The sequence below is a fragment of the Staurois parvus genome, unplaced genomic scaffold (assembly GCF_062004578.1).
Source record: "Staurois parvus isolate SC_StPar_1 unplaced genomic scaffold, SC_StPar_1.0 ptg000361l, whole genome shotgun sequence".
Lineage (NCBI taxonomy): Eukaryota > Metazoa > Chordata > Amphibia > Anura > Ranidae > Staurois > Staurois parvus.
The window spans coordinates 11,019,383-11,163,561 of record NW_028318157.1 but is presented as its reverse complement, the minus strand read 5'-3'; the positions used below and the strand labels follow the sequence as shown (position 1 = coordinate 11,163,561).

Sequence of the window (144,179 nt, the reverse complement as noted above, 5' to 3'; positions counted from 1 at the left end):
TGTCCCTCAGTAACAATTCTGTGTCCCTCAGTAACAATTCTGTGTCTGTCCCTCAGTAACAATTCTGTGTCCCTGAGTAACAATTCTGTGTCCCTGAGTAACAATTCTGTGTCCCTCAGTAACAATTCTGTGTCCCTCAGTAACAATTCTGTGTCCCTCAGTAACAATTCTGTGTCTGTCCCTCAGTAACAATTCTGTGTCCCTCAGTAACAATTCTGTGTCCCTGAGTAACAATTCTGTGTCCCTCAGTAACAATTCTGTGTCCCTCAGTAACAATTCTGTGTCCCTCAGTAACAATTCTGTGTCTGTCCCTGAGTAACAATTCTGTGTCTGTCCCTGAGTAACAATTCTGTGTCTGTCCCTGAGTAACAATTCTGTGTCCCTCAGTAACAATTCTGTGTCCCTCAGTAACAATTCCGTGTCCCTCAGTAACAATTCTGTGTCTGTCCCTGAGTAACAATTCTGTGTCCCTCAGTAACAATTCTGTGTCCCTCAGTAACAATTCTGTGTCTGTCCCTGAGTAACAATTCTGTGTCTGTCCCTGAGTAACAATTCTGTGTCTGTCCCTGAGTAACAATTCTGTGTCCCTCAGTAACAATTCTGTGTCCCTCAGTAACAATTCTGTGTCTGTCCCTCAGTAACAATTCTGTGTCTGTCCCTCAGTAACAATTCTGTGTCCCTGAGTAACAATTCTGTGTCCCTCAGTAACAATTCTGTGTCCCTCAGTAACAATTCTGTGTCCCTGAGTAACAATTCTGTGTCTGTCCCTGAGTAACAATTCTGTGTCCCTCAGTAACAATTCTGTGTCCCTGAGTAACAATTCTGTGTCCCTCAGTAACAATTCTGTGTCCCTCAGTAACAATTCTGTGTCCCTCAGTAACAATTCTGTGTCTGTCCCTCAGTAACAATTCTGTGTCCCTGAGTAACAATTCTGTGTCCCTCAGTAACAATTCTGTGTCCCTCAGTAACAATTCTGTGTCCCTCAGTAACAATTCTGTGTCTGTCCCTCAGTAACAATTCTGTGTCTGTCCCTGAGTAACAATTCTGTGTCCCTCAGTAACAATTCTGTGTCCCTCAGTAACAATTCTGTGGCCCTAAGTAACGTTTCTGTGGCCCTAAGTAACGTTTCTGTGGCCCTAAGTAACGTTTCTGTGGCCCTAAGTAACGATTCTGTGGCCCTAAGTAACGATTCTGTGGCCCTAAGTAACGTTTCTGTGGCCCTAAGTAACGATTCTGTGCCCCTAAGTAACATTTCTGTGGCTCTAAGTAACGTTTCTGTGGCCCTAAGTAACGATTCTGTGGCCCTAAGTAACGTTTCTGTGGCCCTAAGTAACGTTTCTGTGTCCCTAAGTAACGTTTCTGTGGCCCTAAGTAACGATTCTGTGGCCCTAAGTAACGTTTCTGTGTCCCTAAGTAACGTTTCTCTGGCCCTAAGTAACGTTTCTGTGTCCCTAACTCTCTCCCTCAATACAGACAGCTCTGCCTCTCTTGAATGACTGGAGGCAAATGGAGAATTCTAAAATGGCCGCCATTTATAGCTCAACCATTACACAGTGCTGGCTGGCTGGCTGCTGATTGGCTAATGCGATCACATGTCATGAATGAATGCATTATGGGTTAGCGCGCCTTGTCTGCGCGCCTTCCCAGACATCCCCGCTCCGTCGCCGCACATGTCGCCGCCATTTTAGGAAAAATTTCGATTCGCGCATCCTAAGTATGCTAATTAGGAATCGAAATTTTCCTAATATTCGAATTATATTCGAATTATAAACGAATTCCACTTCGCCTAGTTCGATTCGCTCATCTCTAGCTGCCGTAGCTGATTTCTCCTAAAAAAAACTATACTTTTCCCCCTGTTATTCTGACACGTTTGATTCATAACTGTCTAAGTCACTGAATTTGAATTTGCAATTTGTCTCTAATTCTCTTGAATTCCATTCTGAACCAGCAATTTAAAAAGTATTGAATAAGTCACTGGGTCAACATAACATCCAGGCAAAAAGCATTTTCAAAAGGAGGCTAGCTATTTCAAACAAATTGTGCTATAGACATACTTCAGGATGTGATGATTTTCTACAACTATAAAGATTTTTTGGCATCAATTCACCAAAAAGAATCTCCTCATTCTGTATTACAAATGACCCGGAAATTCAGTGTCTGTCAAGGACACTTAAAACTCCACCCAATATGCTATTTTCTATTTACATTGTTCCATTATCTCATTTAAGCTCCATGCACACTAGCTGTTAGGAGCAGTTTAGTAGCATTTAGCAGCGTTTTTTTCTACTGGAAAAACGCTCCACAAAACTCTAAAAGAACTTTTTTTTATGCAACTAGATGCTGCCACTCAAAAAATGCTAATAGCCTAAAGTAGTGTGCATGGACACACAGGATAACACTAAGGCTGGCCATAGATGGGCCGTTTATCGGCCAAAATGTCGGCCGATAAACGAAAAATTGGTCGTTGCTGCCATGGATGCTGCCACCAATGCTTAAGAAAAACAGATGCTTTTTGTAGATTTTCCAGCATGACCGATAAAAAGAAACGAGAAGATCCGCAGAAAAACGGCCAACGGCATTGCCCCACAAAACGGTATGAATATCGGCCGATTTTTCGTTCAGACAAAAATTCGGCCAATAAACGACCCATCTATGGCCTGCATAAAACATGCTAATAACAGCTTCTAGGAGCCTAAAAAATGCTAGTGTGCATGGAATCTTCATTTATAACCTTCAACAGTTCAAGAAAGAAAGATGTTATTTTAAACTTTTTGTCTTGACATCTTTCCCAACAGGACATGGTAAAAAAAAAAAGTCCCAATTCTCAGTTTAGTATGTGGTCAGAAAGCTAGTAAACTTTTAAACTAATTGCATCAAATGCCAAAGTCATTTTGTGGCTATTCTCTATGAAACACAGTTCAGAGAGAAAGGGGGAATTGACCTTTCATCTCATCATAATAACAGCACATTGTGGCTTCTCTCGCAGTAAAGTTACTTAGCATGGGAAAAAATTTCTGACACTGGCACATATTAAGACACTGTTAGGCAACACAAATTAAAAATGTCCATGCATTTCTAAGTAATCTGGATGTAGCCGTGAAAACTGTGAGAGCATTTATTTAATTTCTAGCTACAGCTGAAACTGTGAGTTTTTTTTAATTGTAAGAGTTTATTCCCTTGTCATAAACTCCTACACATACTATTTATGTCTTGTCTTGTGGAGCAATTCTAAAGACTTTAAAGGATTTTCTTTAGAGGGGGGCTTACAATTTCTTTGGGCAAAGTGTGGTCATCAGTGTTTCTATATCTGTTGATAGTAAGAGAAGAGAGAACGATCTTTACATTATGTGTTAAGCCTTAAAGGCTAAGTTCACCTTTTTGAAAAAAATATTAATAAATACACATCTTTTTTTACAAATTCTATTTATTGATTTTAAACAGCTATACAGCAATACAATACAGCAAAACTCAAAAAACAATAAAGTAAAAAAAAAAACAAAAACAAAAAAAAGGAGGAACCAGTATACTTCAATAGGTGTAACCAACCATCAAGCAGAGTTGCACATTGAGATATAAGAAACCAGTAGTGGTACATACCAGCAATAAAGGTGGCAGTACACAGGCAGAATACCAGAGCAATAAAACTAAAACATTCTAAAAACTCAAACATCAGAAGCCACACAACAGCAGATGGTAGCCCAAAAATCAATGGCAAGACTAATGGTGAACCCGCCAGTAGAAACATCTGCAGAAAATTATGTGGCTGTATCAGGACTTTCCACCCACATTGACAAGACTTCTAATTTAGTTGTGCACCTCCTGCTTTTGTAGGTGGCCTTATACGATGGAACCAAATTCACCAAAGATTTCAAATTTTTTAAATTTGGAGACTTCCATTTCTGTACAAGCATTTTCCTAGCATAAAACAATAACTCCAAGCAATGTTCTAGATGATTTTCATTGGGCTAAGGGTTCAACAAGAGCCAGTACAACATATCTTGGGGCACTTGAATAGTTGTTACAGCAGAGATAAATTGAAGGACTTGGGACCTATAAGGCCCTATTTCAGGACATGTCCAAAGTATGAGCAGAAAAATCTGCATTCAGGCAAGAACATCTCTAGCACATACCATTTTAACCACTTTCCTTGTGGGCAATTTTGCCCCTTTCCTGGCCAGGCCAATTTTCAACTTTCAGCTCTGTTGCACTTTGAATGACAATTGCCCGATCATGCAACACTGTACCCATATGAAATTTGTATCATTTTGCACACCAATAGAGATTACTTTTGGTGGTATTTAATCACCACTGGGTTTTTTATGTTTTGCGCTATCAATGAAAATTTTGAAAAATACTGCATTATTCTTTGTTTCGGTTATAAAATTTTGCAAATAAATAATTTTCTACACAAATTTAGGCCAAAATATGTTCTGCTACATTTCTTTGATGAAAATAACAAAAATCTCTGTTTAATATTTAGTTGGTATGAAAGTTGTAGAGTCCTCAAACTATGGTATATATCTAAAAATCTACAAATTCTGATGTACTGGTGGCCTATCTTATTTCTTGAGGCCCAGAGATGCCAGGACAGTACAAATACCCCTCAAATTAACACTTTTCGGAAAGTACACTGTCTGAGGTATTTAGTAAGAGGCATGATGAGATTTTTGAAGTTGTAATTTTTTGTCATACTTCTGTGGAAAATGAAGTACAGTGTCATCATGTAACTGGTGATACAATGATCAGGGACACTGACTGGCAACAGTATGTAAAAAAAAAATCGTAATTTTTCAATTGTTTTTGAATGTTTAAACATTGTTTATTACTTTTCTTAAATTTTACATTTTTTTTTATACTCCTGAGTAACTTACTCCTGTAGTAACATTGCACTACTCTGGGCAAGTGATCAGGTTTTCTTTTTTTTTTCTGCACAATATGATTGCTTATGCCAATGAATTTTATTGGTATAAGCAAGCATTTTTACTGAATGAAACTGATTAATTCAGTAGATTTTGTTGTGATCAGCTGTGATTGGCCACAGCTGATCACATGCTACAATTGGGCTGTGATTGGCTCAGTCCGTACATGTAACCACTGGGACCAATCACAGCTAGCAGCACAGTTGTAAGCAATGAATGGCATGAAAGGAAGCCAATCATTGTTTACAACTGTCATGTGATCATATGACATCCTCCCAGGATAATAGGGATCCTGCTTTGCCTTCATCCTACAAATGCTGGGTGGAAATGAGTTAATCAGTAGAGTATTTACTAATCTTGGCAGGAGAAAGGTACAATAATCTCTGAGCACAATTTTAAATTGTACCAGTCTGTCCCTGGCAGTGGAGATTAAATGACTAAACAGGGACTCCATCATATTATACCACTTATCATTGTCCAATATTGGCAGGCCCAGAGTCCAAGTTTCTCTATATTTAATGATACCACAGGTAACCCGAGATTGTAGAGCCCTATAAAACACTGAGTATGTCTTGGGCAACTCCTCCTCTCACAGCATGGTCTCTAGACCTGTGGACACTAAATTACTGAATTGGTATTTTTTTAGTTACCTCCAGTTTCGGCATGTTTGCCTCTCTCAGTTTGGCTCCTTCTGTAAAGTGTATTGGGCTTTTACTTTGTCAAAACAGGGAAATTTGCCTGCAAAAAAAGTGTCTTAAAACCTTTGGACTGCAAGAAAGCAGGGTCTGCAAGCTGGATAAGGTGGATAAATGCACATATTTTTGCAGGAGAAAAATGCACATTTATTATTTTTTTCAGAGGAATCTGCAGAGCTGTGCATACATGATCAATAGATTGTGAGTCCAATGTCAGACTCCTGCAAACACTGCCTCTAGCTTTCTTGCCTGTACCTCCATATGGGCTGTCAGGTTCAAAGCTGGAGGAATTGTCAATGAACTATGATGGTGCTCATCTGTAGAAGACAGGACTTTCTTTATTCTTTATTCACAGATTCCTATGGATAAGGCAGTTGTGTGGGTGGAGACGTGCTGGGGGTTGTGTAGGGGGGGGGGGTCGGGTGGTGCTGGGGGGCAAGAGCTGGAGCATGTTACATTTTACATGTTACACCCTAAATATGGATGTAAAGTGCAACAATCAAAATAGGCTCTTTAAAAGCAGCCACAACCTGAAAATTTAAGCCTGCCCCACTGTAAGCATACTGCAGAGCAGGACTCTTGCTCTGTGTGTGGAAGCAGTGGTCTCTCTGTAAAGGTCTGACACATCCCTGCTCGGTTGAAGCTAGAGATCTCCAATCAGCAAGTGTCTGCTTGATTTGACTCTGTAGATGCTGTGTAGACCTTTGCAGACAGAAGACTGTTCTTACACAGAGAGTAAGGGTCCTTCTCTACAGTATACTGATAGGAGACAGACTGTCTGCTCAAGCTGTGGCTTTTGCCCAGCTTTTGTTTTGATGCAACTGGAATGTATGTATATAGTTCCATGAAACAGAAGTTCATCTGGGCTTTAAGCACTCATTCTTTCAAGTGTCAAATAGCAAAGCTTCATTATGCAGCAAAGCATTGTTGTTACTTTGAGCACTTCATAGTTGACATAAGGGTCACTGTAAGTGTAATTGGTACATCTGCCCGTCTGGCCCATGCTGATAAACAGCCGGATGGGAGCCTTGCCGATGCAGGGGAACATTTTCTAAACTCCCCCAGCATCCATTTCCTGTGCTTGCTCCCTGGGAGCACGCAGCGGGAACACAGATCGCTGTACGGGACTGCTGTGTGAGGTCCCGATTCATGTGATCAGTGATTGACCAGTAGAATTAAACAAGATATCACTTCTTGACATCATTGTTTACTACTAGTGAAATCTGTGAATAATCACAGAGGTCACATGTTACAAGGCTATTCGCAACAGCCTTGTACCATGTGACAAGCTGTGACCAAGCACAGCTCTCACAGTATTTCTCAATGACTGCAGGAACGCAGCCAGAGAGAAGGAGAAATAATTGCTTTTGACAGACTTTATGGGTGTAAAAGCAATCAGTGTAAAAAAAAAAAAATCTTCATCACCCCCCACAAGTAGTCCAGTGCCACTATGGTGACACTGTACTGCTAGGGTGACAGTATGTAAAAAAAAAAAAAAACAAACATTAATAAAATAAATACATACATAATAATATAAAAAATAAAAATGTAAAAAAAAGTTTTAACAATTATAATTTTTTTTATAAACGGATTTGGGTTATTTTTTTTTACCAAAAAAAGATAGCTGAGTACATTTTGATCAAGATTTCAGAAGAAAGATTACTTATTTGTAAACTTTTATAAGAAAAACACATTTTCTTTCAAAATGTTTGGTCCGTTTCATTTATATAGCAAAACATAAAAATCCAAGTGGTGAATAAATACCACCAAAAGAAAGTTTTATTTGTCTCAAAAAAATGCTAAAAAATTTCATTTGGGTACAGTGTTGCATGACCACACAATTGTCATTCAAAGCGTGACAGCGCTGAAAGCTGAAAATTGGCCTAGTCTGGAAGGGAGTGAAAGTATCTGGACTTGAAGTGGTTAAAAAAATACAGAGTCTACCAATGATGACCTTTCCTTCTTACAATTACAATTTTCTGCCTGTTATTTTATACAAAAGCTTTAGTACTTCCTTTGTTAATGACCTGGAATAAGTATGCAAATGAGGAGTTTTGCCTTCTTTGACTGCATTCTAATGATTTCCAGGCAAGCAGAATTTGCAGCAGTATGTCAGTATGGAACAGTATAGTATTCAATATATCAGTTAGTTTTTCTATTACATTTACCTTTATTTATATTTTCCTATCCATGTACAGGGCAACCAACTTTCAGCATAATTTACAAAGACAGTTGCTATATAGCTGAAAGCATAAAGGCATGTGAAGTTAACATCTTCCAATTAATAACTTCATACAGTCACAGATATCAAATATATTCTGTATTCTTTTTATTGTGGTTCTTTATTTGTAAATTGGGACTTTACGCGCAGAGGTTGCAGATAGAAATCCATATAATTACTGGATAGATACTAGTAGTGTGACGATCGCGGCGTCAAACCCCCAGCCCTTCTCACCAACTTGTGACCGAAGGGCTAGCCAAGCTAAAACCACGCTGTCACGTGCGTAACAATGCCACGCCCAGCTACACCCTGCACAATGGACCACAATGTATGTGCCAGCAGCCTGAGAGCGATTGTTACTGGGTCAGGTTAATTACGCAATCAACCCTTCACACTGCCACCACTGCCTTTTTCTAGAGAAAAAAAGGAAACTCGCCAATATTAGCAATAACACTATGATGTTTGAATAATCGTCTGTATAACACTGCCACCGTAGGCAGCGATATACAGTATAGAGGTTTAAAACACACAGTAGCGCTCTTCAGAGACAGGGATTCTTAGTTTGCATCAAAAAGCTTTAGAAAAAGTTCAACACTTTTCAGATAATAGGATTTATTACTAAAAAGGTCAAAAGGGTGCAATAAAAATATTTACAGAAAAAGATGTAGCCAATATATATATATATATATATAAATACAGAGAGCAATAACACAGCAGAGAGATAACAGAAAGAGGTTTAGAGAGGTAGAGTACTTGCCAAATTTCTTGGGTTAAGCAGATCAAGTTTCAGAGCAAAAGGGTACCATCTCCCAAGTTGGTTTTCCGATGTTAAAAGGGAGAATTCTTCAACTTTTTTCCCTCAGGCCTGACAATCTATTTTGTAGGCTTCCAGCAGGGGGTGTCTCTGAAGACAAGGCCCAATCGCCTTATTTGGGGAGGGGGTGTTTAGGTGGAATCCCAAGCTAGAACCAAACTCCCTCACAAGTTATACCAGGGTCAATAAACTTCCCTAGGTACATGTAGCATTCTATCCATGGGTAGATTAATTTGCAGAATCATCTGCTGAATGTCTAGATATCAAACCTGGCATAGTTCACTATTCCAGCTAGAACTATATGGCTTTCTGCTCTCCTGTAGACTTCAACTAGGGGGTGTAAGATATCAGACGACTCGCATTAAACGGAACTATCCGAATATATGCTTGGTTTTTATGTAATTATTTCCCATCTCCAGATATAAAATTATATAGAAAAGTGGGTTTTAAATATGTTGTCTGTTTTACAGCTAGCTGGAATGTCTTTGAAGTCCCGTGTGAAGGACTGGTTTATGGCTTTACGATTTCAGATTGAGAAGCTAACAGACACCCGGGCACCAGCTAATTTGGGATTTATAACCATGAAGCTGTCCCACTGTGCCTGATTTCCTGTGCACTTCTGAACCCAGCACATAGGGACCACGTGCACTCAACAGAGAGGGAGGGGGGATTGGAGGGAGAGAGATACAAGATGGAGGATCCTTAGCAAGATGGATGACTGTGTCCATCTCTGTGTGCACAATTGCTAGAAGTAGTAGTGTGCCTTCACCCTTGTATATTTTTGCTCGGTAGTAAATTATTAAAAATCCATTTACTCAATTTTCTAATAGGCACATACTATAGGGACTATGAGGTTAATTTACTAAAACTGAAAACAAAATATCTTGCGATCAGCTACTAATTCCAAAACAATAGCAATAATCAAAATTCAGTTCAACAGGAAATCAGCCCACAGAAACAAACAGCTGCTTCCATGCTGCCCCCTTCAGGCAGGCACACATACGGCAGCCTTGCTGGAGTTGGTCTTGGCAGCATGATGGGAAGCTGAGCGCAGGAGAAAGGAGGAGAAGGAGGTGCTTGGAGAAGGTGATTTGTTTTCATTAAGAGAAAATGAAAACAAATGAAAATGAAAAGAAAATGAAAAAAAATGGTTCAATGCCACCCCAGTCCATTAAAAGGGACACAAGCGTTATATGACCAAGCATTGTATTTGAGGTCAAAATAGTCAGGTGAGGGCACAACTGAGGTGTTTGGTGAAGGAACATGGATATTGGGTTGTGAAGATGTTGATATATTCATAAAAGCACAGATATTAGCTTGGGAAGATGATGTTATAATATTTGTGATATTTCAAATAGAACTGAAAGGACTCATGGAATTAAAACACTGAATTATTTATCACTTTTGTTTTTGCATAATAACTGTTTTTTGATATTTGCGCAGCGCGGCACTATTATTTATTTTGAATTTACGAAAACTGGTTCACTCAGAATCTGGCCCAACTGTGCATGATTGCCAATCAGCTTTTAACTTCAGCTCATTCAATTAAGTTTTGACACTAAAACCTGGAAGCTGATTGGTTTCTATGCAGAGATGTACCAAATTTGCACCACGCAGTTTTAGTAAATAACCCCCTAGGTATGTATTGTTAGCAAGTGAGCGAGGTGCATGTTTGTCTTCATGTGTAAAGCAGGTCTAAATTCAGAAACTGAATTTTAGTCTGCTCCCCCATGCTGTCTTTTGTCATGAAATACTAATAATAGCTGCCAAATACTTATTCTCCAGAGCACTTGTCCCACAGGTCGGGGTCCAATGATTTCCCACTACTACTGCTCTAATGCTCCCAGCAGAGGGACTGGAAGTGTACAAGGAAAAGGCTTTGATTGGCTGCTCTGGTGTATGACAGAGGCAGACAATCAATGCCTTTTCATTTCCAATTTCCAGTGCTTTGTCATGGTGTTAGGACCTGTTTACATTTGAACCTCTTTATTTGCTACATGGAAATGCATTCAAAAGAAATCCAATTTATTCCTATGTGGCTAGCTGACAATATACAGTATGTGCTGCAACTTAGTGCTTTAAAAAAAAACAAAAACAAAAAACACAGGACATGCTTCATTTTTTGCATTGATAAAAATTAAAGTGGACTATTTAAATAAATAGCAAATTTACAAAAACCTATGTATCCTATTTTGTTATAACTTTTTCTCAGTAAAACCATTACATTAGATAAGTTTAATTTTTTTCAACTGTTCACTAATATTCCTTCAACATAAAGCCAGTACAGAGATGGTCTGTTCAGTGCATATTCATAGTATGTACACTCACGCAACAACAAAAACAAAATTATGATATATAAATCTGAAAAGCACAACATGAAGATCCATAGCTGCTGTTGGAGCACACTGGATTTTTGAGGTAATAAGATGTTATAGATACTGAACACAAGCACTCATATCTTCCTATTTGCACATTTCTTTGGAATGTACACTTAAGCTGCACATGCAGGATATACAGTACAGTATGTCACCCCAGGTTACCCAATCAAGTCTGTGATGTTTATACCTCTGGCCTGTAGATGTCAATACTTATAATTGTGTGTGTGGGGGGGGGGGGGGGGGGGCATGGTGATGGCCCAAATCATCACTCATATATAACAGCAAACTTTCTGAATTACTCCACTCTATTCACAATCAAACTCACAACAAAATATCTCCTAGTGAATCCATCTCAGCCAACTTACTCAAATAATGTTTTGATCTTAGATCTCTTTTATGCTCCCTACACAACCATCACATGGGTCATCTTAAACTCCAGTATTATGCTCAAAACAAAGCGGGCAAACTTTTGGCAAATAAACTAAATGTCTTCAGTGCTAAACTTAGGGTACCCTTTATTTTCAATCCATTTACCAAACAAACACTTACCAGCCGCCAAGATAATGCTGATGAATTCTCTGACTACAATAGTGCCCTATACAATTTTAAGGCAGTCCAGGACACTCCCCAACCTACATTTCTAGCCCAATTTAAACTCCCAGTATTAGCCTCACCCCAACTTAATTTCTTAAATGTTCCCTTTTCCATTGATGAAATTACATGTACCATTAAATCCCTACCCTTAGGAAAATCTCCAGATGGATTCATAAATGGGTATTATAAATGTTTCACTTACACCCTCTCCCTGCATCTAGTTAAAGTTTTCACAGAAGCAGCTTCTAATGCCTCTTTCCCAGAAGAGAAGGTGTCAGCTAATAGTTACCCTCCCTAAACCAGGCAAAGACCCTACCACTCCTGCCAATTTTAGACCCATCTCTTTTTTCAATACAGATGTAAAAAATATATGCTAAGCTTCTGGCAAGATGTCTCCATGAAATTCTCCCATCCCTGATTCAACCTGATCAAGCTGGGTTTATTAAAGGGAGACAGGCATTTGATACCACTAGAAGAATCTTGAATATCATTTACTTTGTTGAAAAGTCACAAACGGCTTCTCTGACCATGTACATTGGATATATATGAACTGTGCGCTACTGAAATTTAGGTTTTCTGGTACTATACTGTCAGCAATCATGACTTTGTATTCTACTCCCTCTGTGAGGGTCTATTCCTCCAGTCTATTATCTAAGCCATTTAGAATATCAAACGGAACCAGGCAGGGATGCCTATGTAACTATTCCCTGCAATATTCAATTTGATTATTGAACCTTTAGCTGAAGCTCCCACCTGAAGATATCAGGTTTCTGTTTCCACAATCACCCACACATCATCAATCTCTTCGCTGATGTCATAATGATGTTATTCAACCTCTCTGTATCACTCCACCATGCCCACCAGGTTCTAACCTCCATTAGCCATGTCTCATACTACAAGGTGAACTTTTCAAAATCATTAATACTAGATCTAGGCCTCCCCCAAAAATATACGAGAACATCTCTCCCAAGTACTTCCTTACTCATAGTAGACAATGGACTCCTTACTTAGGAATAACCCTAACATATCCATCCACACAACTAGCTGTTGCCAACTACAAACCACTCTGCAATAAGCTGGCAATAGAAATGCAGCACAACTCACGCTGTGAAATTTCATGGATGGGGAGAATGGCTTCCCTTAAAATGATGATGCTGCCATAAATATTATATATTTTCAGGACTCTACCCAAACCTGTACATTCTTCGTACATAAGATTCCTTAAATCCCTCAATAAAAAAATTGTTTGGCAGAACAATAAGGGGTCGGGTTCGTAGACATCTCAGATTACTGGACTGCCACGCAATTAACCCACTTGAGGCAGTGGTTCCTCCCTTCCCCAGACAATATCTGGGTAGATATTGACTATTTCTTTCTTCATACCTCTAATCCTAAATCGATACTGCTGGCTGACCTATGGAAACAGATTGATATTACTCCATTACCAGCAAAAGTTAAAGCAACACTCCTAGCATGCAGAATGCTAAATTACCCTTCAGTATATAATAAATATAATACTAAGGTCCTTACCCCTATCTCTACCTTGGGATTACTTATCCCTCATTTATATATAAAGATGTGGCAATAAGCAGGTATCCACTGGATAGAAGACCTAATTTCTGGTTCACAAATTAAACCATTAGAATACCTTGTGCTGTTCCCCTCATATTTGTTATTTAACTGTGCATTGTATCACCAATTCTTATTTCACCATGTTTGTTTCTATGTCTTGATCTGTTGCTGCCATCTGCTGGCCAGAATTTGCATGCTGCATGCCTCTGTTATAGCTAGTAAGTGTTTTCTCTGCTGGGCGTGGTTTTAGGCAAGCCTTGGTTCTGGTCACTTCCTGCAGCCATTTTATCTGCTATATAGCTGTGTGACAGGACATTCAATACCCTGGGCTTGTGAAGGCATCAGTTTTTGACCAGCAGTTAGCCTCAGGAAAGATATCACAGGACAGCATCAATACCTCTACTACCTTACAGTATTGTATCACTGTTTGTCGCTGTATTTTGGACCAAATAAACCCACGCTGATTTCATTCCCGTGTATACGTTTGGATCCATCTAACCTGAACATCTGCCGGTCCGGTCTGCTCCACTGCTTGGATACGAAGGTAGGAAGTTACACAGCCATTATCAGATATACCTTCATTCGCCTTCATGTGGGGACAGAACAGTCAAAAACTGCCTTAAAGTCCATACCCTGCTACAGATTCCCTCAGAGTCCAGTACCACACTCAGGAATCTCCCTAGCAACAGGCCCACTTGCAGCAAATCTGCCCGGCTACAGTGCATGTTCCACAAGCCTATGCGGAAGCACTGCACATACGCAGTATCTATACTCTTGCCTGGAAGTCCTCCACAACTCGCCAAGCCACTCTTTACATCCTATATTAACCTTTGCTCGCATAATAGAAGTACTGTTTATGCACGCTCCTTACATTGTTGTGGCCCGCAAAACCCTGCAATTCACTCTAAGCATATTAGAAATTTTATCAACGTGCCCTATCGGAGCCGTACTGCGATTTTCAGCGTCCAATTCAAAAGTTCATTTTCTTAAAGAGACAGCGCACCTTAAGTCAAAATGGCCGAAAAGGACTTTGCACAGTTCCCCAGTGATGAGCTAAAGCAAATGCAACCTGATACTGATCATTATGAAGGGCAGGGAACAGAATCCACACTTCCAGCAGAACAAGTCGTGCGACCAAGACGCTCTCTCAAACCGACAGTAAAGGTCATTGAAAATTATCACACCACGAAAGATGAGCTATGTGATAACCTGGAGGAGCAATGGGAACGAGTTTCCTCCCTCATTTCCGGACTTAAATCCTCCTCAGGTGATGCCACAAGTTTACAAGTTGCCATCGGGCGGCTGGACACAGCTCAAGAAAGATACAAGAGACTGTCCACAAGGTATATAACCTTTCTAAAAGACTCTAATATCGATGAAGCCCTATCAGAACTGAGCAAGGCAGAATCAATAGACAGACAAAGAGACGTCATGGTGCTGGATGTTAAAAGTAAAGCGGAACTCCGTATCTCGCATTTGCAAGAAACTAGATCGCACAGATCAAATTCATCTAAACATTCCTCTCGGTCATACAAATCATCGTGCTCAAGAAGCTCAGCCTTGAGCGACAGATTACTAGAGGCCCACATAAACGCAGAGCAATCCAAAGCGAGACGCTCCTTCACAGAAAAAGAAGCTCTTACAAGAGCAGAGGCCAAGAGGGCAGAGGCAGAAGCAGAGGCCAAGAGGGCAGAGGCAGAAGCAGAGGCCAAGAGGGCAGAGGCCAAGAGGGCAGAAGCAGAGGCTCGAATAAAGATTTTTGAATCAGAGATGCAGGAGGAAATTGCATTAACTAAAGTAAGACTACTTGAGCAAGCATTGAGCCAAGGTCTTGATCCAGTCTGCTCGCTACCACAGGAGATAGATGATCCAGTTGACCGCACCAGTGACTATGTACTGAATCAGGTATCTGCGCCACCCCCAGTTTGCAGTACCGTCCAAGCCGAGAACACTGAAACCTGCAAGTCAGCTCTACCTGCGGTACCAGTGCCACCCACAGCACCCGAGCAACCTAATAACCGTTACCCGGAAGTGCCCTCTCAAGGACGGTTGTTACAGCAAGATCGCTATCAGGCATTTTCTGGCCTACCTCCACAGCTCAAGCAGCAGTCATCACAATATACAGAGGCTAAACGACAGCTCAACCCTGCAGCTACATCATTCTACCCGGAAGCATCTCACCCCTTTACGCCAGGCAGCCCATACGCCCCAGGGGCATCACAAGTCGTCATGGCCACAAGCAGTGAGAAATCAGATATGTCTGAGTTTGCCAGGTTTATGGTGAGCAGAGAGCTAATCAACACCAGTCTCTCAAAATTTGATGACCGTGCAGAGAGCTACAGAGCTTGGAAGGCAACCTTCAAGGCCGCTATCGCTAACCTCAACCTAACCGCAGAGCAGGAGTTTGACCTCTTGATCAAATGGCTGGGCCCAGGCTCCACAAATCGCGTCAAGAGCCTCAGAACTGTCTACATGGGACAAGCAGAAGCAGGTCTCGCTGCCGCCTGGCAGAGACTCAAACGTACCTTCGGCAGTGCAGAAGCAATAGAGAAGGCCCTATTCAAGAGACTGCAGAACGTTCCAAGGATCAATCTCAAGGATGTCCAGAAGCTTCAGGATTTAAGTGATCTGCTCATGGAACTGGAGCTTGCCAAGGGTGACCCTCGTCTGTCCGGGCTGTGCTACCTGGATACAGCTCATGGAGTGAACCCAATTGTCGTGAAGCTACCATACAGTCTGCAAGAAAAGTGGGCGGCATCAGTCTCAAGGTACAAAAGAGAGCATGACGTCACCTTTCCCCCATTTATTCACTTCTGTAGGTTTATCGATGAACAGTCCCAGATGAGGAATGACCCCAGCCTCGACTTCCTGGAGTTCAACACTACAGCTTCAGCGACATCATCACCAAGGTATGAAAGCGTCGTGCATAAACACAGAGACTTCAAGAGCAGCGTGAGTGTTAGAAAGACTAACCTACCATCTCCCGTAGTACCCACGGGTAAACAGTACACTACCTCATCAGGAGATAAGACCTTCAATCGTGAATGTCCCATTCATAAAAAACCACACTCTCTGAACAAATGTAGAGGGTTTAGATCCAAAACCATACAGGAGCGCAAGAAAATCCTCACCGAGCTTGGGGTATGTTTCAGATGCTGCGCTTCATTGGAGCACATGGCTAAGGACTGTAAATCTGTCATCAAGTGTGAGGAGTGTCATAGTGAAAGACATGCCTCAGCTATGCACCCAATCCCACTCTCCAGAGATTCACCCACTGCCGTCACCACCAGTCCTGCTCCAAGTCATGGCGGGGAGCCCCAGAATTACGCTAATGCAGCCACCGCTGTTTCCTGCTCATGCTTGGATGTATGTGGGGAGGGCCAGTGCGAGAAATGTTGTGCCCGAATATGCTTAATCAAGGTCTACCCAGAGGGACTACCAGAAAAGGCAGTAAAAATGTATGCCATCATTGTCGTGAAGCTACCATACAGTCTGCAAGAAAAGTGGGCGGCATCAGTCTCAAGGTACAAAAGAGAGCATGACGTCACCTTTCCCCCATTTATTCACTTCTGTAGGTTTATCGATGAACAGTCCCAGATGAGGAATGACCCCAGCCTCGACTTCCTGGAGTTCAACACTACAGCTTCAGCGACATCATCACCAAGGTATGAAAGCGTCGTGCATAAACACAGAGACTTCAAGAGCAGCGTGAGTGTTAGAAAGACTAACCTACCATCTCCCGTAGTACCCACGGGTAAACAGTACACTACCTCATCAGGAGATAAGACCTTCAATCATGAATGTCCCATTCATAAAAAACCACACTCTCTGAACAAATGTAGAGGGTTTAGATCCAAAACCATACAGGAGCGCAAGAAAATCCTCACCGAGCTTGGGGTATGTTTCAGATGCTGCGCTTCATTGGAGCACATGGCTAAGTACTGTAAATCTGTCATCAAGTGTGAGGAGTGTCATAGTGAAAGACATGCCTCAGCTATGCACCCAATCCCACTCTCCAGAGATTCACCCACTGCCGTCACCACCAGTCCTGCTCCAAGTCATGGTGGGGAGCCCCAGAATTACGCTAATGCAGCCACCGCTGTTTCCTGCTCATGCTTGGATGTATGTGGGGAGGGCCAGTGCGAGAAATGTTGTGCCCGAATATGCTTAATCAAGGTCTACCCAGAGGGACTACCAGAAAAGGCAGTAAAAATGTATGCCATCATTGACGACCAAAGCAACCGGTCGCTAGCAGGTCCTAAATTCTTTGAAGCCTTTGGAATAAAGGGACCATCCGAACCCTATACCTTAAACACCTGCTCGGGTCGCATAGAGACTAGCGGCAGAAGGGCACAAGGATTCATCGCTTCTCCTGTCAGTGGGGATACGGAAATACCCTTACCGACGCTGATTGAATGTGATCAAATACCCAACCATAGGGATGAGATTCCTACCCCAGAAGCTGCATTTCACCAACCTCACCTAAGGCACCTAGCCAACGTTATCCCACCTATGGACATCAACGCCGAGATTCTACTCCTGCTCGGCAGAGACAATCTAAGGGTACACAAGGTGCGTCAACAGTGTAATGGTCCTGACTATGCACCATACGCCCAGAGACTGGACTTGGGATGGGTAATCATAGGAAATGTATGCTTAGATCAACCAGGAATTGACTCCTTCAAAACGTACGTGCGTGCAGATGGACGCACAACTTGCATTAAGCCGTGTCCTCATCACTATGAGGTGAAAGAGAAGTCTCTAGGCCTCGTACAACTACCTGACGTCATTACTCCCCTCTTTGCCGACAACTTGGGGAGATCAGTCTTTCATACAACCAAGGACGACGATAAAGTAGCCTTGTCAGTAGAGGACAGAGAATTTGTCAAGATAATGGACAGTGAGTTCTTTAAAGACGAAACCAATCACTGGGTTTCTCCATTACCCTTTCGAGCTACCAGGGTAAGACTCCCGAACAACCGGGAACAAGCTCTGTCTAGATTTAACTCTCTTCAGCGTACCATGAACAGCAAGCCTGAAATGAGAGAACACATCGTTGCCTTTATGGATAAAATATTCCGTAACAACCATGCAGAACCAGCTCCATTCTTAAGGAAGAACGACGAGTGCTGGTACTTGCCTTCATTCGGAGTATATCATCCACGAAAACCTAATCAAATTAGGGTTGTCTTTGATTCAAGCGCCAAACATCAAGGTGTATCTCTTAACGATATTCTTCTCACAGGTCCTAATCTGACTAATAACCTAGTCGGAGTGCTGATGAGATTCAGGAAAGAGCTTGTCGCCATCACTGCTGACATTGAACATATGTTCCATTGTTTTGTAGTCCGAGAGGACCACCGGAATTTCCTCAGGTTTCTGTGGTACAAGGACAATGACACCAACGCAGAGATGATGGAGTATCGTATGAGGGTACATGTGTTTGGAAACAGCCCTTCACCAGCCGTAGCGACTTACGGGCTTCGGAGAACTGCAATAGAGGGGGAATCTGAGTATGGTACAGATGCCAAAGACTTTGTGGAAAAAGACTTCTACGTGGATGATGGGCTCAAATCGCTACCAACTGAAGAAGCGGCTATCGATCTGCTCAAAAGGACTCAAAATATGTTGTACCAAGCTAAACTTAGACTACACAAAATTGCTTCAAACAGCCTAACCGTAATGAGAGCCTTCGAGCGAGGTGATCATGCACCTGGATTCAAAGACATTAACCTGGGACTGGACAGTCCACCTGTGCAGAGGAGCTTGGGCCTCAGATGGGATCTCTCGGCTGACTCCTTCGGTTTTCAAATAAGTTGTGCAGACAAGCCATTCACAAAACGTGGTGTCCTATCAGTGGTAAACAGCCTATTTGATCCGCTGGGATTTGTAGCACCCATCGCCATACAAGGTAAATCCCTACTGAGACAGCTTTCTGAAACCATCAAGGATTGGGATACCCCACTTCCCTCCGATAAAGAGCAAAAATGGGAAGCCTGGAAGCAATCTTTGTGTGCTTTGGATGAGATCCACATCCCAAGATGCTATATTAAAACCTCACTTACTTCTAGCGTAAAGAAGGAACTCCACGTGTTCTCGGACGCCTCCACAGAGGCCATAGCAGCGGTCGCCTATCTGAAGGTCACAGAACCCAACAAGCAAAATCACGTTGGATTCGTCTTTGGTAAGGCTAAGTTAGCCCCCAAGCCTAATCATACTATTCCCAGACTTGAACTCTGTGGGACTGTGTTAGCAGTGGAGATTGCAGACTTCATACAAGAAGAACTAGGTGTCAACATAGATGAAGTTCAGTATTACACGGACAGTAAGGTCGTTTTAGGTTACATCTACAATCAGACGAGACGATTTTATGTTTACGTCAGTAACCGCATAGAGAGAATCAGGAGGTCCTCCAAACCTGAACAATGGTACTATGTACCATCCGAACTTAATCCAGCAGATCATGCCACTAGACCTATGTCAGTAGGTTCCTTTACTAACTCTACTTGGCTTACAGGTCCGGAGTTTCTGCTAAGACAGGCGGACGAATGTGTACAGGAAGTTTTCAGCATCCAGGATCCGGATAATGATCCAGAAATCCGCGCTGAAGTTAGTGCATTGGTCACTGGAACAAAGCAAACCTCCAGCCTCGGTTGCCAGCGCTTTGAACGTTTCTCCAGTTGGATGAGACTCGTCAGGACTATCGCAAGGTTAGTGCACATTGCGAAATGTTATCACAATACTCACAAAGATCAGGGTTGTCACGGTTGGCACGTCTGCCATAAACCCTTCTCTGCGGAGAACATCTCTCATAGTGAGTCCCTCATAATACGTCATGTCCAACAAGAGGAATTCAATGTAGAATGGAAGTGCTTATACAACAAACAGCAGATTCCAATAAAAAGCCCTCTTGCCAACTTAAATCCAGTTATTGACAGTTTTGGCTTGCTCAGAGTAGGTGGTCGTTTGAATCAAGCCCACCTAGGAGTTGCAGAACAAAATCCTCTCATCATTCCCAGCAAACACCATATCACCGTCTTGCTGATCCGACACTACCACAAAAAGACTGAACACCAGGGCAGGCAAATCACTGAGGGCAAGTTACGGTCTGCTGGCCTTTGGATTATAGGTATGAAAAGACGTGTGGCCCAAGTACTGCATGACTGTGTTCACTGTCGCAAAGCTAGAGGAAAACAACTACACCAACAAATGGCTGATTTGCCTGCGGACAGACTATGTACAGAGCCGCCTTTCACCTACGTTGGCCTAGACGTCTTCGGGCCATGGATGGTGTCCGCACGCAGGACCCGTGGCGGTCACGCAAACAGTAAGCGTTGGGCTGTACTATTTACTTGCATGAGTGTGCGAGCCGTTCACTTAGAGGTCATAGAATCCATGGACACATCCAGCCTTATTAATGCCTTAAGACGGTTCTTCGCAATCAGAGGACCAGTGAAACAGTTGAGGTCTGACCGTGGAAGCAACTTCATTGGAGCCTGTAGAGAAATGAACATAGACACCAAATCCATTCAAGATCACTTGGCGGAAAAGGGTTGCACCTGGATTTTCAATCCTCCTCATAGTTCCCACATGGGGGGCTCCTGGGAGAGAATGATCGGGATCTCACGCAACATCTTGAATTCTATGTTGATGGATGTAAACTCTTCAAGACTTACACATGAGACTCTAGTCACCCTTCTCGCTGAAGTTTCAGCCATCATCAATTCTAGACCCCTCGTGCCAGTATCTATGGATCCTGAAACACCAGCCGTACTGACTCCAGCTATCCTACTTACCCAAAAAACTGAGATTACGCTATTGCCTAGTGGAGAATTTACTCATGCGAATATCTACCAAAAACACTGGAAACGTGTACAATACCTAGCTGATTACTTCTGGAACAGGTGGCGAAAGGAGTATCTCAATATTCTTCAAGGAAGAAGAAAGTGGCAACACCACAAACCAAACCTAAAAGAAGGCGACCTCGTGTTAATGAAGGAGCAACATACCGTACGGATTGACTGGCCTATGGGACTAATTACAAAGGTTCTTCCTAGCAAGGATGGCAAGGTCCGTAAAGTGGAGTTGAAGATCTTCAGAAAGGGTGAGCTTAAAATGTTCGCAAGGCCAATTAACGAACTCATTTTGATACTACCCATCGAGAACATTCCCGCTGGGTGAACTCTACTAAACTTGAACTTTGTGGTTCTTCTCTATTCCAACTCGGAATCTACTATATTGTTATGTTTATTGCATTCTAACATGTTCTTTGTTACAGGTTGTTTTATATTTTATGGACATTCGTCATAGTGAAATCCCTTATGGAATTTCAGACGGGGAGTGTGCTGTTCCCCTCATATTTGTTATTTAACTGTGCATTGTATCACCAATTCTTATTTCACCATGTTTGTTTCTATGTCTTGATCTGTTGCTGCCATCTGCTGGCCAGAATTTGCATGCTGCATGCCTCTGTTATAGCTAGTAAGTGTTTTCTCTGCTGGGCGTGGTTTTAGGCAAGCCTTGGTTCTGGTCACTTCCTGCAGCCATTTTATCTGCTATATAGCTGTGTGACAGGACATTCAATACCCTGGGCTTGTGAAGGCATCAGTTTTTGACCAGCAGTTAGCCTCAGGAAAGATATCACAGGACAGCATCAATACCTCTACTACCTTACAGTATTGTATCACTGTTTGTCGCTGTATTTTGGACCAAATAAACCCACGCTGATTTCATTCCCGTGTATACGTTTGGATCCATCTAACCTGAACATCTGCCGGTCCGGTCTGCTCCACTGCTTGGATACGAAGGTAGGAAGTTACACAGCCATTATCAGATATACCTTCATTCGCCTTCATGTGGGGACAGAACATACCTAACAAGCTCTTACCATACCCCATCAAAAGAGTACTTCACATACTTACTCATATCAATGTTTTTAAAAGTGCACCCTAAACCCCTTATATACATGTATCCTCTACCTTGGAGGTTTCTCACATGTCCCATCTCTACCACTAAAGGTATATCTCTATTTTACTCACTTCTCCAATGTAAATTTTTTTTTACCCAAACCCCTCCTATGCTCAAATGGGAATCTGACTTCCATCAAGTTTATACTGACGATCAATGACAGATAGTGATCCGACACACCCAGAGTGTAACTCATTGTATTAAGGAAAACAAGGGGGTGCCAACCTAAGTCAAAGTATGTTAAAAGTATTTATTGATAAAATAGTCAAATAGCTACTCACAAGAAGGTGCACAGATAAGGCGTTGGAACATGTCCTCAATAGGGTCAGTGCAATGGCCGGAGGTATCCAATGGTGTCAGGGATGGAGTATGTATCACAGTGGTGGATGCTGTGACAAGCGCCGTAACCAGAGTGGAACGCAAAGATGTCCAGAACCGAGCAACGTCCAGTAGGGATGCGAGGGCAGTCTGGTGACGCATTTCAAAGCTTCTGCTTTTCCTTCAGACCTCTCTATTGAGTACATGTTCTAATGCCTTATCTGTGTACCTTCTTGTGAGCAGCTATTTGGCTATTTTATCAATAAATACTTTTAATATACTGCAGTTGGCGCCCCCTTGTGTTCCTTTATATTTCTAGAGAGTCTGCTTCGCTCTATGGGGAGCTGCCACCATTAATGTTCATTGCATGGAATTTATGGACTTGTTCACTTATTATTGATTGACGTTCTATTACAATTTCAGTTATTGCCATATCTCTGAGCAATTGTCTTCTCTCAGTGCCAAAACATATTTTTAAATATTAACTCACTGTATTAACCACTGGGAACTTTTCCAGAAAATTGCCTGTTGGTATGTAAAATCATGCCGACTAGGTACATTCTCATCTATTAACTCCTCCTTCTGTTGGAGAAGATGTGGGCTTCCGTTTACCCTCCTCTACATCTTTTGGACATACAGAAACCTAACAAGCTATTCGAATAATACTTTTAAACTCATATCCCAAATCACAGGGGTGCTTATTAGACCAGACCCAACACTAGCTATACTGCATTTATGTATTGAGAAATTCCTCAAGGAATTATGCAGAATGATAGTAATTGTCCTCTTGGCTGCTAAGTCACTTCTTACTACACTATAGAAAACCGATATGGCACCCAATATCTCAGAGCTTATAGCTCTCATAAAACTTACCTACGAATTTGTTACATGTACATTGCACAAGGGGTCTTCAAAAGGTTTCCACACATTTATATAAATAATATAGGTTAAAAAAGTGCGACAACTTTTTGAAGAACCCTCATATTAGTTACTCTATATGTATTAGTTGCAGTTTCTGTTCAAGAATTCCTGGACTTTTGAATAAAGCATTCCATAACTAATCTTCCTCCCAGACTGCAGGACGCAACAAAGGTGCCGAACCCCGAAGAAGACCATACAAAGATATTGACATCAGTGAGGGAACTTGTGCACTACTCTGCAGGGAAAGTGAATATTGTGGACTGTAGTTCCTCTTTAATCACACCATTGAAATTATTTTGTTATATCAGTTTGAGTGCAAAAAATACCTGTTGACCTTACCAAAAATTTAGTGAGCTTGTAACTACGTGTGAATTCCACCTCTGTTGAAGTGCTATTAGCCCTTCTCAGTTCACTTTTGTGAACTGCAAAATACCTCCCTTCTATGTTATGGAGAAGAAGAGAGGGGGGTATGTTCTGTAGTCCAAATCAGGAGTCAGTGGCCTAGTGTGACAATGCTGCTCCTCCAAATATATGTTGCAGTAAGCATTGTCACCCTAGGACAAGAAGTATACTACTTGTAGCTTTACCAGGTAAAAATTAAAAGCCTGAAAAAACTAATGCAGTCACCACATTTAAGGACTGGTAAGCAGCAGTTAATTACATTTTTTGTTCTTGGAATTGAATGCAGTTTAATCTCACCTAACTATTATAGGTAAGACCACACAGTTAAACTTCCAGGGCCCATTCACATTTTTGTGCTGCATTATCATGAATTAAAAGTTCAAAAACATGCATTGAGTTGCTTGTTAACATGCCTTGCCTTTACTGCATTCCATTCCATTCATTTCAATGCCAACATACTGCAGCTCAGACAAAAATGGACATACAGCACATCACAACACACATGCAATTGGTGTGCTGCAGTGCAGGTGAATTGGAGTGCATTGTGCTATTGCTTTGGAGAGACTGTGCTTTGTTGCTGCAATACATATGTGTGAATGGTCATAAAGCTTTAAATAAATACAAATAAAAGTAAAGATATGAATTTAATAAATACATCCTAAAAATAAACATGAGTATATAAAACGATCATGTAAAATAAACCTTTAAATCTAAATAAAATGCTTTCCTAAGTAGCCCATAGATCAGGGGTATCAAACTGAATTACATCATAGGCCGCATCAGCATTATGTTTTCAGTTTTATCTGTAAAACTAGATGTCAAGAGCTTTTATCTGTAAAACATCAGATGTCAAGAGCTCCCACCACCACCATCATAAGTCAAGAGTCCCCCTACCCTACCTTACATCACAGTGCACCCCCTTACCTTGTGCTGCCATGAAGAAGCTGGGGAGCAGAAAGTGCAAGGTCTGGAGGGTGACCAGAGGAGGGCTGGATTCAGCTGTTGGAGTCTGCGGAATGCTGAGACCAACGAAGGTGGAGATGAAAAAGTGATGCAGCTGCACAAATAGGCGCATGATCTGTAGGTGGAGGACTGTCCTCCTCACTTCTGCCGACTGCTGAGACAAGGTGGGGGTGGCTGCACAAAGAAGTGCAGGATCTGGCGGAGGAGTTTTGTCCTCCACGATTGCTCACAAGATGGGGGTGGGGATGAGAGAGGGATACCACAGCTGCAGGAGAGGTGCGAGGACCACATGAAATGGCTTGGAGGGGCAGATTCAGTTTGATACATGTGCCATAGATGACTCAGGTTTTTTTTTTTGTTCAACCAGCAGGTTGAATGAAAAAAACTGACCCGATACCCCCCATCCACACATTCGATGTGGATCAGGAAATCACTCCTGCTGAGCTATTGTATTCTAACAGCAGGGGCGGACTGACCATTTGTAAACTCGGGCACTGCCCGAGGTCAGTAGGGGGCCCCATGAGATGCCCCTGGTACCTTTTTCATAGGCTTTTTTGAGTTTGGGCAAGGATACAGGGGCCCCATGATCCCCTATTTCCGAGGGCTCTATGAGTTGTCAGTCCACCCCTGTCTAACAGCAAGGCCAGATTTAAACTTACTCCATTAATGCATTCCTAGATAATTAGGTCTACAGATCTTTAATTCAAGGAAACATGCCTATTGTTCTGTAGACAGCCCTTTTTCCTATCCTCCAATCAATTGTACCTGGAGTAGATGCAACTTAACTTCCCTGGCGGTATTCCCGAGTGTAGCTCGGGGTAAAGTTTCTGTACCAAAAGCGGTAACTCCAAGCTACACTCGGGCTGCATAGGGAGTCCCTGCAGAGCTTACCTTGTCCTTCGCTCCCACGATGCGTCCCCTGAAGCGTCCCCGGCCATCTCCTCCGGCTGATGCCGGCATCCGGCTTCTATGTTCTGATCCCTGTGACGTCGGGACGTACGGGCGCCGCCGCCGGCGGCGGGAAATTTGAAAATTTAAAAAAAAATTCATTTTTTTCAAAACGAATTTTACATAGTAAAACATTGCTGTTTCAAACCATTTCACATACATTTTGTCCCTAGTGCTTTGTCCTGTCCCGTCTGTATTTTGACTGTTCTTTCTGCCTGGAAACTTAGAAAAGTCCATGGCGTCCAAAAAGCGTCCTTTTAGGTCAAAAGCGGGTTTAGATCAGCTAGAGAACAGCGATAGTAAATCAGAACCACTTGCAGAATTGAGTGATAATGATTCGTGGAGAAATTTGTCATCAGACACTGAAAACAATTTAGCGAATTTGCTCAGTGATGTGCGAACTTGGCGCTATATTTCAAATTTCAGTGTTTTTTGTTTGATTATATTATTGAATTAAATGTACTAAACAGCTCACCCACTCCCTCATCATATCACGACTCGACTACTGCAACTCCCTCCTCACTGGCCTGCCTCACCGCTGGCTATCCCCGCTTCAGTCCATCCTGAATACGGCTGCCAGACTCATTCACCTTTCCAACCACTCTGTCTCCGCCACCCCCCTCTGCCAATCCCTCCACTGGCTTCCGATTGCGCAACGGATCAAATTCAAAATCCTAACGCTGACGTACAAAGCTGTCCACCATACTGCCCCGAACTACATCATTGACCTAATATCCAAGTACCACCCAGCACGCACACTCTGCTCCTCACAAGACCTCCTTCTCTCTAGTTCCCTGGTCTCCTCTTCCCATGCCCGCCTCCAGGACTTCTCCAGGGTGTCGCCCATCCTCTGGAACTCCCTGCCCCAACCCATCATATTATCACCTACTCTCCTCTCCTTTAGGCGCACCCTGAAAACCCATCTCTTCAGGGAAGCCTACCCCACCCCCTGCTAACTTGCCGACCTCCTCCACTCTTCCTACCACTCCATCCCCCACAGCTATCTCCTCCTGTGCCACCATCCCCTCCCTCCTAGATTGTAAGCTCGAAAGAGCAGGGCCCTCGATCCCCTCATGTTTTGCATTGTATTGTTATTGTTCTGTCACATGTTCTGTCCCCCTCTGTAATGTACAGCGCTGAGGGAACTATTGGCGCTTTATAAATACTGTATAATAATAATAATTATTTTATTATTTTTTATGATTATTTATTAAATTATAATTTATGATTTTGTGTTTCAAATTTTATCCTACCCGGGATGTTTAATAGACTCTTTTTCAGACAGATTTCAGTGAGTTATTCCTAAATATTACAACCTACAATAAAAAAACTACTTATTTCCATGCAAAATAATGGTACCGCTTTCAGCACCAAAAATCTGAAATAATCATACCGCCAGGGAGGTTAACAAGTGCAGCACTTGAGTGATCAGAACTAAACTCTGTACACAATCCTGAATTTAAACATTTTCCATTCCCTGAAATGAACTCATTTGTCCCTGCTTTTATCATCAAAAAGGTGCTTTCAAACATTATATTACAATACTTTTAGTAGAGGTAACTCTTTATTGTCCAAGTCCTTCAATGCATTCCACACAAGAAAATCTATCTTGCCTACATTCAAAACAAACTCAGGCTTTCAAGTGCCATCAACATGTACTATTCAAATGAAATACCAAAGAATAAATCTTAAGTGCTTAGTAAAAAACATACCACTATGATCTATTTTATTATAGTAGTTTAATATTAGTGGTAAATATTCTGTATATGTTAAAAATATACTTTGCATATTTTCAAAGGTAACTTGCACTGAGATACATATTCTGGCCTCTTCTGCAAAATGCTAGTTGCCTGACTACCATGCTGATCTACCAGCAACACTAATTTCTAAGTCACTAATCTGGAAAACACATGCAAATCAGGAGATCCAGCTTTGCTCTGATATTTGCTGTATGCTTGTTTCAGGCCAGGGAATTGGCTGTAATTGAATCCAGTACATTCTAAGTACCTAGTATGTTTATCTTGGGAATGTGTTTGTGTAAAGTTAGCCTGCCTAGCCTATCAACAGCACAAACATACAGTAACTCCATCATTCATGATTTTAAAGTGTATCTAAACTAAAAAAAAGAGATATATTGTAGCTTACTGCTACTTAGATACAATGGTTGCATTATTTTTCTTTTTTTTTCAAGCTTTTTGCTTAAGTGATTTTGCCAATAACACTTTTCCAGCCCTATAATAGCAATGCTCACTGTTCTGTATCAAGACAACATGAAGATAGGACTGTGGAACTTTACACCTCTCCTATTCTGTATGTAGCACCCTCCTAGAGTAGTGTAGGTTATTAGGCAAATTTAGTTTACTCCTCTGTAGTCATTGGAGCCGGGGTTGATTATTCAGTCTTACAGGCTGCTGCTCTAATTACTTTCCACTGTAATCTAGAGAATTATAGAGTAATAGAGGGAGGAAGAACAGAGGAAGTAGCCTGAAAATTTATGGGACTCCAGCCAATCCCTGGAGAAGTGTGCCAGGAGGTGGTGGTTGAGCCCATAAATCGTCTGGGACCTGAGAAATGAACAGCAGACTTCCTGGGTCCATTACTGGTGGAGAGTAGCAGCAGTTCAGCCCCTGGGCCATGATTTCTGCACATTTAGAAGACATCAAGGTCCAGGCTTCAGTTTCATCTTGGGATCTATTTGAAAAGTCTAATCCTGGATTTTTTGGGTGGTCTAGAGAAGTTCACTGGAAATTACCAGGAAAAATGTCCAATTGTCCTATAATGTTCATATCTCCCTCACTGAGGATTGCCTGGTGGATATCAGAATGAGTCAGCTAATGATTCGGTAGCTGTGTGATTAGATGACCCTAGTGTTTGGTCTTTGGTAAAAGTCCTAGTAACATTTCAGCACTAGGGATTTTGTACAGCTCAGAAAAATAGAGATGTTACTTCTTGCCAGAGAGAGAGAGTGTAGAAAATGCTGTGTGCCTGGCTATGTGCATTGTAACTAGGGAAAGGAATACATTCATCAGTGGCTCTTTAGGGGATGTGCATAAACGGCCCCAAAATTCAATGAGCACCTTTGGTCTTTCAAAGAGCTTAAATTATATATCTAATTTCTTGACTACCTATCACATTTTTGGATGCCCTGGAGCACCAGAACAGTGGAAACACTCACAAAATGACCCTATTTAGGAGAGAAAACACCCTAAGGTATTTACTAAGATGCATGTTGAGTCTTTTGAAGACATAAGTTGCAAAAAAAATGCAGAATTAAAATGAAAATTCATTTTTTTTTTACACAAAGTTGTCAATTTAATAAGATATTTCTAACAAACGGCATGGATATACTTAGAATTAGAACCCAAAACACATTCTACTACTCCTCCTGAGTATGACGATACCACATGTGAGACTTTTTTACTGTTGGACTGATCATTGTATCTAGTGTGTCACACAAATCAACCAATTATATCAGAATACTGTACTGGTTAGGAAATATAGCTTAGTGTAGCCTAGCTTACTTGTAGGTGGCTTCCCTCAGGAATGCTGTGCTCACTGCCTAGGAAGTACAGGAGGCTAAAGAAAAGAAGAACAAATGAGTGAGCAGTGATCAGAGACATTGTAACTGGTGTGGTTTTAACCACTTGCCCTCCTGAGGATTTACCCCCCTTCCTGACCAGGCCATTTTTTGTGTTATGGCACTGTATTACTTTAACGGACAACTGCACGATCATGCAACACTGCACTCAAATGACATTTACGTCCTTTGTTTCCCACAAATAGAGCTTTCTTTCCGTGGAATTTGATTGCCTGTGTGCTTTTAATTTTTTGTGCTCTGAAAAAAAAGACCGACAATTTTGAGAAAAAAAAACCTATATTTTTTACTATTTGCTATTAAACATGTCTAGCAAAAAAATATTTAAAAAATCTAATTTCATCATAAATGTATGCCAAATGTATTCTGCTACATGTATTTGCTAAAAAAAAATCCCAACACGTGTAAATTAATTGATTTACGTGAAAGTTAAGCGTTTACAAATTTCGATACATGCTGGAATTATTTATTTATTTTTACTAGCAATGGTGGCGATCAGTGACTTATAGCAGGACTGTGGGAATGCAGCAGGCATTCTGACACTGGGGGGAAAAGAGCTGGCGTCACATCCTCAGTGACACCAATAGAGTGATCAGTGCTAATAAAAAGCAATGACACTGTCCTCCTTAGTCACCAGGTGCCAGTGAGTAATCACTGGCTGGGACTCGGTGATTGACAGCAAAGGCGCCCTACCCGGAATGCAAATGCAATGGTTCCCCTCACCTATAGTAGTATTACTGCTACAGGGTAGACAGGAAGCCATTAATCAGGGACACTGTAACTGGTGTGGCAGTCATCAGTTATACTTTAACCTCCCTGGCGGTATTCCCGAGTGTAGCTCGGGGTAAAGTTTCAGTACCACAAGCGGTAACCCCGAGCTACACTCAGGCTTACCATGGGGCTCTGCTCCACGATCCCTCGATCACTTACCTTGTCTTGTGCTCCCGCGATGTCCCTCCTGCAGTGTCCCCGGCAATGTAATCCGGCGGATGCCGGCATCTGTCATCTGGGTTCCGTCCCCTGTGAGTGTCAGGACGTACAGGGGACAGAACGGCGGGAAATTAAAGAATGACAAAAAGTGTCATTCACTAAAATCACATAGTAAAACATTACTGTATCAAACCATTTCACATACATTTTGTCCCGAGTGCTTTGTCCTGTGCCCTGCCTGCATTTTTACTGTTCTTTCTGCCTGGAAGCTGAAAAACGTCCATGGCGTCTAAAAAGCGTCCCTTTAGGTCAAAAGCAGTTTTAGACCAGATAGAGAACAGCGATAGTAAATTAGAACCACTTTCAGAATTGAGTGATAATTATTTGTGGGGAAATTCGTCATCAGACACTGAAAATGATTTTGCGACTTTGCTCAGTGATGTGCAAACTTGGAGCTATATTTCAAATTTCAGTGTTTTTGGTTTGGTTATATTATTGCATTAAATTTATTATATATTTTTTTTTAATTTTATTTATTAAATTATAATTTATGATTTTGTGTTTCAAGTTTATCCTACCCGGGATGTTTACTAGACTCTTGTTCGGACAGATTTCGGTGAGTTATTCCTAAAAATTACAGGCCTACAATAAAAAAAATACATATTTCCATGCAAAAAAATGTACTGCTTTGGGCACAGAAATATGGACATAATCAGACCACAAGGGAGGTTAATTAGATTTTTCAACTGCCACGCTGGCTGGGGAATGACAACCCTGAAACTGTAAGTGAAGAAATGTTCATTGCTTCAGGGCTCATTCACTGAAAACATGATTAATAAATTGAGGTTTGCTGATCTCCCTTCGCTCTACCTGCTAGCACAGGACATGGCTGTCCTGGGCATGCAGGAGGGGCAGCAGAACCCAGGATACATGGTGGGGGTTTTAGGTGAGGGAGGACTCATTTCAGTATGTGAAAGTGATTGGGCACCATGTAGAAGTTACAGCTGCCTGAAACACCTCCAGTACAAAGTGAACAGTTGACTGAAGAAGTGCAAACACACTTTCAACTGCTAAAGCACAGCATGGTTAAAAGGCTTCTGGTACACCTGACATAAACCTAATGTTGCTCGTAACAAAAGGTTAACTATGTCTTTGAGAAGAGACTGACTGAGCATCCTAGAACAATGAGCTGTCACCAGCATGCAGGTGCAATTAACAGACACTTTTATTTTCTTAAAGATGCTTCTGTATTGCACATAGTCACTATGTCATCTTTAAGAATGGACCCTGCATAGCCTCAAAATGTTAGGTTACATATGGCACATGTGAATTTGCACTAATAAACGTGTATAATAATTAACACAGAAGTACTGATGATCGTTCATTCTTCTATTGTGGTCCATACAGCACCATCCACTTGTAGGAAGTAGTTAGTACCCCTTGGAGAGAGGTCTCTCCCCTGGGTGGTAGGTTGAGATCTCACTTGAGAAAGGGGTTTTTACTCCAAAACATCCTGAGTGTTCTCATGCCAGCTGAAGGTTTTTTTCTGGTATCTATGCATGCATATTGGAATGTGGGGGAGTGGTGAGGGGGTGGGGGTGGGGATGTATAAAGTGTATAAAATGTTTTTATGTGTTTTTTGATATGCTGATGCCTGAGATGATGCAAAGAACGCTGAGCAGATTCCGTTTTGTTGACCGAATTGTGTCAGTGATTCAGTCTGAATAGGCATGGAAAAAATAAAAAATAAAATCTATGCATGCATATTGATGTTTTGTTATTAGTTGTACTTTTAGCCTGGATCTCCTCCTTGTTCTAATGAAAATGTACACTCACCAATGACTTTATTAGGTACACCTGATCAATTGCGTGGTAACACAAATTGCTAATTAGCCAATCACATGGCAGCAACTCAATGCATTTAGGCATCTAGATGTTGTGAAGATGACGACTGAAGTTCAAACCGATCATCAGAATGGAAAAGAAAGGGAATTTAAGCGACTATGAACATGGCATGGTTGTTGGTGCTAGAAGGGCTGGTCTGAGTATTTAAAAAACTGCTGATCTACTGGGATTTTCACACACAACCATCTCTAGCATTTACAGAGAATGCTTTGAAAAAGAATAAATATCCAGTGAGGGGCAGTTGTGTGGACAAAAATACCTTGTTGATGTCAGAGGTTAGAGGAGAATGGGCAGACTGGTTGCTGCAGTATTTAGATGGTTGGGCCACAATTTGATGTAAATAACATGAAAGCATGGATTCATCCTGCCTTGTATTAACGGTTTAGGCTGCTGCTGGTGTAATGGTGTGGAGGATATTTAATTGGCACTAGCAAGGTGTACCTAAAAAATTGTTCGGTGAGTGTGTATGAAGCTTATAGATGAGATTTTGCCTGGGTTAAGATAGAGGAACTATGGGGATGATGTGGGCATGTACTATGATGTACTGTTATGTCTCTATATGATGCTTTATTTAATAAATAATATATGAAAAATTAAAAAAAATTATGTTTGGAGTGCTGCCTATTATTTATTTGTGGACAATTCATCTCTATATATTCTAGAGCAGGAAGAGCCTGGGACAGAGGAATGATGGGAAAAGGCTGATTTTATATTTAATATTTAACATTTAAAAAACTGTAAACTTGAAAAGAGAACTCTTGAGGTAGGCACATATAGACTTAACTGGAGTACAAACATATAGGGGAGCTGTATTTAAGAAGATGGAAGAGTTGGGAGAACATTCCTGTTAATGCTAAAACTGCACTGTGTTGAAATATTGCTGCTGGACTTGTAGGTGATGGCCATGTTGTACAGAAATGTTATTCTGTTTCTGACACACTAAAAGAAAAATCATTAAAAGGCAGAACATGTAGACATTATTTATTTCCGGTGCTGAACCCCAGGCCAAGAGAATGAATTGGTGTAGTCGGCAGGATAAGGTACTTTATCATCTGGATCCTTGCTGATTGGAGCAGTATTGAAAGGAAGAACTGAGAAATGAGTGGTCTGTACTCAGTGTAGGATCACTCAGTAGTTATCTAGCATCTGTGAACAAAACACAGCTTCAATGTATCCTTACTTGTGGAAGAGAGTTGCTGAGGAGGGATTAAGTCCAATTTACAATGCCAATCTATCCAGAATTCACCATGGACCCAGACTGAGGTGGTCCCATCGAAAGTATTTGCCCTTTGTCATAATGAGGTGAGTGAGACCCTGGTGCCAGTATGCAATGGATTGCAACAATTGCACCCTAGGCGCATTGCAGGAAGTGCCATAATGTCCTCTGTAAGGTGCTCCCTGGTCAAGAGCAGACTTGTGAGTGGCAAATGGCAGGGGAGCAGGACACAGTATGGGAAGAGGTGGCGAGCAGCAAGGCAGATCATGTAAGGCAGCCAGATTTTAAGTATCTGGGTCACCCAGTACCACCAGGGTTGATCCCATCAGTGGAGAGCCCATGGTTGAGGAATGGGAGGAGTATGCAGCTCTGTTGCCCGCTGTGGAAAAGTTGAAAACATAAGAATCGGCTGCAGAGGAAACTGCAGCAGTAAATGCTCATCTTCTGCCGGAGGACTCCCAAGTCAGAGGAGGAGCAGTCCAGAGATTCTATGGGTCCAGAATTCAAATGTGTGGTGGAGCCCCAGGTAGAAGTCACAGAGGTGTCAAGCAATGCTTGGGCGCTTTGTAGGGAGCCCTGTTGTAAAAGGAGGATAAAGAGCGGCCAATGTAACTCTGAGTCCCTGAATAGTTCGCAAATATGGATACCTGGGTGATGGTGGAGGATGAGCCCAATAATCTTGTGAGAGTTTGCAGTCTAAACAGACATGAATCTTCAGGGATTGCCTAAAGGCAGACAAGCATAGCAGTATAGGCTGAATATGGAATTTCAAAAGGAATGTAGAGGCTTTGGAGAAGTCCTGGAGGTGAGCATTGGAGGAGGTGAGCTGGAGAGCAGAAGGATTGGGTAGGAGCTAAGTGGACAATTTGGTTTATATTTTTAGAGCAGGTCCACCTGTAGAAAACTACTCAGGGTGGATACAAGACCAAGAAGATCCTGCACAAGGAGTGAAAAGAGCAGTGATTGCTCTTTATTATCAAAAGCTCTTGCACGAGGATAACATTTTATGTTGTTGTAGCACTACCTCCTTAGGCATTGCAAAAAGATGTGGGTCCCCCATAGCACAGCCATGCATCAAATATCTTCACAAAAGCTTGCATCCAGAGTCAGAAAGTAGTCCTTGAGCTTTGGTTTTGTTGTTTTATTTAGGGGATTTGAACTGGGATAGGGTTTCGGGGTGTACATGATGCCCTATGGGTACTGATAAACTAAGGACAACTTTCTGGAACTATTTACAAGCCTTCTCTGCAGCACAGTCTCTGTTGGAGAGCTATCCAGCATCTTCTTAGTGTACCACCCCAGAACCTAGATTACCTTCTCCTCATCAACCAGCAATCTGAAGGTATCCCTGAATGGTGGATCTGGTTCATGTCTGTTTAAGAGAAGAACAGTCACTGGTAGGTGGCTAATCTGGTTCTCCACCAGAGTGCTCCTTTACCTTTGTGCCCCGGGGGTGTAGGTGTACTCACTCCTCTCCTGTACTGCTTGTGGGTTGGTAACTGCAACCAGGCCTATCAGCTAGGCCGTTCCTTCCCTGACATACAGGTGGTCCTCGCTTAGAGGGCCAATGAGATATGAGCTTATCTCCTTTCCAGCTCCAGGCCTGCAGTTGGGTCCCATCCCACTGGGCCTCCTCACAGCCTCCTTCCTTCAGCCTCACATCTTACTCTCTGTCTTCCACCCAAACACTCCCTCCAATTCTCTTCCAACTGAGCAGGCTCCAACACTTTTATGGGTGTCCAGACCCTTGCCAATCCTTCTGTTAAGGATTGGCTAGGACCCCTCAAGAGTGCAAGCCAGCCACTCCTCAGATTCACCCACTGCCTCAAAGCCCTAGAGCAAGGGGAAAATCCTGAGGGGTTGGTCTGTAGAGTCTCTCAGCTCCTGACTAAGGTTTGACCTTCTGGCTATTACATCTGGGCTGCTATTCAGCCCCCCTCACTGACAATTGAAACACTAGCTCCCCCTAGCTCTAAAGATCTAGGTTCCCCAACACAAGCATTACAGCACCTTCAGACAACCTGTAAAGATGCAATACTATGCATTATTCTCCATATATATATATATTTCTACTGAGAAAATAATGGGAGAAAGTGAAAACAGAAGATCTGGTCATCTGTTAGCTATGAGAATAGACGTTCTCCCACCTCTAACAAGTTAGAAAGTGAAAATGTAAGCAATAGTCCTCAAAAAAGAGAAGGATTAGTCTTTAGGTAACTGTTATCACTTATACTAAAATGAGAATGGATATGCATTGCATCTTGCTAAGATCAGTTTTCACATGAAGACTGAGTTGTTACATAATGTATCTGTTTACAACTGAGTCAGCTAACTATGGGGTTAAGATGGCTTTCTGGTTTGTACACGTTAGTGTTAGTTCATAGCTTTATACTCATTAGGCATTTTTTTCTGTTGATTACACAGTAATTCAATTACATTCTTCCTACAATTATGTCAGAGGCCATAACCCTGTTCCATCTCCTGCTTTTTTTTCCCTGCTGGGAATGGCTGAATGCTAATCATACTGCACAGCTCGCATCACACTGTGTGAGATTATTAGTGCAATCTGTTTAAATCCTCCAATAAAGAGCCCACGAGCAAACAATTTTGCATTTGTTTAAAAAGAGCGAAGTAATCAGATATCATTTTGAGTGTGATTCTGTTCCTAGAATACATTGGAGGAAATGTAGAAAACTAGGGCAAGCTGGAAACAGGTCATTTTTCTGTGCCTTTTTTAAGTGTGTAATTTTCCAAAATGCATGTTATTTCTAATGCACAATTGCATACTAAATAGTAATATTACGTCTCAAAATGCTAACTTTCCATGTTTTCTGCTCTCTTTTACTTCGTAAATACTCCCCCCCGCCACAATGCATTTTTTCATAAACGGATTACAACGTACTAGGAGTAGAGAATGCTTGGTAAATAAGGTGGTTTTGTTTGCCTTAAAGCGGAACTAAACCCAGTGATCTAATGGTTTCCCAGAACAATTACATTCAAGCCATACCATGAATGATATCTGTCACAGTTGATTGTGTGCTCAACCGAACTGTCAAGCCATCAAATGGCTGGTGTCATAATGGATTACATGTGCAACACCATGGCAACTGCAGATCAAATAGAGGCTAATATGGCAGCTTTCTTGGCTGTGAAGGATAGGAGGGTTTAGTTCAGCTTTAAATTCCCAATTATATGTAAGTGAAAAAAAAGGAACAAGATGGTTCCTTACACATGATTAGATGAACAGAGCTTCACATTACTCACTAAGGTATATGAACAGAAACTTTACAAAGTGTGACAGTGTGGTGCCCTATAACAATGTAAACAGGCAGGCAGGTTTTGCAGACAACAGGCACATTGATGGTGCAGATGTGTGCTGAGTTCTTAGGGTAATCAGAACTAGGGTTCTGGACTCCACCCTCTCAAGGAGTCAGAGAGGTTGCAAGGGAGTAGCCAGAGGTCTGCATGTCTGCATGATGCAGTCTGGGACATGACAGATAGAAGCCCAAGTTAGAGGGCTGGAGCACCAGGAAGTTGCAAGTAAAAGAGGGCTGACAGAGGTATGGTTTTTGCACACAAGCACAGAGATGTGTCAGGAGGACTGAGATCTGAGCAGAGGTGCTGCTAAAGAGAGACAGGAGGCTGAACATTACTGTATTTTGCATCGATGGTGGAAACCCCTGCGAGGATTATTACTGCTGTGAACTTTTTTCATTGTGTTTGATAAAAGTAAGCTAACAAGCCCTTAAAAGGCATATTAGGCGTGGATTGAACCCACTGGTGAGTGCTACATTTCAGTTAAGAAACCTCTAAACACCACAAAAGATAACATTGTCTACTACTGAATCAGCCCAGAATTTTTGTATGGCCCTATCAAGCAATGCTTGGAATACCTGGATGGTGTGGGAGAAGGTGTAGGGAAACCATTGGAGGTAATAACACACAGGTATTAACCGCATCCCGACTGCCCTATAGCAGATATACTGCTGTAGGGCGGCATGGGTGCACAAAGTCACTTATATATATGAGCCACACTCGTGCCCTACCTGCACTGCCATTCGCTGCTGCAGCTGTTAATCACCGGGTCCCAGCCAGTGATTACCGAGCATCTCCAACGGGGAGGAGGGCTGCTTTGTTTACTAACAGTCCTTCTCAATGTCAGCTAGGGCACACTGCTCTGGATGGCTGTGCACATTGATTACAGTGAAGCCTGCACACACTGCCCCCTATGTAAAACACTCCCTGCACACAATTAACCCTTTGATCACCCCTCATGTTAACCCCTTCCTGCCCAGTGCCAGCACTTTTTTGTTTAGCACTGATCACTGTATTTGTCTCCCTGGGGATGTCAGTGACACCAAGTCAGTTCCCCCCCAGTGTCAGAATGCTCGCTGCAGTTCCGCTATAAGTTGCTGATCGCCGCTATTACTAGTATATAACAAAAAATCCAGTATATATACCACCATTTGTAAACGCTAGAACTTAATTATTAACCATTTCCCGTATTGGGATTTTATTTAGCAAAGACACGTAGCAGAATACATTTTGGTGTAAATTTATGGTGAAATTTGATTTTTGAAATTTTTTTACTGGGCATGTTTCATAGCAAAAAGTAAAAAATGTTTTTTTCTCAAAATTGTCGGAAAGAAAGCTCACTTTGTGGGAAAAAAAGATGTAAATTTAATTTGGGTGCAGCGTTGCATAACTGCCATAATTGTCAGTTAAAGTAACGCAGCACTGTAACCCAAAAAATGGCCTGGTCAGGAAAGGGAGTAAATCCTCAGGAGTGAAAGTGGTTAATTTAAAGAGAACATGTAGTGGTTTTAGAACATGTTTTGGTTTTTAGTTAGCCACTTACTGACTGCCTACAGTACTTTTACTGCGGGCAGGCAGCATGTACAGGCAGAGAGATGTACTGGTATGTTGCTCTGGCTGTACTAGCACAAAGGGGTACTGTGCCCCCCCCGACCACTGTGTCCATCAGACACAGTGGAATGCTGATCCTGGTAATCAGGACCTGATGATCATGTGATCACTATGCGATCACATGATCACAATGTTATCAAAGCTGTTATGAATCAATCTGATTCATAACAGCTTTGCTTCTGTTCCTTGTGAGCTGTGATTGGCCCACAGCTCTCACATGGTACATGGGCCAATCACAGCACCCTGCACCATGTGATTAGCTGTAGTCAATCACAGATCACTAGTATTTTGAATGCAAGCATTGCAGGTTCAATTATCTTTTGTACCTGCAATGCAAAGTGAAAAAAATAAATCCTTGATCAACCCCCCCAGAGTAGTACAATGTTACTATGGTAACATTGAATTACTCTAATAAAAGTATTTTTTTTTTAATAGTAAAAAAAAGGAGAAATAATGTAAAATTAAATTAAAATATAGCGAATAAGGATTTTTTTTTTTAACTACTTGGGTGAGCAGCGGCTCTGGGTAAAGCGACAGCAAATTTAACACTTTGATCACTCCATCACCCGGCCAGTGCCATTAGTACAGTGTCAGTATATAGGATTTTTCAATAATCACTGTATTACTGCCACTAGCCACATCAGATAGCATCAGGGTCAGTTAGCGCCCCTCCCAGCCAGGGTCAACTTGCGTTAGATTGCCCGCACACTATCGCACTCACACTATAGGTCACTGATCACCGCCATTACTAGTATAGTGTTTGTGCAGATCAATCCATTGATCACGAATAGAACTATACTAATGCCCCCTTATTATAATGTCCCCAAAAATGCAGTTTTGGCAGGACAGCTCCGTTCACTGCCAGCACTAGCATTTAGCCCCTCTGCTGTTTTTCAGAGAACATTTGTATCAATTGATTGTGGGTCAAAGCAATTTATACGCATAACAATACATCTCCACCCACCCAAATTCAGCTCCGAATTTAAAACTTTTTTGGGACTAACCTCAACATGGGCATTACAAAAAAAATGAATTGTAGTAATATTGGCCCACAGACCCAATTCGTCATATGCTGCCATGGTCAGGCATAGATATGAGACGATAATGGACTTCATGCATTTCAGTGATAACATTCTCATGAAAAAAAGAACATTACATATATACCCAACAAGGACTAGCAATGTACTGGTATGTCACTGGACTTTCAAGAGGTTATACCAGAATGATGCCTGCAGCTACAGGCATTATCCTGGTATAATGTTTTCAGCTGGAGGTCGGCTTTCATGTAAAAGCAATTTAAGTGGCCAGTTAGCTGCTGGATTGCTTTTACAAGTAGCGAGAAGGGACATTTCCCCCCCCCCCCCACAGCTTTTCACGATTCTCTTGAGCTCTCCTGTCCAAACAGGGAACCTAAGAATGCAACTGGCGGTTTTTCTGGCTGACCAAAGAGCTGATTGGAGACCAGAATGGCTCCAATCAGCTCTATGGTCTAAGAAAACAGAAGCAATGAGCATTTCATTATTTTGATTTTGTCAGATATAAATAGCACCATTTTTAAATTGGGAAAACATCCGATCACACCGTTCTTGGTGTGATCAGATGCTTTAAGGGCAGAGGAAAGATCTAGAGTCTAATAAACCCCAGATTTCTCAGAAAAGAGTACCTGTCACTCCTATTGCTATCATGGAGGATATTTACATTCCCTGTGATAATAATAAAAGTGATAAAAAAAATTAAAGAGACTGTAAAAATAACCCCAAACAAAATAAATAATAACAAAAAAAAAAATCATCAACCCAGACCCTCCCCCCCCCCCCCCCCCCCCCCGGTGCCCGCGTCGGTCCCATGTCGGTATGTAAACAGAGATTGCACCATGATTCAGATTGAGGGCAGTAATTCTAGCACTAGACCTCCTGTGTAAATCTGAACTGGTAACCTGGAAAGGCTTTTAAAGTATCACTTATCGATATAAAAAATTTACGTAGTTTGTTGCCGTTGCATGGGTGTGCACAGTTTTAAAGCATGTCATGTTTGGTATTTATTTACAAAGTGTAAAATCATCTTTTATATTTTATCAGTTTGGCAATATATATTGTGTTTTTGTGCATTAAAATTCAAAAAAGTGTATTTTTTCCAGCTTTTCTCAGCTTTTGAAAAATTTCTGAGCAAATACTGTGTGACATAAAGAGTAAAGCGATGGGTGTTGCAATTTTCTAAGTCTTCTACTTTAGAAAATTGTATAATATTTGGGAGTTCAAAGTAATTTTTTGGCAAAATAACTGTTTATTTCATGTAAACAAAAAGTGTCAGAAAAGGCTTGGTCTTCAAGTGGATAGAAGAGTGGGTAATGTGTGGCATAAACTTCTAATGTTGGTCCTGAAATGCTAGGATAGTAGAAGCACCCCTCCAAATGACCCCTTTTTGGAAAGTAGACACTCCAATGTATTTGCTAAGGGGCATGGTGATTATTTTGCAGATTTGTTTTGCCACACATTTTTGGAAAATGAAGAAAGAAAATGAAAAAAATTTTTTTTCTTTTCTTTTATTCTATTTCAAAACCTTGTGATAAGAAATTATATCTGCAAAATACTCACCACGCCTCTTATCAAACTCCTTGGGGTGTCTACTTTCCATAAAGGGGTCATTTGGGGGGGTGCTATCCTGGCATTTTAGGACCTCTTATACTGTGATAGGTAGTGAGAAAGTGCTGACGTCACGCCGCCGAGGCCGCATGCTGGTCCGGCGGCCATCTTGTTTTTATATGTAAGCTGGATTTTCGTTTTACTACCTTTGTTTTTGGATTACTTGACCCAATAAAGAATATACTACTCTATAATACCCTTGTTTGATGGCCTGTTTACTGAGCCATTTTAAGGAGGAAGAGTGACATCCTTTTGTGCCGTGGCTGAGCTGGAATCAGGTGTAAGGAGCAGTTCCTTCAATATCCCCTGTGCTGGATTGGTTAGCTGGACGTGTGTGGAATGATTCCCCTGTTAGGAATGTGCCAGTGGAGCCCCTTCCTGTCCTGACCAGATCCATGATGACCACCAGGGTGTTGCTTGGATATTAATACGTCATGCGCATATTAATTGCGCTTCTGGTAAGAGCAAGCACATACTCACCGTTTACCACCTGAAGTCACGAGCACTGGAGCCATCTCTACCACTATATCACTATTGGGTTTTTGCAGTTTGAACTCATTTTTAATCCAGTAACGATTATATTTGACCATCGAACATTGTATTAGCATCCTTTGAGCTTTTTATATATACGGATACATCTTTTAGGTGCACTATTCATTGCACCTACTCCTTTTCAAAGCTCACTATTTATCCAGCATTACTGGATTGTTTCATTGTTGGCACTATATAGGCACTTTATTATTTCTTAATTTTACTAGTGCAATAATCCATTTGGTATAATACTCTCAGTCTATGTTATTGGTGCAATATTTTCAGTAATATATGAATTTTATCTATTGGTGCAATATTTATTTTATTAGTACATTATTTATTAGTGCAATAACGTCATCTATGCAATATTATTATTATTACTTTCATTTATTATATTAATGCAATATTCTATTGGTACATTATTCTTATTATCATTTGCCCATATTTCTGACTAGCGCTGCATAATTGTTTTACTATTTAGGTAGTGGGGAAGTGACATGAGGAAATATGACCTTTGAAAGCCTCAAGGTGGTCGTTGGATTTTGGGGGCCTGTATGTGGCTAGGCTGCCAAAAAATCTGTCACATGTGATATCCCCATACTTGGGAAAAGTAGCAGAAAATGTTATTCCACATATACGCATCATTTAAATGACAGGTTTGTGTGACAAAAAATGTGCAATTTTCCAAAAATTTGTGGCAAAAAATAAAATTTTTTTAATGGACTCTACATGACTCAGCAAATTATTTGGGGGTATCTACTTTCCAAAAAGGGGTTATTTATGGGGGTTTTGTATTGCCCTGGCATTTTAGCACCTCAAGAAATGTGATATGCAATCAGAAAGTAAAAGGTGTGTAAATTCCAGTATATATACTATAGTTTGCAGATGCAATAACTTTCACACAAACCTATTAATATACATATGTTGGTATTTTTTTTACCAACGACATGTAGCAGAGTACATTTTGGCCTAAATGTATATCTAAATTTGAGTTTATTGGATTTTTTTTATAACAGAAAGCAGAAAATATTTCTTTTTTCAAACGTTTTGGTCTTTTTTTGTTTACATCATAAAGAAAAAAACAAACAGCAGTGATCAAATTCCACCAAAAGAAATCTCTATTTGTATGAAAAAAAGGATGTAAATATTGTTTGGTGACAGCATTGCATGACTGCGCAATTACCAGGTGAAACAGAGCAGTGCTGAATAGCAAAAAATGGCCTGGTCAGAAAGGGACTGAAGTGGTTAACATGGCCAGAGCTTACAATTTCTATTTTAAATTATTATTTTTTAACTAAACATTAAACATTGCATTCTTCTTTTATATTGGCAGATGGAGATTTACCTTTCTGTTCATATATGTATAGCTATCTTTGCTGGAGATTTGATGCTACTTGAGTATGACTTTGATGTGACTTGAGTACAACTTTGATGCTAATGTTGTATCCAAATCACACCAATATAGATGAGGATCCAACTTATAGGTGACTTCCATAAAGTCTAAGGGCATGTGTCAGATATAATTTGCCTTGAAGTAATATAAGAAACTTTTTTAAAGTCGGAGCTACTTCAGTGGTACTAATTAAGACAGCTCTCTTTGACTAACATGGGAATTCCTATGTCATAAGTTGGACCCTAAGTCGCCGCAGTGTGAACCGAGCCTAAACGCCTTTTGTTTACAAATCCGAAGGTATAATTTACACACAGATGTAAATGGCTTATCATCAGGTACTCTGACATTTATTCACTCCTATGGCTCAGTATTAAGTTTCAATTAGACAAACAGAGCCACAACAAGAAGGCAGACAGCCACTGCTGTACTATCTCTTTAGTTAACCCAGTGTGCCCTGGGAATCCTTTGTCATGTATTGTTTCTTTCTAAAACAAACAGTGTATGCATATGGATATACAGTATTTGCAGCCAAAAGCAGGTAAGTGTTTGGTTTCATTTGTATCCAAAGGTTACAGTGAATATGCTTGTGGTAGAGGGGGCATTATGAATTGAAACTGGAAGGAGGAACATTTTTCATCAGTTTCACTTTCACAGGTGTAAATATACTCTAAAATATACTGAGGAACAGAATTAGGCAATGCAAAAAGAATTTGGATTCCTTTCAGCTGAAATTTGTACTTCTGGTAAATTGGATGAGCAAAGTGGGGGGAGCGGGTACAGGGGAAGTGGAGAGGGAAGTTTAATTCTAAACATTCACTTACCAGTTTAAGAGGGATATCTACCATCTCATTTCACTGTGTATGTTAGGTGAGCAGTTATACAACTGTGGGAGCATAGCATGTGTGTATATTATCAATCCAGTAAAATAACCTAATAAAAATTAATTATTAATAGGAACACATTAATAAAACTATAAATCCATAAAGCATACATTCTAAAGCACATACTACAAACTGATGAAGTTAACAAATAGCAATTCTAGGCAATAGATTAGAACAATTAGTGAGCTGTTGATGCTATTCAAGAAACATTGCAACAATTCTTACATCAAATCTATTTATTGTAACTTAAGAGTTGTATCTAATTCATTGCTGGCATATTCCAGAGAGCTTCTCAAATGTGTAGTGGGTATGTTTGCTTCAGAAGTCTGTACTGTGACCTTCCTGTTTCTCTCATGCATTCCAGATTTAAATGGCTGTGTTAAAATACATACTCTGTAATTAGAGCTGACTGTTGACACCCCGACGAGTGCACCACAGCCAGTACTGAAACCTTTGCCAGGGCTATAATCAGAATGTGCCGCATTTAAGAGCAAATTTAGGCAAAAGTGAAAACATTAGGCTAGCTCATAATGCTTTCCAACAACTGTGAAAAATTCAGAAAGTTGAATCAATTTACCACAAATATGCTTCCTGTGAAATAAGTGGAATAAGCATGCATGTTGTCATTTTATCAGAAGCTTGCTGCTGTTTTTAACACATTATCACTAGCTAGACTCTAGCTGTCCACTTTCATCTTCATGCGGATATGCTGTTGTCACAGCTTTTTATATGCCAAACCATACTGTCAAAATTTTGAAGACGGTAGAAGCCTTTCCCCAAAATATTTTGGCTGTATCTTATTCAATAAACTTTGCAAAATCTACTTCAAGCTATATCACCATTTCTATCAAGTGCTTTATTCATGAAAAAAAAAAGAAAAAACTGCACGCCTCTGGCAGAGTGACATTATTGGGTATTTAATTTGATGTTCAGCCCCTCTCCTACGTTTGAGTGACATAATAGGTTGCAAAGCCAAAGTTATATCTCAGAAAGAAATGTACAGGTGCAGAAAAAAAGGCTCCTTCAGCTTTGCACACAAACAGACCATGCCATCTAGCCATGCTCATTTTGTTCTCATGAAATAGCATTACTATTTTGCTGAGTCCAGGTCACTTTGCTCCACTATATATCACATGAAATATTTTAATAAAATAATAAGATATTAAACAACAGCATTATCATGCAGCATGAAACAGCTCAGAAATTTTGTTTGGCTTAATTAGCTTTATTGTGTGTAATGAATAGGCAGTAAAGCACTGTGAGAGGTACTTAAACCAGAGCAATTCAACCTCAGAGTCAGCACAGTAAATGCAGTCCATCTCCAGACTGTAGGCCACCTCTTTCCACATGAGCTGTCTTGTTCTACTCGGAGTATCTGGCATGACGTAAAAGCACAGGCTGACAATGTGACTATAAGTCTGTCACTCTCTACCTAGTCCTGTGGTATAGGGTGCAAAAGTAGCAGGTTGGAGGTGGATTAAGGTGTACAGTCTACAGCAACTCTAAGGGCTCGTTCACAGTTGGCTGTTTTACCAACGCTTGCCAAACACCCCTATAGCATTTGGCAAGCGTTGGTCCGGCATTTGCAGAGCGTTTTTTAACACTCGGTAAATGCTCCGTAAACGTTGCATGCGCGGTTTAGTGGCGGTTGCTAGGCATTTGCCGAGCATTAATAACGCCCCACAAATGCCTATAATGCAGTTAGAGTGGTGTTACCGCTCCGCAAACGCCCCGCAACCGCATTGCAACCGCGTTTGTGGAGCGGCACCATAGACGAGAATAGGAGGCTTCAAAGCCTCCTGACTAGACCAGAGGCGTCCGTTTCCCGCGACGCAACGCGACGCGACGCAAATGCTCCCGTTAGAACAGCACCATGTGCTGTAATGTGCAGAATTGGCAGAGGCGTTTGGGAAGCGGTAAAAACGCTTCCCAAACACCTCTCTGCCGCCTGCACACAACGCTAGTGTGAACGTAGCCTAAGAGAAGAAGAGAACAGCAAAGTGGTTTGGATTGATACTTGTTTCAGTGTAAATACTAGCAACCTATGGTGCTCCTCTGATGATAAATCCAGAATCTAGACCTGGTAGGTTGTAAACTTGAGATTAGTTAAACACTAATAGGGTTGGTAATTGGATTTTTAATTTATTACATTAAACACACATGCTGGAATCTGCTGACCAGTACTATCTGTATTTGTAAAGTTAGTTAAGCAAGTAAAGTTAATTATATAGTTATAGACAGGTAGTTCCTGTCCCTGCTAGCTGAGTCAAAAACCATGTTTGGAGGACTATGATATTGTATAAAGAAGAGTTCCAGGAAGTATACTCAGAATTGGACCACCTGATCTTCTATGCAGGAGCTGAAGTATATCTGTCCTTTTGTTGTTATCTCATATGCACTATATCGGGTGTCGGCAACCCGCGGCTCCAGAGCCGCATGCGGCTCTTTTTCATCTTTGCTGCGGCTCCGGAGCACACTGCCCACCAGGTGACAGGCAATAGGGTTTCAGTGGTCGGCAAGCCGTGGATCGCAAGCCACATGCGGCTCTTCTGTGTGCCGGGCGCCCGCTCCCCTCCCTCCTCTCGGGCGGCCGCCTCAAAAGTCAGGACTCTTTTAATCCGGCCCGCGGAGCGTGGAACATTAGCTGTCAGGATGTAGGCGGGGCAGCCAGGATGTAGGCGGGGCAGCGTGACGAACTCCTCTCACAGTCCGCCCTGAAGACCGGAACACAGCGCGGGAACACAGCGAGAGGAACGCGCGGAGCAAAGGTAAGTGAATTGAGACAATATGGGGAATTAATTACTATAGGGGGGATGAATTACTATGGGGGATGAATTATTATATGGAGGATTAATTACTATGGGGGATGAATTACTATGGAGGATGAATTACTATATGGGGGATGAATTACTATGGGGGATGAATTACTATGGAGGATGAATTACTATATGGGGGATGAATTACTATGGGGGATGAATTACTATGGAGGATGAATTACTATATGGGGGATGAATTACTATGGAGGATGAATTACTATATGGAGGATGAATTACTATATGGGGGATGAATTACTATGGGGGATGAATTACTATGGAGGATGAATTACTATAGGGGGGATGAATTACTATAGGGGGGATGAATTACTATAGGGGGGATGAATTACTATATGGGGGATGAATTACTATGGGGGATGAATTACTATATGGGGGATGAAGCTAACTGCATGATCCTGTATATAGCATTAAGGTAAGAAACAATATATGCAGTGTCGGATTTGTTTTAAATGTTGCAATGGTTTTGCGGCTCCCAGTCTTTTTTTTCCCTTCGGAAACGGGTCCAAGTGGCTCTTTATGTCTTAAAAGTTGCAGACCCCTGCACTATACCATATAGATCCTGGGATACAGTGAGGTTGATTTATTAAAACTGGGGAGTGCAAAATCTGGTGCAGCTCAGCATGGTAGCCAATCAGCTTCTAACTTCAGTTTGTTCAATTAAGTTTTTGGCCTGTGCAGAGCTGCACTAGATTTTGCACTCTCCAGTTTTAGTGTGTGTGTAGTGGTCACCTTGTTCTATGTAATTAGATGAACCTGTATATTGCAAGATAGGTTTTTTTAAGCAGTCACAGTTATTTTAATTGAACCTGTTCCTTCTCTTCTGGGATGCTGTAGCTAGTTTTAGCTCAGGACTCAATAATCAGCATAGACTAAGGCCAGGTCAGGCATCAGATGGCCCATTAGGTACTTGGAGGTCTGGTTGCATAGCAGGTTAAAAGTTACTAGGGACCAAGATGCAGAATAGATAGGCTGACTCTGAGCTTCAGTATCACACCACAGCTGTGTGCCAGGCTGGTTCAACAAAGGTTGGTGAATCCCCCCATCATTGCTGATCTTGTCTTCATGTCTTCAACGCCATTACAGATGCTGCATCGTGATTAGATCCAAGGGCTCCTGCAATTGAACTTTGCTGCTACATTCATCTGGAGGCATGTATATTAATAATATTATATGCCCAGGTATACAAGCAAAATTTTGCCAGGACTCCTGTTGGATCCTTTGTTGATATTACTGGTTAGTACATACTTTTAATGTGCAATTATTGTGTACTATTATTAACCTTCCATTCTATAAAGCCCATATCATTCCAATAATGGTGCATATATGGCTAATGCAATATACTGGCTGCAGTTGTTCTTCTCCCAATTACTTTAGATTACTGGTTAATTTCCCAGGAAGGGAATCCCCTCTAGTCACAGTCCCTGTCTTGGGTGGAGGCACTGCTAACTAGTTTATCATACCCCCTCTTCCACTTAGCAAAGGATCTAGTTCCCTTATTTACCTACAGGTTTAGTGCAATATTTTGTTTGTGGAGGGACATTCCTCATAACCTCCTCCCCACCCCCCCAAAAAAAGGGCTACACTTGCAATTTTAAAACAGGCACAGTGTTGGGAATTTCAAGGTAGATACTTTAATGAGTTTCAGTGCCTATTCTGCTCTTCTGTGACCCCATAGTGTTTGCATGTTACCGATAAAGTGCTGACAATATATCCCACAAAAAAAGTTAGATGTAATAGTTATATTATTCAGTATTTTAGTGCTTCATAGTGACTCCAAAGACTTCAACGATTTAGTCTCTTTTTAGATCTTATATACAAAGTGAGACAAGTTTAATGACAAATGCTTTGTACCATGTATGAGGATGTATTTTCATTTATACAGGTAGAAAACATGTACAACAAGAAATTGTCTCTTGGCGGCCATAACTACAATTTTTAAACACTGGAAACCTCAGTTGACACCTAATCCATCAGAAACCCTCTCCCTGGTTGGAACTAATTTCTCCTACAAAAAAGTCTTAGCTGTGAGTTGTAACCCATACCTGACCTTCTTGAATAGAGTGGAGTTCAGGTCATTAAACTTGAATTTAGTGAGTGGTACTTGGCTCTTACCAATATATTGTTATTGTCCTGATACAAATTGCTAATCTGAATTGGCTATATAATGTTATTTTTCTATCTGTTCTATTTACTATGTACTATTTGAAGCATGCGCTCCTAAGCATCTGCATATGCTATATCCTCAGTATTTATCTTCAAAATCTTTAATAGAAATCTATTGATACAAAAAAAAGTCTCTCGAACTAACACATTTCTAACAGTATAAGTGTTTAGCATTCTTCCAAAATTGATTGTTAAGGGCAAACTAAACTTTGAAGTACTTTTGAACAACATTCTTCCAGTCATCCAATGTACAAATATTTGAACAAAGACTTATCGAAAAATCTTCTAGTGTATATCCAGCTCAAGATCAGAAGGTTTGACTTTACAACAGGTACATTTTAAAGCTGAATCTATTTTTAGCAACTGCAATGTATTTGTAGCTGTGCTGTAGAATTGTATGTTGTATTTTACAGGCCGATAAACAAGTACATCTTTAAATGTTTTGTGGCAATCTTATTTCTACTTTTCAGTCTGAAAATGTGATGGCCATTGAGCAGCACTTAGATGAAACATCTAAAGTAACAAGCATGAAAAAACACGAATAAAGACAAAGAATGTGCAGGGGGGTCAGTTTGTGTGCAGAACTACATGTGTGACAAAAAAAGAAGGGACAATGGTTTATCTGGAATGTGAAATACAGATGAAAAGAAAGTATAGTTAAGGCTTTCTCACATTCTCTTGTAAAATGCAGGAACTTAAAAAAAAAATCAATTCATCTTTATGGGGTCAGATTGCAGCTTTTATAGACTTATGTGCTGTATTTTTATGATGGAGTTGTACTTTAGAAAGGACAATTGAAATAAATAGATATGCACAAAATCAGATGTAAACATATACTTTCAGGCCCTTAAAGTGCATCTATATAGAGGTGCTCTCCTTAGAAACATGTTCCATTCCTTTCATTGTTCCTGCCAATCAACAGAGAAAAGAAGCCTTCAAGAGTGTTCCTGGATTCAGAGACCCTGATAAGAGAGCCCAGAAAGACAGAAATAAGAATGAGGGCTTGGGATGATAAGGCATCGGTCTTGATTTAAAAAATAAATTAGCATTTTTCTATATACCGGTAGTTTCTAGTGAATATTAAAGGATTTTCTGGGTATGAAGCGGCATTAGTATATGAATTTATTTGTGAGCCTACATGCAGATGAGAGCACTGTAATGCGTACCTTTGTGAACATGCATGCTAACAAATATTCATGGATGGAAGTTCTCATGAAACACATACTTCCATTTTAATATTCTATATTCTAGCCTGCCCAAACATTTAAACAAAATCCAAAAATTGTATACTAATGGGTGAATTAGAAAAAAAAAGTACAAGAAACGGGTGTAGGTAATATAAATAACTAGTTAAATTCTCTCATTAGATATGTGCGATTAGTTTTGTTATGAATTTTCATAAAATTTTTGTTAAATCAGTCCGAATCACAATAGTAATGAATTTCAACTAATTCAAAATAAATTTATTATCCAGATTCGAGAAATATTACATATTCAAAATTAATTTAAAAAAGGAATTTGAAATGGAAACATATTGCAAAAAAGGTATAAACGTGAAAAAAAGATGATGATTCCATCTTCGGCTGCTTTATTGAATAGAAAAGAATGAATAGAATAAAATAGAATCAAACTAAATAGAATGGAAAATAATAAAACAGAAAAGAATAGAATAGAGCAGAAGAATAGAATGACTATAGCCAGCTTCTGAAATTTGAATTTCAAAGTTCAAATTTGGAATTGATTTCAAAATAACGGATATGTAAAACAAATCCAATATACGAATTTCATAATTCTGAAAACAAATCATTGTAACATAACAAATATGACAAAATTAGATTATTAACTTAATTAATTAATCTGAAACTAAACAAATGCTTCCATTGTGCACATCTCTAGCTCTCAAATCCCATGTATGCTCCTACCAGAGCAAAACTAAACACTTTCAAACTTATCATGATTGGAAAAGGTATGAGCCATGGTTGACTGCACCGTAGGTTGTGGCTCAGACTAGCAATAAAAGTGTACCCATCATTCCCTGATGAACTTGTATAGTGTATGAGCAGCCCTGAAAACTGCAGATTATTTCTTCAAACTAAGCAGGATTCTGTAATGCATTAGGTACTATATATTAGTGAGAATGATGAACTTAAATGCATTCCTACTTTTGTAAAAAAAAAAAAGGCCCTCATCAAATATTTCTCAAAATCAAAAGCTCTATTGCTCAAAAAGATAAAGGACAGAAATTGGACATTTTTAAAGGAAGGGGGTGATCAAATGTGATGTTAACAAGCATCCAGTCAAATAAAGCCTGCTGGAAAGTGCTCAGTAAGTAGCAATGTCACAAAAGATAAAAATATGGTTGACATAAGCTACTAACAGTAACACAATTGTGTTATGATCATGTAGTACTTTTTTGTTGTTTAACATTTGCTGGTGGTATAAGTGGACAAGACGAATCTGGTTGCCATTTATTGTGGAAACACAAGGTAGTAAATTACATCTCCAGAATAATTTGGAAATCTAATCATATTTGCTTTTAGTTAATTTGTCATTATTAGGTTCCTCAGATCATCCTATATCACATTATATGTGGTCTTCACGCTCATGTTAATTGTTTATCTTGCAAAATAAAAAACTGATGAGTGTGCTTTTTAACAGGTCTGTTTAGGCAGCAGAGCTAATTTTTGTCTTTGTTTACTTACTGATGACAGCTGGTACCTATTTATCCTGTAACTCCACACAGATATGGGGAAAAACACAAATGCACCTTTAGGGCAGGAACAAAGTAATCACCAAGTAGCTCTCAGACAGCTTTTTAACATATACAGATAAATAGAGGACTTATTTCAATGACCGAAAAACTTCATTGACACTCACAAATCTACAATCCTCTGTGGAGCACTTTTAACACATCATTGATGGTAAATCTTTAATGTCAGTTACAGTTTCTGGCTGTTTCACACTTTACTTGATAACAGTTTCACTTATACTGCTCAGCAATTTAAAGTGTTACTAAACCCAGGACCCTGCATCCACTATATCTGGTCTTCCAAAGTACATACCACATGGAAATGCAATTATTTTAGTAAATATAAACTGCTAAATACATTTTCTCATCAGCAGTTAGAGCAGTCTTGTGGCTTCTATCTGTGTCCAGCCCAGCACTAGCTAAAGCTTGTAGGAGTTTTCTTTCTGCTTTAGGAGGATGGAAATCCTCTGACCTCTGTCTGGACAGTGCTGATTGGACCTGTGCTGATCACATGCACTCTCCCAAGAAAATAAAAACTCTTTATCTATATACACCAAACTGAGCAAGTGCATGCTTATGGTTCAGTCTAGAGATAAGTGGAGGTCGCTTGAAAAAGGGGAGGAACAGAGAAGAAAGGATCAAACAGCCGTTTTACACAATGCAGAGGATTAACAGCTTAGGCTCCACAGTGAGTATAACAAGCATGCTTTACTGCATATACAGACTGATTTTACTGTTGTGGGTTTAGTTACACTTTAACCAGTTGCCGCCCGGCCTATAGCCAGATGGCGGCCGGGCGAACAGCTCGTCGCTCCGGGTGGACGCCATATGGCGTCCTTTCTGGAACGTGCATGCCTGCGCTGTCACCAGCCATGCACCTCGGACACAGCCGATGACAGATCTGTGTACCGGCCCTGTTGCCCATACCATGTGTGCATCACTCCTCCCACCACTGTCCAAGTAGCCTCCTTAAATAACATTCAGTTTCATGGATTCAAGTTATGGGGTGAAACAACTTTAAAGAGAATGCCAAGGTCCTCTTTCAATAAAAAAGACCATTCTAATTGAAGTAGCACAACCAGCCAAAAAGTGGATCTCTTGGAGGTTTGAACCAGTTTATTAGGTTACTGAGATGAACAATACACAGTAAATAAAATAAATGTTCATGTGATTTCAGTCTCACCAACACCAATCCTGGGGGAGTAGGATGTCTTTGGCTGTGCTGAGTTCAGAAGAAGATGGATAGTTCCTGGACCTCCTTGTGAAGTGAATGGCCTGAAGAGAAGAAGCCACTGAAGTTGCCTCCATTTTGTGCCATTGAGAAGAAGTGTTTAGCTAAGAATTTTTATATTGTTAAACAATCAACAGTCATTTGCTCTCCAATTACTCTTTAAGTACCATAAATATATAGATGTATGATTTACTAAAGGATTAGAGAATCTTTATTGTGTGAATATTTTTAGTGACTTTTCTCAACGTATTTAGTAAATAGCCTTACAATGTCTGCAGTTACTGCAGACAAATACATGGGGTAGGAGTTGACAATGGTTATGAAGGGACTGAGGAGACAAAGCGAGTTAAGATATGGAAAGAAGCAAAAAAGTAAAAATACCTTGGGGATAGTATTGTCTAGATCTGATGACTATTTAGGATGGAAATCTTAGGGATCATTATTTTCCTCTCCCCTAAAAGGGATACATTTGTGATTGTTTGTTGTCCAAAACTGGAGAGGAATGGGTGAAGTTTTGATAAGTCCTTGCCCTAATGATGCTCTGCCATGACACTACAAAAAGCATTTGAGGGCATACTGTCTGGCATATATAGCATTCATATAACTGGTGAGAGATCTTGCTCTGCCATAGCAGACTTTTTCTCATTGTTGCTGCTCCCACCTCCTAGTCCAATTTTACATATTTAAACTGCTAGAATGAAGATGCACTTGAAAGACATTTAAAAAAAAAAATCATACCATTCATGTGTAAGCTGTCATCTTAATGATTCCATTGTTCAGGAACAAGTGTTCATTACAAAAGTCATTACCATACTATAAATGCAATTCAAAACCAAAACGCAGGTTTATACAAATCACAATAGATGCAGATAAATACAATGAAAATAGACCATTTTAGCTAGTAACTGGAAGAAAATGTAACACGGTTGGGGGTGGATTTACTAAAACTGAAGCACTGTACATGGTAGCCAATCAGCTTCTAACTTCAGCTTGTTCAATTAGGCATTGACAATAACATTAGGAAGCTGATTGGTTTCTATGCAGAGCATATATTTTGCACTCTCCAGTTTTAGTAACAACCCCCCCCCCCCCCCAAGTGTAATATGACTGTTTTATGCATGTGTGTACTAAATAAATAAGAGTACATTACATTGGAAGTATATCATGAAAAATACATGCAAACAAACAAGGAAATGTATTTTGCACAACTGCATTCAGAAAGTAATACATACAGTACAGTAAAGAAACCATGAGAAGTTCAGCTGTGACATTTCCATGTTTAAATGGTAACACCACCCTTCTCTCTAACTTGACATTATGATGCAGAGAAGAAAAATCATTATTTTTCAGATAATTTATGTTACAGATTCTGGCCTATTATGTCTGTACTATTTTTAGATATGTATTATGTGACTGTGCCCAATGACAGATGTTCATATTTGAAGAAAATCTATATGCAAAATATACTTACAACTGTCTGCAGTACTGCCATTGTGTCTAAAATGTTCACATAGACATAGTGGGGTTTATTTACTAAAACTGAAGAGTGTAAAATCGGGCTCACTTCTGTATAGAAACCAGTCAGCTTCCAAATTGTAATGCCAAAGCTTAACTGAACATAATAATAGGCATATAATAGGCAATGAGCCTTGGGGTTGCAAAAACCAAAGAGGGCATTGGGTATCCAGGAAAATAGGAGTTCTTCCAGGTTATTACTCTCAGGACATATATAGAAAGTGATGTAATAAATGTGTACACCATTCCTTTTATTTATACATTTGGAAGCCTGTATTGTAACCATTGTATTGTAATTGTCTGCCAGCTGGTGTAATAGAAAAGTGGTGATTGGTCTTCAAAAATTGAAACAAAAGTAAAAAAAAAAAATTCTGGGTAAAATGACTTGGCCTCCATGACTGTCAATGTCACTTCCTCCACTCCTACTCCTCTTACCATCGGGGTCCCCCAAGGTTCTGTCCTTGGACCTATTCTCGATCTACACTTCTTCCTTGGGTCAGCTGATAGCTTCCCATGGTTTCCAATACAATTTCTATGCTGATGACACACAAATCTATTTCTCTACTCCTCAGCTCATCCCATCAGTTTCCTCATGTATCACCGATTTACTAACAGACATATCAGACTGGATGTCATACCACTTCCTAAAACTCAATCTATTCAAAACTGAGCTCATAATATTTCCTCCCCCACGTGCCTCTTCCCCTGATTTCTCGATCAGGAGCAATAGAACCACTATCTTTCTATCCCCACATGCCAGGGTGCTAGGGGTAACCCTGGATTCTGAACTATCCTTTCAGGCCCACTTCCAATCCCTGTCCAATTCATGCCACCTCAACCTCTGCAATATATCCAGAATACCCCCCTTTTTAACCAATGATACCACAAAGCTCCTAATTCACTCCTTGGTTATCTCTCGCCTTGACTACTGCAACTCCCTCCTCATTGGCTTACCTTCACATAGGCTATCCTCCCTCCAGTTCATCATGAATGCTGCTGCCAGGCTCATCCACCTTACCAACCGTTCAATGTCTGCTACCCCTCTCTGCAAGTCCCGCCACTGGCTTCCACTCACCCAACTAATTAAATTCAAAATAATAACAGCTTACAAAGACATCCACAACTCTACCCCTAGCTACATCACCAACCTGGTCTCAAAATATCAACCAAACTGCTCTCTTTGATCCTCTCAAGACCTTCTGCTCTCTAGTTCCCACGTCACCTCCTCTCATGTTCGCCTCCAGGACTTCTCTCGAGCTTCTCCCATCCTATGGAACTACCTACCCCATTCTGTCCAGCTATCTCCTAATCTATCTACCTTTAGACTATCCGTGAAAACCCTTCTTTTTAAAGAAGTCTATCCTGCTTCTAACTAGTAAACTGCCTTTTATTTCCGCCATTGGCTCACCCCCCCCACAGCTATTACCTTTTGTATCACTCAACCCTTCCTCTTAGATTGTAAGCTCTAACGAGCAGGGCCCTCTGTTTCCTCTTGTACCAAATTGTATTGTAACTGTAATGTCTACCTGCATTTTGTAAAGTGCTGCACAAACTGCCTATGTTATTTTTAATTATTATTATTATACAGGATTTATATAGCGCCAACAAACATATCTGCCCTAACTGTTTAAACCTGTAAAAAGATGAGATGCTGCATTAGGAGTAATTACAGTAAATTTCCTACTGTCAAAGAGCTATTCTAACCATGGGAACTTCTTTTGCTCAAAGATCATTTATGCCTAAACAGCCTCTGCTGGAGAACCAGTTCAATAATTTCTGAATAGACTGCTAAACTGCAGACGCTGATATCTTATCACTGCATATGTTTTATTTGGATATATTGTGGCTTACAGCTAACATGAGATTCAATTTCCAAAAATCTTTTCTATTGTGCAGAAAGTTAATCCGCAAGCACAATCTTTATTTTGTGTTGTTGATATTACTGGACTGTTACATTCCTTTTTGCAAATTATAGTTAAAAATACACTGAAAGCAAACTGCAGAGACCAGGTAAGAAAAAACCATCTGGCTCAAACAAAACAATATCTCTGCATTGATAAATCTATTATTTAATTTGACAATGCTACCTTTCTCCCTACTTCTACATCAAACTTCGGAATAAACAGCTCCTGGGATCAAAAAGAAGTTTTGATCAACTAAATTAAAGTGAATCTGTGATTGCTAAGCTTATGCAAGCTTCTGAATATTCATGGACAGACTTACCTATAAAATATTTATATTGGGTACTTTATGAAAGTGGAACTACACTAAATCTGAACACCACAAGCCAAAAACAATATTTAATTCATTTTTAATCTTCAAAGTGGACTCCCCCATTCACCCATGTCTCCATGCTTTATTTTGCTAAGACATTACTTCGAAAAACACCCCCTAGAATTTCTGGCCTTGGACATCTTGAGTAAGGGCAGACAATTCATGTAGCATTTACTTCCTGGGATTCATCTGCCCTCAGACAGGATGACGTGCTCTTCCTCCTTCTCCCCTCCTGAAGACTCATAGGATTTGTCTAGACCTGGAAACAAAGAAGTAACTAAAAAAAGTGTTAAACAAAGTTTAAAACAAGTAAAATATACTTTATCTATTTACTAATGCTAGCAGCATAAGGATTATTCAATGTTGATTTAGAAGGTGAAGTTCCACTTTAGGTTTTGTGATATGAGGTTAATAGACTCAATGTGGTGAGCATTTTTAAATGTGTTCTTGTCAGTCAGAAATGTAGTTTTTGAGGGCACAACAGCCCACTTTTATTTAAACAAAAAGCAAAGTAAAAGTTCTACAAAGGCTCCCACGAAGGGGTTTTTCCAGCTTCAGCAAAAAAAAACTATCACAGAAAATACTGTCACCTGGCTTTTGTCAGCAGCACCTCTGCACTCGTTGGTCTCCCATATCACTGACTTTTCAAGCTCTCTCAGTCTTGATTGCAGCACCTTGCTGTATGGGCCCACCCCTGGCCTCTTAATATTGTTTTCCAGCCCCCCTGGATTCACTAGCTGACTCAGTTTTCTTGTCCTCCCAGACCCTCATAGCTGCCCCAGCTCTTCCAGTCCTTTGGCAAGGAATTCCCCTCATAAGGGATGCAGTCTCTATCAGGAACTCCCAGCTCTGCTGACAGAGCTCTGTTTCTAGATGACAGTAACTGCTACTGCCCTTAGCTACTCTCAGACCTTCATTATAAGGGCTGTGTGTACCTGGACACACACCCTACTGGTCTTCAACGAAACCTGGATGCTGCATTGGAGAGTTCTTCACTTCCATGACACTTCAAATCTCCAAACTACAGAATCTACTCCAGGAATACGAAAATCAGAGTAAGCAGTAAAAACAGATTTCTCCACTCATAATCAATACTCTTCAGTCCCGCACTCTGCATACTCCATCCATTTTCACTGTGACAGGGCCTCACATTGTCACAGCTTAACCACTTGACCTCCAGAGGATTTACCCCCCTTAATGACCAGACCTCTTTTTGCTACTCGGCGATGCCCTAATTCAACTGATAATTGAGTGGTCATGCAATGCTGCATCCAAACAAAATTTACGTCCTTTTTTTCACACAAATAGAGCTTTCATTCAGTGGTATTTGATCACCTGTGCGCTTTTTATTTTTCATGCTATAAACAAAAAAAGGCCAAAACTTTTAAAGAAAAACAATATTGTTTACTTTCAGCTATAAAAAATATATAGTAAACTCAAAGTTGGTTATAAATTTAGGCCAAAATGTATTCTTCTACATGTTTTTGGTAAAAAAAATCCCAATAAGTGTATATTGATTGCTTTGTGTGAAAGTTATAGCGTCTACAAACTACGGTATAGATACTGCAATTCATGCCTTTTTTTGCTATACAGCGCTGCACTAGTTTAATGAACAATTGCGCGGTCATGCAATACGGTACATAAATGAAATTTACATCCTTTTTTTCCCCACAAATTGAGCTTTCTTTCGGTGGTATTTGATCGCCTGTGTGGTTTTTATTTTTTGCCCTATAAAAAAAAGGGCTGACAATTTTGAGGAAAAAAAACAATATTTTGGACTTTTTGCTATAAAACATGTCCAGTAGAAAAAAATTTAAAAATCAAATTTAGTCATAAATTTCTGCCAAAATGCATTCTGCGACATGTCTTTGCTAAAAAAAAAAACCCAATACGTGTAAATTAGTTGGTTTATGTGAAAGTTATAGCGTTTACAAATGGCGGGAAAGATACTGGGATATTTAGGGTTTTTTTTTTACTAATAATGGGAGAGATCAGCGACTTATGGCGGCAATCAGCGACTTCTGGCGGGACTGCGGCGGGCATTCTGACATTGGGGGGTACTGACTTGGGGTCACTGACATCCCCAGTGACACCAATACAGTGATCAGTGCAAAAAAAAAACACTGACACTGTACTAATGGCACTGGGGAGGAAGGGGTTAAGTTTATTTTTCAGGGAAAGGGTTAACTGTGTGAGGGGGAGTGTTTTACTAGGGGGCGGGGGTGTGTACTGCAGGGAACACCGCTGATCGGAAGAGAGAAACTCTTCTGTCCCGATCAGCTTGTCCTGGAGCTGTCAGGGAACTGACAGAAAGCACAGCTACTGCAGCTGTGCTCTCTGTCAGTGATTGCCGCCAATTGCCGGGACATAGCCGGTAACGACCGGCTGTGACCCGGCGACTGACATCCGCGGCTGTGATCGGCGGGACAGGTAGGGCGGCGGCGCGCCTCGCGTGCGCCCCCTACCTGTTTACAAAACGCACGTTTTAAAAAGTGCTTTTGCCCAGCCGTGCCACTCTGCAGCCGTATTTATACAGTGGCTGGGCGGCATGTGGTTAAGAAACATACTTTATTGGGGGCATGAGAGTCACTATAACTGTAGTGCTCATTTCACCATCAACAACAGACCACTACTGCAACAAAAAATGCAAATATACTGTTTCTATGCTCAAATACATAATTTTTACATACAGTATTTAACACAGTAGATTCTATGAAAAGCATATTTCCATATTTCTATTGTACAGCTAGGGGCAGCATAGTGGCTAAATGGTTAGCATGTCTGCCTGGCAGTACTAGGGTCGTTGGTTCAAACCACGGCATCACCTGCCTGGAGTTTGCATTTTCTCCCTGTGCCTGCGTGGGTTTCCTTTGTATACTCCGGTTTCCTCCCACCTCCAAAAGACATGCTGGTAGGTTATTTGGCTCCTGTCTAAATTGACCCTAGTATGTGTATGTATGAATGTGAGTTAGGGACCTTAGATTATACACCCCTTGAGGGTTAGGGACTGATGTGAATGTACAATATATATATGTGTGTAAAACACTGCGTAAATGGACAGCGCTATATAAGTATCTGAAATAAATAAATAAAATAGCACAGGTTGATGTCCACTGCAGCAGCATACTTAGGCAGTCTCCCTTACCCCATCCTATTCCATTGCTTTTCTTTTTCTTGTCCTTGACTGGGTATTCTTTGCAATTAAATTTTCATCTCATTTACTAAGCTATGAGAAAACAAAAATTTCCCTGCAAAATTAACAGCCTATTTGCTTTTAGTAACTCGACCCTGGTGTCTCCAAGGCTACAATGTAAATCAGAAATACAATAGGTGGGTAATAAAGTCAGCTATATTGAAGACAAAAAATGGTAGAATTTACTTCTTCCTTTAACAAACTGGTAGTCTCCCACAATAGCAGAAAGGGTGATTTAAATTTGATCAAAGATATACCTGTAGATTTAGAGGACAGATCCCACTGCAATAATATTAAAGATTGCAGCAGAAACACTTCAGCAGACTTGCAACAACACATGCATGACCTGATCAAGTTATTCCTCGCTAACATCACAAGTTCTGCAATGACCGTAGATCAGGGGTGGACTAACAACTCATAGGATCCTCGGGCAATAGGGGATCATGGGGTCCCCTGTGTCCTTGCCCAAACTGAAGAAAGCCTATGAAAAAAAGGTACCAGGGGCATCTTATGAGGCCCCATACTACCCCTGGCCCTCGGGCAGTGCCCGATTTTCCAAATGGTCAGTCCGCCCCTGCCTTAGAGAGAATCCAACCAAGTTTCCAAGCCACCACACCTGCCTAACAAAATAAAGAAACATAGAAAAGTGATGGCAGAAAAAGACCAAGTGGTCCAGCAAGTCTGCCGCTTTTTTTTTTTTGAGGGGGGATGTTTGTTTTGGAGGGTTTGGGGGTTTAATTTTTGTTTTGTTTTAACTTTTTTGTCTGAGTATAGATCTGTGCTTGTCCCAAGCATGTTTGAAGCTATTTACTGTTGACTGGCTCACTACCTCTGCTAGAAGTTTATTGCAAGCATCAACTACTCTTTCAGTAAAATACTACTTTCTGAGATTAGTTTTAAACTTTCTTCCAGTTAGTTTAAGGCCATGTCCCCCCGTGTTCTTGATTTTAATGTTGAAAATACTGCCCTCCTGAACCCTATTCATCCCCCTGATGTATTTAAAGGTTTCATTTGTGTCTCCTCTTTCCCTTCTTTCCTCCAGATTGTACATAATAAATTCCTGAAGTCGCTCTTGATATGTTTTATCCCCCAGACCTTTCATCATTTTTTTACCCATCTCTGGACTTGTTCTATCATTATATTTTTGTAAGTGAGGTCTCCAGAACAGGTCTAACTAAAGATATTCAGTATATAAGGGAATCAGGACCTCCTTCCTCCTGCTGGTGACCCCTCTAGTGATGCATCCTAGAATTCTATTTGCTTTCCCCGTTGCCTGGCCACACTGTTTGCTCATTTTGCAATCATCTGAAATAAGTACCCCAAGTCCTTTTCCTCTGAAGTGCTGACCATCAATGTACCCCTAATGTTATACTCCCTCAAGGGATTCTTTTTCCCAGGTGCATTATTTTACATTTAGAAACATTGAACTGCAATTTTCACTTTTGTGACCAATCTTTCAGCAATGCCAAATTAAGTTCCATGTTACAAACACCTCCAGGGATATCAGTAGATTACTATAGATCTCTATATAATTTGAAAGACAACCCCAATATACCACAACCATCAGCAACTGCAATTTCCTAATTCTTGGATCGTCTGCAGATCCCCTCTTTAACGACTTCTGTCCTTATCAAATTGAAAAATCCCTTCTCTAGAATAGAGATCATCCATAGATTTAAAGCTATGCCAAAATGTAAATCACCTGGCCCTGTCAGATTTACCAACGAATACTACCAAACATTTGGAGAACTTCTAGCTCCCAACTTAGCTGTTTAATGCTGCCACTGACAAAAAATCATTCCCTTCAGAGATGTTGAGGGTGCACATCATTACCCTTCCCAAACCTTGGAAAGACCCCAATACCCCAGCTTATTTTAGACCTATGTCTCTGCTGAATTTGGATGTTAAATTATATGTAAAAATTTAACTGACATCATTCCCAGGCTGGTACAATCAGATAAAATTAGCATCACTGCAGTAAGGCAAACCTCAGATGCCACCAGGCAAATATTGAATATTGTCTACCATGCTGAACAGAGTCAGATGCCTCCTCTGCTTCTCTCCATAGATGCAGAGAATGAATTCAATTGAGTACATTGGGGATATATGACTCAGGTATTGATCAAATTTTGTTTCCGTGGCACAATCCTCTCAGCCATTTTAGCATTGTAATAATTTCCCTCTGCCCAGAAGTACACCTCTAGTCTCTTATCCAAACCATTTCTTATAACCAAAGGGATTCGCCAAGGTTTCCTTTGTCTCCAAAAATCTTCAATTTAATGATTGAGCCCCAAGCGGAGTATATTCAATCTTACCTGCAAGTACCTGGTTTCATGTTTACGGACAGACCACACATTATTGACTTATCTGTGGATGATGTTAACTGTCCCTTTGATATCACTCCCTCAGGCCTAACAGAGTTCAGTTTTCTGTCTTATTATAAAATGATTTTTAACAAATCATTCATTTTGGATCTTGGAATTCCCTAGTACCTTGCATCTTCTTTGAAACAACAATTGCCATACACCTGTGTGTACAAGGGCATCTCTTACATAGGTATCACAATCACCCCTACTAGTGCATCTTTGGCCGAAGTCAGTTATAAACCATTCCTTAATACATTGGAGGAGGAACTTGGTAACCTTATAAATTTCTATTAAATATTCCTATTTTGGAGCATTATCCAACCTCCTTACGTAATATATCTGGTAAGGGAAGAGGGCTAGATGTTCTTATACACACACAGTCAAACATAGGAAAGTTGGTGGGATGGGCATGGTTGACATCCACGATTACTACTCAGCGGTGCACTCAGATAAACTGAAACATTGGTTTTGTACCTCTAATGTACCTTTATGGGTTGACAATCTAGTTTACATACCATTTACTGACTCGTGGAAACCACTAGCTGTGTCTACCATACCAATCACTATCAAAGCATCCATCATGGCATGGATATCTATTATTTACCCCACGGTACACTTACTGAGTAATCCTGAATTGCGTGTCCCATTGGTCATATTAGAGCACTTAATACCATATCTGTCTTTAAATGGTTGGGACCACTATGGTATTATATGGGTTGAAGATCTATTACTAGATGGTGAGTCTGGTATTCCAGAGGTTTACTTGCATATACAACGTATTGTACTTTACTCCATATATATGACATTTTCTACTATTCTCCCCATTACCCACTATCAATTTCCATCCTAAAGCATGGTATTTTCTCAAAAACCCTTTGAAACCCCCTAAGGGTATATTGTTATTTAACAACTTACTACAAAACAGATGTGAATTCTATAAACCCAGTTCTATGTTAAAATGGTAGCCTGGCTTCAACACCTCCTTTTCAACTTCCAAATGGCTTCAAGGACCAACCCAAAAAAATTCTTATATGGTATACGTATGCCACTACACACTGCTTGAATAATTGGGAACTAGCTTTAAAATTACCCATAAGGTGGTACCTTACTCAATATAGGTTAACATAGGAGGAGGTGTGGCTTTACAGGTAACCTCATACACATATTTTGGTCATATTTTAGGGTATTTTAACTTCCCCAAATATTGTGCTGGATATCCTAGTTACATAGTTAGTCTGACTGAAAAAAGACAAAAGTCCATCCAGTTTAACCATTAAAAAACAAAGAAACCTAAAGTTATAATCCTATACCCACAGTTGATCCAGAGTAAGGCAAAAAAAAAAAAAAAAACACCCAGTAAAGCATGCCCCAATTTGCCCCTGCAGGGGAAAAACATTCCTTCCTGATCCCCCAAGAGGCAATCGGATATTCCCTGGAGCAACTTTACCTATAAATGGTAGTAGCCAGTTATATTCTTTGTATCCAAGAAAGAATCCAGGCCTTTTTTAAAGCAATCCACTGCGCTGGCCAGAACCAACTCTTGAAGTCTATTCCACATTTTTAGAGCGCTTACTGTGAAGAAACCTTTCCATGTTTGGAGATTAAATTTCTTTTCCTCCAGATGTAAACAGTGCCCCTTTGTCCTCTGTGATGACCTCAAGGTGAATAACTCTACACGGAGTTCACTATATGAACACTGATGTATTTATACATGCTGATCATATCCCCCCTTAATCTCCTCTTCTCAGGAGAGAATAAATTCAGTTCCTCTAATCTTTCCTCATAGCTGAGCTTCTCCTTGCCTCTTATCAGTTTGGTTGCCCTTCTCTGTACCTTCTCCAGTTCCCCAATATTCTTTTTTGTGAATTGGTGCCCAAAATTGAACTGCATATTCCAGATGAGGTGTTACTAATGATATCTATCTCTCTGGTGTCTATACCTCTTTTAATACAAGAGAGGATTTTGCTCGCTTTAGAAATCGCAGCTTGGTATTGCATGCCATTATTAATCTTGTGATCTACCAGAACGCCCAGATCCTTCTCCACCATTGATTCCCCCAGTTGTACCCCCCCTAGTATGTATGATGCATGCAAATTCTTAGCCCCCAAGTGCATAACTTTACATCCATCCACATTAAACCTCATTTGCCACATAGTTGCCCAATTAAACAGTGCATTGAGGTCGACTTGTAAGTTGAAGACATCCTGTAAGGACGTTATTCCACTGCACAGCTTGGTGTCATCTGCAAAGACTGAAACAGTATTTTTTTTTTTTTTTTTCTCCAGGGAACAAGGAATATAAAATATATTTATTATACATTATATTCCAATAATTTTTATTGAAATTTTTCAAACAACATGACAAACAAAACATTGTATAGAAAAAGTCGAGCACAAGGTTCACATTAGGAGATTAAGAGTATTTGCAATGCAAAAAGATGTAACCGACCTCCTGCTACTGGCTGGAAGCCCGATTTTCCGTAATCATGTTTACATGAGAGGTATGCTCATTGGTTTGTGAACCGTACTAAGAGAAAAACCGTGAAACTTAAGGGACTAGGTAGTAATAGAGAGAGGGAAAAGGGGAAAAGGAGAGGGGGAAAGGAGGGCACCGATGAACTACAAATATAGGATCCTATAAGAGTTATGATTAGTAATCAGGTAACTGAGCAATTGGGGTGTTGCAACCATCGAGACCAGTGTAGTATAAATTTATGGTAGGAAGAGTTTCTGAGGGCCGTTCTGCGTTCCATCTCACATTGTAAGTTGAGATCAGCAACTAGACGGGATAGTAGGGGAGGTGACGTAGATCGCCATAATTTTTTAATGTTGGTCTTTGCTGCTACTAGGATGTGTATTATTATGATGCGTGAACGTACGGGAAATTTTTCTATTGTTAAATGAAGGAGTGCTATAGCTGGATTTGGGGGTGTTGGTAAATTTGAGACTGACGAGATTATTTGGAACACCTTATTCCAATACGACTTGAGGGATTTGCATGACCAGAGCAAATGAAAGAGCGAGCCACTTTCGCCACAATGTCTCCAGCAGGTTTGTGATTGATGTGGATAGTATAAAGATAATTTGGTAGGGGTTAAATAGCATTGGTGAAGAATTTTCAAATATGATTCCCAGTGGGAACTACATTTCGAGGCTTTGTACGTGATGGTAAAGGTTGTTTGCCAAGATTGCGGAGTTGTTGGGAGGATCAGAGTCTTCTCCCAGTTAGTCAAGGATGATGTATGGGTTATGAAAAGTGCTTCGGTTAGTAATGTATAGAAGGTAGAAATTCCTTTCTTTGGGTAAATAGTCTTGTGAAAGAAATGGTGCGCAGTAGCAGGGAGGTCAATTTCAAGTGGTATGTTTATTCTATGGAGTAGATGGGATAGTCTCATAAAAGTAAATAGTTCCGTATCAGGATGATGAAATTTCTTCTGCAGAGTTTGGAAAGAATCTGGTGTATGAATGTTGTAGATATCTTGGATATACTGTATGCCAAACGCTCTCCAAGAGGTGAGGTTCAAATGGGGGGATAGGAGCTGCAGAGAAGATATTGGCGTAGGCATTCGTATGTTAGACTTGTGTGAATGAATATGTGTTAGGAATTCATGCCAAGCTATCAGAGAGGCCTGGATACAAGGGTGTGTGTGTAGAGGTCCAGTTTGCGTCGTACGTGGTGTAAATAATAGATCTGACAGGGCACCTGACGGGTACATGGAAGCTTCCATGATTGTCCACGTTTTGTCATGGGTAGGGTGCCACCAGTAGAAGAGCTGGTCCAATAAGACCGCTTGGTAATAAGATTTTAAATGTGGTAGGCCTGCTCCACCTCTGGAAGGAGGACGGATCAGGAGGTTTGTGGCGCATCTAGCTCGTTTGGAGTTCCATAGGAATTTATTTAGAATTTTTTTGCAGTGTAGAGAAGAAAGAGGAGGGTATAGGAATAGGTAGTGTACGGAAGATATATAATATTTTAGGTAATATACACATTTTGATAGTGGCTATTCTGCCTAACATTGATAGAGTGGTTGTACGTAAGTTCTTAATCTCCCGCGGAATTGTGTCAAGTAACGGTTTAAAATTGGCTGCGTAGAGCTGGTTGGTTTTAGGAGTTAGTTTAATTCACAGATAGGGTATATTATGTGGTTCCCATTTAAAAGGGAATCGTTTTGTAAGCATGGTTTGGGTCGGGGCAGGGGTGTAAAGGTTTAAGATAGAGGACTTGGGTTCGTTAAGTTTATAATATGAAACATCTGCATAAGCATGTATGTGTGAGCGTATTGAAATAAGCGATTTATAGGGGTTTGTGATCATTAATATAATGTCGTCTGCAAAAAGACTGATTTTGTATTCATGCTTGAGAAATGTAATTCCCGAGAAATTGGGGTCATTCCTAAGGTTGGATGCTAGTGGTTCGATGAGTAAAGCAAAGATTATGGGGGAGAGAGGGCAACCCTGTCTAGTGCCATTAGAGATTTGGAATGGTTGTGAGAGCGTGCCATTGGTGAGGACTCTAGCTGAGGGTTTGGAGTATAAGGATAGAATTGCTGACAGCATCCAGTCCGTGATTCCGAATTTTTGGAGAGTAAGAGTCATAAATTGCCAGTGAATGCGGTCAAATGCTTTTTCTGCGTCAAGGGAAAGGAGGAGTGAGGGTTGGTTGTTTGATTCAAGATGGTGTAATAGTGATATAATTCGTCGAGTCGCGTCAGGAGCTTGTCTACCTGGTATGAATCCTACTTGGTCAGAATGGATTAGTGTGGGAAGGTATGGGAGCAGTCGTTGAGCTATTATCTTGGCATAAATTTTTAGGTCTGTGTTTAGTAATGAAATCGGTCTGTAATTCTGAACTAATTGAGGGTCTTTGCCCGGTTTAGGGATAGTGGAGATGATTGATTGTAGCATGTCAGGGGGAAATTGCCCTTTAGAAGCGACATAGTTATAGAGATCAGATAGGTGGGTTTTGAGATTGGACGTGAACGTTTTATAAAATTCATTGGTAAAGCCGTCGTTACCCGGTGATTTATTCATGGGAAGTTTCTTAATGGCGTTCTCGATCTCTGTGGGAGAAAATGGCACAGAGATAGAGGCTAATTGGGAAGGTGTAAGATGGGGGAGATCGGTATGACGTAGGAAATGTTCGATCGACGTGTGTGTAGGCTGGGTCGTGGTTGCGTCATCCTTAATATTGTATAGAGATTGGTAGTAGCACGCAAATGCGTTAGCAATATCTTGTGTGTTGGACAATGAAACACTAGAAATTGGGTGTTGAACCTTGGCAATTTTGTTTTTAAGCCGTTTTTGTTTAATGGTTTTGGCAAGGAGAGAGTTTGCTTTGTTACCCAGCGCATAGAATTGGGATTTCATTTTTTGGAGGTTCATATCATAAGTGTGTAATAGGATGGAGCGTAGTGTATTCCTATCTCGGTTTAAAGCCGCGGTTGTAGCGGAGTTCGGATTTTGTATATTAGAATCTGCGTTTCGGCGTATGGAAGTTAGGAGTTGGTCAATTTGCTGGGATTGTTGTTTTTTAAGGCGAGAATTTAATTGAATGAGGATACCTCTCATATAAGCTTTATATGTTAACCAAAGTGTAGTAATAGAAATGTCCGGGGTGGTGTTGGTTTCAAAAAAAGAGGTGATGGGCATCCAGAATAAATTTCTGGTTTTCCGGATGATTCAAAAGAGTAGAATTTAGTCTCCAAATAGGTGGGATCGCTGATCGTCGGTAATCGTCCAAGGATATGGTGATCGGTGCATGGTCAGACCATGTTATAATTCCAATGTTGGATGATAAAACATGTTGCAACGTCCATTTGTCGGTTAGAAACATGTCAATTCTAGAGTACGAGAGATTTGGAGGTGAAAAGTAGGTGTAGTCTCTTTCTGTGCCATGTTGGCATCTCCAGATGTCATATAGATCATGGTCGTGTAGGAAGCGGTTGAGGTCAAGATTAATGGATTTCTTTTTAGAAGAGGAATCTAGGAGTGAATCGCTAAGAACATTGAAGTCTCCGCCAATGATGAGTCTGCCTTGTTTGTGTTGGGAGATAAGGGTGTAGAGTTTATGATAAAATCTCATTTGCTTGTTGTTCGGACCGTAAACGTTCACCAAAGTGTAAGTGATCTCATTGATTTGGCATATCAGGATAATATATCGACCTTGTGGGTCGATTACAGTGGAAGTAGGTTGGAAAGAGAGAGCGTCATTAACGGCAATAATTACCCCGTTTTTCTTTTTCGTGTTCGTTGCTAAGAATAGCTGTGAGAATCGGTGCAGATAAAGTTTAGGGGTCTTTTCTGTGGCAAAGTGGGATTCTTGTATGAAGATTAGATCTGTTTGAGTCTTTCTAATTTCTTTTGAAAGCATTGATCTCTTGAAAGGGGAATTGAGGCCTCGCACATTAAGAGTAATTAAAATGTAATCATTTGTAGGCAGGTTTTCTGAGTAGAAACAAATGTGGGAAATTTTTTTGGTGGTAGTCAGGATCACAAGGTTGAGGTCTTGTGCCAAGGATATATATTTGATGGTGCCAGGGGAAGGAACAGGTGTAACGGAAAGCAAAAACATTAAAAAAACACTTGCTCATAATGCAAGTACGCAATGTAGCCAAGAATGCTACTTCAAAAATGGGGGAGTCAAACCGGTTGTGACCTCTGGGAGGGTCACACCTACACAAAACTGTAAAAGTGATAATCCTTGGGTGTAGGCCGATCGCCAGAGATAGGGGTGGTCAGAGAACGCCACCAGGGAAAACAATTAAGTAGTATAAACGCAGCATGTGCCGCACAGTCCTTCAAGTTGCTTCCATGTTTTGGACAGATCCAGGGTTGTTCTTCTGTGGGTCTGCAGGCAAAATGCTCCAGGCCTTAAGGAAGTCCAGACCAGCCTCCAGGTTTTTAATAGTATAGACCCTGCCTTGGTGTCGTACTATTAATTTCGTGGGGAATCCCCATTGATAGGCCATGTTGTGATTTCTGAGCGCTTTCGTGATTGGTATCATTTTTTTCCGATTGGAAAGTGTTGCCTTAGATAAATCGGCGTAGAGACGCAGATTCGCGTGAGAGGATGGAAGTGGAGGTGGATTTCTAGCCGCCAACATAATTTTCTCTTTAATATGGTAGAAGTGTATTCGAACTAGCACATCTCTAGGGACGGATGCTGCTAGGAATGAAGGCTTAGGGAGTCGGTGGGCTCGATCGATTATGGCCTCTACTTCAGAGAGTGTTGGGATTAGAAGTTTGAGGAAATGATGCAAATACGGCACTAATGCGTCATTGGAGACCGTTTCTGGGATCCCCCTAAATTTAATATTATTGCGGCGCGAACGATCCTCCATGTCGGCCAATTTTAGGTTGAGTTGTTCGATATCTGATGCGTGGTCTGTATGAGCATCAATCAAATCATTGTGCGCTTCTACTATGTCTGCTATATTGTTTTCAATATGGCGGATCCTGCGCTCTTGTCTTTGCACCAGTGTGGTAATTTGGGTAAGCGGCGCCGATATATCATTATGCAGAGTTTGGCGCAGTGACGTTAGCATGTTCTTCATGCAGATTTCCGTCAATGGTTGGTCAGAGGCTGGGAATGCGTCAATACCAGTCAAGGTGGCATGTGGTGGCTGAGGTGAAAAGTTTAGGGCCTGGCAGGTGTCATCAGGGTCACTATCTAAGCGTGTCCTCAATTTAACTGGGCTGCAGGTCGTGGGTGAGAGTGGGGGTGAAAACTCACCAGGGTCCCCTGGATAGAGCTGATGCTGCAGCCTGGGATCGACAGGCTGAGACCTGTAGTCCTCCTCCTGGCCTCTGCCTTCTCCCTGTGTGCCTGCATGGCGGCCGCCATCTTGGATTCCCGGCACAACGGCCGGGAAGAAGTTAGTGAGTTTCCCTGGTTGCCCCGGGCTTTTTTTCCTGCGGGGCATGTCTAGTGGACCACAGGCACCTTCCGGTAAGTGGATGTGAGTGTTTGTTTTCCCTGGGGCCGTAGTGTGCCGCTTCTCTGCTGGCGGGTGGACGGAGCTGTCACTAAAGCGCGTCCATCCCGAGCCGGCCGCGCATGCGCCCCTCTGAAACAGTATTTTTAATCACAGACCCTATATCGTTTATAAATATATTAAAAAATAGGGGTCCCAACACTAAACCTTGGGGTACACCATTGACAACCCTAGACCATTTAGAGTATGAATCATTAACCACTACTCTCTGAATATGATCTTTTAGCCAATTTTCTACCCATTTACATATAGATTTCTCCAAGCCTGTAGACTTTACCTTACACATTAGCCGTGTGTGGGGAACTGTGTCAAACGCTTTTGCAAAATCCAAGTATACCACGTCCACCGCCACTCCTCTGTCCAAGGTTTTGCTCATCTCCTCATAAAAAGAAATCAAATTTGTTTGACAATTTCTGTTTTTTATGAATCCATGCTGTCTGTTGCTTAAATTTTTTTTCCAGCAAGAAATCATCTATGTGGTCTTTTATTAAACTCTCCAGTATCTTCCCAACTATAGACGTTAAACTAATAGGTCTATAATTACTTGGTAAAGATTTTGACCCCTTTTTAAACATTAGCACCACACTGGCCTTATGCCAATCCAGTGGTACTATGCCAGTCATTAAAGAGTCCATAAAAATTAGAAACAATGGCTTTGAAATGTGAGAGCTCGAATCTTTAAGGACCCATGGGTGTATGCCATCCAGTGCAGGTGCTTTATTCACCTTTATTCTGTCTAACTATTATTGCATCATATCAATTGTGAGCGAATGTGGATCAACTGGAGCTGTGTCAATACCATGCCCTTTATGGACAAGAGCTCCCCCATGCTCCTTTGTATATACAGAGCTAAAGAAGGGATTTAATAAATTTGCCTTTGTCCCCAGTCACCCACTCTAGATTATTTTGTAAAGGGCCTACATGCTCAGACTGGACATTTTTGCTATTAATATATTTTAGGAATTTTTTGGGGTTGGTGCTGCTATCTTTTGCAATCTGTCGTTCATTTTCAATTTTTGCGGCCATTATTTCCTTTTTGCATATTCTGTTATGTTCTTTGTAATGTTTAACCACTTGCCTACAGGGCACTTACAGTGGGGCAAAAAAGTATTTAGTCAGCCACCAATTGTGCAAGTTCTCCCACTTAAAAAGATGAGAGAGGCCTGTAATTGGCATCATAGGTAGACCTCAACTACAGTTGTAAGAAAAAGTATGTGAACCCCTTGGGATTACGTGGAGTTTTGCATGAATTGGGCCTAAAATGTGCTCTGAACGTCATCCAAGTCACAACAATAGAAGAACACAGTCTGCTGAACATAATACTACACAAACATTAGATGTTGCCATGGTTTATTTGCACATAACATGTAAACATTCACAATGCAGGGAGGAGAAAGTATGTGAGGCCCTAGCTTAATAACTTCTCCCAGAGCTAATTGGAGCCAGGAGTGAGCCAACCTTGACTCCAATCAGTGTGATGATATTGGATGTGTTGCTGACAGCTGTCCTGCCCTTAAAAAACACACACCTGTTTTGGGTTTACTGGTTTCAAGAAGCACTGTCTGATGTGAACCATGCCTCGCAGAAAAGAGCTCTCAGAAGACCTACGATTAAGAATTGTTGACTTACATGAAGCTGGAAAGGGTTACAAAAGTATCTCCAAAAGCCTTGATGTTCATGTGTCCACGGTAAGACAGACTGTCTACAAATGGAGAAAGTTTAGCACTGTTGCTACTCTCCTTAGGCATGGTCGTCCTGTAAAAATGACTGCAAGAGCACAGCAAAGAATGCTGCATGAAGTAAAGAAGAATCCCAGAGTGTCAGCTAAAGACCTACAGAAATCTCTGGCACATGCTAACATTTTTGTTGACACATCTACAATAAGGAAAACATTAAACAAGAATGGAGTACATGGGAGGACACCACGGAGGAAGCCATTGCTGTCCAAAAAGAATATTGCAGCACGTTTGAAGTTTGCAAAAGAGCACCTGGATGTTCTACAGCACTACTGGCACAATATACTGTGGACAGATGAAACCAAGATTGAGTTGTTTGGGAAGAACACACAACACTATGTGTGGAGAAAAAAAGGCACAGCACACCAACATCAAAACCTCATCCCCACTGTAAAACATGGCGGAGGGAGCATCATGGTTTGGGGCTGCTTTGCTGCCTCAGGGCCTGGACGGATTGTTGTCATTGATGGGAAAATGAATTCCAGAGTTTATCAAGACATTTTGCAGGAAAACGTATGACCATCTGTCCGCCAACTGAAGCTCTGCAGAGAATGGGTGATGCAACAGGACAATGTTCCAAAGCATACAAGTAATTCAACAAAACAATGGCTGCAACAGCACAGAATACGCCTTCTGGAGTGGCCCAGTCAGAGTCCTGACCTCAACCCGATTGAAATGCTGTGGCATGACCTTAAGAGAGCGATTCACACCAGACATCCCAAGAATATTGCTACACTGAAACAGTTTTGTGAAGAGGAGTGGTCCAAAATGACTCCAGATCGTTGTGCAGGTCTGATCTGCAACTACAGGAAACGTTTGGTTGAGGTTATTGCTGCCAAAGGAGGGTCAACCAGTTATTAAGTCCAAAGGTTCACATACTTTTTCCTCCCTGCACTGTGAATGTTTACATGTTATGTGCAATTAAACCATGGCAACATCTAATGCTTGTGTAGTATTATGTTCAGCAGACGGTGTTCTTCTATTGTTGTGACTTAGATGACGTTCAGAGCACATTTTATGCCCAATTCATGCAAAACTCCACGTAATCCCAAGGGGTTCACATACTTTTTCTTGCAACTGTATGAGAGACAAAATGAGAAAAAAATCCAGACAATCACATTGGCTGATTTGGAAAGAATTTATTTGCAAATTATGGTGGAAAATAAGTATTTGGTCACCTACAAACAAGCAAGATTTCTGGCTCTCAGACCTGTACCTTCTTCTTTAAGAGGCTCCTATGGCCTGCACTCATTACCTGTATCAATGGCACCTGTTTGAACTTGTTATCAGTATAAAAGGCACCTGTCCACAACCTCAGTCACACTCCAAACTCCACTATGGTGAAGACTAAAGAGCTGTCGAAGGACACCAGAAACAAAATTGTAGACCTGCACCAGGCTGGGAAGACTGAATCTGCAATAGGCAAGCAGCTTGGTGTGAACAAATCAACTGTGGGAGCACTACTTAGAAAATGGAAGACATACAAGACCACTGATAATCTCCCTCGATCTGGGGCTCCACGCAAGATCTCACCCCGTAGGGTCAAAATGAGCACAAGAATGGTGAGCAAAAATCCCAGGACCACACGGGGGGACTTAGTGAATGACCTGCAGAGAGCTGGGACCAATGTAACAAAGGCTACCATCAGTAACACACTACGCCGCCAGGGACTCAGATCCTGCAGTGCCAGACGTGTCCCCCTGCTTAAGCCAGTACATGTCCGGGTCCGTCTGAAGTTTGCTAGAGAGCATTTGGATGATCCAGAAGAGTATGGGAGAATGTCATATGGTCAGATGAAACCAAAATAGAACTGTTTGGTAGAAACACAACTCGTCGTGTTTGGAGGAAAGAGAATGCTGAGTTGCATCCAAAGAACACCATACCTACTGTGAAGCATGGGGGTGGCAACATGCTTTGGGGCTGTTTCTCCGCAAAGGGACCAGGATGACTGATCCATGTACAGGACAGAATGAATGGGGCCATGTATCGTGAGATTTTGAGTGCAAACCTCCTTCCATCAGCAAGGGCATTGAAGATGAAATGTGGCTGGGTCTTCCAACATGACAATGATCCCAAACATACCGCCCGGGCAATGAAGGAGTGGCTTTGTAAGAAGCATTTCAAGGTCCTGGAGTGGCCTAGCCAGTCTCCAGATCTCAACCCCATAGAAAACCTTTGGAGGGAGTTGAAAGTCCGTGTTGCCCAGCGACAGCCCCAAAACATCACTGCTCTAGGGGAGATCTGCATGGAGGAATGGGCCAACATACCAGCAACAGTGTGTGCCAACCTTGTGAAGACTTACAGGAAACATTTGACCTCTGTCATTGCCAACAAAGATTATATAACAAAGTATTGAGATGAACTTTTGATATTGACCAAATACTTATTTTCCACCATAAGTTGCAAATAAATTCTTTCTAAATCAGCCAATGTGATTGTCTGGATTTTTTTTCTAATTTCGTCTCTCATAGTTGAGGTATATCTATGATGCCAATTACAGGCCGCTCTCATCTTTTTAAGTGGCAGAACTTGCACAATTGGTGGCTGACTAAATACTCTTTTTGCCCCACTGTATATCCCCTTCCTGCCCAGGCCAATGTTCAGCTTTCAGCGCTGTCACACTTTGAATGACAATTGAGCAGTCATGCAACACTGTACTCATATGAAATTTTTATCATTTTTTTTGAGACAAGAGCTTTCTTTTGGTAGTATTTAATCACCTCTGTTTTTTATTTTTTGCTAAACAAACCAAAAACAACAAAACATTTTGAAAAAAACATTTTTTGTTATAAAATTTTGTAAATAAGTGATTTTTTCTCCTTCACTGATGTGTGCTAATGAGGCTGCAGTGATGGGCACTGATAGGTGGCACTGAAAGGCAGTACTCATATGGCACTGATAGGCGGCACTGATAGGTGGTACTGACTGGCACTGATGCGCACTGACTGGCATTGATAGGTGGCACTGAAAGGCAGCTCAAATGGGCACTGATATGTGGCATTGATGTACACTGGTAGGCACTGATATGGCACTGGTAGGTGGCATCGATGGGGCTACACTGATCATCAGGGCACACTGATCATCAGTGCCCTGATGATCAGTGTACATGTCCCCTCTGAGAAATGCCAATTACCGACTCTCCTCTCGAGCTGTCAGCGTGACAGCTCGTGAGGAGAGAAATGCCGATAAATCAGCATTTCCTTATTTACATGCGATCAGCTGTGATTGGACACAGCTGATCACATGACCGAGCCAACGTCTTCGGGTCTGTTGCTCGGTGATGTGCTATGTCTGAGGGACACAGCACACCACCGATCGCCGCGCACCCCCAGAGCCGTGCTTTTCCTGCAGTACCATTACTCCAGTCAATTTCTGGGTAGTTAAAATCCCCCATCATTATCACTGTCCCAGCCCTTGCAGCCCTTTCGATCTGTGCAAGGAGCTGAGTCTCCACCTCCTCATTAACACTGGGAAGCCTATAACAAACTCCAATGATTACCTTTGTAGTACGCACCCCCATGTGCAGTTCCACCCATAATGCTTCAGCCTTATCACACTATCAACTGGGTCCTCTTTCACACTCGCTCTGAGATCATTTCTCACATAGAGACAAACACCACCACCACCTTTCCTACTTACCCTGTCTCTCCAAAAGAGAACATAGCCAGGAATATTAATGGCCTAGTCATGTGAATAATGAAGCCAAAATTTAGTAATACCAATTAAATCACAGTTCTGTTCATGCACTAAAGCTTCCAACTCACCTATTTTTCTTGGCAGACTTCTGGCATTGATGAACAAGCACTTTAATTCATTGACACCTTGTGCACATGTATTTTGCAATTTTTTTTTTATTTTCATACAAATGGTACCAATTCCACTGGTTGTTTGGAACATGGAAACCTTATCATCTGCCATAGCCCCCCCCCCCCAGTGTTTCCCCATTCCACCCACTAATAAGTACTGACCCCTGTCTGATCTGTCTACCCCGTTACAATCTTATTCTCCCTCCCCCCTTGATCCTAGTTTAAATACTCCTCCAGCCTTCCCATAAACCTCTCCTCAGCACAGCAAACCCCCTTCCATTTAGGTGCAAACCATCTCTAGCATATAGGGTGCACCCCAATGAAAAGCCCAGTGCTCTAGAAACCCAAACACTTCCCTCAGGTGTTTAGCCATGCATTGAGTTCTCTAATCTCCCCCTGTCTTTCCTGAGTTGAGCATGGCACAGGTAATAGTTCAGAGAATATCACCTTGGAGGCCCTTCCCTTCAACTTGCAGCCTAGTTCTTTAAATTGATTCTTAAGAAGCCTCCACCTTCTATGTATTCTGTCATTGGTTCCAACATGGACCAAGACAGCTGGGTCATGGCCAGCCCCTCCCAGTAATTTATCAACCCAGTCCACCACATGTTGAAACCTTGCACCAGGGAGACAGCAAACCATTTGGTTGAGGTGATCCTGGCAACAAATTATTCTATCAGTCCTTCTGATTATTGAATCCCCTACTACTACCAGCTGTCTAGGACTTCCTGCACTACCCTCACCACCCCTCCCATATGGTCTGCCCTCCTGGCTGTTAGGGATAGCAATGATATCCAGGACTGCCACCCCCACATCTTCACCCAACTTGGCAAATCTGTTTGGGTGCACAAACCGAGGGCCAGCCTTCCTTTTCTATGAGCCCTTACCACTCCCTCTCATTACAGTAACCCATCTTCCTACCTGATAATCCTGATTAGCCCCTCCGCCCTCCACATCAATCCCATATACCTGCTTAGAGAGCAGAAGACCCCTGTAAAAGATTGTCGGTTCTGCCCAGTGTTGCAACTTGCTGCTTCAGATCTCTAACACAAGTTTCCAGAAGGGCAATCCGCTCACATCTGTTACAGAGGTATCCATCCTGGAGCTGTTGCTTCATTGTTCCATACATGTGGCACACTGTGCACTGCACAAAACCTTCCACCCTGCTAGCACTTATTATCCCAGTTACAGTATTAATAGGAAATATTAGTTGTCACTCACAGTTAAGTAGACTCTTGTTATAATATCCTGTTTTCCACTCCGTTTTTTAAACTCCACTGATCAAATGTCCACTTAGTCAAAAGGTCCAGCTAGCAAAATACAGGCAAGCTCAGAGTGAGCTCTACAGAAAGTTATATAGTACCTGTATCACCTGTGACCAATTAACTCCTCCCCTTAATTTGCAGACAGAAGGAAGGCAAGGAAAGGAAGAAAAGAAATGCTATTTAAAAAGTGACAGAAAAAGTGATTTTAAAAAATTAAAAGCTTTCAGCAAGACCCAAAGAAGAAAATAAAACAACTACAAGCACCAGCAGTCAAAAGTAAAACTTTTTCTCTCTCCACTCAAATTTCCAACCCTTTTTAGCTATCAGCCAGCAAAAAATGTAAGCAAAGAATATATAAATCAATTCCTTCCCTTCTCCATATCACAATATTATAGCCAGCATTTTGTTATCAGGCAAATTGACAATTATGAGACATTTGAAATGTGAATTAGCTCTTAACCAGTCCGAAGCTGTACCTATTACCAACCAACAGTATCTGTATGAAAGATTACTTCCTTTGCAATCTTACTCTCTTTATACCTTTGAGAAATCCAGGAAACCTTGGATTGCTTGGTATGTTATCTAAGATGCTGCTAGTGACTGTAAATTATTCCTTGACCATTTTTATAGTCCATCTTTATTTATCTATACTGGCATTACTTGGAAGCAAATGTGCCTTGAACTATTGTTTCATTGTATTCTTATTATGTTATGTTACTTCTTCTTGAGCACTACCCCAATTAATGTGTTTAATATTCATAATCCACCTTACTTGTGTTTATGGTGGCTTTGCTTCTTTGTTTGTAACTTGGTTCCTGTATCTGTAATGTATTTAAAATGAATAAAAATTATTGTAAAAAAAAATATCAATATGCTTGTGTCCATAAATTATAGTTATGCAACACATTTGGGGTAGCACCGTGCATGTTGGAATGAGAGCAATAATTCTAGGGGCATTATTTATGGTTGTTTCTAAACTGATGACTTTTGAAGAGTCACCTATGGTCAATTTTGGAACAGTAGAACAGATATTGTGTGAAAATTGCTACTGTTATTTTTTCTACATGGTCTCTACACAGTATGTTTTGGGGAATTTAAAAGCTTTCAGCAAGACCCAAAGAAGAAAATAAAACAACTACAAGCACCAGCAGTCAAAAGTAAAACTTTTTTTTTACTGTTATTTTTTCTACATGGTCTCTACACAGTATGTTTTGGGGAATTTAATTATTCTTCATGCCTAACAAAAGAATTTTAACTTGTGTGCAAAAAAAAAAGAAAGAAAAAAATTTGGTTCTGGCAGCAAAAAGGTTAATCCTATCCCCCTACAGGATACATCTAAACCAAACAAAAAGCCTCAACAACCATACAGCTTTCCTCCATAGATATAATTTGTTTTATGTTTGGAGTTGATGACATGTGACTGAAAAAGACCTCACCTTCTGTTCTCACACATATCTATCTTCCTCTCTTTTTTTTGAAGAAGGATTTATGGACTCTAAAATCATTAGGAATGAGCTCAGTTAGTCAGAACTTTGAACACTTAGGGCAATTAGCATGGATGAATGTCTTTATCAACCAGTAACATCACCCATTCACTTACATGGTCAGAAAGAGTTTGGGAGTGAAATTCTATGTATACCCACGCTGTGTGGTAGAAATCTCTTATTAATTTACAACTTTTTGTAAAGAAAAAATAATACATATTAATGTTCTTTTTGCATTTTCTACAAATTTGTGGCAAAAAAGATAATCTTCAAAAGCCTTACCAGTGCTCTTAAAAATACCTTAAAAATACTGTTTAATCTTCAAAATGTGGTCCTTTTGCCATTTTCTGTGTCTTGGTTCTCCAAGGCTTCTAACAATGCAGTAAGTAGTTAGGAAATTAGTTCCATGTTAATGAGAAACAGGGTCTCTTCCACACAACCTCGGCCCAGTGGTTGTGAAGGTCTGGAGGCAGGGTGTTTATCAAAATCTGGTAGCCCTCCTTTTGCAAATGAGTAAGGGTTACATAGTAAAGCTATTCATTCCCCTCAAAAAATATAAACAATAAATAAAAAACACAGTTTTTGATAAGTCTTTTATTAAAAATAAAAAATCCAAAAAAGTCCCACAATGTACATTCATTTTCAGTCATAGCATCCATCATCTGGATCTACGTCAATCACAATGCCAGGTGGCCGACTGCCAACTAAAAGAATATTAAATACAAGCAGTTTATACACATCTGAACCTGACTACTGTTCCCCCACCACTGACGGCTCTGGCAGGTGGCAACTGATTGAGCATATGTGGTCATAACGAAATGGGATCCAAGTACATGAGGGGGGAACTCTAATGCATTTTTTTTTAAATTTTTTTGTGTGAGGGTACCCTATTAAAATATATATAAGAGCCTGATCTGGGATGGATAAATGTACGGAATTCCCAGCTGTTTGTTTACAAACAAAACAAAGCAGCCAGTATCTGTCATTTTTTTTTTTACACACAAGACCAAGACCATTCTTCAATCTCTGTTGCAGAGGATTCTCACATAAGGCTTACCTTTGTTTGGCACAACAACCCTTACTTAATCAAAAACACCTTTATAACCTGTGCTTAGGTAAGTATAAAATTCCTTTTTATATAGTGACTATATGCCTTAAAAAAATTAATAAAACCTCAATATGTGACTCTACAAACTATCATAACTTAAATCTGAAGCAAATAAAATCAAAAACAGAAATATTTTTTAATAAATCATAGAAAAAGGCTGCTGCTACTATATAGAGTAATGTCCCTCACAGAACTAAACAATAGGGGTAGTTAAGCACTGCCTAATCATAAATACACAAATATATACAGGTGAAACTCGAAAAATTTGAATATTGTGCAAAAGTTCATTTATTTCAGTATTGCAACTCAAAAGGTAAAACTAATATATGAGATAGACTCATTACATGCAAAGTAAGATAGTTCAAGCCGTGATTTGTCATAATTGTGATGATTATGGCTTACAGCTCATGAAAACCCCAAATCCACAATCTCAGAAAATTAGAATATTACATGCAATCAATAAAACAAGGCTTGTACATAGAACAATATCGGACCTCTGAAAAGTATAAGCATGCATATGTACTCAGTATTTGGTTTGGGCTCCTTTTGCAGCAATTACTGCCTCAATGCAGTGTGGCATGGAAACTATCAGTCTGTGGCACTGCTGAGGTGTTATGGAAGATCAGGATACTTCAATAGTGGCCTTCAGCTCTTCTGCATTGTTCGGTCTCATGTCTCTCATCTTTCTCTTGGCAATGACCCATAGATTCTCTATGGGGTCCAGGTCAGGCGAGTTTGCTGGCCAATCAAGCACAGTAATCCCATGGTCATTGAACCAGGTTTTGGTGCTTTTGGCAGTGTGGGCAGGTGCCAAGTCCTGCTGGAAAATTAAGTCAGCATCCCCATAAAGCTTGTCTGAGGAAGGAAGCATGAAGTGCTCCAAAATCTCCTGGTAGATGGTTGCGTTGACCCTGGACTTAATGAAGCACAGTGGACCAACACCAGCAAATGACATGGCTCCCCAAATCAACACAGACTGTGGAAACTTCACACTGGACTTCAAGCATCTTGCAGTGTGTGCCTCTGCATTCTTCCTCCATACTCTGGGTCCTTGGTTTCCATATGAGATGCATTAGTTGCTCTCATCAGAAAAGAGGACTTTGGACCACTGAGCAACAGACCAGCTCTGTTTTTCTTTAGCCCAGGTAAGACGCTTCTGACATTGTTTGTTGTTCAGGAGCAGCTTGACAAGAGGAATATCACATTTGAAGCCCATGTCCAGGATCCGTCTGTGTGTGGTGGCTCTTGATGCACTGACTCCAGCTTCAGTCCACTCCTTGTGAAAGTCCCCAACACTTTTGTATGGCCTTTCCCTGACAATCCTCTCCAGTCTGCGGTCATCCCTGCTGCTTGTGCACCTTTTTCTTCCACACTTTTCCCTTCCACAGAACTTTCTATTAATGTGCTTTGATACAGCACTTCGGGAACATCCAACTTCTTTTGCAATTACCTTTTTGAGGCTTTCCCTCCTTATGGAGAGTGTCAATGATGGTTTTCTGCACAACTGTCAGGTCAGCAGCCTTTCCCATGATTGTGATTCCTACTGAACCAGACTGAGAGACCATTTAAAGGCTCAGGAACCCTTTGCAGGTGTTATAGCTTAATTAGCTGATTCGAGTGGGACACTTTGAGCCTAGAATATTGCACCTTTCAAAATATTCAAATTTTCTGAGATTGTGGATTTGGGAGTTTTCATGAGCTGTAAGACATAATCATCACAATTATGGCAAATCACGGGTTGAACTATCTTGCTTTGCATGTAATGAGTCTATCTCATATATTAGTTTCACCTTTTAAGTTGCATTACTGAAATAAATGAACTTTTGCACGTTGTTCTAATTTTTCGAGTTTCACCTGTAAGTAGTATTATATTGCACAATTACACCATTTAAAGTCCATAATAGTGCTTAATCGTGCAGTCTCTAAAACCATGTCTATGCTGTATTCTTCTTAAAAAAGGGCTTATTAACACATTGAGCTCCCCACTGGTGATCCCCCTCACTCATCGACTTAAGTGGACTCTGAGGTTTAAATAAGAGTCTGGTGCACTTAGTGGGATAATCCCTGTATTGCTGAGCCTTTGAGGATGCCCAGTAGGAGGGGCAAAATTAGTCAGCTGACAAGAACCACTTTGACCATGCTGCTGGTCGGTGGTGCGCACTCTGTTGTGCTGTTTCCTGTTTGGCACTAATTTTAATCATGTGAGTGCAATCTATTTATTTTGCCTGATAATTTTAATAAAAGGAATTACACTATTTGGTCCCTCTCTTTACTACCTATGAGTATCTACATCTTATGACCGCTGAATCTGTTCATCTCCACAAATAAGGAACCCATCCACATCGAGAAGAAATACAAGATCCAGCAATACCAGGATTCTCCCACTAAGCACACCAGACTCTTATTTAAACCTAAGAGTCCACTCAAGTCAGTGAGTGAGGTTGATCACCAGAGGGGAGCACAGTGTGTTAATAAGCACTTTTTAGGAAGAATACAGCACATACACGATTTTAGAGACAATTTTGCACTTTTATAGACTTTGAATGGTGTAACTTCCTGAAGACAATCTGTGATCTAAAAAAATGCATCAAGGTTTGATGATGCAACTTCTGCTGATGTCACTTCTGGCTTATGGAACGCACACCACTCTGACGAGCGCTAAGGTGGCTTACGTCCACACTAAATATGGCTGAGTACACAAGGTGCCAGTATAAAGGCACTTTACTTGTGAGTGGATTTTATATATTTTTTATTGGAATAAAATACATAACGGTTTTATGTTATGGGACCCATCTTCCTGATTATTTTTATGATGCATCTACCCTGAGACAATAATATAAATGAAGCGTCAATAGGAAATGCCCTACAAGTGCTGAAGACCACTCTAGAAATAGATGGTCATTTACAGAGGGTGAGTTTCAGTCCATGTGGGGCTATGGTTGCCACATCATCCCTTTAAAACCGAACACAAAGTAATTACACAGGTTCTGAGGATGATTTAATGCACATAAGGTACTAAGTGAGTTTAAATACCACCATAATCAGCCACAGAACCTGTGTAATTAATGTGTTTGGTTTTAAAGATTTGAGGTAGCAACTGTATGTGGGGCACACTGAGCAATGATGAGTGGAGCACTTTAATTAAGCTGAAGTGGATCAGTGTAATCAAGTTGAAGCACAAGCACCATTCCTAGGTTTGGGACCTATTTTTACTATTAAGTTTGAGATTGTGTAGTGATTATGCACTTATTTAATGGTAGATAATAGGATGCGTTATTTAGGCATTTATTAAGTTGTATGCTCTGGTGTTAGTTAACACCTTAAACACCCCTGCAACCATTTGAGTGTTTAAACTAATGGTTCTGGTTCAGTAGATTTAATATATATATATGGGAGTACATCTGTTACACATTTAGAAGCACAGAGCACTATTAAGTAACCACCATTCTTCTTCAGAGCTCTGAGGGTAGAGATGGGTTGCGCTGCAGGTGATCCCCCGTTTACAGGTCTCAGACTCATTCAAGACAGCAGCTACTGGGAATTAAGGGCTGATAAATGTATAAGAATTCTTTGCAGCACTGGTGCACAGGGATCACTGGACAGCAGGGAGTACAGCCCAAGCTGGCAGATATGCATGAAAACATACAGATGCTGGGCAATGTGCAGATAGACAGGACAGCTAGGAGTGAGTAGCAGTACAAAGACATACAGGAATCTCTAGAAACAGGCAGAGGTGCACAAGGACACCAAACAGGAAAAAGACAAGAAATAAATTGAGATACGCTGAGGTGGACTGTAGACACAGGTGATGCCAATGAATAGCAGCCAGAAACGCACAGAAGATCACAAAGGTGCAAGAAGATTGAAAACTGGCCAAGGTACACAAGGAAAAGAGAGGCACAAGTACATTGGAATGCTCAAAGGGCACAGCAGGTGTAAGGATACCACAAAGGGGCTGGCTTACTAAAACTGAGGGGTGCAAAATCGGGTGCAGCTGTGCATGGTAGCTAATCAGATTTTAACTTTAGCTTGTTCAATTAAGGTTTGACAAAAAAAAAAAACTGGAAATAGTTTTTTTTTTCTAGGAGCTGCACCAGATTTTGCACTTTCCAATTCTAGTAAATCAACCCTGAAGAGTCAATGGGAACAGACTTAAAGACTCTGGGAACACTGGGGTTATGGAGAGCTGGGACATGCTTCCAAACAAACTCTAGGAACAAGGGGTATCTGGCTACAGGATCGCTAAGAATTTCAGGATCTCTGGAGGTTTCTCAGAACATAGAAGTCTGAGAGTAAATTGGTCACTTAGAATCTTATCACAAAGTCACGGAGAGAAGGAAGGGGCAAGAAGGAATATTTTCAGGAAGATAGGGACACAACCCTAGGAATCTTCTCAACTAATAATGAGAGTACGCAGGGAATTTCTCAGGAAGCATTGGGGGACTACACTAGCAATCTTCTCAGGAATCCAGGAACACCAAGAGACTACTTCACTAGTAATGGGGGTATACTAGAAATTTTCTCTGCTAGGACATAAAGGAATTTCTTGGACCACTGGAGAACCTGGCACCACAAACACTAGCTGTTGTTCAGAAAAAAACCTGAGGCAATGAGACAAGCCTAAATAGAAGGCGAGATGGTCTAGCTGGGCTGGGTGTGTAGCTAATTGAATCAACAGCAGGTGGTTAATAAGTATTGAGCAAATGTCTTGTGGGATAACAGGTAACAGCAGAACCTTGCGAGTGAAAGCTATGGAACTACATGTACCAGCATTCTTATTGATCTTTAGGAATAGAGTAGACCAGACTACAACAAAGCTGCAGATATGCAGGGCAGCACAGTGGCTAAATGGTTAGCACTGCTGCCTGGCAGTACTAGGGTCATGGGTCCGAAACCCAACCATGGCACCACCTGCCTGGAGTTTGCATGTTCTCCTTGTGCCTGTGTGGGCTTCCTCCATTGTACTCCAGTTTCCTTCCACACTCCAAAGACATGCTGGAAGGTTAATTGGCTCCTGTCTAAAATGGCCCTGGTATGTGTATGTATGAATGTGAGTTAGGGACCTTAGATTGTACACCCGTGAAGGTTAGGGACTAATGTGAATGTACAATATTTATGTAAAGTGCTGTGTAAATTGACAGTACCTGTAATAAATAATAAATAAAATATGTGACACAGGTATTGTATCACACTACAAAGTATTGTTTGTAATTTATTTTCTCTTATCCATCATTTTTGCTTCTTGATAACACCAATCTATTTTATGGTTACGTGATTGTTATTCTTACACAGTAACATTTAAATTGTTGCACCAAATATGTCATTTTGTACCTATAAACTTGAAAAAAGCTTAATAAATATTTCTGCATAAAAAAATTATATTATCTGAAAATTTCTCTAGACCGTGGAATTTAAAGGTGAAAATCACCTTAAGTCCAAAAGTTGCTGATATGCCTAAACTCATGCCTGTAACACACTCTTTTAGCTTATAGGTAAGCATAACAGGGTCATAGAACTCAATAATTAAGAGGAATGTACTGCGTTTGATATGTCATGGTTGCTAAAGTTGGCCATACATGGAGCAAAATTAAGCCAATTCAGCTGATCTTTCATCCTTGTATGGGCACCATGGTTGTGCACAATCGATCGACTTGTGTACAACTAGTTTTCTGGTTTTTTTTAACAATTTAGTGGCACTGGCTACAGTTGACAACACTAATTAGTGTGTTGTGCCAGCAGAGAAGGCTCCCCAGAGCACAATAGCACTCATGGAGGGATTCCCCCATCAACAATGACTGCGTAGATGGGGGAATCAAGCCATGGTGGAAAGAAAGAAAATTGATAATCTATGGCCTGCCTTAGGTGAAAGACTGTGTTATCAGTATTAGGTTATGCAATTGACAGGTCAGAAACTCTCAGACCTCAGGAGGCTCATACCTTTGGATTCTTAAAGCGGAACTTTACCCATAACAACGTGATAAAAAAAGTGTTCTTTAGCAAGGACCATATATTCTACATTAATAGTTATGTTACCAAAATTAGTGTGCACTGTAAATTGCCTCCAGCATTTTTCCTGTTTCTTCTTGCTGAAGGCTGCCATTTTGCTGAAGCCCAAAGCCCCTGAGCAGCAGTAAATCTTTAGAGAGAAAAGCAACTTAGCATGTGCAGAGCAGGGTGAGTGTGTATTACTGGAAATTAAACAGTATTGACACTTATTTTTAATGTTTTACATACCTATACCTGCAAAAGGGGCCAGTCTGAAGGACTTAATTTTCTGACTAAAGTGCCATTTTAACTCCTGTACAGTCAAAATAAGCATTGTAAATGAGGGGAAAAATGTAAATCTCTTTTAAGTACCAATGTGCATTTATAATAATATAGCACTACCCCCGTAGGAGCTGCTTGAGTATTGCCTGAGTATTCCCCACTTCTGTGTTAACAGCCAGGCACAAGATATTTTCCCACAGCCAGGTGCATACTCTTTTAGCTTGTTGGAGTCAAACACCAGTCTAGGGGAGTTGCTTTATAGTCTTATTTGAGGAAACTCTGAAACAAAACTACACACAACTTGAGGACAACTGCACAACTTGAGGTGTTCTAAGATGCAGCCTTAGGTGAACTCCCTTGCTGGGAGCAGATGGCAACCTTCTCTAATGGCAGTGTAGTAGTAAAGAAGCTTGATCAAAGTGCTCTGCAGTAAGTGGCAGGTAGACAGAGCTCTTCAGATCACTAGCCAGCGATCCCTTTAGTTGGGCCCTTAGCAGGGGCGGACTGACCATTCGAGCACTCGGGCACTGCCCGAGGGACTGGGGTCAGTAGGGGGCCCCATGAAATGCCCCTGGTACCTTTTTATAGGCTTTTTTGGTGTGCTTTGAGTGTGGGCAAGGACTTAGGGGCCCCATGATCCCTTATTGCCCGGGGGCCCCATGAGTTGTCAGTCCGCTCCTGGCTCTTAGCTGACTAGAGAACAGCAGAGGGGGATTAACAGTACCAGGTCCCTGAGATCCCACTATGTCTGTACTCACAGGCTTCTGTAGAACAACTGGAAACCTCTCTCAGTGATATCAAATGTATATTCAGTGGACTACCCCTCAGTCAACTTTTAGGAGAACCAGGGCCACCCATCAGTTCCAGTTTGAGACCCTCAGGTCACCCACCTGAGGCCTCTTGGCGTCAGGTACCAGGGAAGGCAAGCCTGCCTTGACCTTTGCTTGGTGCAAGCCACTCTGAGAAGGACCTTGAGCCCATGTGCTCCCAGACTATAAAGACTAGCTGCCAGCATGCAATGGGGCCCATCCTCCCCCTGTTATTGGTCAGAGCTGTATCCATATTCATGCTGTTCATTTGCTTAGTTCCCACCTATGTTCTGGAAAGCTCTAGTGGCTCCCAGAAGGCAGGAGGAGCTCAAGGCAAACTCAACAGCACCAGAGCATCATGAGCAGTCCTGACTAATAGATTGCTGTACCCTGTTAAGCAGAATGCCAGGGATACATTTACCTACTAGTTCCCCTATTAGGCAGAAGAGCAAACTACACTAGTCTAACTATTTACATCCTAGCCCCTATACTAGGATGGTGCTGCAATAATTTAAGCCTAATGTTTATTTTTTTGCATAGGCATGGTTGTGACTGATTTCCATTAATCAACTTTTTATTTTTAGTTTATCAGTTAAAGCCAAAGACTTGGTGGATTCTGGGCTTAAATATCATGTTACAAGTTTGAGGTGTTTTTCGTATGACTGACTTACCTGGACACTTTGTCAAAGTGAAAACAAATCTTCCAATGGGGGCACCTGTTTCAGTTACAAGAGTTTAAGAAAATATTTTCCCTCATTTTGTAAAGATAACCTCTAGCTTCTTGTTGCATACCCTGGAAAATAAATGGGCACATACAGCATAAAATAAAATGAAAAGGATATTAACCCTTCACCACTCCACCCAAAAGTGAAAAGAAAAAGGTTTTGGAGATGCATTCACTTGTTATGAAAGCCCTTAATACTTTATGTAGCAATTTATATTCTAAACTATATGCTCAGTCATTGCAAAACGAACTGTATGTTAACACACATCTCTCTATAAATGTAGACAAGAACACAATACGGCTGGCTGCACACAGGTGATGATTGCTGGGGTGGTCATTGCCATTGATCAATATAGTGATTGATGGCACATATTTGGAACATTATGCTACCATTAACAATTAGCTGCTACTACATGCTACACTCAGTTTTTTCCTATGTGTAGCAATCATCAGCAATTAATCATAATGAGATCATGGGAGATGATAAATTTTGCAAAAATCGCCCATGTGTGTCCAGCCTAATGTAGCACTTCTAATTTGTGTTGGCATAACACCTGCTGTCATATCAGTCTATTTGTTTTATATATATATACAGTGTGTGTATATATATATATATATATATATATATTTTGCTCAAAAAAATTAAAGGGACACATTATTCAGAGTATAGCATCAAGTCAATTAAACTTCTGGGATATTGATCTGGTCAGTTAAGTAGCAGAGGGGGTTGTTAATCAGTTTCAGCTACTTGGGTGTTAATGAAATTAACAACAGGTGCAACAATGATGGGCAAGAATGTTACAAACCCCCAAAACAGGAATGGTTTTACAGGTGGAGGCCACTGCCATTTTTTCCCTATTCCTCTTTTCTGACTGTTTTTCACTAGCTTTGCATTTGACTAGGGTCAGTGTCCCTTCTGGTAGCATGAGGCAATACCTGGACACTACATAGGTTGTACAGGCAGTACAACTCCTACAGGATGGCACATCAATACGTGCCATTGCCAGAAAGTTTGCTTTGTCTCCCAGCACAGTCTCAAGAACATGCAGGAGATTCCAGGAGACAGGCAGTTAGTTACTCTAGGAAAGCTAGACAGGGCTGTAGAAGGTCCTTAGCCCATCCGCAGGACCAGTATCTGCTCCTTTGTGCAAGGAGGAACAGGATGATAACCGCGAGAGCCCTACAAAATGACCTCCAGCAGGCCACTGGTGTGAATTTCTCTGACGAAACAATCAGAAACAGACTTCATGAGGGCCCAACATCCTCTAGCGGGCCCTGTGCACACTGCCCAGCACCATAGAGCTCGATTGGCATTTGCCACTGAACACCAGATTTGGCGACCTGTGCTTTTCACAGATGAGGACAGGTTCACCCTGAGCACATGTGACAGACATGAAAGGGTCTGCAGAAGCCATGGAGAACATTATGATACCTGTAACACCCATTCAGCATGACCGTTTTGGTGGTGGGTCAGTGGTGGTCTGGGGAGGCATATCCATGGAGGGAAGCACAGACCTCCACAGGCTAGACAATGGCACCCTGACTGTCATTATGTATTATGATGAAATCCTTGGACCAATTCTCAGACCCTACACTGGTGCAGTGGGTCCTGGGTTCCACCTGGTGCAGAACCATGCACAACCCCATGTGGCGAGAGTATGCAGGCAGTTCCTGGAGGATGAAGGAATCAATACCATTGAATGGCTCTCACGCTCGCCTGACCTAAATCCAATAGAACACCTCTGGGATATCATGTTTCAGTCCATCCGAAGCCACCAGGTTGAACCTCAAACTGTCCAGGAGCTAAGTGATGCCCTGGTCCAGAACTGGGAGGAAAAACTCCAGAACACCATCTGTCATCTCATAAGGAACATGCCCTGACATTTTCAGGCATGCATACAAGCACGTGAGCGCCATACAAACTACTGAGTACCATTTTGAGTTGCTGCAATGAAATTTCAGCAAAATGGACTAGCCTGCTGCATTATTTTTTAACTTAGATTTTCAGGCTGTCTTTGAATTCAGTCCTCTGTAGGTTGATCATTTTCTTTTCCATCAAACAATGGAGCATCCTTACCTTGATAACACATTACCCAGTCCATATCAGTATAGATATCCAGCATGACATTTTTCCCCATTAAGATTTGATGTGTTTTCAAAGTGTTCCTTTAATTTCTTTGAGCAGTGTGTGTATATCTATGTATGTATATACATATATATATATATATATATACATACACACACACACTATATTGTCAAAAATGTGGGGACACCCCTCTAAATTATTGAATTTGGGTTTTCCAATCACCTCCATGGCCACATAGTGTATAAAATCAAGCATGATTAAGCACGAGATCCTTATGATTAAGCACAAGATCATGTGAACTGTGTTAACAGGTCCTGTATTCATGTCCTGGTGTTTTGTGTGTCATATGGATCAATAAATACACACTATATTCATCTATCCTCCTGTGTGTGTCTGACCCTTCTTCCTATTGCATCGTGTGTGGTGGCGATCCAGAGCCTGCACCTATTGTGGATTAATCTGGATTGCTTGCTTGAGCGGTATACCTCTGTACTTTGTAGAAGCAGTCTGCATGCCTAGGTGCTTGATTTTATACAAACATTTTTGAAAGAATGGGTTGCTCTCAGGAGCTCAGTGAATTGAAGCAAGGTACCATGATAGGTTGCCACATGTGCAATAAGTCCATCCGTGAAATTTCCTTGCTTCCAAATATACCACGGTCAACTGTTCGTGGTATTATAACAAAGTGGCAGCAACTGGGAACAACAGCAACTCAGGCAGAATTTGGTAGGCCACGTAAAAATGATAGAGTGGGGTCAGCGCATGCTGAAGCGCATAGTGCGCAGAAGTCACCAACTATCTGCAGAGTCAATAGCTAAAGACCTCCATGTGGCCTTCAGATTAGTGCAACAACAGTGTGTAGAGAGCTTCATGGAATGGGTTTCCATGGCCAAGCAGCTGCATCCATGCCTTACATCACCAAGGGCAATGCAAAGCGCTGGGTGCAGTAGTGTAAAGCATGCCACCAATGGACTCTAGATCAGTGAAGACATGTTCTCTGGAGTGATGAATCACACTTCTCTGTCTGGAAATCCAAATGACATGTCTTTGTTTGGTGGTTGCCAGGAGAACGGTTCTTGCCTGACTATATTGTGTCAAGTGTAAATTTTGGTGTTGGGTTGTTTTTCAGGGGTTTGGGCTTGGCCCCTTAGTTCCAGTGAAGGGAACTCATAAGGTGTCAATATGCCAAGGCATTTTGGACAATTTCATGCTCCCGACTTTGTTGGAAAAGTTTGGGGATGGCCCCTTCCTGTTCCAACATGACTGCACACGAGTGCACAAAGTAAGGTCCATAAAGACATGGATGAGTGAGTTAGGGGTAGAGGAACTTGACTGGCCTGCACAGAGTCCTGACCTCAACTCGATAGAACACCTTTGGGATGAATTAGAGTGGAGACTGTAAGCCAGGCCTTCTCGTCCGACATCACTGCATGACTTTACATGCTAACTTTACCCGCATTATCAAAACGTCCAGTGTGCATGAGGGCTTATAACTATCCTACATTTGTTCTGCTGTCTCTGTTCACTGTAATAGTTCTTTTTATTATAGTTCAAAATTATTTATCCTAAAAACACCTAGCTGTTCTTTTCATTGTGGCTTGCTGGACATGATTGTTGCATCTCTATTTTATACATTGCTAAGCAGAAAACGTTTGACTTGCATCTCCTGATCATCCCTGTCCTCAATATTTGTTTGTTTTTGTTGCTTTTCATCATGCTTTTCATCATGTTAGTTAGCATGTAAAGTCATGTTGATGTCTCGTCCGACATCACTGCATGACTTTACATGCTAACTTTACCCGCATTATCAAAACGTCCAGTGTGCATGAGGGCTTATAACTATCCTACATTTGTTCTGCTGTCTCTGTTCACTGTAATAGTTCTTTTTATTATAGTTCAAAATTATTTATCCTAAAAACACCTAGCTGTTCTTTTCATTGTGGCTTGCTGGACATGATTGTTGCATCTCTATTTTATACATTGCTAAGCAGAAAACGTTTGACTTGCATCTCCTGATCATCCCTGTCCTCAATATTTGTTTGTTTTTGTTGCTTTTCATCATGCTTTTCATCATGTTAGTTAGCATGTAAAGTCATGTTGATGTCTCGTCCGACATCACTGCATGACTTTACATGCTAACTTTACCCGCATTATCAAAACGTCCAGTGTGCATGAGGGCTTATAACTATCCTACATTTGTTCTGCTGTCTCTGTTCACTGTAATAGTTCTTTTTATTATAGTTCAAAATTATTTATCCTAAAAACACCTAGCTGTTCTTTTCATTGTGGCTTGCTGGACATGATTGTTGCATCTCTATTTTATACATTGCTAAGCAGAAAACGTTTGACTTGCATCTCCTGATCATCCCTGTCCTCAATATTTGTTTGTTTTTGTTGCTTTTCATCATGTTAATGTCCTATGTTAGCTTACTTGATTTATTGCAGTGATTTTTGCAAAGATGCAAAGAATGAAGCCATGACATATTGGCCAGAGGAAGGGCTTATAAATAATTTTATTTTAATTTAGATTCTTTATATGCAGTTGAAATCAATGCAATGTCACTGCACGAGGAGATGTGGACTACTTTGACAAATACCTGAGTTTTGATTTACAAATTGGGAGGGAAAAACACTATAAAATGTACTTAAATGTTCCTCAGTACCTGGCCAAAACATGAGAAAAAGTTTAGAGTAGAGGTATTATGATTAGGAGGTAGTAGGAACCAAACAAATCTGGACTCATCATGCTAGCAGTCACTAGCAGGCAACTCAGAATGAGTAAAAACTCTGATGTGAATGTGTAAGTGTTCTAGAAGAACCACTTCATACAAAAGGTGTCTTCAGTGCCCTTAACAGTGGTGTAGTGATCCTCCATACTGTACCTTTCACCTCACTGACAAGAGCAAACCATTGTGTCGGGTTACAGGGTTCTTGCCTGTGCTGAAAGGTTGAGATACCTGGATTTGATATACTAATGGCATATAGGCTGTTCACTTTGAATGGGAAGTTTCACTTTGTAAGGTATTTTTTTTCCCAGAGCCAAGAGAGAATGCAGTGAAATCTCACTTTCCAAAAAATACCTAATCAAGGAATAGAAATGATGTTCAGAGAATAAAAAGCAGCACATTTGTGTACACACAAAATGGATGACTGCAGTCAGAAAAGCTTAACTTTAATTGCTAAGCGCCAAGGAAAATGACCTTGCAAAACGCAACATCCTTTGCAAATCAAACAGTCTATTTGCCTTTAATAAATCAACCCCATGATCTGACTGTACTCACCAAGGTACTTATAAGAGAGTTTGTATTGTATATTTCTTCTGCAGCAGTATGTTGTGGTGAACTAAAAATAAGATGGAGTCATTTGATACATGGAAGGCCTACATTTCCGAGTAACAATTTTTACATTATTCCAAAATTCCAAGACTTTGGAGTGCATCAAAAAATTATGGAGAAATGTAACCTGGCCTTCCACACAATGCCAGCACACTGAAGGCAGGGGTGGAGAGAAGGAGTGCAAGATACTAGGAACCCAACTCTTGTATTTTAACCACCTATGCTCTGAAACCTTGACATTGAATGCCCATTTTTACAACTGGGATGTCTATGTGAATATTTAATTGTCAATTATGCTGTTTTATGCAGTAGGGTTGATTTACTAAAGGGATAGACATGGTTCACTTTACAAAGTGAATATTTGTGTGTTTTAGTTCAGTCATCCAATTAATTTTCCATGCACATACTTTTGCATTGAAAGTGAACATGGCTTCCTCTTATTCACTAAGCTAAGTTTCATTCATGTGAATGTGTAATAAATATAACTCAATTTCTCTTTTAGACCTTTGTGGGGTTACAGCATATGTTTTATTCAACATGGCATATAAGGTAACAAATACATGTGAAAAAGATTGTTAGCATCTCTAGCCACAAAACAGTTTGTCTTCATGTGAAACACATTACACACCTAGACATATATTTTTCTATTTAGTGAATTTCAAAACGTCTTTCCAAAACTTTCAGACATTAAAATCCAATTTAAGTCACATACAGTATATACTGTAGATATGCAGTCACATAAACATTGTGTTAACAGTGGCCATTTTCATGTCTCATCTCCACTATCCTGTTACAGCATTTGTGCAATATATATGTAGCCAGGTGCTGCCTATATAATTATGTCATTTTGATAGATTTACAGATGATACTATGGTTAATCCTTTTCCCCCTAGTGCCCAATACTGGGACTGCTACTTGCTGTTAGAGTGGATTCAGTTTTTCTGACAGCAGATGATCTTGTGACCTTTAAACCTATAGCCAATACATACTGTATTCCTGAGTGCTGATTGAACTACAACTATCAGAGAGCTGGTGAATGAGAAGAATGCTGGAAAAGCAGATATATTCTACAGCAAGGGACTGTCTCCCTCTCTTGCAACTGGATTCAGAGCTGAACACAGGGGGGACGGGAGGAGGACTACCATTCTCCCTCAGAGACATATTGCTGGCCTACTGCTGTGGGACTGTAATGTCACCACTGTGCTGAACTGATGTGCAATCATCACACTGGGATTGCACCAGCTTCTCTGCATCGGACTGTCGTTGTCCGGTCTTTACACAGACATCTTTGCTCACTGTGCTGGCAGGCCATCAGGTGGTTACTCCGCACAGCCAGCCAAGAACCTGTGCAAGAACTCTGTTTCTAGGAGGCCGTGATGTCCACAGGATTGTTGAGCAGGCGGATGCTCAACCTTTTTCTGTCATCACTCTAGAGACACTGCATGCAGACACCTTTACACCTCAGTACCAGGAGATCTCTGCTTTGAGCAGTACCACAGACTGTTTAATTTTATTGAATTACCAGTATTCACTGATGTTTATTGGCCCCCACCATTGCTAGCAGAAAACAGATGCCAACATATCAGGAACTTTAAATATCACAGGACTCAAGTTGCAATCTCTAGTTAAAGGGACCTCTTTTCTTTAAGGACATTGCTATTCAAATTGGGGTACTTATATCTATTCATAGTGGAGTATATGTTTGCATAATTCTCTGTATTCCCCATTGTAGCGCAGTGGTCCAGAGGCAGCTGATAAGTCGACAAACCTTTTCTTCTCCCTCCTGCTGCTGGTGTTGCAATTAAATGGTTGAAGCTTACTATTCATGACTGTATAATCTGTTAAACACTGCTAATTGATTATTTCTATTTTACCAATGTTCTTCTTTTATGTGTTAACTGGAGTTGTATATCCTAAACCCATTATTTCTGTGACCTACTCTTTTGAACAAGTCTAATATAGAGGAGGTACTAAAGAATTGTCTCTTGCATTATTATTCTTTTTAATATGTCTGAACCCAGAGTGTCAGAGGTGGCAGGAGGCTTGAAAGGGCAACCATTGGGGACAAGCATTATCAAGTGGAACCTGCGGGGATAGCGCTACATATGTAAATATGGTGGAGTATGGCAGACTCCAGAGTTCAACTCCTCTTTGTGATCAATAACAGAATTTGTCTAACAGTTCTGTGTGAGGATACCTATTATGAGGAGTTTGTCTGTTACTTTCAACATAGAGCACTGGAGTGAGAGAGCAGAAAACAGCATTTTCATTACATGTAAAAGGTATATTACGGTATATTTCAGCAAAAAAAGCCACAAATCATAACATATATAGGTACAGGATTATAAAGGAATACAAAAGTATAAGACTCCAACTAGGCATTAAACAAATATTACTAATGGTTGATTGTAAAACAAATAATATGTCAGCTTATGCAATTGCAGTGTTGCAGTGACTGATCAAGGTAAGATAGGCTTGACAGTCGATATCTGCATCCACAGTATTGTACAAATCTCTGCTTGGATGAATTTAATGTTTTATACCAGGCACCTTTGTGAATATGAGACATTTTTAATAAAGTTTTACTGAGGATATTGCATGAGGTGGTGCACTTTCATTTTGTTTTACAGTTCTGTATAAATATTTCCCAGCCCAGAGAGAACTGCAAGGCCATGGATATCATATTGCATCCTGCATTCTTATGGGAACATTTATTTGAATGAATTTTAGATTGAAGTAAGTCACTAGCAGGATTGTATCCTTTCTATGCATGAGCACTGCCAGTTTTTGTTTGCATATGTAGCTTACTAATGGTCAGTTCATTGAGGATGATAATATCCCCTTTACGGTCTTTAGAATTTATAATATATCTTCCTGGTTCTATGATATTTTTCAGGAAGAATGTGTTTTTGCCATTCCAAAGCATACTTAGTTGCACTTAGTGTTTTAAAAAGATTATGCCACCTTAAATAAATAAACTTTATCCCAAGGCTATATGTCTCTATACCTTATTCAGCCCATGCAATTAGTATGCTAGAAAAGGGTTTTTAAGTTCATACAGATGTATACAATGTATCCAATTAAAAAAATATATAAATGCTATGCAAACTGTGCTATATGTTCTCCTTGGATTTGGTGGTCCGGATCAGGGCCAGGAACTTGAAGGTTTCTAAGTGTATTGGATGGGATGGAACTTTCACCCCCAGTCAAATCAGGTGTGACTTGGCATGTGATTTGCATGCCATGCAACTTGCAAATCATATGCCAAGTTCACCCTATTGTCCACTATTCAAAATTGGCTTTGATGTGACTGGAGTGTCAATCCACGGTCCAGGCTTTGCTTCACTTTTGCAGCCTGTGTGAGTGCACCGGTGTGCAGGATCAATAGAAGATAGATCTGAGCATAGCTCAGGGGAGAAGTTGTAGTTGGAGATGCAGTTGCTGCAACCAGGAGGATGGCATGCTCCTGTCTAGAGACTAAAGCAATCTACTCAAGACAGCACTCCACGTGGGAGAGTTTGCAGGCCATTGGACCAAGAGAGTTGGGACAGCTGAGAGAATCTGGTAGACTGTGAGAGTCTGGAAGACTAGAGCTGAAGCAACTGGAAGAAAGTCCAGAGGACACAAGGAATATGAGAGGAGTGAGAGCACCTGGGGTATCAGGAGAACCCCTACCTAGAGGCTAAGAGTGGCCTGTGCAGCGGGGTACTGTGGTCGAGGCTGCTTTAAGAACTAGGTGGCTGGGCATTTTTGTTGGTTGTATTTTGCCAAAGGAGAACCCCTGCATGGGGAACTTTTATGTTGTATGGACTTTTCTGCTTCTTAATAATAATAATAATAATAATGGGCTGCCATGTCCCTAAAGTAGAAGTAAACTCTATTTTGCACCTTTTACCTACAGGTAAGCTTTTAATAAGGCTTACCTGTAGCTACTGTAAATATTTCCTAAATGTGCACCGTTTAGGAGTTATTAACGTCAAAGCACCAGCGACGTCAACAGCACATGCACACTGCACTTTCAATGGATGGCATGCTGTCCATATAGACAGACGTGCCGTGGCTGAGACTCCATTTGCGCATGCATGGGAGTGATGATATCTCGGCTTGGCCAATCAGATGGCCACAGCTCGCAAACCCAGAAGGAAGACTGGGTGAAGATGGAATCCTCAGTGAGCTGTGACAATGCTCCGCTGGAGGGCTTAGTTTTCAATGCATACTAGCACATTATGCTCTTAACTCACAGGGAGAAGATTATTTTATAATTGTTTTTTTTTGCAGTTTACTATCACTTTAAACAGAAGAGTTGACTGACATGAACTCACTTGACAAATGCACCTACCATGACAGCAAAACACCCTAAGATCACTTTATATACATATGGCAATCACACCACACATGTGAGTATCGCCACAAACGTCACAGTGAAAGCAGTAATTCTAGTGCCAGACCTCTTGATTATGTCTAAACTGGTAGGATAACAAAGTGCTGCACATTTAATATTAGTGCAAGTATAAGCAAATAAAGTCCAACAAAAGCCCCGGAAGATAGGGAGGAGCCTTAGTTTGTGACGTCAACATGCTCTGTGAACCTGGAAGCAACCTGCCCCTCCAGTGGGATCGGCCAAGCTACATGTACAGGTATGTGCTGTTTTTAGTCCTTTTTAACTATACAGTATTAACAAGCTTAAATAAATGAGAAGTCATTTTTATCAGTTTTACTCTTTGCATTACTATAGTATACTACTAACACAGAGAGTGATCCTGTGATCTTTGACCTGGAGTAGAGAGTTTGGGCAGCTCTGTGGTAAAAATCTGACCATATACAATATAAGCTGGTTTTAACTGCACTGTAATAGTGGGTCAAAGTGTTCTGGTAAGAGAGATTCATTGAGTGGTTGGTGGAGGTACACACTGGTGCACAATTTTATGAACACTGTAATTTCTTATTTTTTTACTAAAGCGTGTATATTATTTTTTTATTGGAATTTATACAGGTATATTGATATATTTGATTATACTTACACACATTTTAAATGTGCAGCACTTTTTTTATCCTGTTTGATAACCAATTGTATATGTGTTGGTATGCTTGCTGTTATACAGGTGAAACTAGAAAAATTAGAATATTGTGCAAAAGTTCATTTATTTCAGTAATGCAACTTAAAAGGTGAAACTAATATATGAGATAGACTCATTACATGCAAAGCAAGATAGTTCAAGACATAATTTGTCATAATTGTGATAATTATGTCTTACAGCTCATGAAAACCCCAAATCCACAATCTCAGAAAATTAGAATATTACATGCAATCAATAAAACAAGGATTTTACATAGAACAATATCGGACCTCTGAAAAGTATAAGCATGCATATGTACTCAGTAGTTGGTTTGGGCCTATTTTGCAACAATTACTGCCTCAATGCGGCGTGGCATGGAAGCTATCAGCCTGTGGCACTGCTGAGGTGTTATGGAAGACCAGAATGCTTCAATAGCGGCCTTCAGCATTTCTGCATTGTTCGGTCTCATGTCTCTCATCTTTCTCTTAACAATGCCCCATAGATTCTCTATGGGGTTTAGGTCAGGCGAGTTTGCTGGTCAATCAAGCACAGTAATCCCACGGTCATTGAACCAGGTTTTGGTGCTTTTGGCAGTGTGGGCAGGTGCCAAGTCCTGCTGGAAAATTAAGTCAGCATCCCCATAAAGCTTGTCTGTGGAAGGAAGCATTAAGTGCTCCAAAATCTACTGCTAGACGTCTGCGTTGACCCTGGGCTTAACGAAGCACAGTGGACCAACACCAGCAGATGACATGGCTCCCCAAATCAACGCAGACTGTGGAAACTTCACACTGGACTTCAAGCATCTTGCAGTGTGTGCCTCTGCATTCTTCCTCCATACTCTGGGTCCTTGGTTTCCAAATGAGATGCAAAAATTGCTCTCATCAGAAAAGAGGGCTTTGGACCACTGAGCAACAGACCAGGTCAGTTTTTCTTTAGCCCAGGTAAGACGCTTCTGACGTTGTTTGTTGTTCAGGAGCGGCTTGACAAGAGGAATACGACATTTGAAGCCCATGTCCAGGATCCGTCTGTGTGTGGTGGCTCTTGATGCACTGACTCCAGCCTCAGTCTACTCCTTGTGAAAGTCCCCAACACTTTTGAATGGCCTGTTCCTGACAATCCTCTCCAGGCTGCGGTCATCCCTGCTGCTTGTGCATCTTTTTCTTCCACACTTTTCCCTTCCACATAACTTTCTATTGATGTGCTTTGATACAGCACTTTGGGAACATCCAAATTCTTTTGCAATTACCTTTGAGGCTTTCCTTCCTTATGGAGGGTGTCAATGATGGTTTTCTGCACAACTGTCAGGTCAGCAGTCTTTCCCATGATTGTGATTCCTACTGAACCAGACTGAGAGACCATTTAAAGGCTCAGGAATCCTTTGCAGGTGTTATGGCTTAATTAGCTAATTAGAGTAGGACACTTTGAGCCTAGAATATTGTACCTTGTCACAATATTCTAATTTTCTGAGATTGTGGATTTGGGGTTTTCATGAGCTGTAAGCCATAATCATCACAATTATGACAAATCACGGCTTGAACTATCTTGCTTGCATGTAATGAGTCTATCTCATATATTAGTTTCACCTTTTAAGTTGCATTACTGAAATAAATGAACTTTTGCATGATATTCTAATTTTTTGAGTTTCACCTGTATTTCACTTTTAAAGCAGTTGCAAACTTCTGTTGTTAACTCTAAACTGGTAACCAGTAAAGATTTTTTAAAGCATCACCCGTGGAAAATTAATTTATTATAGTTTGTTTCCATGCACAGGCATGCACAATTTTAAGCATGACATGTTTGTATCTGTTTACTCCATGTGACATCATCTTTTATATTTTAACAAACAAATTTGGCATTATAGTGTGTTTTGTGCGCACTAAAATTCATTAAAGTTTTTTTTTTTTTTCAAAATTGCATTTGAAAACCGCTAAGCAAACACCATGTGGCATAAAAAATTGCAACACCCTCCATTTTATTCTCTAGAGCTTCTGCTTAAAAATATATACAATGTTTTGGGTGTAATTTCCTAGCAAAAAAAGATGATTTTTACATGTATGAGAGAAATGTCAGAATTGGCATGGGTAGTAAGTGGGTAAAGCAGAGCCTCAACCCAAAAGAGGAGGTCCTGCTTTAAGTCCTCCTCCAACCACCCCCCACCTCCACAAAATTTTTCGTATGATTTTTTATAAGGGGAGCAGGTACCTGGTTTTGATAGTTCAGCCCCCCTCTCTTTACCTGCAGCTTTCTGGGACATGTTGCTGGACCATTCACAAACCATAGTGAAGCTTGAGCATGTGCAGTAGGAAACCTGTGAATGCACAAACCTGCATAGCTGGCTTCCCACATTAAAGAGGCCAGTGCTAGGGACTAGGAAAGGCTAGGAAATAACAAGCCTAGGTGAGGATGGTGCTGAATCCCTGGAGAGGTATGTGTCTTTTTATTAAAAGTCAGCATCTATGGGATTTGCAGGTGCTGACTTTTTTTTTCTTTTTCTAGAATAAGGAAATGCTTTAAGATGCAGGTAAGCTTCACAAAGATGCACTCTCAAATGTGTGTGCCTATATTGCTCACCTTCAGAAATAGACCTCCTACAATAGAAAATGTCTATACATGCGTTTGTCATCAAGAATGTAAAAGGGGAGGGGGGCAGTTCCACCACACCTCAACATCTTCATCAATAAGGGATTCAAGGAATCATCATTTCTTCCAAAAACAACAATAGCTCAAAGTGGAGGATAAATCCTAGTTGTCATAGAAATATTTCTAAATAAAATTATTCCACTCACAAAAAATTCCATGCTTCATGCGACAAACAATCCAATAATCCAAGGTGTTGATCAAAGTCCTACATGTCCTTTTTAACATTTCTAGAAGAACAAGACAAGGGTGCCTTCTCTGTCCCCTATTGTTTGCACTGATAATCAGTTAAGCAGAGCCAACCACAATATCTCTGGGATTTTGCTTGCCAACATGAACCACAAACACATGAAACAAACAACACAAAGCAGAAATAATGTATCTCATTTCAATTCTCTGCAGTTCTCTGGGAAAAATCTTCCCCTCTGTCTGCCCTGTTTATGAAGTGAAGAACATTTGTTCTCAGGAGTAGAGAGGAGAAGTTTTTCCTCTGAGAACAGCTGAGATCTGTATAGAAGGGAGAGGGCTTCCTGTGATCTTGTGAGATAATTGTGTGATTACAGATCACCTGAGTTTAAACAGTGAAACCAAAGTTAAAAAGACCATTCAATTACATGAAAATAATAAGCACTGACCACTGGTACTTTTCAACGCAGATTTTGGCACATTCTTTAAATGTGTATTTTGGCTCCTTTTTATTGTGCATTGTAGCATTATTTACATGCATTTTGCCACTTTTTAACATGCTGTATTTTGTTAACACGCATTTTAATGTGGGTTGTTTTAATGTGCATTTTGGCTTTTTTATTCTTTAACACATTTAGGTGCTTTAAGGCACATTTTGGCATAGGTTATTTTAATATTCATTTTGGTGTGGTTTGTAATGCACATTTTGTCACTTTTCTTAGCACATATTTTAAAGTGCATTTTGATTTGGTTTTTATGCATATTTTGGCAAACTGCACATCTGCTACTTCTGGGTGTCATTAACAAATAATGGCATTGCAAACCTAACATGCATTTTGCTTGTGTTTCCAGAACGCAGGTAAAACATTAGCCAAAATACATGTTAAAAAAGCACCAAAATGCACATAAAAATTTAAACTCACATTTTTTTAAAAATGTGTGTTGAAAAAGTAGCAAAATGTTTGTTAAAAACTGCACCAAAATGTGCATTAAAAAGTCCCAAAAAAGCCAAACTGATCCTTTTTTGGGCAAGGAGTGTCGTGTATTTTTTCAATGCGCATTTTGGTGCATTGATAGCGTATTTGTCAAATGACAAAATGTACAGCAAAATGCATGTCTGCTAGCACGCATTTGGGATGCCATTAACAATGAATAGCACCCAAAACCGTACTACATATTTAAACACAATTTTAGCATGATTTGGAATTGTGGCAAGAATTGTGCAATTCTGCCAACAATTCTGCATTGCTCAGGTGTGAATGTGTTCTAAACAACAATACATTATAACTATACTGTGTATGTGTATATATATACATATATATATATATATATATATTGTGTACACTATATATAAAACACAAATATACATACATACAGGTATAAACATATATAGTTATAATTTTAGATGAATGTTTAACCCCGCTGGTGCGGATATTAGGAAGAAATGAAGCCTTCTTCCTCACATCACAGCAGCTTCTCACCAAGATTCTCCTGCTCTGGGCTGGGAAATCTGGGACTGAGATATTTTAAAGAGATGGAAGTGAGATCTTCAGATCTCACCTTTATAAACTGGCCATATCTGTAAAAGTGAATGACAGAGGGGTTTGTCCTGTGATGAGAAGTGAAGAAAATGTTCTTTAGTCCTCACCTCAGCTTTATAAACTGGCACACCTGAGAGATCAGCTGTGATCATCAGGATCTCGTCTATTCTCTCTTTCATAAATGGACACCTTAGCCTCTTAACCAATAATGTGATATAGCATGTTACATGCCCCACCGTTTTTCTTCTGCACATAATGTCCATTTCAGGGGCAAATGCAGTGCCTATCAACAAAGTGAAATCACAATGACCACAAATAACATACAGTATATGGTGGGAACATTAAAAAAAACACGAAATGTGTAACAAATGTCAAACTAATAAGACAAAGAAAAAAAAAAGAGAAATGTCATAAATGAAATGAGTATAAAACAAGTTCACAAAGTAAGACCATGCAGATGGAGAATATCTTCCACCCAAGAAAGTAGCGCAAAACAGTGATATCCAAGTCTTGAAAATGGCAGGACGGAGAACCTGAAACCAAGAGGTAAGTTAGTGAAAGGTACTGAGGTAATGGTGCATGAAATATCCCCTGGCTGACCCCTGGTTCACATCTGTGTGGGTAGTGCCGCTTTGGATCCACACATAAATCTGTGCTGCCGCACCACCTGCACAGATGTATGCGGATCCATGGATGGGTGCCATTAATTCTAATGGTACACCGCCAGCACTGGAAATCGCAACTGTACTGGGAACCGAGGTTCCCGTGCAGGCTATGTTTTCCGAGGAAGTGCAGGAACTTCTTTCCTGCGTGTCTCGGGCACGGGAATCCATTCAAATGAATGTGCTCTCGTGCTCATGCAAAGCGTGGCCCACAGGAATGCGGAGATGTGAACCTAGCCTGAATAGATCTCCCTTTGCTCCATGTACACTGCAGCTGAAGCCAAGACATCCTTGGATGTTTCTCTCCCTGCTTAAATGACACTATAGCCGACGTTTAGGCAGCTTTCCCACTGCAATGCCTTGGTTGGATTCTTGTTTCACTGGTAATATGTCTCTCAGTATTCAGTAACACAGCAGATATGCAGGATAAAGAGAGGCTTTCATAGTGTGGTATTAAAACTTTTTTATTATAAAAATGTGCCAGATTGGTCCTGCTATATTCGATCCTAGGTTCTGATCCCTTAAGTGTACAAATAGCCAGGCACAAGGTATTTCTATCTAGTTGTATTAAATCTCAGTCAGTCAATCTTAAAGACACTTTCATATGTTACAGATACTGTGGTGGCTCAGTCAGCCACATCTCTCTATACAATTCTACGCTGCCCAAATTGTCCAATATCCTAAATACAACATTAAGTGCAATACCTCATTGTGGGTAGTGATTGAGGCAATTGATTGTGATCCCTTATGGATACACAACCTTTTTTGGCTTAATCCTGTGGCTAGACATTACCTCAACAAACTTATCACTAAATTTACTTTGCAGGCATGGGATTTGGTGAACCTCCTGTCTCCCAATAAGCTCGTGATGCGTCTTACCCACAACCCTTCCTTTTTACCTGGATTCTAATTCCCAATGTCCTTCAAGCAATACACACAAAGGAATCTCACTCAGGTCAGACACCTTCTTACTAAAAACAAAAAGTTAAATCTTTCCAGTCATTGCAAAAAAGCTCGAAACCCCCATGATGATTATTCACCACTTACCTTTTTTGAGTGCAAATGTTACTCTGACCCTCATGCACCAGGGATGAACTCTCAACTTTTTTCTGCATTTCTATCTTCCTCATCGAACAGCTTCCTACCCATCCAAAGTCCTGGAAACAGAACGTAAGCCTAGACTTGGATTTAACAGAATTGTCCCGGATATCTGAAATCTTGCTCCCCAGAATGTCCTGGCCATAGAAGCCAACCATAAAGTCTTAACACGTTGGTACTTAGTACCCTCCAGATTCACTCACTGGGTGCCTGGGCATCAACAGCTTTGTTTTAGGGGGTGTGGACAATTGGAACTTTTCTTCCTACATGGTGGATGTGTCCTGTAGTTAGAAAATGGCTACAAGTGTTTCAACTGATCTCTGACCTATACAGAAACTGGAAGTAGTCGCTGGAAGATGAGTGAAAAAGTTTGGTTTCAGGCAGTGGCGTGCATATCAGATGCCATTTTGGACACGTAGGGGTTGATTTACTAAAGGCAAATAGACTGCAAGTGCAGGTGATCCAGAGCTTAGTAAATGAGGTAAAGTTTCACTTTGCAAGGAATACCCACTCACGTGCAAGGAAAACGACATCAAAACAGCATTTTTCCTTGCACGTTATTGAATGATGGAAGTCAGCAGAGCTTCTGCTCATTTACTAAGCTCTGGAGCGACTGCTCTTGAAGAGGTAAAGTGTCTATTTGTCTTTAGTAAATCAACCCTGTAGTTTCCACAGTGCAGTACCAAAGAGATGTAGAGTGCAAATGCACTTGGAAGTACAGTTTTTGTTTGGATGTGCATAGTGGCTTCCTCTTCCTATGGCGTGTTATGTACTCTACTCCTCTGGGTGCACAGAAAATCAGTCATAGTATGGAGGTGCTCACATGATAGCCCATATATATATATATATATATATATATATATATATATATATATAATCTGTATAAATATAACCATATACATATACATGCACTTTTTCCTTTTGGTTATTATATTATTGTTATTGTCATTGCTTTGCTCTATATTAATATGGTTGATATTACATGACATAATATGTAATCCAGGCAATATGGGAGGTGGGTGGAGCAGAAGGTTCTCATTTAGCATTTTGAGAGATACATAAATCATGTTACAGGTATAAGTTCTTTTGACTATATTGAAGAGGGTATTCCTCTTGAAACGTGTCAGTCATGACATGTCTGGGTGGCTGCTTTCCATGACAAAGAATATGTGCAGTGGACCTGGCATCTTTGGCATTGTATATGTATTGATGTGCTAACATATATTGTTTTTTGTGAGTATAACATTTGCTTTTTTTAAATTAACCACTTGGCTCAGGCTGTACACATATATGTGGCCTTTTGGTGGTGAGCGTCAATGCTGAGCAGCTGTATATGTATGGCCCTTTAGAAAATGCATTCTCAGCATGCTAGCCAGCAGGGATCGCTAAGCTCCCAATGCAAACTTGCCATTGGGATCTTTCCTATCATGTGACCACTGTGACAGCCAATCACAGCAGTCAGGTGATCCAAATGCTCACCTCCTGGCATCTAGAAGCTCTTAAAGAGCCAGGACGTTTCAGTACAAAGATGTTAATAAATGATATATGAAGATAATGCACTAGGCTGGTACACTATTGGTTTTATAGTGCTATGTGTATTGGGACTTCCTCAGTCCTAGGAGGACAGCAAAGTGTGGTAATATCATATATCATCAAGGTGTAAGAATGAGAGCTTACAGACCACTGAACACCACATTTGAGTGGAGGAGGATGTTCTAAAATGGGCATTTAGCCCCTCTGCTTGACATTATGATTTTTTTGTGTGGGCACTAGTGCACCATCTATTAGAGGTTGAAAACTGCAGTGGCTTGATGTTATACCAAGGGGTACTAATGTTAAGGGCAGCATGTACCCAGGGAGGAACACCAGGAATGCAGACTTCTTGCATTCGTCACTGGGTACATATGGCCCCAAACAATAATACCACCTGGAACAGCATCCAGCCCTATCCAGCTGCAGCAGTTTTCAGCTTCTCATAGACTTTTCAGGCTGCTGGCAGCAGTGCTAGATGGTACACCTGTACCTTCTACCAACACAGAAATGCTGAGGTTGGCCATACACAGTCTAAACATCAAGTGTACATGTGGCTTCACTGGGAGAACTATAGTAGCTTCACATAATGAAATTCTACCCATGCATTTTAAACTACAAACTGTGCAAAGAAAAAAAGGTTTAAAAAAAGGGGCACTACTGATAAGATTATTTCTTTTTTCACATCTAAAACCAATAAAAAGACTATAGTTCCTCTTTTTTTTTTCTTGTAGAATTTCTTATTTAGATTGAATTAGATTGATGTTTATCGCCGTCATGTAATAATATATATTCCTATACACTTGGATGCCAAAGACACCTAGAGCTATGACTAAACACATACAAATATACTTACACTTACTGAACCACTAGAGGCAGTGCTGCAGAGATAATCTGTCTAGTAGATGTCTCACTGAACTGAGAAAATACATGTGAAATATCAGCCCAAATTCTTGTGTGAGCTCTCCAAGCCATAAACCTGCTGTTTCCACTAACCTAGGTGCTAATTATAAATTGGAACTTTAAAGTACTGCTGTGATTCTGTAACAAACTGTGAACAGCAGTGTGCAGCTTTCAAAATGTAAGTCTTAATAGGTACCCAGCATTTCGGTTCTAGGACCATGTAACACCAGCAATCCTGTTACAGGTCACAGTCCATCAGTAACAGAATCATAAAGAGACCACTTACCTTCTCCTATGATGATGCTCCATTACTGGACAAATTAGTGAGATGTTGTTGTGCATTTGCAGTCACCTTAGTCGTAGAGGTCTGCAGTGTTTTATTCAGCAAGGAACTGATGACCATTAGAAAAGGTGGGGAGGTGTCACCACTATTCTGATTTATTACATCCAACAATAAAGCTTATATAGTCAGCCTACATTCTGATTATTTGAGTATAATAAGCAAAACTAGGGCTTATTCACACCATAAAACATGCAGCAATGTGTACTGAGTATTTTCAAGTGCGCTTTGCTGCATTTGAAAATCAATCCAATCATTTTTAAATTGTATGTAAAATCAAACAATAAATTACTCTTATTTGCTCCCTTTGGTCTGTTAAATAGACAGTTGAAAACATTTTATTATATCTGTTTGATAAGTGCAAAAAAAAACAAACAAACAAACTGTTCTTTCAGCCAGAAATCTTGTGAGCTGATAGCTTCCTTTACTCTGTGCCTCTGGACTGTTATCAGTTAGTATTGTTCCCTGATATTTCCATTGACTACAAAACACCTCCTCCTATGTTAGAGAGAGGGGGAGGTGTTATATAATCCTTCCACTTCCTTCCAGGGTGACAATGGTGCTCCTCCTAGATGGAGTACTAGTGTACACCCTAGGAGAGGAAGTGTATTCCTGGCAAGATTACCAGATGAAGTAAAAATATGTAAAAAGGAAAACACAATGGGGAGAAATTTACTAAAACTGGAGCATTTAGAATCTGGTGCAGCTGTTCATGGTACATGCTTATCAGCTTATAACTTCAGCTTGGTCAATTAGCTTTGACAATAAAACCGGCAAATGGGTTGGTGTGTATGCAGAGCTGCTCCGGATTTTTCACTTTCCTGTTTTAGTAAATAACCCCCAATAAGCCACCACATCTAAGGATTGGTAAGCTGCAATACATTAAATTTTTGTTCTTGGGTTTAGATACACTTTAAAGTGGTTGTAAACCCTTTCATATACCTAGTGAAGTGACTGGCCTCAGGTGATTAACAGAGATGAAACAAACCCTCCTTCATAAGTTGTACCTGTCTATCTGCGGTATTCTCCTTTCTACATCTGTTCAAAGTCCAGATTTTATAAAGCTTGTCTGAGATTTCAGAAAACAGGGAGCAGGAAGCTGAAATTACACGCTGTATAGCTCAGTGGGGAGAGCTCTGAGAGATGATTGGAGGGAAGGGACACACACCCCCTTCACACAGCACACAAAAACAGAATTGAGGCTGTCAATCACAGGCTGCATGTTAGAGCTCCCTCCCTGTCACCTTTTTTTCTTGGTGTCAGGAAAACTTGTCAGAAGTGATTCATGTTGATAGCAGAGGAACAAAGCAGCAGACAGAAATTACACTTAGCACTATTAATTAAGACAAGTAAATACTGTAGAGGGGTATGCTTAGTTCATACCTCATGTACACTGTGTGTACAATTATTAGGCAAGTGAGTTTTTTTACCAAATCATCATTTTTATGCATATTATCCAGCTCCAAGCTTTATAAACTGGAATGCTTATTGAATTTAAGCATATCAGGTGATGTGTATTTGTGTAATGAGGAAGGGTGTGGCCTAAGGAGATCAATACACTAGATCAAGGTGTGCATAATTATTAGGCATTTACAGTAATAATACCAGCCCATACCAAAACCCCACCTCTACCTTGCTGGTGTCGAAGTGGAGCTCTGTACCTGTAACTGATCCTGCCACGAGCCCATCCATCTGGCCTGTCAAGAGTCACTCTCATCTCATCAGTCCATAAGACATTTGAAAAATCTGTCTTCAGATATTTCTTGGCCCAGTCTTGATGTTTCAATTTATGTGTCTTGTTCAATAGTGGTCAGGTTTCAGCCTTCCTCACCTTAGTCATTTCTCTGAGCACTAAACACCTTGTACTTCTGGGCCCTCCAGGTAGGTTGCAGTTCTGGAATATGACAGCATTGAAGGATAATGGGTTCCTGGTAGCTTCAAGTTTGATTCTTCTCAAATCTTTGACAATTAATTTGCATCTTTTTTTCTCATCACGTTTCTTGCGACCCTTTTGACTATTTGCAACAAAATGTTTGATGGTTCTATGATCACGCTCCAATATCTTAGCAATTTCAAAAGTGCTTCCTCTATCTGAAAGACGTTTTACAATTTTTGACTTTTCAGAGTCAATTAAAACTTTTTTTTTGGCCTATTTTGCCTGAGGAAAAGTAGATGCCTAATAATTATGCACACCTTGATATAGGGTACTGATCTCCTTAGGCCACACCCTCCCTCATTACACAAATACACATCACCTGATATAAAATTAAATCCAATAAGCATTCAAGTTTATATAGCTTGGAGTTGGACATAAAAATGATGATTTGGTAAAAAAACTCACTTGCCTAATAATTGTGCACACAATGTATGTGGTTTACAACTGTTTTAAAGCAATACTAAAAGTTGTTTTTTTTTCTTTAAATAACAAACATGTCTATACTTACCTGCTCTGTGTAGTGGTTTTGCACAGAGCAGCCTGAATCCTCCTCTTTTCAGGTCGCCCACAGGCTCTCCTGGTTCCGCCTTTCTGTCAGGTGCCCAGCTTGCTATAGAGGCACCTGCTGCTTCATGTGTCCATTCACACACAGAGCCGAGGTCTGGCCCTGCCCCTCTCTCTCCTCATTGGCTTACTGGCTGTTACTGACAGCAACAGGAGCCAATGGCTCCCGCTTGCTGTCTCAGCCATTGAGGAGGCAGAGACCCAGGACAGCCGAGGCTGTTGTGCACATTGCTGGATCTCGAGGTGGCTTAGGAAAGTATTGAAGAGGCTCGGGGCACTGCTGCACACAGAAGGTTTTTTACCTCCATGCATAGAATGCATGGAGGTAAATAAAAGTTGAGTCTTTGCAACCGCTTTAAATTTGTTAACTATGTTTCACGAACACCACTCAAGCTCCTTTCTCTGGTGCCTTTTATTTCTGAACATTCAAGTCCTTTAGGGGTAAACCTCTATGATTAAGACCTTAGGGATAAAAACAGATCAGAGTTTGAAGGTTGTGCATTGTGTGTATCTTGGTGTGAAGCTTCTGACGTTGTGGATACAGACTCCATTTTAAAAAAATTAGGTAAAGGAACCCATTGTTAGGACCAAGTTCACCTGCTGATGGCACTGTGGTTCTCTGGGATGATAGCTGCAGTTCCGGTGACCACCAGCAGGTGGCTCCCAGTAGCCAGCAGATTCCTGCAATCTGTTCCACCTGGCCCCAGATGCTGGGAGAGTACTTGAGTGCCACCTCTGCAACTGTTCCTTGCGCCAGTGTTTGATTGCATTTCTTGCTGCCAGATCCATATGCCTGTTTATCCTGCTCCTGAGCTAGCCTTGCATCCTGTATCCTGCTGCATAATTTCTACTTCCCTTGTTCCTGTACCCAGTCCTGATTTCCCCTTTCCTTGCATCCCTGGAATTTCCCTGTTACCCATGCTTCCTGTTTTGTATATATTTTGTGTATATTGAATAGTGTTTGTTTGTTTGTTTTCTGTTACTAAGGCATTGTCAGGAATGGACTTGCCAATAATGGTGGGACTCACCTGCCTTGTGGGCTGCAGTACAAGGGCTGGCCAGCGGGTGCTCTCAGCAATCAGAGACTCACCCCTGCAATCAGCCAAAAACCTGAAGCTGATTGCAGGGGTTGTATTTAAGGAATGGCCAGACTCACAGTCAGGGCCTTGGTGTGTGTTTTTCCATGGGCCCCTGTACCTTGTATCCTGTATTCCTGTTCCTGTCTGACTTGTTGCCGACCCTGCCTGATCCTGACCTCTGCTGACTTCTCTTGCTTGATCCCTGGCTTGTTACCCTGACCATTCTCTGCCTGACCCTCTGTACCGTGCTGCCCGTGAGTTACTGAACCCAGCTTGTGACCCCTACCACTCTCCCGCCTGTTCCTGGTACTCCGTTTGCCCGTTTGCTACTGACCCGGCCTGCCTGACTACTCTTTGTATTGTATGTATTGTTATCGGTGGGTGGTTTGGTTTGTTTGCACTGTGTTTATGTTTAGTTTTGCACTGCATTTTGTATTGTTAGTCTTAATAAATTATATTGTTTATACCATATCTGAAGCCTGCGTTTCCCTTTGTTAGTCCACACACCTCTGGTCATACCTGGAGCCCTGACAGGCATTTCTGGTTGTGGGTTATTTTATGTTTGCTATTTGATGGTGTATGGTTATCTTTTTCACTGTGAACACATCTCACTTTAAAGATATATTTGTATGGTCTGGTCCCTGTTTTCCTTGTGCAGCAAACAGATCCGGTCATCACAACTTCTGACTCCTGACAACCAGCCATTATCCCTCATGCACATTTTGTGAACTGAACTTACGTTCCCTACAGGTAGAATCACTGGTGAGCATGGACTTATTGACATCTACAGCCTCATCATTTCATTGTTTGTTTGTTTCATACATTGTGTATGTATTTATTATGTTTTTCTCACCCTGTTTTGTTAATAAAGCTTCAAGAATAAATTTAGTATTCTTGGCTTATAGCAGAATAGGAGAGTTTAAACGCATGTCATGTTACACACAGGGAAATGGGTAGTGAGGACAGAACAGAGAACTTGTACACCAAGAGAGAGGTTACTGCTGTCTATTACATCCAAAAATGCAGCTATTACAATGATATTTTACTAAGAGGCACAATACAGAGCCCATCTAAGAATAGGATCATTTGAAAGCATTACTTTCTTCATTACCTTACATTTTATCTTCACTACAAAATACAGAGTAAGATGAGCAGTGTGAACAAGCCAACAGTGTTTAGGCATGCTAGATTTTAAAACCTTTAAATTGCCCAATTTTGCGTTCAATGCTTGGATGAGGCACACTGTCATATGAACAGAAAACAGTTTTAGCAACAATCGAAGTCTACTAAACTACAGAAGCAGCTTACAAGCGTGATAAAAGTCTCTAAGGAAAAGTAGTGAGTGACAGGTGCACTTTAAGGGAATTACACATCCTAAGTGCAATCTTTTCTGTGATACAGCATAATTAGAGTGTAAGTCAAGGTGAATTAGGGGACATTCTTCAACTACCAGCTCATCTCCGCTCTTTGTATCATTGGCGGTGTACATCAATCACAATGTGATATACTGTACTATCATTTTTTTTTGTTTTTTTGTTTAATGTATACAGTTGTGTAAGCAGTATATATATATATTAGGCACAGGCACATGTTCTATGAACTGCAGACATAAACCCTTTGCTGCTGTTTCAGTAAACAGTGATGGGCTCAGCTGGACAGTATTCTGCTTAATCCAGCTATTAACACACTGTGCATAACTGCTTAGTGACAGTGTTTCTGTTACAGTTCTCTGTGGTGTCATGGTAGTATATAAAGACAGCTACAGCTGGTCAATGAATCACATGCTGGCCTATACAGTGGACACAGGATGTCACCCTGCTAGGTATTGCCTGAATATAAATTAAATTCATTCTGTAGAATTAAAAGTGGTAATGGCTAAAGACTAAGGCTGCTGTGTTTCACTGCTTCAATTATTTTCTTTTTATATTCTTACTGATTCTGGCTTATTTTAAGTCAAAGCCAACAAACCTTCCAATATTTTTTTGAATTACAGGAATAAACCAGAGCACCTGGAGGAAATCAGTGGAAGCACAAAGAAAACATGCAAACGTTATGCAGATTTTTTCCCTGGGAGAATAAAACCCAGGGCAGCAGAATTGCAAGGGAGAGTGCAAACCATTTTGCTACATAAATAAAAAGATTCAGATTATATTATGGTGTAGCTTGTTGAAATATCAGTTATCTGCATCTGGCAAATACACTTGCTCATACTAAACTGCATGTGTTAATGCTAAATACTTTACTAGCTGTGCATCCATAGAAAAGAGTGAGGCCAGTTCATCCTTCTAGATTGTAAGCTCGCTTCTAGATTGTAAGCTCGAAAGAGCAGGGCCCTCGATCCCCTCATGTTTTGCATTGTATTGGTATTGTTCTGTCACATGTTCTGTCCCCCTTTGTAATGTACAGCGCTGAGTGAACTATTGGCGCTTTATAAATACTGTATAATAATAATAATAATAATTCCTTATAAAAGGCACAAGTGTTAGCTGCCACAGAGAGAAATATTTTTACATGATTTGGGGCACATTCTTGCATAGATAGGACCACTGTTTGGGTAAAACAAGACTTTATGTAGCCACACTTGGTAATATTTAGCAGAGAAAGAGCAGAGGAAAATAGGGTATCATGCCTCCCTTCAAAGCTCTTGATTGCTCATTAACCACTTCCAGTCCGGACACTTTTACCCCCTTCCTGCCCAGGCCAATTTTCAGCTTTCAGTGCTATCACACTTTGAATGACAATTGCGTGGTCATGCAACACTGCACCCATATTAATTTTTTAGCATTTTTTTGAGACAGATAAAGCTTTATTTTGGTGGTATTTATTCACCACTGGGATTTTTTTTTTTTTTTGCTATGTAAATTAAAAAGTCCAAAAATTAAAAAAAAAAAGTGTTTTTCTTATAATATTTTGCAAATAAATAGTATTTCATCATAAATCTTGGCCAAAATTTATTCCGTTATATTTTTAGTAAAAAAAAAAAAACCCAAATTAGTTTATAACCAAAATTATAAATTTTAAACATTTTTTATTTTAGATTTTTTTTATATTATTTTTTATTTATTATTTTTTTTTTACATACTGTCACCCTAGACGTACAGTGTCACCATGGTGACACTGTACTACTTGTGGGGGGTGATGAAGATTTTTTTTTTTTTTTTTACACAGATTGCTTTTACATCCATAAAGTATGTAAAAGCAATCATTTCTCCTTCTCTCTAGCTGCATTCTTGCAGCCATTAGGAACTACTGAGTGAGCTGTGATTGGTCCCAGCTTGTCACATGGTACAAGGCTGTTGTGAATAGCCCTGTACCATGTGACCTCTGTGATCATTCACAGATTTCACACGTAGTAAGCAATGATATCAGAAGTGACATCTTGCTTACTACTTTGCATGTGATCACTGATTGGCCAATCAGTGATCACATGATCGGGACCTCGTACAGAGGTCCCGTCCGACGATCGGTGTTCCACTGTGTCTCCGGACACAGTGGGCACCAGATCGTGGTGCTGCGCGCTCCCAAGGAGCATGCACAAGCAGGGTGTGGGGAGGCCACCCGACCCTGCACTGCCACCGTCTGGCCGTTTATATACAATGGCCGGATGGGAAGTGGTTAAGGTCATGGTCAGGGGCAGACTGACAACTCATGGGGCCCCCGGGCAATAGGGGATCATGGGGTCCCTGTGTCCTTGCCCAAACTCAAAAAAGCCTATGAAAAAGGTACCAGGGGCATCTCATGGGGCCCCCTACTGACCCCAGGCCCTCGGACAGTGCCCAAGTTTCCAAATGGTCAGTCCGCCCCTGGTCTTGGTATGATCTTTAAAGTGATTCTAAAGGATACATTTTTATTTTTTAAATAATAAACATGTCATGCTTACCTGCTCTGTGCAATGGGTTTGCACAGAGAAGCCCTGATCCTCCTCTTTTCAGGTCCCCCTCTAGTTCTCCTGGCTCCTCACCCTGCCGAATGCCCCATAACAAGCCGCTTGCTATGGGGGCATTCATGCGGGCTCATTCCCAAGCCCCACTCTGTATGTCCATTGACACACAGAGCATGGATTTGCCCCACCCCATTCAATGACTGTGATTGACAGTAACGGGAGCGATCTAAGGTAAGTGTAAGGGGAGCTGGGGGGGAGCTGCACAGAGAAGGTTTTTATTTAACGCAGAGAATGCATTGAGGAAAAAAAAAATACCTTTAGAACCACTTTAGGGAAAGGACTAAGTCTGGTACCTAAAATGGTAGCCCATGGGTCCAGGTCAACCGAAACAGGAATGGCAATAAAATACTCTGCATGAAACTTCCAGCTAAATTCCAGGATTTCAGCAAGAAGAGGCACTGCTCTCTCATACAGCAGAACCTTTACACACCCAGCTGGGCAGAGTGGCTGCATACAACTTTGCAGCTTCAGGAGTTGAGGCCAGAAGATCCAGCATTGGAGTGGCAAAAGTATAACAACTGCTATGCTCCCAGCACTCAGTAAAAAATAAGTCCATGAGTTAGAATGCACCTTGTTGGGCTTAACCCCTAGAAATCCAGAACAGTTTGCAAAGTGGCTAAATTATTGGAGTTCATTTTTTAGCTCTGATGAGTAGTTCCAAGAGAGAGCAATGGTAAATAATATTATTAAAAAAAAATGATGTATGCTGAAAAGCAAGCAACAGAAGGAGGGGCAAGGACCTTAAAAAAGCTCAGTGAGTTTAATATAATACATGCTAAAGGTTTGCACTTGGAACTTGAGAAGTTTGGTGTAGTGTTCGTCACTCACAGCCCTAGAGAAAATGATTGTCACACAAGCAAGATTATTCCTAGTGTCCTTAAAGACCTGGGGATCCAATGAGCACCTACATTGAAATGTTACAATACAGCTACATAAAAACTAAATCTGGGTCTAAATCTGACCATACACTATATGATATTCATCCAGTACCTTAGAAATCAGATGAAATCAGATGAAATTGCTTACAGGGTGGCCCTGTTGACCCCCCTCCATGTAATTGAATAATTGACCCCCTTCCATGTAATTGAATAAAAAAACTGAAGGAGATGGGTGGAAAACTGATGACTGAATAGTAGTTCCATAGGATTGCATCAATCGAATGCAACCACCGTCCGGATATTTTGACAGCTACAGCAGGGGTTCATTCACCAGAGCTGTACAGAGTTGATGGATGAATCTAGTTGATTTTTTTTTTAATCCATGCCATCATTAGTTTCATATTTGCTATGAAAAAAATGAACTGTCCTTGGTGGATCTATCATTAGAAATATTTCATGTAAAGTGCAGAATCATCCAGATATTTATTAACTTGCATATAGATCACAGTACTCCCACTGACAATGCATTCATCTGCTTTTATCTCTGGAAGGACAAAGCCATCTTTGTTCAAGCATTATCCAGGGTCAGTGTCTACTTTATGGACTGAGAGGCTGCTTTAAAGTCATAACTGTAAAATCATAAATATGATGAAATTAAAAATGTCCTTTTTAGATTAATGCCAGTACATTTTCAGGTTTTATTCTTTTAGGGGTTTTTTTATGGAAAATTTTGCCTTAACATATTATTATGCAGACCATTTAAAGGATAAGATCACATTTTGGAAAAAAAATGCACATTTTCTTCAAGGTAAAAGAAAAGTGCATTTATAATTTTTTTTCTAAGGAGCCTGCAGACTATAGGGATAGCTGTCTTCCTGTACCACTCGTATGGGCAGGAAATTACTTGAGAGCAGGAGGATCTATGAACTAAAACCCAGAACTGTGAATGAATGATGTGGCTTGAGAAAAGTTACCTGTTTGCAAAATTTCATATTAGAAACTATGGAAAAAAAAAAGTTTTGACCTTTTTTGTTTGTCTAGCAATAAAAAAAAAAAGTGGTGATTAAATACCACATAAAGAAATCTCTATATGTCTCAAAAAATTATTTTGGGGTACAGTGTTACATGACCGCACAATTGTCAAAGTGTGACAGTGCTGAAAGCTGAAAATTGGCCTGGGCAGGAAGGGGGTGAAAGTACCTAGTAGACATTCACAATTCATTTGGAGGAAGCATATTTTTAGAGCAATTTATGGCATTTAAGGAGTCAAAGGTACAGTGATGTCTATTAGCGTATAAAGATGAACTTGTGCCTTTGTAACATAAACTGATTATTTTTAACATATATATTATAAGACCTGAACCATTACGAGCTAATATGTGCCTTGCTGTAAATGAGAGGAAGATAACCCAGCATAAACCCTCCCATCCAGGGCTGGGAATGAGGGGTGGGCAGGAGGGACATCTGCCCTGGGCACAGAGGAGCAAGGGGGCAGAGAATGGACACAGAGCAGTAAACCCATTCTAATGCGTACATTAACAGTGGGGGAAGGGGTACAGTTCTGCATCCTTGCCTTGGACACTAGCTGAACCTGTCATGGGACGGCTCCCATCATGGAAATTGAGCAGTTGAGCCATTTTGCCTTTGTATCTCTTAGAAACTAGTGTTTATGTATTAAATGGTGTTTTACACTGTTAATAAACAGAGCTTTGCTGCACAAATCAATATTAGTGGCTGAGTTGCTTTTATTCAGTAAGTGGGAAACCCATTTTACATTTAAAGTCCATTAAGGAGGAGTAAAACATGGAATCTGTGTCATGACTCCTGAGGAGTTGCTGACAAATGTTTGGGCTTGTGATAATGAATTTCCTGCTGCCATACATGAATTTGGACCCTTGGGCCACCTAGATGGAATGCAATGTGTGGCCTAGAAAAGGTCTGCATGAATGTCATCCATTACTGAACAACTTATATAAAGGATACAGAAGCTTGTACTCTTGAAAGAAATTCACTGGGTTTAGAGTCAGAAAGTACACAGAGGCACAATTTCAAATCACTCCACAAAGCAACAAACTGTTTACAGGACTTTTACCACAGACACTATTTTGGACTAAAACGTGTTATCAAAGTTTTGTTAGCTGAAGTGCTTCTTATGGTTTCCAGCAGCATATTGTTTGTTATATATGTGGCCCAGTTATCCATACACCTGACACCCTTTATATTGTAATGCGATTAGAGTAAAAAAGTAATTTATCTTTCTTTTCCCTGTCTATACAGTTAGGTTAGAATTTAGATAACAATGCAAAGGCATACAAACTGTGCCATATATTTGTTTTATATCTTGCTATTTTTGTGATATAGAGTATGCGTTTTTAAGGTTTTCCTCAATATTCACCCTGTCAAGGCCATTTGGTACATTAAATGTTTAGGTCAAAACCCCTCAGGGTATTGAAGTGTTCTGAGTACTCAGCTAAGCAAAACCTTACCTTGTTTAGTAATTAGGTGAGGTAGATACACTAGCTATATAGCTGATGGTTAGTACAGTAGACAATAACTTTAAAGCAAATTTAACCTCTTCACGCCGGCCGAACGCAAATGTGCAGCCTCCCGGTGTCTGGGCCTAGACACCAAGCGGCCTTACATTTGCATTCTATTAAAAAAGAATATGTGTGCTGAGAGCACGCACCCTGCACGCTCCCAGCACATATGTCCGGTACTCACAGAAAGGTCCTGATCTCCTCTTTCGATCGGGACCTTTTCTGATCATGTGAACGCCGTGTCGGTGTGTCACGGCGGTCACATGATCCTAAACCCCCCCACCTCCCGGCTTCTGAAACCCTTAAAGGGCCAGGAGGCGACGGCGCCAAGGGGTTACGTTAAAGTGGTTAAAAAGACAGAGGGGTTTTTGTAGCAGCAGCTCTCCCAGGTCTCTTTCTCTTCATTGGCTCAAGTAGCAGCAGGAACCATTGACTCCTGATGATGTCAATCACAGCCAGTGAGTCAATGAGGAGAGAGTGGGGGCGGGGCAAAGCTGCGCTCTGTGTATGAATGGACAATCTCCATTCACAGGAGCATGGCTTGTGAGCAAGCCTGCTTGAATGTCTCCATAGCAGGAGGCTTGCTATTGGGGTCACTTGGAAAGGAGCAGGAGCCAGGACTGCTGCTGCAGGATCCAAAAAGAAGAGGATCAGGGCTGCTCTGGGTAAAACCACTGCACAGAGCAGTTAGGTATAATATATATATTTTTTAATTATAATTTTTGAATCACTTTAAGAACAATTTTTAGGGTTGCATTACTGACCCCTGTCTAGTTGCCCAGGCGTCATGCTGATCCTGTAACTTCAAGATTTTTTTGAGTCACTGAAGCAGAACAAGTAATTATCTGAATCTACACTCCTGATATAATAATGCAGCCTTACCTGTCAGAATTTACTCTAGTGTTATTAAATTGTATTCTTTCCTTGTGCAAAAGTGTCAGGTGTTTACCTTCTTTCAGCAACCTGGGCAGAGTGTTAGTTATCAAGACTGAGCTCAGGTAGGAGAGAGGTCACTTTTCATGGATGTCTCAAAGCCACAAACTGTGCTGCCATTTCTGTCTTAGGAGAATACAAGTGGATAAAATCACACATCTATCTTTGGGAAATAAGTGATAAAAACTCAAAAGCGGAAACTGAAGTTCTTATAAATACCCATTCTTTTCTGATTCTCTTTAGAAAGTCCTGTCTCTGTGTTATTTACTCAAGAGGACTGTGCCTATTTTTCTGGGCTGTGACATGTCCTGTAGGACTAGGGCTTTCAAGGTGTTGACGGAAGAACAGGAAACATGGTTGTCAGTATAATTCATACACTGGTATCACACTATGTATTTATAATCTGGTGATATTCATAAGCAATCATGAAACACATGGCCCAGGTTCAGTTCATGAGATAATTCACAAATCCAAAATGAAATCTGCAGACCTTGAAAATAGCCCCCAAATCCCACATGAAGTGACACCCCTGTACAATGTAGGTTTGCTAAAGTGACATTTAGAAAAAAAAACTATTGCTGCTAAATGATAGATCCTGACCGACTTCATTCTGGTCGTAAACAAAGGGGCCTGGGGATTACTTCATAAGGGTCTGGTATTGGATTAAAGGTGAACTCCATGTATTAAAACATCCAAAAAAATATGATGTGGGGTCCTCCTAAAAATCCACATCACATGGAACAAGCCAACTCCTCGCTCTGAGCTGAACAGGGGGTGGGGACAGGTAGGGTGATTGGCACATACATCGCCAGCTCTCTGGTCCTCTGTTCTTCCGTGTCTGTAACAGGCAGCACAGAAAACAATCACTTCCAATTAACAATGGTGTCTGCTCATCTTTTGTTAATTAGGAGCAGCATCTGTTCCAATTTCTTATGTTTAGAAGAGCGGTACAAACTTGTTTTTGTACAACCCTTTGTTAATTCCCTCCATTCTCCTTTGATGTAAATCCAACATCAATTTTGCTTTCCAGTGAGGTAGATCCATCAGCAGTCATGGTGAATGCCAAACGCCCATCCCAAATGACAGTTTCCCAGCTAGCTGCTAAATGTCTACAAACCTGTGATGTCTTTGACCAAATATGATCATGGCCATATTTGGTCAATGATATCTACCACCAACCCAGGCTTTCGTTTTTACATTAGGTGGCCAGTTGGGAAGTTGTCATTTGAAATGGAATAGCAGCAGTAATAATGGGATCACTGTGACTTGGGTTACCGTGTATGAGTTGGTGGGTAATTGGGGTGTCACCAGGGGCGGATTGACCATTTGGAAACTTGGGCACTGCCCGAGGGCCCGGGGTCAGTAGGGGGCCCCATGAGATGCCCCTGGTACCTTTTTCATAGGCTTTTTTGAGTTTGGGCAAGGACACAGGGGCCCCATGATCCCCTATTGCCCGGGGCCCCATAAGTTGTCAGTCTGCCCCTGGGTGTCACATTATGATTTGTAATGGATCTACCTCCCTGGATGCCGTGATTGACTTTGGATTTACATTGTGAGGCATTTTTGTAACTAACAAAAGGCTTCTTCTGCGGTGTGGGTGTTGTCATTTCATATTATTTTTTTTATTGATTGGTAAATGACAATACTCTGTACTCCATATTTATTCATGTAGTAGGTAGGATATTCATAGACTCCTTATTTTAATGGGAGTTTCCAGATTTCAATACCCCCCCCACATCTTCTGGGACAGAGACAAGGGAAGGAGACTCTTATCAGCATCAACATGGGAATAAGGTGCCTTTATGCCACCTCCTTTTCCTGGTCAGCCAGGCTGCATGCCCAGATAAATGTCTGGTACAGATTTTTAGGGAGACTGCATTCCTTTTTTTTTTTTTTGCACGGGGTCCATCTCAAAATCTATACAGACCCTCAGACTGCATGCCTGGATAAGGGTTTGGTAAGGATATTAACGGATGCCTCACACAAGAAAACAAAAAGAATCAATGGGATTACCCCTCTTCTGAAATATACAAGGACATGTGCTCTCCACATTGGGAGGGTACCTTAGCAGGTGATGTAATACCATCACAAATGTATGACTTCCAGCTATAGGATCTCTGGGTTTGAGTGGATGGGCAAACTGAAAAAATCCTGTTCAACAAACTGTGAAAAGCTTGAAGGCAGGTTGTACTCTTGGTTCAGCTGAACCCGGAGCTCATCTCTATTCATACGCATCACCAGAGTTGCTAATTACATAATCGTGCAGTGCTCTTTGTTTATTAGGGCATCACATTTTATTTTGCTAATAACCTTACCTCACTGCAATTGACAGGGCTTATCCAATACATTTTCATTGAACCTGATCGCATTAGTGAGTAGTAATTTATCCTGAGGGGGTTGCGCAAACAGTTGGAAAATGGCCATTGAAAGAGAGATGTGTCCCAGAGAACAATAAACAGAAAAACATATGTTCTTTCTCTGTAAAGCAGAGAAACATACCTGTCGGTACGCTAATTCATAAAGAACACAACAAAAGTCTTTATTTGGGACTTTATTATATTAACTTTTTGCTCACAAAATAGACATATTTTTTTTTGTGTTTACAAAGCAGATATATATTTCATAGTTTCCTTTTCATTTAATTTTCATAATTTATAAATTAAAATTTGTGCATGGCTCAAGTGACAATTTTATAATTTATAGTGTTGGAAACTTCATGTGCTGAAGCCTTTATTGATTTACGTTGTTTGGTGCACTACAATTAACAGGTAGGTGTGAGAGTGTTTTTATTTTCGTTTTTGGAACATCACTGTTTGCCATGTGCCTCTAATTATTTGCTAATACATTTCTTCTGAGTAGTGGAAACTCTATAATTTTTTATAAAAAGTTAGAAATTGTCTCTGAGTTTCAGAAGAAGCTGTTGTTGCCTTCCACAACTATCCAAGCACCACATTGGGTTGGAGTGAAATTGGTTACCTACAGTCAGGCCCTTAAATATTGGGACATAGACACAATTCTAACATTTTTGGCTCTTTACACCACCACAATGGATTTGAAATGAAACGAACAAGATGTGCTTTAACTGCAGACTGTCAGCTTTAATTTGAGGGTATTTACATTCAAATCAGGTGAACGGTGTAGGAATTATAAAAGTTTGCATATGTGCCTCCCACTTGTTAAGGGACCAAAAGTAATGGGACAGAATAATGATCATAAATCAAACTTTCACTTTTTAATACTTGGTTGCAAATCCTTTGCAGTCAATTACAGCCTGAAGTCTGGAATGCATAGACATCACCAGACGCTAGGTTTCATCCCTGGTGATGCTCTGCCAGGCCTCTACTGCAACTGTCTTCAGTTCCTGCTTGTTCTTGGGGCATTTTCCCTTCAGTTTTGTCTTCAGCAAGTGAAATGCATGCTCAATCGGATTCAGGTCAGGTGATTGACTTAGCCATTGCATAACATTCCACTTCTTTCCCTTAAAAAACTCTTTGGTTGCTTTTGCAGTATGCTTTGGGTCACAATTAGAGATGAGCGAATTATTCAAAAATTTGATTCGGCTGATTCGCCGAATTTGCGGGAGAAATTTGATTCGATGCGAATTTATTCGCCGCGAATTTAAGTTATTAAAAGGGTTTCTAGGCTTCAGAGAGCCTTTAAATTAGTGCAGAACACTGTACCTTTAATTTAAATGCCCTTGGAGTCTGCTGGGGAAGAGAAATAATACTGTCAGTCAGTATGACATGCAGATGAGTGCCGTCGATCTTAGAATCACCGTACACTTCACTCATTTGGGCAGTCACGGGGCACGACGAAGAAGAAGAAGAAGAAGAAGAATGAAAAAAAGAATGAAAAGAAGAAGAAGAAGAATGAAAAGAAGAAGAAGAAGAATGAAAAGAAGAATGAAAAGAAGAAGAAGAAGAATGAAAAGAAGAAGAAGAAGAATGAGAAGAAGAATGAGAAGAAGAATGAAAAGAAGAATGAAAAGAAGAATGAAAAGAAGAATGAGAAGAATGAAAAGAAGAATGAAAAGAAGAAGAAGAATGAAAAGAAGAAGAAGAAGAATGAAAAGAAGAATGAGAAGAAGAATGAAAAGAAGAATGAAAAGAAGAATGAGAAGAATGAAAAGAAGAATGAAAAGAAGAATGAGAAGAATGAAAAGAAGAATAAGAATGAAAAGAAGAATGAAAAGAAGAATGAGAAGAATGAAAAGAAGAATGAGAAGAAGAAGAAGAATGAAAAGAAGAAGAAGAATGAAAAGAAGAATGAAAAGAAGAAGAAGAAGAATGAAAAGAAGAAGAATGAAAAGAAGAATGAAAAGAAGAAGAAGAAGAATGAAAAGAAGAATGAAAAGAAGAAGAAGAAGAATGAAAAGAAGAATGAAAAGAAGAAGAAGACTGAAAAGAAGAAGAAGAAGACTGAAAAGAAGAAGAAGAAGACTGAAAAGAAGAAGAAGAAGAATGAGAAGAAGAATGAGAAGAAGAATGAAAAGAAGAATGAAAAGAAGAATGAGAAGAATGAAAAGAAGAATGAAAAGAAGAAGAAGAAGAATGAAAAGAAGAATGAAAAGAAGAAGAAGAAGAATGAAAAGAAGAATGAAAAGAAGAAGAAGAAGAATGAAACGAAGAAGAAGAAGAATGAGAAGAAGAATGAGAAGAAGAATGAGAAGAAGAATGAAAAGAAGAATGAAAAGAAGAATGAAAAGAAGAAGAAGAATGAAAAGAAGAAGAAGAAGAATGAAAAGAAGAATGAAAAGAAGAATGAAAAGAAGAATGAGAAGAATGAAAAGAAGAATGAGAAGAAGAATGAAAAGAAGAAGAAGAATGAAAAGAAGAATGAAAAGAAGAAGAAGAAGAAGAATGAAAAGAAGAAGAATGAAAAGAAGAATGAAAAGAAGAAGAAGAATGAAAAGAAGAATGAAAAGAAGAAGAAGAAGAATGAAAAGAAGAATGAAAAGAAGAAGAAGACTGAAAAGAAGAAGAAGAAGACTGAAAAGAAGAAGAAGAAGAAGAATGAAAAGAAGAATGAGAAGAAGAATGAGAAGAAGAATGAAAAGAAGAATGAGAAGAAGAATGAAAAGAAGAATGAAAAGAAGAATGAGAAGAATGAAAAGAAGAATGAAAAGAAGAAGAATGAAAAGAAGAAGAAGAAGAATGAAAAGAAGAATGAAAAGAAGAAGAAGAAGAATGAAAGGAAGAAGAAGAAGAATGAAAAGAAGCATGAAAGGAAGAAGAAGAAGAATGAAAAGAAGAAGAAGAAGAATGAAAAGAATGAAAAGAAGAAAAAGAATGAAAAGAAGAAGAAGAAGAATGAAAAGAAGAAGAAGAAGAATGAAAAGAAGAATGAAAAGAAGAAGAAGAATGAAAAGAAGAAGAAGAAGAATGAAAAGAAGAAGAAGAAGAAGAATGAAAAGAAGAATGAAAAGAAGAAGAAGAAGAATGAAAAGAAGAAGAATGAAAAGAAGAATGAAAAGAAGAAGGAGAAGAATGAAAAGAAAAAGAATGAAAAGAAGAAGAAGAATGAAAAGAAGAAGAATGAAAAGAAGAATGAGAAGAAGAATGAAAAGAAGAATTAAAAGAAGAATGAGAAGAATGAAAAGAAGAATGAAAAGAAGAAGAAGAAGAAGAATGAAAAGAAGAAGAAGAATGAAAAGAAGAATGAAAAGAAGAAGAAGAATGAAAAGAAGAAGAAGAAGAATGAAAAGAAGAATGAATAGAAGAAGAAGAAGAATGAAAAGAAGAATGAAAAGAAGAAGAAGAATGAAAAGAAGAAGAAGAATGAAAAGAAGAAGAAGAAGAATGAAAAGAAGAATGAAAAGAAGAAGAAGAAGAATGAAAAGAAGAAGAATGAAAAGAAGAATGAAAAGAAGAAGAAGAAGAAGAATGAAAAGAAGAAGAAGAATGAAAAGAAGAAGAATTCCAGTACAGCAAAAGGTGTATCTGCAGAGAGCTCCGCTATTTCTGACAGTTCTCTGACAGTTCCTTCACATTTACAGCAGTTGAAACATTGTATCTATTTATTTCCGAATAAAAACATCTGTATCCTAAATGGAAACAAATAGATACAATGTTTCAACCGCTGTAAATGAACTGTCAGAACTGTCAGAGAACTGTCAGAAATAGCGGAGCTCTCTGCAGTGACACTTTTGCCGGCTGATCGGGGAAAATTCGATTTGTGCATCCGAAGTTTGCTAAAATTCGGATTCGATGCGAATCGAATTTTTCCTAATATTCGAAACGAATTCCACTTCGCCAAGTTCGATTCGCTCATCTCTAGTCACAATCCATCTGCACTGTGAAGCGGCATCCAATGAGTTCTGAAGCATTTGGCTGAATATGAGCAGATAATATTGCCTGAAACACTTCAGAATTCATCCTGCTGCTTTTGTCAGCAGTCATATCATCAATAAATACAAGAGAACCAGTTCCATTGGCAGCCATACATGCCCACGCCATGTGTTATGATCCACCAGGTGGTGCCTCTGGCTGCCCACTTGACAGACCTACCCAAAGCGTGGAGTCTAAGTCCCGGTCTGTGCTTTCACCAGGGCCCCTGATGGTGGGGATGGACTTGAAACAGACCAGGACCAGGTCACGACCTCTGAGCAGGCCCACCAGTGGCAGAGGGAACCTCCGGGGATGTATAGGTACCGGGAGAGCCAGATGTGAGGAGGCCAGCAGGACCTAGCAGGATGGATCACGAGCAGTGGTCCCGTGGGGTAGGCGAGGTACAGAATTGGCAGGCGGAGAATCGTCAGGTCACACGCAGGGTCAGCAGGATAAGTCAGTCCGCAGATAGGTCAAACAAGCCGGGAGTCAGGAGGGGAGAAGGCAGAGTAGTCAGGACAATCCGGGTCAAACACAGGAGAAGACAGCGTAGTCAGGACAATCCGGGTCAAACACAGGAGAAGGCATCGTAGTCAGGGTCAATCAGGGTCAATAACTCAGGTACAGGAACTCAGGAACACAGATAGACCTTGCGGCGATTAGTGACAGTGCAGGGCATCTTTAAATATTGCGCCCTGCACTGTCATTGGCCGTCCAGGATGCGCCCTCGGGCTGTCATTGGCCGCCCGAGGCGCGCCCACGGCTCCTACTGCGCATGCGCGGCGTCCTGTCATTTGCGACTCGCCAGGACCTGATGCTTGTGTCCCGGCGTGAGCCGTCACCAGTGCGCGTGCGCTGGCCGACAGGACGCCGCGTTCCCTGACACCATGACACTACCACCACCATGCTTCACTGATGAGGTGGTATGCTTAGGATCATGAGCAGTTCCTTTCCTTCTCCATACTATTCTCTTCCCATCACTCTGGTACAAGTTGATCTTGGTCTCATCTGTCCATAGGATGTTGTTCCAGAACTGTGAAGGCTTTTTTAGATGTTGTTTGGCAAACTCTAATCTGGCCTTCCTGTTTTTGAGGCTCACCAATGGTTTACATCTTGTGGTGAACCCTCTGTATTCACTCTGGTGAACTCTTCTCTTGATTGTTGACTTTGACACACATACACCTACCTCTTGGAGAGTGTTCTTGATCTGACCAACTGTTGTGAAGGGTGTTTTCTTCACCAGGGAAAGAATTCTTTGGTCATCCACCACAGTTGTTTTCCGTGGTCTTCTGGGTCTTTTGGTGTTGCTGAGCTCACCGGTGCATTCCTTCTTTTTAAGAATGTTCCAAACAGTTGTTTTGGCCACACCTAATGTTTTTGCTATCTCTCTGATGGGTTTGTTTTGTTTTTTCAGCCTAATGATGGCTTGCTTCACTGATAGTGACAGCTCTTTGGATCTCATCTTGAGAGTTGACAGCAACAGATTCCAAATGCAAATAGCACACTTGAAATGAACTCTGGACCTTTTATCTGCTCATTGTAATTGGGATAATGAGGGAATAACACACACCTGGCCATGGAACAGCTGAGAAGCCAATTGCCCCATTACTTTTGGTCCCTTAACAAGTGGGAGGCACATATACAAACTGTTGTAATTTCTACACTGTTCACCTGATTTGGATGTAAATACCCTCAAATTAAAGCCGACAGTCTGCAGTTAAAACACATCTTGTTTGTTTAATTTCAAATCCATTGTGGAGGTGTATAGAGCCAAAAATGTTAGAATTATGTCGACGTCCCAATATTTATGGACCTGACTGTATATCCACTTACCTACTGGGTACTGTTACCCCTTCCTGCTCAGGCCAATTTTCAGCGCTGTCGCACTTTGAATGGCAATTGCTTGGCCATGCAACACTGTACTAATATACAGTTTTTAATAATTTTTTCACACAAATAGAGATTTCTTTAGGTGGTATTTAATCACCACTGGGGTTTTTATTTTTTGCTAAACAAATGAAAAAAGACCACATATTTAAAAACTGTAGTTTCCGTTATAAAATTAGTTTCCATTATGAAATTTTGCAAACAGGTAATTTTTCTCCTTTACTGATGTGCGCTGATGAGGCTAAATTGATGGGCACTGATAGGCAGCACTGATGCGCACTGATAGGCTCCACTGATGAGATGGCACTGATGAGGCAGCACTGAAAAGCATTGACAGGCTGCACTGATGGGCACTAATGAGGCAGCACTGATAGGCTGCACTGATGAGGCTGTGTGGCACTGATGGGCACTAATAGGTGGCACTGATGGGCACTCATTGGCATTCATAAGCGGCACTGTTGGAGCTGCACTGATCATCATCAGTGCCGTGATTATCAGTGTAGATGTCCCCTTTCACACTTGCCGGTTAGTGCCTTTCCTCTCCTCACTCTGTGACAGTACGAGGAAAGGAAAAAACGATAACTGACATGTGTGTTTACATTGTGCGCAGCTGTGATTGGACACATCTGAGCATGTGGTAATGGCCCACTGTAATTGGCCCTTTGCCTCTCTCTGTGATCAGCTGTGTCTGAAGGACACAGCAATCCCAGAGCATGCCAGAAGCGTGCCGCAGCAGGTGTGCATTTCTGGGAGGATGTCAATAGACACCTTCCCAGAACTGGACAACAGTACTGTAGCCGTCACTCTAGAGTGGGTATTTGAAAGACATTGCACATAGAAATGATGATGATCAAAATGCAGTAACCTATAGCAACCAACCTGTAAATTCAGTGGTCTAAAACATGACACCTCTAGAAGTCCTGTGCAATTACTTGCAAAACATTTTAAGAATGATGTTGATTGCCCTGTCTGAGATACTATACAACCACAAGAGGGAGAATCCACAAAGCTGTACGCTAAATATGACGTTGACAACATCGCACAACAAGTAACGGTGACACATAGGCCAATTAAGATTTTTGGGTAAAATCAAATAAATAAAAATCAAAGGTAATTTGTCCAGACAATGCACAATTGTTTCTTTTCAGAGAAGTGGCTGGGCAAGTGATAGGTGACAGTTTTGCTGTGCAAAACCCCAAGAGCTCTTGGTTTAGAAAAAAGAAAAGCACTCTAGGATTTCAGTCAAGCAGCTGAAGCGTGATCACGGAGTGCAGCTTCCTGTGATTCAATAGCAGCATTCTCTGACAGGGACCCGCAGAATCAGTGAGGGGGCTGTGGTCTCCAGCACACAAATCTGCCTTTCCTGCTGAATTTCTAGAACACATCAAATTCACCGGACATCAATTTAAATGCCAGTTTGACTATTTCATCCCACCTGCTAATCCAGAGACAGGTCACACATCACTACATCCTAGCTGCTGAGAACACCCACTTAGAAATAATTGGTGGACGGAAACAGATGTAATTCTTGTGGGAATCACATTTGTAACTCCCCCTCTTCATCTTATTTTATCTGCCACTGAATGCCTGGTACAAAATGTGCTTCAGGTCCAAGCAGAGAAGAAGGGGGAGTTGTAAAAATCTGTCAGCTCTGAGCAATACTTTGGTTGTGCTTTTTCTTCTCATTTGGATTGTGCTTTCTAAAAACTAGATCAAACAGAAGAGAGGTGATGTCCACAGCAGCCCGCCAGTTTCCAGCTGCTATTTTCTGTCCTGATTAAAAGAAAGGTTAACACCATATTGGGTGCCAAGGGTAAGAACTGCACTGTTCCTTGTCGAAGGCGCAGATTGGTATGTCACATGGCAGGACTACAGCTAAAAAAAAAAGCATCACCAGTGCTAAATTCCCCAGATCTGACCATGGTGGTAAAAAAATGCTGACACATACAAATTTGTCTGCCAATCAATTGTTGGCATTAGGCAATAGAGAGAATTGTATTATTCAGTTTCCTCTCATCTGTCACTATCTTACTTGACATCTTAAAGTGATATTAAAAGCTCAATTTTTTTAAAAAAACAAACATGTCATACTTACTTGTTCTGTGCAGAGCATTCCTGATCCTCCTCTTCTTGGGTCCCCCTCCGGAGTTCTGGCCCCTCCCCCTGCCCAGTGTCCCCATAGTAAGCCACGTGCTTGGGCACTGGTACATGCTCACACCCGGGTCAGCTCTGTGTGTCTATGAGACACACAGAACACGGCTCAGCCCCCCCTCCGCTCTCTCCTGATTGACTGCAAATGACAGCAGTGGGAGTCAATCAGTCCTGCTACTGTGTCTCAGCCAATGAGGAGAGAGAGACCCGGGACAGAAAAGGCTCCCATTTACAAGAGGGGGTTAAGGTAAGTATTAGGGGTGGGGGGAGCAACACACATAAGTTTTTTTACCTTCATGTACAGAATGCATGGAGTTAAAAAACTTTCATCTTTTACAACAACTTTAAAGCTAGGCATTGGGCAGATATAGAAGACACAAAGAAATGTATCATTACTGCAACATTAAATATATTACATTTAAGACATTGTACAGTGTTGGCTGAAGTGTGAGAGGGACAAGATGCACAAGGAGCCAATATGTTCATCTGCTGACAAAAAGCATGCTGATAGAAGGAGAGAACAGAGTAACAGAGAGTTGAGCTCATCAATGGGCTTCTTCTCCTTTCACTGCCCATTCACAGTCTGGGGGTGGGTCTGGAACAACATCAGAGCTGAATGATGCTGAACTTTAAACTGAGAACTTCTAGTGGCAGAAAAAAAGTTCTGCAGTGGAAATCTCTGGATTGAAGGTGAATATTGCAGCAAAAGCTGTGTGTTTTTTATCTTTTAACGGGGTATAGATTTTTCTTTTGGTATTTTTTGCTGGAGTTCTGCTTTAACATGTAGGCTTCTGCCAGCGCTAGCAATTCAACTGGCCCCATAAAACACCGGGAACATAATCTCTGAGGCAGTAGCTGAATAGGCAGCAGGGAACTAGGTGGATCAATGCATGGTGTGCATAGTGGTGAAATCTATAGGGATGCTTATCTAAGCATTTCTGGGTATTCTCATGACATTGGATGGAAATATTCCCTTGGTGGTCATCCTAAAATAGAGTTAGAGCGGAAGGGCAAGTTAAGCCCTTAGAGAACGTCTGGGAAGGTTATGGTCCTAGTGTTTTGTCCTTTCTGTACCTTTCCTCTGGTTTATTTTTTAATCAGCTGTTGTGAATTCAATTTTGAAGGAAAAATTCATGCACAATTATTTACTTATGTCTGCTTTTAAAAAAAAACAAAACTAGTAATAGTAGGCCTGTACTAAGGAATAAAGTCCTAGCATTTCTGGTATGTACTGCGGAAATTAAAGTAGCAAATACACACAATGTCATTTAACCCAATAGCATACCTTACTTGATTAGTGCATTAAGAACTTACAGGCATATGCCTCTGTGTGTCCCTTGTGCACCTGATAAACATATACCACACAAACGCAGGATCTCATACAAAGGGTAAAATTCTCTCCACTGCTGATGCCAAACAACCCCTCTTCAAATGTCATCCTGTATTTCTCTCCACCACCCACAGTCCATCCGGCCAAGAAACAATCAGTTCAGTGATCACTACTTTGTGTGAAAGCAGTCGAGAAGGAGAGAGAGAGAGACAGAGAGCCCAGAGTTAAGTCTCAGGCAAAGTTACATTGATGCAGCAACGATTTGTGCAATGGTGCCAGCATCAAGAAACCTGCATTCTTTGCTTCTCTTATAAATAATGCTTGCTTTCATAATCCCTAAGACAACCCTTGCTATCTGCACTTGCTCTTGACGCCTGAAATCTGCTTATTCTTTTTTTTTTAACAGTCTTGTGCTGTCCTGGGTTTTTCTATCACCGTATTCTACTTATTAACCACTTCATGCAAAATGCCAGTTATTTAAGAAATATACAGTATATTGTATTATTCTTAAATACTGCATAACTGCACAAACTAGTTTTGCAAAAAAGCTACAGATTCTTTGTAAGTGCACCAAGGATTGATTTACCAAAAAGGCAGTGATGGGGCAGTAACCCATAGCAACAATGAGATGCCAGCTTTTTTTTTTCTTTTGCAGCCAGACTAATTATACCTGAATCATTGTTCTGGGCTTTTTAATATCATGATGTATTTCAATTAAAAAAAAAAAAAGCATGGGTCTCAATTCACTAGTCTAATTTATAAAAGCAATTTAAAAAAGCAAATTGCAGTTAACCCTATCACTCCTTTATACAACAACTTTTACTGATCGGACTACCATAAACCAAAATGTGGATGCTATGGATCACAGGTCTTTAAAAAAAATAATAGCATAAGCAATTATCTCCTCCCACTTGCTCTGGCAAGCAAAGAGTTACACATAGCTCCCCAGCCAGGGTTTATGAATCTTTGCCAACAAGAGTTAATGAGCTTCTCGGCACAAATAGGTTAAAATGTACCACTGACACCATACAGAGTAATTGCTGTAATAATGATCCAAATATTCTACAGTTCAACACAGAGATGATTTTATATGGCCCACATATAATTACATCTAGACTACAGGACCTAACTCTCAAGTCATCCCAGTGGTCCCATTAGAGGACAAAATCGTGTTTGAGGATGAAAAGCTGTCCATCAAATCCTGTCTTTTCCCTGCCCCTTCTCATTACAACTTGCCAAAGGTCACTTGGGCATCCACAGCCCATCCACATGAGTCTGGGAATGCAGGGGCACATTAACTCTTTTATCTCTGGGTTTCAGCATGCAAATCCCAGAAAAGCATCTAGGGGCCTTTATCCCTTTCTAAACAGTTAAGCATCTGACAGCGGTGGAATTGCAAATGATCTTGTGTCAGCATTTAGCAGTCAACACGCAAGCAGTTAGATAGAATCAGCTACTATGTACATTAGTTTTAGCAGGTCAAACATGCACAGTAATTAATACAGACATGCATATCGCTCCTGATTACAAAGATTTCCAATGCACATGCTGCACAGATGTACATACCAGACATGCCAGAGCAGGTGACACACACAGCAATTGCTTGTATGCATCTGTGCATAAGGGGGGATGAAAATAAAAGAAAACTCACAGCATTTTCCTGAATGTAGTGCAGCTTATAAGTGATGCTCAGGAGTATTTGAGGGAGAGGGAGGGGGTTGTGCATCCACTGTCCTCTTCAGACAGACCAAATCCAAGGATCACAATGAGTTTCACACTCCCTTTCCTATAATGAAAGGGACAGATCACATTTGAGCTTTACAAGAGAGTACAATAGACAGGCACAACGTGTTTGCAGTGCTCCCCCAGCAACAAATTTCTAGAGCGTGACGTCATCCCCCTCTCAGTCTGAGGGAGCTTGCAGAACAGAAGGGTCTACAGAAGCCCCACTTATAGCAAAGCAGAGAAGGGAAAGCAAGCCACGGTGAGAACTACTGCCAGTCACTGCAGACTCCCACTCTGATAACTTCTTCCCACATCTCCCCAGAGATCATGGATGAGGACAAATGAGAAGAGCTTGATTTCTCTGCTTTGATATGCAAACCTGCATCGGACCTGCAAAGAAGAACAACCTCATGCTTTCCTGATGCGTGAGTACACAGTTCACATCTCTATATATTTTCTGTGCTATACTGGGAAATACAGTACAACATTAGGGATCTGCCTGAGAATAAGGGCATGGGGGAGTTTGCAATGCCCTACTCAATTAATACGATTTATTTAAGCATCCTCTGCATATATTGGGATTTCTAGCTATATTGCATTTGCAAATGTGTTTCCTTTTCTTTTATTTTCAAGGTTTTAACGTAGGTACCAGATCTTGGATCTGTGGGATATAAAGATGCTGAACAGCATTTTGTTGCTGAGTGTTATATCAGTGACTGCGATCTTAAAGACAGAGAGTCGTAAAACTGCCAAAGACATATGCAAGATTCGTTGTTTGTGCGAGGAAAAGGAAAATGTGCTAAATATCAATTGTGAAAACAAAGGCTTTACCAGTGTCAGTTTACTGCTTCCACCACAGTCTAGAATCTACCAGCTTTTCCTTAATGGCAACTTACTAAGCAGGCTGTACCCGAACGAGTTTGTCAATTACTCCAATGCGGTGACTCTACATCTAGGCAACAACGAGCTGCAAGAGATCAGGACTGGAGCTTTCAACGGGCTAAAGACACTGAAAAGATTGCATCTAAATAATAACAAATTAGAAGTATTAAAAGAAGAAACTTTCCAGGGCCTTGAGAGTCTTGAATATCTCCAAGCAGATTACAATTTCATCAGTGTCATTGAAGCTGGGGCTTTCAGCAAACTGAATAAATTAAAAGTCTTGATACTGAATGACAATCTTCTGCTTTCTCTACCAAACAACGTCTTTCGCTTTGTACTTTTAACCCACTTGGATCTAAGAGGCAATAGACTTAAAATGCTGCCCTTTGCTGGTGTCCTTGAGCACATTGGTGGGATCATGGAGATTCAACTGGAGGAGAACCCTTGGAATTGTACTTGCGATTTGATTCCACTGAAAGCATGGCTAGATACCATTACAGTGTTCGTAGGGGAAATTGTCTGTGAGACCCCCTTTAGACTTCATGGAAAAGATGTCACTCAGCTTACAAGACAAGATCTGTGCCCTAGGAAAAGTGCCAGTGATACAAATCAAAGGTCTGTTCACCCAGCTTTTCCTGATACTCGTGTACAAAGGATGCCTCCAACATTTAACCCTGCAGTAACCCCAACCAGACCCCCCAAGGCCAGCAGACCTCCAAAAACTAGAAACAGACCCACTCCTAGAGTAACTGTGTCCAAAGATAGGCAAATCTTTGGGCCTATCATGGTTTATCAAACCAAGTCTCCAGTTCCTCTAAGTTGTCCTGAAACTTGTGTTTGTACCTCACAGACCTCTGACAGTGGCTTAAATGTTAATTGTCAAGAGAGAAAAATCGGCAACATATCGGATCTTCAACCTAAGCCCAGTAGCCCAAGGAAATTGTACCTGACAGGCAATTATTTGCAAACTGTTTATAAAACCGATCTTCTTGAATTTAGCTCCCTGGATTTGTTACATCTAGGAAATAACCGAATTGCAGTTATACAGGAAGGTGCCTTTTCCAACCTCACAAGTTTACGTAGACTTTACCTTAATGGCAACTACCTTGAAGTACTCTTCCCCTCTATGTTTGATGGTTTGTTTAGTTTGCAATATCTTTATTTAGAGTACAATGTAATTAAGGACATTTACCCACGTACATTTGATGCTCTGAGCAATCTTCAGCTCTTGTTCCTAAACAACAATTTGCTGAGATCACTGCCTGATAATGTATTTGGAGGCACTGCCTTGACAAGGCTAAATTTAAGAAACAATCACTTCTCTTATTTGCCTGTAAAAGGAGTTCTTGATCAGCTCACGGCCTTCATCCAAATAGATCTCCAGGAAAACCCTTGGGATTGCACCTGTGATATTTTAGGTCTTAAGAACTGGATTGAACAATCTAGTTCAACTGTGGTTGTCCAGGAAGTAACCTGTGAATCCCCACTGAAACATGCTGGGGAGCATTTAAGGATTATGCCCAAGGAGACAATCTGTCCAGAAAACCCACATTTAGCTGATGCCACCATGTTATCTTTCAATCATAAATCCCACACACCACATCCTTACAGTGTATCACCAAGCCCCTACCCTGAATTGCATACTGAGGTTCCACTGTCAGTGTTAATTTTGGGATTGCTAGTCGTTTTTATCCTGTCCGTGTGCTTTGGGGCTGGGCTTTTTGTCTTTGTACTCAAAAGACGGAAAGGGGTACAGAGTGTTTCAGGCAGCAGTGCAAACAATTTAGATCTCAGTTCTTTTCAGCTCCAGTATAGTTCATATAATCCCAGTTCCAATGACAAAACTGAGGCTCATGTGTACAACTACATACCACCACCTGTTGGGCAAATGTGCCAAAATCCGATCTACATGCAAAAAGAAGGAGATCCTGTTGCTTATTACAGAAACCTACAAGAGTTTAGTTATAGTAAACTGGAACATAAAAAGGAAGATCCAACTGCATATACAATAAGCACAACTGAACTGCTGGAAAAGTCCTCCACCCCAGCAGAGCCAGAACTTTTGTACCAGAACATTGCAGAGAGGGTAAAGGAGCTGCCCAGTGGAGGAGTAGTTCATTATAACTTTTGCACCCTGCCCAAAAGGCAGCTCATGCCAGCATATGAGTCGAGGCGTCAAAATCAGGACAGGATTAATAAAACTGTTTTATATGGCACCCCCAGAAAATATTTTGCTGAACAATCTAAACAGGAGCATCTTTTTCTTCAAGGAAAAATGCAGTCAGAGCCAGATTACCTTGAGGTTCTGGAAAAGCAAACTGCAATAAGTCAGCTGTAGGCAACATTTCTCAACATTGCTACAAGCTTACTGGTTATATGAAGTGTCAGAAGCAATTGTGCATACACTGTATGCCTTTTTTATGCTACACAGGTACAGATACATTGCATTACCATCGGTTTTGGGTACAATGTATCTCATATTTCTTTTGTTGTTTTTTCTTTTTAAATTATTTCTTTATTTTACTTTTAGAAGCAGTCTCCTTTAAATGAATGTTTGCTTTTATTACCATTGTTTTTATCTTTCCTTTCAAATTTTTGTTTAAATAAGAGTGAATTTGATCTAATGTTCTAAACAGTAGAAGATCTCCAAAGATCTCAGTGAACTGAACTTTTCTATGTAAATAACATACTGTTTTAAATCAATTACCAACTGCAGCCACTGGGCGTCACTTGTTTGAGTTAAAGTGCCTTTGCACTTTAAATAACCTAAATTTTGCTTTTAGCTTTTATACCATGGATATATTTTAATGTGCAGTATTTCTGAAAGAGAAAAATATATTATATATATATATATATATCCCCCAAAATATGAGAGGTCACTTTTGTATTTTACATTGCATTGATAAAAAAGTATTGCTTTTACAGGGCAGGAAAATAAACAATAAAGACATGTTTAAATTGTATATCTCTTCCTAAATATGTAGATGCAAAACTATAGGATCGTAGAAATATAGAAATGAAATGCTTCTTTGAAAGGAGATATATATAATATTATATATATATATATATATATCTATATATATATATAGATATATATATATATATCAGTTCCATTGCTTAGTTTTCATTTCAGCTCTACTGATGTTAATTGTTTTAAGACTATTTTCCTAATTAAAACAGAGTTAAATAACTGAAATACAATTTTTGTCTATTAGCGTTAAATAATTTTATTGATTGCAACGTGCATTTGGATTTTGATGCAGTTTTGCACACATGGTAATACTCTGGGTTTTGAAAGCTTGCAATACTATAGTATTTTCAATATGTTAAAGAAAATTGCCAATTAGGTCTGCTGTTATTAGAATTTATACCACATTTGCTGTGAGTATGCTCTAGATAGCTGCACAGAACTCCTACAGTATCAATTACAGTATATGTATAGTTGAGGCAAATCACGACACAATTAAAATGATCAAAGTGCAATATCTACATCCTAAGTAGCCAGTAAACATTTCCTATGCAGGCATAATTGTGCAAATTAAACAAACACCCATTATTTAAAACAAAAACAGTTTTGTTTTTGTCTTTTGTAAATCCTTATGCAACTGGGATGGTGATCTGCATATAAAGTAGGGCATGCTTTTCAAATCTTTACTAAAGCAATTGATGGACTCTGAAAGAAGCACAGTGTTTCCTTTTCATAAATAGGTTACTGCACATAATAATCCGTTATTATCATGCAGAGACTGAAGTGGGCACTGCTGACTGTTTTTAAGCGTTTCTAGAAATTCTAACATATTAAAAGTTATTCTGAGGATGTGCATTTAAGTAGGTTTAATTGCTGCCTAAATTGATTCAAAAGGAAAGCTTGCATACCACAGTTAGATAGATCTCTCTTTAAATCATGGTGACTGAGTAAGCTGAAAATACATTTCTGGGTAGCAATCTATAATAGAGTTTTATCATCAAATCTGACTTTAAAAACATATACCACACACGCAGCACACACACAGAAACACAACATGGAATGACATACACACCACACATGCACACACACATGCCACACACACAAGCACACACAGATGCATACACACCACACATACACACCCCACACACATGAATACACACAAAATGCACACACATACACACACACACACACACACACAAAAACATGCAATTAAATATATGCCACACACATACACACCACATTTGCAAGCACACATACACCAACATGCCACACACAAGCCTATACACACACAGTTGAATACAATCCATGCATACACACCCCACAAACATGCATACACACCACACACAACATGTACATATATACATGTATATAAACACCACACGCATGCACACACACATACACATACATGCCACACACAAGTACATACACACAGATGTATAGAAAGCACACATACACATCCCACACACCTGCATACACACTGCGCACACATACACACACACACAAAACACGTAATTACATACATACCACACATATACACACCACTCATGCACACACACATGCTACACGTGTGCATACACAACCCTATATACACACAGTTGCCTACAAACCACACATACACACCACATACTCAGGCACCACACACAAGCACAAGCACACCTCACACATACATACACACAAAACACACACACATACAACAAACACACTGTTCTTTTTTTATTCCATAATGTAGGCTTTAACATTCAAGGTATTCTAACTTAGTTGAACAAAACAATGACATCTCTGGAAAGCTTCACTGATGAAAAAAGCAAGAGAGAGCACTTCTCTGCTGCAACCATTATCAAGCCAAGTAGGAGAGTCTTAATTCCCTTGCTGCATTCTCACCAATGTGCATACATACGTTGCACAGCAGATAAACTGGGAATTTAGGAGAAATCTCGCTAATAGTGTCCCCAAGGCAGGCCGTAGACAAGTCAAAAAAAGATTGTTCTGTCAATTAAAAAACAAAAATGGCACATAGGATTGTGCCATTATTTTTTTCCTTTTTCAAAACAAAATCCAGCACGTTAGTTCAGGCACTTTCCATTGGGACACGAAAATCACGCCACGCCACAGCTGGCACACTAATGATGTGAAAAACTAATGACCAAACATTTTTGTTCAGTTTTCGAATCATCTATGGCCCACAGAAGAGATTCCAAAATCTAATGAATCTCAAATTATTGTCACTTAACTAAATGGTTAATTATAGTTAACTTATAGTATACAACTTGGATGCAATATTTTCATGTACTAAATTATGGCAATGTACTGGCTCAAGTGCACTTACAGCAAAGATTAAGAAATTGCATATGGCAAAGATTACGGTCAATTAATGAACTGCATAGCTGGCATCATAAGCTGCCATCACATACCTTTAGTTGTATGGTTCATCAAAGGATAATCACCCTCTTAAAACAGCTATGCAAGTAGTGACTTTCTAATGGTTGCTATTTGCATAGCTATAGACACCCCCCATGTTGCAATTTTGGTGGCTGCCAGAAATAGTCCTTGCATTATGGAAAGTGGGTGGGTGGGAGATATGTCAGCTTAATGTTACCAGTAATCAAATGCATTGAGAGGCTCTGGGTAGCACTGCACTGACAAGTCAAGCAATACATGTCTGTGTTAACAGTTTATGTTATCAGCTATGTGCTACATATGTTAGTCTATACATTTAGGTATTTAGGACACACTAGGCATTGTCATACTCCATCAATTTGCATTTTAAGTTTATTTTATTATTATTATTATTATTATTATTTGCATTACTACAAAAATGGACTTAATTAGAACTGATGCATTTTAGAAATTAGGTTTTTTTTTACATTTCCTCACCTGGCTTCAGCTCATTGCAGTTTTAATTAAATTTGTGCTGCTATGTAATTGAGTGCTCTTTAGCATTACCATATTCAGGGAACAACATGGGATTTATAAAATACCCATAAAATTCACAAACTGTAACTGGTAAGCTTACTTATTGACAATTTTTGTAATAACAAAAAAAAAAGAGCATGTAACATCTTGAGTGCACTTACTTGTATCTAGAGTGCTCTATCACATGCAAAACACTAGCAAAGGTCTGCCTGTTCAGTAAATGGAATGAAATTCTGCATTTTCATTAACATTCCAAGCGAAAGTCTTTCACATACTCTACATTTTACACACACACACATATTACTGAGTTCTCTTACAGCAGAGAACTGTTTCTAAACTTTACAAACAAAGGGCCAGTTTACTGCCCTTCAAACTTTAGGGGGGCTGGACTGTGGCCAGTGGAAGTAGAAAATGCCCTGGCATCAATGGGAATAAACAATGCCATAGACTCAGTGGGAGTAAAAAAAATACATCATTGGTGTCAGTTGGAGGAATAGAGCCCCATCAATGGTGTCAGTTGGAGGAATAGTGCCCCATAATTGGTGTCAGTGGGAGGAATAGTGCCACTGACACCAATGATGGTGGAAGAATTAGTTCCCCATCTCTGGCGTCAGTGGGAGGAATAGTGCCCCATCTTTAGTGTCAGTGGAAGTAATAGCGCCCAAGGGACAGATAAAGGCAGGAAGTGGGCCACAGTTTGGAGACCTCCGGTTACATCTAAATGACCAACTTGCAGTGCCATATCTCAACTCCAGATGGAGCTGTAAGAAAAATGTAACATTGCAACTACAGGTGGACAGTACAGTGTGAAAGATGTAAGAGAAGAGAACCCATTACTTTGCAGCGAGGTCAAAGTCATGCAGAACTTATTATTTATTTATTTATTTGCACCAGTGTTATTCTTGTTCTTAATTAGGGTGATGTTAAAACAGGCATCAAAAAGGTAGATGTATTTTTTAATTTTAGCCTTAACATTATTATTATTACATCGAGTTTATATAGCGCCAAAGGGTTTGCTCAGCGCTGTACAATACCCACTTCAGCTTCGGAAGGTTTTAAACCCTTCATGACCAGGCAATTGTTTGCTATACCGCCCTGCTCTATTTTAATTGGTAATTGCACGGTCATGCAATGCTGTACGCAATTTAAAGCTATAGAATTTTTTTTCACAAATAGAGCTTTCTTTTAGAGGTCCCCACTGAGTATTTTTTTTTTTTGCAACATAAACAAATCCAATGAAACTAATTTAAAAATCGAATTTATCCATACATCTTGCCCAACATGTATTCTGCTACATGTAAAACAAAAATACCAATAAGTGTATATTGATTTGTTTGCATGAAAGTTATAGTGCCTACAAAGTATGGTATATATACTGATTTTTTTTTTAATACTGGTGGTAGTGATCAGCAACTTATAATGGGACTGCGGAAGTGTGGTGGGAAATCTGACACTAACTGACACTAACTAACTGCCACTGACATCACCAGTGACATTAATACAGTGATCAGTGATAATACAATACACTGTACTAAAGACACCGGCTGGGAAGGGGTTAACACCTTAGGCAATCAAGACATCATATGTGTGCTAAACTATTTGTAATGTGTGTAAAGTGTGGTGCTTTTACTAAATGATCTTTAAGTTTCTCATCTCTGATTTGCGGGGATGTGTACAATCACAGCTGATACCAGCAGGGGGTGAGCGTGCCCAAAACCTGGAAGTAGGCAGCAATGTACCTGTACGTTGCTTTGCCTACAGTGGCCATCCATCCGCAGTACATAGCGAGCAAGAAGTCATAAACTGAATATATGCTAAAAGGACCACCATTGTAAAAAAATGTATTCTAATACCTGTGTACTGATAATAAACATAATGATAGAATTTACCATTTTAGAATAACCAAGTTATAGGTAAACAGTGACTTTACCCCTGTCTAAAACTTTCAGAATAAAATGTATATGCATGTTATAATTTATTTTCTTCATCATAAAATTCCAAAGTTCCCAATATATGGGCAATTTTACATAAAAAAATGTTAATGTTACAAGGATACAGATATAGATTTGTTTTACTAGGTTTGTGAATTTTCAGCCTGGATTCACACTGATGCTGTATGGAAATCGCAGTGGTTTCTGTGAGAATCCCGCACTGCATCACAATCGCACTCCGTTCATGCAAACCACTGCGGGTGTGTATGTTAAGTTAACAACACCCCGTAATTGGTCTGCAAAATGTGGTGCGCTGTGCAGAATCAGATCGCATGGGTGTATAAAGGGTCCTGCACCTTTTTGGTGTGCATGATTTGAGCCATAGAAAATGTATGGCTCAAATCGCACCGCACAGAATGCGCATGTGATTTGCACTGGAATGCGGTGCGGTTCCTATATGAATCACATGCGATATGCCGCACCGCACAAGTGTGAACCCAGGCTAAGACACTGTTAGTAAAGTCCGCTTTTGCATATCATTTTTTAATTGTTCCATTATTATTATTATACAGTATTTATAAAGCGCCAATAGTTCGCTCAGCGCTGTACATTACAAAGGGGGACAGAACATGTGACAGAACAATACCAATACAATGCAAAACATGAGGGGATTGAGGGCCCTGCTCTTTCAAGCTTACAATCTAGGAGGGAAGGGATAGTGGTACAGGAGGAGATAGCTGTGGGGGATGGAGTGGTAGGAAGAGTGGAGGAGGTCGGCAAGTTAGCAGGGGGTGGGGTAGGCTTCCCTGAAGAGATTGGTTTTCAGGGTGCGCCTAAAGGAGAGGAGAGTAGGTGATAATCTGATGGGTTGGGGCAGGGAGTTCCAGAGGATGGGTGACACCCTGGAGAAGTCCTGGAGCCGGGCATGGGAGGAGGAGACCAGGGAACTAGAGAGAAGGAGGTCTTGTGAGGAGCGGAGTGTGCGTGCTGGGCGGTACTTGGATATTAGGTCGGTGATGTAGTTCGGGGCAGTATGGTGGACGGCTTTGTACATCAGTGTTAGGATTTTGAATTTTATCTGTTGCGCAATCGGAAGCCAGTGGAGGGATTGGCAGAGGGGAGTGGCGGAAACGGAGCGGTTGGAAAGGTGAACGAGTCTGGCAGCCGTATTCAGGATCAACTGAAGCGGGGATAGCCAGCGGCGAGGCAGGCCAGTGAGGAGGGAGTTGCAGTAGTCGAGTCGTGATATGATGAGGGAGTGGATGAGCTGTTTAGTGTTTTCTGGGGTTAGGAACGCACGTATTTTGGCGATGTTGCGGAGGTGGAGTCTGCACGAGTTTGTTAAAGATTGGACTTGGGGCTGGAAGGATAGGTTGGAGTCCAGAATGACACCAAGTACTCTGACCTGCAGGGCGGGTTTGATGGTGGCGTTGTTGGATGTGATGGAGAAGTCAATGGGGGTATGGGGTGGTTTCCAGGCTGGGGGGAAGACAAGAAACTCGGTTTTGGAGAGGTTCAGTTTAAGGAAGTGGAGCGACATCCAGTCTGATATGTCGCTCAGTAGGTGTGTGATTCGGGCAGAGACTGAGGGGGTGAGGTAGGGGGTTGAGAGATAGATTTGTGTGTAGTCGGCATAGAGGTGGTAGTTGAAGCCGTGAGAGTGTATGAGTTGGCCAAGGGAGGAGGTGTAGATGGAGAAGAGAAGGGGCCCAAGGACAGAGCCTTGAGGGACCCCAACAGAGAGGGAGAGTGAGGGGAGGTGGTAGCATTATAGGTAACGCTGAAGGAGCGTTGTGACAGGTAGGATGAGAGCCAGGAGAGAGCAGAATCTCTGAGACCAAGGGAGTGTAGTTTTTGAACTATTAGAACTATGTACAGAAAGTGGGTGTCATAAAACTACAGTATGCATTTTCTCAAAGGGATGGTCATTAGCATATCAGAATTTTTTTTTCTATTGGTGTTTAGTATATACATTTCTTTTCTTCTTTCCTTCCTACTTTCACAGTATAACACTGTCAGAGGTGAATTTTTTAAAACTGCTCGCCAAACGGCCCATGCAGATATACTGTAGGCTTGCAGCTCTCCTGTGGCAGATCACGTACATGTACATGATCTGGGACTTCTGGGTAGGGAGCACACATGCCACCCTGGCTGTGCTGTCCTTCACTACAGCACAAGTCAATCAGCGGGTCCCGGTCAATGATTTATGCCTGGGACCCACTGATCAGCTGAGCAAATGACAGAAGAGAGCCCTGTGTTGGTAAATAACACAGGGGTCTCTACAGAAAGCAGCGATGTGTCTGTTTTTTTCTCCCTGCAACGCAGTTAGTAAAAACCAGCACATTTCTTAGTAATGCAGCACACAGGACACACAGAAAGCATTATTAGGCACACAGTTAACCCTTTGATTGTTCCTAAATGTTAACTCCTTTCCAGCCAGTGTCGTTAGTACAGTGACAGTGTAAGTTATTAGCACATTATTAGATCGCTGTATTAATGTCACTGGAGATGTCAGTGTCAGTTAACCAGTTCCCACATTAGTGTCAGTTAGTGTTGGCTTGCCCTCCAGACTATCACAGTCCCACTATAAGTCACTGGTCACTACCATTACTAGTATTAAAAAAAAAATACAAATTCCAGTATACATACCATTGTTTGTAGATGCTATAACTTTCACGCTAACCAATTAATATGCACCTATTGAGATTTTTTTTTTACCAAAGACTTGTAGCAGAGTACATTTTGGCCTAAATGTTTGAATAAATTTGATTTTTTAACAACTTGCCTACTGGGCACTGTCACCCCCTTCCTGTCCAGGCCAATTTTCAGCTTTCAGAGCTGTCGCACTTTGAATGACAATTGCGTGGTCATGCAACACTGTACCCATACGACATTTTTGTAATTTTTTTCACACAAATAGAGCTTTCTTTTGTTGGTATTTAATCACCACTGAGTGTTTTATTTTTTGCTCTATAAACAAAAAAATAGAGCAAAAAATGTGAAAAGTTTCTTTGTTTCTATTATAAAATGTTGCTAAGAGGTAATTTTTCTCTTTCACTGATGTGCGTTGATGAGGCAGCACTGATGGGCACTGATAGGCAGCACTGATAGGAGGCACTGGTGAGGTGGCACGGATAGGCAGCACTGATAGGAGGCACTGATGATGCTGCACTGATAGGCGGCACTGATTAGCACTGATGGGTGGCACTGACTGACGGCACTGCTGGGCACCGATGGGCAGCACTGAGGGGTGCCACTGATGGGCAACACTGATGGGTGACACTGCTGGGCAGCACTGATGGGTGACACTGCTGGGTACAGGTGGGTGGCACTGCTGGGCACAGGTGGGTGGCACTGCTAGGTACAGGTGGGTGGCACTGCAGGGCATAGGTGAGTGGTACTGATGGGTACAGGTGGGCGACACTGATGGGCACAGGTAGGTGGCACAGCTGGGCACTGATCATCAGGGCAATAATCATCAGTGACCTGACAATTGCCGTTTAGTGACAGTACTTTCTTCACGCTGTGACAGCGTGAGGAAGGTGCAGTCGATAACCAGCAACTTCATTTACCTGG

The 144,179-nt window shown here is 40.7% G+C and overlaps 1 protein-coding gene and 1 long non-coding RNA gene across 2 annotated transcripts; one reads left to right on the top strand and one right to left on the bottom strand.

The window, feature by feature from the left end:
• Positions 1 to 52,571: 52,571 nt before the first annotated feature.
• Positions 52,572 to 132,007, bottom strand: LOC149456513 (uncharacterized). The gene is made up of 2 exons (XR_016313870.1): positions 131,836 to 132,007; positions 52,572 to 52,752 (listed from the first exon to the last, which is right to left on the bottom strand). It is a non-coding gene; the product is annotated as an uncharacterized LOC149456513 (long non-coding RNA).
• Positions 131,882 to 135,754, top strand: SLITRK2 (SLIT and NTRK like family member 2). Its single transcript, XM_089684960.1, has 2 exons — positions 131,882 to 132,334; positions 132,543 to 135,754. The coding sequence occupies exon 2, from the start codon at positions 132,586 to 132,588 to the stop codon at positions 135,127 to 135,129; it is 2,544 nt and encodes an 847-aa protein (XP_089541086.1). The 5' UTR covers positions 131,882 to 132,334; positions 132,543 to 132,585; the 3' UTR covers positions 135,130 to 135,754.
• Positions 135,755 to 144,179: the final 8,425 nt, after the last annotated feature.

Excerpts from the sequence above, each read along its gene's own strand:
- SLITRK2 (XM_089684960.1), top strand. The coding sequence starts at position 132,586 with ATGCTGAACAGCATTTTGTTGCTGAGTGTTATATCAGTGACTGCGATC.